The 138,005-nt window shown below is 37.0% G+C and overlaps 6 protein-coding genes and 1 pseudogene across 18 annotated transcripts; 1 reads left to right on the top strand and 6 right to left on the bottom strand.

Annotated features, from left to right (window-relative positions):
• Positions 1-8,182: 8,182 nt before the first annotated feature.
• On the bottom strand, positions 8,183-28,288 carry LOC113436369 (OX-2 membrane glycoprotein-like). Of its 6 annotated transcripts, none has more exons than XM_026700772.2 (6): positions 28,118-28,288; positions 23,098-23,179; positions 19,457-19,780; positions 18,473-18,736; positions 17,495-17,608; positions 8,183-10,691 (listed from the first exon to the last, which is right to left on the bottom strand). In XM_026700772.2, the coding sequence occupies exons 2-6, from the start codon at positions 23,174-23,176 to the stop codon at positions 10,684-10,686; spliced, it is 789 nt and encodes a 262-aa protein (XP_026556557.1). In that variant the 5' UTR covers positions 23,177-23,179; positions 28,118-28,288; the 3' UTR covers positions 8,183-10,683. The 6 variants fall into 6 exon arrangements, with proteins under 6 accessions (XP_026556557.1, XP_026556555.1, XP_087793562.1 ...); XM_026700770.2 differs by lacking the exon at positions 28,118-28,288 and adding an exon at positions 23,608-23,956; XM_087937436.1 differs by lacking the exon at positions 28,118-28,288 and adding an exon at positions 23,863-23,956.
• A 12,884-nt stretch (positions 28,289-41,172) lies between these two features.
• Positions 41,173-57,713, bottom strand: LOC113436370 (OX-2 membrane glycoprotein-like). Of its 4 annotated transcripts, XM_087937426.1 has the most exons (7): positions 57,556-57,713; positions 55,198-55,241; positions 53,586-53,628; positions 48,821-49,141; positions 45,902-46,210; positions 45,080-45,219; positions 41,173-41,712 (listed from the first exon to the last, which is right to left on the bottom strand). In XM_087937426.1, exons 2-7 carry the CDS (start codon positions 55,204-55,206, stop codon positions 41,608-41,610), a joined length of 927 nt encoding a protein of 308 aa, XP_087793552.1. In that variant the 5' UTR covers positions 55,207-55,241; positions 57,556-57,713; the 3' UTR covers positions 41,173-41,607. The 4 variants fall into 4 exon arrangements, with proteins under 4 accessions (XP_087793552.1, XP_026556559.1, XP_087793553.1 ...); XM_026700774.2 differs by lacking the exon at positions 55,198-55,241 and having other exon boundaries at positions 53,586-54,061; XM_087937427.1 differs by lacking the exons at positions 53,586-53,628; positions 57,556-57,713 and having other exon boundaries at positions 55,203-55,909.
• LOC148125303 (uncharacterized) lies at positions 50,456-56,116 on the top strand. 5 transcript variants are annotated; one of them, XM_087937432.1, is made up of 4 exons: positions 50,456-50,500; positions 50,935-51,040; positions 52,244-52,292; positions 55,908-56,116. In XM_087937432.1, exons 2-4 carry the CDS (start codon positions 51,015-51,017, stop codon positions 56,103-56,105), a joined length of 273 nt encoding a protein of 90 aa, XP_087793558.1. In that variant the 5' UTR covers positions 50,456-50,500; positions 50,935-51,014; the 3' UTR covers positions 56,106-56,116. The 5 variants fall into 5 exon arrangements, with proteins under 5 accessions (XP_087793558.1, XP_087793554.1, XP_087793557.1 ...); XM_087937428.1 differs by having other exon boundaries at positions 50,935-51,545; XM_087937431.1 differs by lacking the exon at positions 50,456-50,500 and adding an exon at positions 50,507-50,722.
• Positions 57,714-59,697: 1,984 nt separating the features above from the next.
• Positions 59,698-66,685, bottom strand: C7H3orf52 (chromosome 7 C3orf52 homolog). The gene is made up of 6 exons (XM_026700776.2): positions 66,229-66,685; positions 65,088-65,211; positions 63,538-63,695; positions 62,946-63,016; positions 61,347-61,546; positions 59,698-60,617 (listed from the first exon to the last, which is right to left on the bottom strand). The coding sequence occupies exons 1-6, from the start codon at positions 66,352-66,354 to the stop codon at positions 60,610-60,612; spliced, it is 687 nt and encodes a 228-aa protein (XP_026556561.1). The 5' UTR covers positions 66,355-66,685; the 3' UTR covers positions 59,698-60,609.
• A 2,061-nt stretch (positions 66,686-68,746) lies between these two features.
• Positions 68,747-96,342, bottom strand: LOC113436424 (suppressor of tumorigenicity 14 protein homolog). The gene is made up of 15 exons (XM_087937885.1): positions 96,208-96,342; positions 94,037-94,104; positions 93,322-93,518; positions 93,184-93,222; positions 89,710-89,926; positions 89,125-89,267; positions 86,376-86,473; positions 79,380-79,492; positions 78,766-78,899; positions 77,309-77,413; positions 74,625-74,744; positions 74,291-74,474; positions 73,194-73,468; positions 72,270-72,406; positions 68,747-71,259 (listed from the first exon to the last, which is right to left on the bottom strand). The coding sequence occupies exons 1-15, from the start codon at positions 96,340-96,342 to the stop codon at positions 71,101-71,103; spliced, it is 2,124 nt and encodes a 707-aa protein (XP_087794011.1). The 3' UTR covers positions 68,747-71,100.
• Positions 96,343-101,247: 4,905 nt separating this feature from the next.
• On the bottom strand, positions 101,248-135,195 carry TMPRSS7 (transmembrane serine protease 7). The gene is made up of 16 exons (XM_026700865.2): positions 135,129-135,195; positions 131,006-131,073; positions 129,832-130,025; positions 120,679-120,717; positions 118,919-119,147; positions 118,229-118,359; positions 117,056-117,168; positions 114,904-115,010; positions 114,074-114,210; positions 112,004-112,111; positions 111,789-111,899; positions 111,064-111,180; positions 107,972-108,149; positions 104,861-105,129; positions 102,106-102,242; positions 101,248-101,428 (listed from the first exon to the last, which is right to left on the bottom strand). The coding sequence occupies exons 2-16, from the start codon at positions 131,071-131,073 to the stop codon at positions 101,255-101,257; spliced, it is 2,112 nt and encodes a 703-aa protein (XP_026556650.2). The 5' UTR covers positions 135,129-135,195; the 3' UTR covers positions 101,248-101,254.
• Positions 132,109-137,685, bottom strand: LOC113436230 (PC-esterase domain-containing protein 1A pseudogene; annotated as a pseudogene).
• Positions 137,686-138,005: the final 320 nt, after the last annotated feature.

Below are 138,005 nucleotides of genomic sequence, written 5' to 3'. Positions count from 1 at the left end.
AAAATTGAGGTGGATAACTGGCAAAAGATACAGGTTTGTCTCCATTAAGCTTATTATAAAAAATATTCTATATTTATTAATTAAATATTTTTTATTGTTGAAGTTAACTTGTTTCCTCAAAAAAACCCTATTCCCCAAATAAGCCCTAGCATGTTTTATGTGTGTGCCTAATATAAGCCCTTCCTCCAGAATAAACCCTACTTAAGAGCCTGTGCAGCTGACTGGTGGTGCATTGAATCTGGTTGCTTGCAGTGCCACAGCCAGTGAAGTGGGGTGGGTGGGTAGAACTGCCCCACGCACCCTGCATTGGCTTACCTCAGGGCCCCTTCAGACAGGCCATCCACGTCCTGACACCTGCAGCACCAACAGCCATGTGCAGTAGGAGCCAACATAGCTGCCAGCCCACTTCTTCTACTTGCTTGCAGCTTCAACAGAGCAAGAGGCCAAGCAATGCGCTGGTGCCACAGCCATGAGGCGAGGTAGGTGTTGGGATGTGGATGGCCTGGCTGCTAGGACCCTGAGGTAACCTTGTGTGGGACATGTGGAGCAGCTCTGCTCTCCCCTCTTCGTGGCAGCACTGGCACACTGTATGACTTCCTACCACACTGCAAGCAAGCAGAAGTGGGCCTCTCATATATGGGGAAAAATAAGACACCCACAAAAATAAGCCCAGTGCTTATTTTGGGGAAAATGAGTATATAATAAGCTTATAAAATCAGCAAATGCCTCTCCAGCCTCAGAAAACTGACCATGAGAACACAAAGAGCCTTGATTATCCAGCCATGTGTCCATTGAATTCACTTTCGTTTTTATGCTACAAGCAAGACATGAAGGAGAAACCAATAAGCCAATTAGGAATATAACACGTTCTCACATGTTTCCTAATAACTGGAACTGAATGATCTTCTGCTTTAAGTATGGAAGGTTTTTATATACCCAAAAGAAAAAGGAAACTTTTCTCTACCAAAATAACAACTTGCGAAATTCAGGAAGAGGACATTTGCAAAATAGAGGCATATGAATTTAAAGAGACTATAGTTATTAGAACTGTTTCTGGTTCTCTGTGATAAGGATCCAAGACAGATTTTATGGAGCTGATAAATGGAAATCTCCTTTATCTTTAGACTCTGTATGCTTATCCTTGACTGCTCGTATATGGTAACTGTCTTCTTAACCTCTTTATTACTATGCAATCATTCACTCTCTAAACCCAGAGAACTTTTTTCCTGCCCTCTTTGTCTTTTCTCTTCTGTATTTGTCTGCTGGCCTTTCTTGTCTCTTTCTCAGGCAATTTTATTTTCCACCACTCCATAAAAATATGTTGAAGAGTGGAATTAAAATATATACTATAATATTAGCACCCAAGAAAAACATTAAAATGCTGAAAATAGCACGGCTGAAGTTTTGATGATGTAACTGGTAAAATATGGATATGACTGTGTGCATGGAATAGTATACGGTCAAGTTCCCATCCTGATAACATTAAAAAAAAACTTTGAAAACTTCCCTATTCTCCCAGCCCTCGAGTAAACTAATTGTGGGAATCATGTGGTACATTTTGTTCACTATATATAGTTTGTCTGTTGAACACATGATTTGGTGTCTCTGAGTATATTGTTTTGTGCCAAACATAAGCCCCTTAGAATCATGCATCTGGATTTATGTATTGCAAATCATAGCATAATATGGTTTATTTAAGACATGTTTGTGGTGATGCATTGATAATGAAGTTTTTGTGGACTGGAACTAATATTTTGTTGCTTAGAGGGTTGCATAAAGCATGGTTAGGTGGTAGTAAAGTTCTTTCTCTAAGACAAGGGTCCCCAAACCTGGGCCACAGCCTACTACTGGTCTGTGGCCTATTCAGAATTGGGCTAGGTGAGCGGCGGGCTGGAGTACATGCTTCCACCCGCAGCTCAACTCGCTTGCACTGTGTGAGAAGTGAGCTGGTTCCCCTCTCTCCCCCAGTCCAGCTGAGAAGCTGCAAAAGTTGGGCACCACTGGACCTACATACACTCACCATCAATGCCAATATTGATTTTGTTTGTTTCTTTGTTGATTTATGAAGACACTATTGAACCATTGCCAACTTTCAAAAATATACAAATTTACACAAAATTATATGAGAAAACATCTCTCTAATACAAAGGGGTGATTTTGTACTGAAGTCCAAAATTATTTTAAGAGGACATATAACTTAATAGTTTACTTGCATCCACTATTAGTATCTATACTCTGTACTCCAGAATACCTATGGAATGATGTGAACAGTGTAAAAATTTTGGAAATGTTGGATGTGGGGCAAGGATAAAGTAAAAACATATTCCTTTCTCCAAGTTTCAGTGCTGCAGGCTGTTTTTAAGCAGTTTCTCTAAGAAAAAGCTGCCAGAGTAAACTGTAAATTCAGTTGTAGGCTGAAATTATTATGTTATGTGAATTTTGTTGTATGTATACTTTGTACAATGACAAAAAGGATTTAATTCAATTCAATTCAAAATAAAAACCAAGAAATTCTTGTATTGCCTTTGACCTGGAAATGAGTGCCATTACACTATAATTACATGTACATTCTGAGACAAAGTCCTTGTGTGTGTAATTCCTTGGCCAATAAAGTGTACTGTATTATATTATATTCCTATCCCTATCCCTATCCCTATCCCTATCCTATCAGTAGATAGATTCAGATTCAGGCTGCAAAATTCCATCTGATCACTAGGTGACAGCAAAGAATTCAGAAATCTGCAATTCCTTACTAAAATTTGAAGATAGTTCTCTAAAAGAACGCTCAAATGTATAATCAGCTATAAATTGACATTAAATTGCTATAATCTGCTATAAATTGACATGAAATGGAAGACATTTCTCTGAAACCTAATAGAGTCATTCTGTTGTTACAAGTGGGAGGATATTTCCCATGACTTATTAGTCTTCTAAAAATGTAAACTACTCAGGGCAATGCTCAGGAGAAAAACCATAGACTAGAAACATGCCATTCCTCTATTTTAAGCTTCAATATAATGCTGCAAATTTATAGTGTATCTCAAGCCCAACAACAACATCAAATGGACCCCAAATTTTATTTGTGCCCTAAAAGGAATCATGCCCTAGGCATGTTTTCTCAATTGACGTAATTCATATTCATATCTGTTGCTATTTGCTTTGAAAAAACATATACAGGAAAAAAGCCAAAATGAGTGCAAATTTCTCATGAACTTTGGCACCCAGAGTCCAACAAAAATGCTGGGAAGTCTTCTACTTTAACAGTCTGAAAAGGAGAACAAATTCCAAATTGCATGAAATGTACAGAGTTGATTACTAGCCAAGGTTTGCTTTTGCTTTTTTGAATTCTTGCACATTATGTGAGAGTGGGTAACCTCTCCAAGAGGTGAAAAACAGTTCTTTTTTAAAAATAGCAGCATAAATGGATTGTAAACAGCTGCATTAAGAAGCACTTCTGCAAAACTAGTTGGACAAGTTGATTGGATTAAAAGATTTCAAGACTCCTTTCCAGCCCTATGATTCTATTCTGACTTGTCCTGTCCTGTCCTGTCCTATCCTATCCTGTCCTGTCCTGTCCTACCCTACCCTTACTCTACCTCAGTGGTTCCCAAACTTTTTCAGTCCACTGCCCCCTTGGTGCTACAAACTCATCCACGGTGCCCCCCACCCGGGGTGGGATTCAAATTTCTGTGGGTGTGGCCTAATTTGAGGGTGTGGTTTGCTGGTCACATGACTGGGTGGGCATGGCTTGCTGGTCATGTGACATGGTGAGCGTGGCCAGGTGACTGGCAAACCAAATACAAGTGGTCCTCACTTAATGACCAGTTGTTTAGCAAGTGTTCTGATTTATGACTGGCCTCCCCAGAGCTACTTGATCAGTTTTTGGAGTTTTGACAGTTTAGATCAGGGGTCTAAATTCCCCCCCACACCTGTGTGTGTGAGAGAGAGGGAGAGAAAGAGGTTGGATCAGCTCTCTCTCTCCCACCAACGCCAGAAAGCCACCGTCAGTCAAAATTCATATTAGTGGTCTCTGGGATTTAAAATTATGAGTTTGGTGGTCCCTGAGGTCCAAAAGTTTGGCGATCCCTGATCCAAAGGGATGAGTCTGAGAGAGGGAAAGAGAGAGAGAAAAGGAAGAGAGAAAGAGAGAGAGAAAATAAAGAGAAAGGGGAAAGAAAGAAAAAGGGACAAAGAAAGAGGGGGCGTAGAAGGAAGGGACTGAAAGAAAAAGAAAGAAGGAGGGAGGGAGGGAGGAGAAAGATAATGAGATATCTATTCTAGTCCAATCACCTGCTCCAGCAGGGTTAGAAGGGTGTGTGTGTGTGTGTGTGTGTGTGTGTGTGTGCGTGCGTGTGCGTGTGTGTGTGTGTTCTCCTTGTAATTTACCAATACATTTTGGTTTTGCCTTCTTCAGAATTAACACTGTAATACATTGGGGAAAAGTAATTTTTAGGGTGGAGATCTGGTCCAATGGATCCTGTTTAAAGCCTCAACAAAATGTGAAAGCTTCCTGGTAGTCTTGACCATGTTTCATCCACAAAACCTTTAATAGAAGCCAAAGAGGTTTCAATGTGCTGGCAAAGATGTTTCAATGTGGAAAAGGGCCTCAGTCTAAACTAGATCTCATTCAATCTGATGCATCAGGTCTCTCTCTTTCTCTCTCTCTTTCTCTCCCTTCCTCCTTCCCACCCTCCCTCTCAGACTGGCTTTACTCTACTTTCCCGAAGTGCCTGCAGGGCTGGCGCTTCAAACATGGATGGATGGATGGATGGAGAGACAGACGGGCAGGCAGGCAGGCAGGCAGGCAGGTAGGTAGGCAGGAAGGCAGGAAGGCAAACAGACAGACCTTTTGGATGGATGGATGGATGGATGGATGGATGGATGGATGGATGGACGGACGGACAGACAGACAGACAGAATGTGACAGCATGGCACTTTGGGAAAGTGGTGGCAGTGGCTTTTCCCAATGTCCTGCCGCATTCGAGGCACCGGTTCTGGAGCATTACTACAGTCAATGGGTGAAACTGCAGGGTCGGCGCCTTGAACACCCCCCTGCCGCCTCTTAGCATCCCCAAGGGAGCTGGCAGAGGGGGGCTAAGAGGTGGCAGGGGGGTGTTCGAGGCGCCAGCTAGCCCTGCAGTTTCACTCATTGACTAGCACTGCTCTGGAGCTGGCGCCTCCAATGCGGAAGCGGTGGCACATTACATGCCGCCACAGCCGCATTCGATGCGCTGCCCCCCTGCCGCCTCTTAGCGCCCTTCTGCTGGCCCCATTGGGGATGCTAAGAGGTGGCGGGGGGATGTTCGAGATGCCAGCCCTGCAGGTTCACCCATTGACTAGCACCGCTCCGGAGCCAGCACCTCTAATGCGGAAGCAGTGGCACATTACATGCCACCATGGCCGTGTTCGATGCGCCGCCCCCCTGCTGCCTCTTAGAGCCCTTCTGCTGGCCCTCTTGGGGATGCTAAGAGTTGGCAGGGGGGCGTTCGAGGCCCCGGCCCTGCAGGTTCACCCATTGACTGTAGCACCACTCCGGAGCCGGCACCTCAATGGGTGAAACTGCAGGGCCGGCTGGCGCCTCAAACACCCCCCTGCTGCCTCTTAGTGCCTCTCTGCCAGCCCCTTTGGGGACACTAAGAGGTGGCAGGGGGGCGGCACATCGAACGCAGCCATGGCGGCACGTAACATGCCACCGTTTCCGCATTGGAGGCACCGGCTCTGGTGTGGTGCAACAGTCAATGAGTGAACCTGCAGGGCCAGTGCCTTGAACACCCCCCCTGCCGCATCTTAGCACCCCCCTGCCCACCCCCTTGTCTCTTAGCACCCCCCTAAGACATCCCATCTCCCCCCGGGGGTGGTACCGCCCACTTTGGGAACCACTGCTCTACCTATCCCATCCCATCTTATCCTATCCTATTCTATCCTAACATCTGTGCCTAAAATATGCTGTGCTGATATATCATTGGTTCTGCTCTGAGTGGAAAATATAACCCAAGGTTTCTGCATGCCTAAATTTGTAAATGTCATGATTAGAATATGGAAAAAGATAATACTGTTCTTATTTTAGAGGACAGGGCAAAACTTCAAAAGATTAGTAACAGTTGTGGAATGGAAGAAAAGTTTGCTTGTGGAAATCCAATCTTTCCCAAACAAGCCTGCATAACTTTCCTGAGAGTGATTTCTCTGTCTTCCCATTCACAGAGAGGAAGGACAGCAAGCAATTGCATCTGAAGACCTGGACTCTTTTTACTTAATTTACTTTATCACTTAATTCCAAAATGATTACTTATTCTGGCATTCGTTGGATAACAATTTAACAGAAAGTGCTGAGATGAACATGTTAACAATCAAACTGAAAGAAAAAGACGAGTCTGAGTTCTTTTTTAATTTGGAACAATTGGTATAATTGGTTAACAAACAGAACTAAGAAGTGAGATAAAAAGCCTAACTGAAATAATCCATAAGAAAGTAAAACAAAATTTTGCAAATTATATAAAGATATAAGAATAGTAATCATAGTTAAAGCTATTATTTAATATTAGACGAATGTAATATAATGTATTATGATATTTAAACCAAAAACTTGTATAGATGCTAAGAACGCTGTTGATACCATGATGTTTTACAATGTAATAAAAGAAACTCAATAAAAATATATTTTAAAAAAAACGATTTGGGTATTTTTCCTTTTGCTTTCAAAATATATTTGCTTTGAACTTGATTATTTGAAATTATTTTTCTACATATGTTTCTGAACCAGTTCTTTGGAAAAATAGATGCCAGGAATAGCTTCATATTTTCTAATTTTTTTGTAAATATAGAATTTTTCATGTATGTTCCTTTACATATTTTCTCATTTATTTTGTATGTCACTGTTTTTTTTAATAGAGATTTTTGTTTAATGTCAGCTAACATAATGAAATGTTGCAGAACTTTTATTTGCATGTTGATGTATAATAGTACTACATACAAGGAGTTCAAATCCTGGAGCTAGCAAGCTGATACAAAATGTTCTAGACTCTAGCAAGCCCACACAGCAGAGAAGTAAAGCGAAATACATCTTGTAACAGAGATTTTAAATACAGTTGACATACAGTGCAAATTCTGAATAGTTTTACTGATGGAATTCTAAAACACATCAATGAAAAATATTTGTTCTGTGTTTGTGTTCCACTTTTACAAATAAAAATGTGATATACCCAGAATGACATTGACAATAACTTGTCTCTCGATCTAGGTCAGGAAATGGAAATAATTTTTACAAAATTCACAACTTCCTGCCTTTATCACTTCAACCCGTTTATACAAACTGATGTGATTTAAAAGAACAATGATTGTTTTATTCCATTAACTTAACTGCAATACAGTTACTTAGTAGGACATGCAAGATAGTAGGATGGGTAGGATAATTTATTTCTAATTATAGATGAACATTCTAATAACAGTATTGAAGTATTTTGTTAAATTAACCTAAATCAAATAGGCTTACTCTTATAAATGTTTAATTGTTTTCTCCATGGATTATCAATGTTTTAACTATTTGTATGCTCAATGTTCAAAGTCTCTTTAAATTTTTAAGATCTTTTGCAATATGTCGATACCCATGGAAACAGTAAAAATATTAAATCTATAATAACCTGCAGCAATTATTCCTCTTTCTCGCTATATTGCCCATTATGATTTAAAGAAAGGTAATATTAAGTATAATTTGTATGTAATATTCTTCAGTAAATGCAGAAAATCTTTCCATGTAAGTGTGTGCATGTATGTTTACTGTACTTTTCCAGGGAAAATTATAATATATCCTTGTAGCATTGTAGTAGGACAATACTCAAAACTAATTAATGTAAAATGGGCATTAAAACTGATTGATGGTCTTAAAACTGCAATGGAAATACCAGTCTTTTGAGTTTTACTTAATGTTTCAATCAACTGTTACTTTAATGAATAGCTTGCTTGTCTCCTTACTTTTAAGAAAAGCATTTTTTTCTTTTTAAAACATCATAACATCATTATTAATTTTCAGTTGTTTTAACTGAACCATCCTTTCTATTTCTGACCATGTCCAGCAGATTAGGAAAATGAGTTTAGTGTGAAAATTGTACAAAGTCATGTCATAAATATCTTGCATTTTCATGATCAATGACTGTATGTTGGAACAATAACAATTAAAGACACTTCCAGTAAACTGAAATTTTATAAAGCATGACATTTTTGAAAAGAAAGTGAGAGTGTGGAACTGCTTCTATTACATGCAATAGGAACTGATACTTTGGGTAACAAACTCAGTACTATTAATAGCAGCAACATATAGAGTTACATAAAATAAAATACAACATAGTAAGAGCAATATATGAAGCTAAAAAGATTTAAAAAAAAAACACATTCAAAGCAAACAGATGAACCTGGATAGACTAGATTTACAACATCAATTTATAGCAAAGAGATTTCTAAGCCAAATATCATTGCCTGTAGGTTTGCAGAGACAGGACTGTTAGATTTTGGGTATTGTGGGTTTTGTTTTTTATTTTTTGGAGGGCATAGACTTCTACAGTAAGGAAAAGTCAGTAAGTCGATGTCCAAAACAAATGAGAAGCCATAAAGGAGTTTGTCTGGCTTAGTGCACTAGGTCAACCTATCAATTATAACTTATTCAAACAAACCAATATTTAATAAGCTAGGACATAGCTCAATATTGTAAACATAATAACCAGGAAAGTACTCTATCAAGTTCATCCAGGAATTTTTGGAATTGTATACAAATGATATTTTATTAAATAAACAAAAATCAGCACTTTGAATTATGTAAGGAAATGTTCAAGTAAGCCTCATTTAGCAAATACTTCATTTATTGACCATTCACAACTATTTACTTATTTTGCTAAGTTTTTATCCCACCTTTGTAGATAACTCAAGGCAGTGAACATATCTAATACTCCTTCCTCTTCTTATTTTCCCCAACAACCTTGTAAGGTAGGTGAGGCTGAGAGTGTGTGATTGGTCCAAAATCACCACCCACCTTCCATGCCCAAGGTAAGACTAGAACTCACAGGCTGCTGGTGTCTGGCCAGCACTTCAACCACTTCTTCCAAATTGTGATGCTGATTAAAAAAAATACAAACACTATTTATATTTTATTAACCTTGTAGGTCTGTAAAGCAAAGAAAAGTGAAGTAAAATTGTAATCACAATGCAGTTTCATGTAATGAACAGTTCACTTAACAATTGAGTTGTTGTCCTAAGTTGTGATCACTAAATGAAAGCTACCTGTCCTTTAGCTAAAACATGAAGTAGGTTTCTTTCCTCATTTCAAAACAATCCTATAAGTTGTATTATGCAGAATATTGAAAGTCAACCACAGAATATATCTGGAAATTTCTCTACTTAAAATGGGGAATATATCTGATGACTGAGAGCTTCTCTAGTCAGTTGTCTCCTTCCTACCATAGTAGCAGCATGATTGACTATTGTGTATTTAGAAAGAACCATTCACATCCATGTTACTAATAGGCACATATACGACATGGTATTTTATTCACATATTATATGGTTATATGTATAAAGAAGTATTCTACAAATACTTTCAAAAAATAATGTGAGAAATACCTGGAGGACATTTGTTTATAAACAATGCACATAGGCAGAAACTTCACAACTAATTTTCAAATAAAATCAAGTGCAGAAGTTCTATAGTACACATATTATCAGACTATGTGTTAGGTTAAATGCATTTTTTTCCTTGCTCAAGGATAATGTGAGAATTAATCCAGGAACAGTACATGTGGGCAGAGGAACTTTAGCTCCTTTTCTGAACTTAGTTTGGGTTGTATTTCAAAGGATTCTTTTTTGCCAATTGATGGGCTCCCAATATGGGTTAGGAATATCCATTGTGGCAGTGGTGGGATTCAATTTTTTTAGTACCGATTCTGTGGGTGTGGCTTGGTGGGTGTGGCATGGCTTAGTGGCTGTGGCTTGGTGGGTGTGGCAGGGGAAGAATACTGCAAAATCTCCATTCCCATCCCACTCCAGGGCAAGGATACTGTATCTCCATTCCCTCCCCACTCCTGGAGGAAGGTTACCACTGGTTCTCCGAAGTACTCAAAATGTCCGCTACCGATTCTCCAGAACTGGTCAGAACCTGCTGAATACCACCTCTGCATTGTGTTAAAGAATTAAAAGCTTTAACACTTGTGACAGAGCTGCCATAAAAGAAATATAAAATAAGTTTTCGATTAAAAATTTTGCAGTTCTAAACTGTAGTCAATCTATATTTGATGTTGTACTGGACGGAGAGAAGAAGGCAGAGAAGAAGAGACTTTCTTTTAGCTACCAAGCATGAATCTGATCCAGTGGTCCAGAATTGATAATCTAGCCATTCTTCCACATCTCTAGGAATAGGGATGATCACAATTGGCCCCTGAATATGATTACTGAAAACTCTAACATTTTGGGTCACTATTGAAATCTTTCTTTTAGCTGGATGATTTGCTAGCTAACAGCCATTGCATTTCACTGTACTGTGGAGGGCTCAACTATGTCAACAGAGAAATGTAAGCATCTTTTGCAGGCAAGCAGAGAAGCAGGATTAGGCCACATATTCATTTAAACTGTTGCTGCCTTCATAATGTGCATGGTTGATTGTTTTTTCAATTCCATAGAGTAAACTGGTGCTGCTTGAATCCCTTAGAATCCTAGAAGAGAACAGACATAGTTTATATATTTCAATTTTGTTTTGTTTCTTTCCTCTTGTTTAAGGTAAGTGAAGCTTCCTCAGTTTTCTAAATCCTTTTCATCTATTTTTGTAAGCTTTTGTCCCTTGATCTCTCAGTTAAATTCCTTGTGGCAAATGATTTTTTTTTCAGTGTCTTTACTTTTAATAATATTTCTATATTCCCCAATCAGCAGTGTAAATAAACGCATCAATAAAACAAGAGCAAAAAAAATATGTTTCCCCAGAGCATCATTAAAATACTAAAATATTAATCATATTGATTATTTTTAATTGCAATGAACCAAAAGCTAGTTGAAAATGTTGTTTTCAGCGTCTTCCAAACTGCTGGAAAAGAAAGGGCCAAGTATTCCTCTAGGGAGCAGCCTGTTCCATGATATGTAACCATCACGAAGGCATAAGAGACAAAGAACAATAATACAATTATCCATGGTAAAAATTAAGACAAACATTGCAGACTACTATGGTGCAATCACCCAAACATTTTTTCAACTCCCACAAATTCTCTGAAACAGTACATGCTATATTCAATTCCTCCAGAAAGTGAAGTTTGAATTCCTGTAAGCAATGCCAGGGGAAAAACACAGCCATTGAAAAACAGCACTTATGATCCTCAGTCCACCTACTTCACAAAAATGGGAAATCACTAGAAGTTCCTCCCAAGACATTCAAAATCAGATTGGTGGGCCAATTCTGGTGGGAGAAAGCAGTGCTGAAAATACTTCAGGGGCAAGCACATACGGCTTTATAAGTTAAAATCAATACTTTGAATTGCACCCAAAAGTAAAGTACACATAAAGTAAAAAGCAACAGTTGATTTCCTTGGCACCAAGCAACAGCCAATAAATAGGCAATTACATTTTGGGTCTACTAATTTCTGAATAGTCTTCTAAGGTAATACCACATCACCACAACATAACTCCAAGGTAGCAAATGTTTCAGCTATCTTAGCCCATGGTTGGAGCAACTGGTTAAAAATAACAGATCTGTCCCAATGTGTGGGTCTTCCTACTCCTATAACCATATATCCAGTGCTTTCTGAAATAAATTTCTTTGCCCATCATTATCTCAATATTGCCCTCCCTCATCAATGATCCTAGCATTTTGTACTATTTATTTTTCCTGGCTCTGACCATAATATCCTAGACACTTTTGTAGGATCACTAAGTCCAATTTACAGTCAACTATCTAGCCCCCTCAATCATAATCGTTATGCAAACATCCATCTATCAATCCTCAACACAATCACACATGCCATTACCCACAATACTCACTTTCTACCCCATTTATACAACTTCCTAATAGCCTTGCTCTCAAATTTGTACAGAGCCTCTGAACTTCGTCATGCATCTCTGCTGCTAGTGTTATATAATATGACAGGTACCTTCCTCTCATTTCCCTACTCAATAATATGGAATGCCATTCATTACTCATTACTCCTTGTGTCTCTCCAGGGAGCAAATTTTCAATCTACCAGTCAAACTGTCTTATTAGGTAGACCAGACCAAGAATCAACTCCAAGAAAAATTAAAACTACTTTTATTGAGATCGGCCCTAATAGTAGTATACCATCTCCCTCTTTTTATAGTCCAGTGACTATAGTCATTTTCATCTCTCTTTGCTGCCTCTACCTAGATTTGAGTACAGCTTGACTGTGTTTTACATATACTTTCAACTCAGCTCCATGGTTGCTCAGACGATGTTCTTTTTACCTACTATTTTCAGATCCTGTCTCTCATCTCTTGCCTTTAGTCTAACCCATGAGTATCAAACTCAAGACCCCCAGGCTGGATTGGGGCCATGGGGTGCTTAGATCTGGAAACAGCAAAGGACTGGCCAACGGTGCCTCTGCCAGCAAAAATGAAGTTTGGGGAGGAGACCGTCACAGGCAAAAACAAAGCCCGGGTGGGCCACCCACAGCTTCCTCACGCTGCTAGCAGAGGGCTTCTGGAGACTGTCACAGCTGAAAACACTTCCCCCACAGTTCTGGTTTTGCTGACAGATGGCTGCAGTAGGCCATCGTGGCTGAAAATGGAGCCTCGATAAGTGACGCTGAGCTTGCCATGTCTCTGGCCATGCCCCCCAGCCACACCCATCCCAGAGCCACCCCCCCCAAGGTCAAACACAACCCTGATGTGGCCCTCAATGAAATTGAGTTTGACTCTCCTGGTCTAACTCTTTATTTGCAGCATTCTAACTGCATGCCCGTGACTCCTAAAACAGTCCACTCCATTGCTCATTCTTTTATCTTCGATCTTACCTATCCTACAAAATTCTCCCTTCAAATTATCCTCTCCCTCAATAACCTCCTTTATATTACTATTAGCAATTAACCATACCAATGTATTGGCAAATCAGTTGTTTTTCTTTAAGTTGATGGCAGAAAAATGCTTCTGTGTAATTGTTTTGTTTTGTTTTGGCCCATGGTCTAGCCTCTACATACCTTTTATCAGTCAGTATTTTGTGAGCAGGGTACTGAGAGGGCAAAATGCAATGTCAAATGTTCTCAAGTTAGAATTCTATGCAAAACTATGCTTTCATAGAATTGTGATATTATGATCAAAGAAGTGTGTCCTTTGTGCCACCTCTGTCAGGTCCAGAAGAGATCATGTAGATACCCAAGAAAAGTATTCTTAAATGCTTATTTTTTGGAGCACTTCTTTCTTCAAATTTATTTGTTCTTTCTCCAAAGCCATAATCTACTCTAAGGAGCATGTAGTCTATATTTTACTAATAACTTAAGTCCCTTCTAGCACAAATATAATGGTAATGGTATTTAAGGGTAGTAATGGTGCACTATCTAGCCGTCAACCTCATTAAGTAAACTCAAACACATAAGCTAATTCTACTGCTAATTCTACTGTAACAGCAAATCTGAAAGTGGAATTCTCCTGCCGTCATCTTTATAATCCAATCACCTGGGGAGCCTAAACCTCTTGCTCCACTTTCTCTCCTCCCACTATGCAGTTGTTCTCTCTTAACTGAGGTTTCCCTAAGCAGCATCTCTCAAGTTCATTCCCCACATGCTATTATACTGGATGCCTTTAGACTGAGGAAAAAAAGCAGGTTTGAGTTGGGTTTGGGCCTGATTAATAAGCAGGTTTGGACCCAATTAATATTTGAATGGAAGATCTACAGGAAAGAAAATTATATGAATGTATCCAGGAAATCACCACAAGATAAATTTGACTGGGGAGAGGTTTTACTTTCAATAGCTGCCTATGTAAACATCAGTAAAATAAAAGAAAGGGGTAAGGTCAGGTTTTTATATTGGAGAAATACATCCTGGTTATTACATAAAGCTACTGTTTTGGAAAATATCCCTTTCCATTGTCCATCAAAGCAAAATGTTTGAGAGTAGAAAGAGCAATTTTTGCCAGAGTTGTAAAACTTAGTGGACATATTGAATATCCTTCCCAGAATGCTATGAACCCTACAAAGAATATAAGAAAAACTTAACACAGATTCAGCAGAAAGTGAAGGGACTTGTACAAATAGTTGCTAGTTCTTCAGAAAAGCAGCATTTCTCCAGAGCTCTTTTATCTTCCCTATTGTATGAATGGCTCTAACTGCCTATTTAATCCACAGCTTCTCCTCTTCCTTCTACACATTCAGGAAATGGATTTTATTAGCCTTTATCTCCATTTTTCTACATTGGTCTTTTGTCAGGTACAAGCCAAACGCTATTACAACAACAAGCAAACTTCCTTGTTGAAGTGAAAAAAATAAAGGATCATTTTAAATTACGGGTGACTTGTTTCTTGGTCTTGATTTTCAGGGCAGTTGAAGTTACCATGCAGTAAAATCCTTTTTCTAATGCATCTTAAAGAACGGACAAAGGAGCATGTGAAAATATATCTAAGTATCATACATTCAAAATTCATAATAGACCACTTTGTTTATGAAAGGAAATTGGCATTATCTCTCCTAATGACATTTGGCTTCAAGATAGAAATGTGCAGGAAAACACACCCCAACGCTTCCTGTCAAAGCATTCATTTGTATAAATATGACCTTTCGAATTTCAAGATCTCTCTCCAAAAAAAGCAAGACATTCCCAAACCACCCATATCCCCCCCGCAAACATGCTATCAATTACAAAAAGTCGGTGTTCCAAATATATTTTAGCAGTTTTTTGTATTGTGAACGCTCACATTTAGAACCTCTTATCACTCATGATTTTTTTTCATAAATTTTATAAGTCTTTCATCATGATCATTGTTATCATCATCATTATCATCTATTTATGGTCAGAGAACATAGAAACGAACAATGATATGCTAAATTGAAAATTAACTATTCTGCCAGTATGAGAGCTTTTCCATATGAAGACACAAATATTGTATATGGTAAAATGTTTTTTTAATGTGTTTATGCCTCTCTGATCAAAGAAACTCTTGTACCTTTCTTAAATTAAAAAGTATGAGTTAAAACAGTACAAAACTATGCAAGGTAAGATAAAAATGTTGAGTAGGATATCAAATCGGGGGAAAGCACTCCAGCACTGCTTAGACTTCAAGCTGTGGGTAGTGAAGGGTGAATGTGAGTTTGTTGTAGCAGAATTATAGGAATATGTTAAGCCTATCCTTTAATACATTCAGATATGTGGTTTCTTCTTCCCTTCAGTCCATGATTTATCTAAACCCAGCTTAAATATGGACTGCAGACCAGAGAAACTTGTTGTAAACCAAGTTGCTTTGTTTTGTTTTTGTTTATCTCAGCTGCCAATTATATATGCATTGTTTCTATTGTTATATATTGTTTTTTCAGTGCTTTTAACTGCTGTTAGCCATCCAGAGTTATGAATTTGAGATGGATGGCTAAATAAATTAAAATAATGAATAAATTGAATATTGTTTGTTTTTCCCTTAGGAAGTTATCTCTATTAGTAAAAGTTGGGCTAAAGAATTATCTCGTAAACTATGGACCATACAGCAAAAGACTTCATTCTTTAGTTCTCAAAAGTTTTATTGTTGTAGATAGATAGATACTTCCCTTTCTGTTTATATATTAAGCTATTGTGTTCCATGTTTTTCATTCATGCAGCATATGTTCAGGAAATTGGTCTTTCCAGGAGGTAGTTGACTAAAAATAAATGTCTAGATATTGAAAGTCTTGTTGCTGCAAATCAATAAAATCTTATGCAATTATCAGTGACCTATGGATTTTTACTCTGATACACATTCAAAACCATTTAGATAAAACCTGTTAATATTTTAGCCAAATTTTTCACACTTTCATTCATAAATAAACATGTACATGAACTTCCTAGCATGCATTCAGTTTTATAAATCAAAGCACCTTTTTAAAGTTCTTAAAGTTCTGCTACAACTTTTGATTTCTTCTTCTTTCACCTACATTGTATTCATTTTCTCTTTATTTCACTAAAATCATTGGTTCAAACCTTTACCACTTCCTCCTCATCTGTTCTAAGTTGTAATACTGTGGCATCACCAGATCCAGACTATATATATTTGGCTCTGCCATCCGTCATGGCTTTGTTAATCAAGATTTTCATGTAACTCTTTATAATAAGATCACAGATAAAGGATAACCAATTTTAGCTGCTTCTGGGTCTGGGTTATCTGTAACATTCCCGATAATCATCTGTTTTGCTGAATTTTGGCCAGTATATTACACGCACAGCAAAAACCCAGTTTTATTTAAAACATGCTAATGTTATCCTATATAATGCAGTACACTGCAGCCAACATACTGTTGCCCACAAGCCACAGGTAGAATGTAAATAAGAAAATAAGTTTATTCTAGTAGCCACAAGTCATAAAATAGGAATGCCATGAACAAACAATAACAGAGTGAAAGTTTAAGATAGAGGGATAAAAATAATAGATTACAACAAGTTACAACAAAATAAAGCCAAAGCAACAACTAAGAAGTAGTATTTCTTTCTAAGTTTAAATGACAGCAAAGCAAAAGTAGGAATTTGGTTGCTGACACTTGGAAACCAATGTGGAAGAAGATAATTCGGTATTTCAAAGTCAGCGCCCTTGAATTCATCTGCCATTAATAATTGGGCGCTGATCTCATTGTAAATGGGACAGTGGAGAACATAATGGATAACGTCCTTCACCTGACCACCACACAAGTTCATAGGCATTTTGAAATAGAGCTTATAAAATCTTTGAGATGAGCAGGAGCATGATGTGCAGGAATGTTAAAGACCTTCTGGGTGAAGCACTGGCTATGTTAGGTACTGGGGAAAACTTCTGTACTTTTATAATGCGGATACAAAGATTAAAAAACTGGCTGATTGTACAACAGTGGCATCTTTATTAGCATCCCTTTCAAAAAGCCAGTCTCTAATATTTTCTCTCCTCCAACATTTAAGTTCTCCCAAATACAGTAGGGAATTAGAATGTAGTAGCAATGTGCCTCTAAAGAATGTTTGCATAGATGTATCCTAAGGATTTATCTATTCTATCCACAGTCAGCGGGGTTGAAATGTCTTTTAGAGATCTAAACTGGTAAAAAACTTTTACCAGTGAGAACAAACAAATCAATTAGGTGGAACTAGTATCTGTTCCAATATAGTATTATGGATTGTGCTCTTTTTTCCTATATTAGCAAATATATGGGGAGTAGGATTGCACAAACTACCCCATACCAATATCTTTGATTGATATAATCCAAGTAATTTCATATTCTGTAATCATATGAAGAGAATTTACTAAATGAAATCAAAAAGTAAAATAGTAAAGATAAAAACGTTTGACAAATTCTGGTTTATAAAACTGAGTAATTTACCTCTATGTTTTTTCCTTTGTCGTCTCCAGCAGCATACACCCACAACAATAACCAGGATCACAAGAATCAAAGCCAGTACAACTGGTATCACAGGAAAATACCTTATTGTACGGTCTACATGAAAGAAAAGAGAATGTTACTGCATCCGATAGTATAGAATGGGATCTATATTATTGAAATTCCTGTTCATCAGTCCACCCCATTAGAACCTACAAAGGTGTGTTGCAGTTGCCCTGGTGAAGGACCTCCATTTGGTGAGGGGATGTTAAATCTTTCTGCATGTTTTGAAATTAAAGAATTTCATCACGAAAATACTTTAATTTCACAACATATAGACATATTTAACCATAGTTTCAATTGGGGAAAATATGACCATCCTAGACCAAGTCCAAAAATGCCAGGAAATTTCTAGAAGCCTGGCACTCTGACAAATCAGCCACCAATACACACATAGACATTAACAAATACTATAGACTATGCAAAAGAGACTATCACCCAGCCTAAAAAAGGAACAGTGTGGACCCAATCACCTCTCCACCAGCAATCAGCATCCAGATCAGCATACTGTAGATTAACTCCAAGGTTAACATCAAACCAACAATCAAGTAAACAATAAGCCAATCAATTAATTGCCAAAGAATCAAACAGTAAACAGCCCAACCAAAGAATCTCTAAGACCACCTCCACCAACACTGATAGGACAAGCCACCAGAATATAAACTGATCACAAACTGTACTCCTTACTAGCACTGATGCTGTTATCTAGTTTGGGTAATGAAATCTCTGCAAGAAAACAAGCAAGCTCATAGAGTACCAAGAACCCTTCATGTCAACCCTGAGCTACAAATACTTTCCTTTATAAGGAAAAAAAATATTAGCAGGAATAAGATTTTCAAACACTCTCCCACATACAGACATACAGTTTTATCAGCTTTTAGAAAAGTGCTGGTTTTAGGCCTATCTGTTCTGTTAACTTACCCTTTTCTTTTTTTAGCACTTCAATGCTTATCATTTTTCCTCTGTGAGAAATGTGGCAAGTCAGCCCTTGTTTAACATTTGACATGCTTACAAAAATGTTGCTTATGACCGATAATGTGCCATTTGGGTTTGTGATATCCTTTTCTTTCTTTATACCTCCTGATGGAAACCATGAAATGTTTGGTCTTGGAAAACCAGTTGATAAACAGTTGGCATGCAAATGATTATCAGAGATGTTGTAGTCTATAGATGTTTTGAGATCATCTGTGACACAAATCACAAGAACAACATTTGATAGTATAGCAATAGCAATAGACTTATACAATATATCACTCCATTGGACTCTTGTAATATAGTATAGGAGCTCAAGTGAACAATAAAACATGAATAAAGAAATGACTAGATCATATGCATGCTTTCAAATGGAAAGTGGACTTCTGGATAGAAAATTCACATAATCACCTCTAGGTAACATCCTCAAATATCATACAAAGTACCCTTAGCTCTCTTTATATATTATGCAATAAAATATAAATCAGTGCTGTGACTCATAACATAATATACCATTCATCTAGATAGAATCCTTTTCACTCTCCAGATCTTTTATATTTCAGTTGATATCAAGAGACTGTGGTAGTTATTCAAAATATTGGGTTGGTGCCAAATATCATGCTAAACACAATATCTTCTAACTTAAGCTAACTCCAAGGTATTGTGGTTTAAACTTTTGGAGGGAACTAAAAACTGCCTCTGCCTTATATGGGTGGTAATAATTAGATATACTGCAAGAGAGATCAACTGCAACATTGCAGTAGCCCCCACAAAAAAACAAACCTCCCAAATGTCTGTAAAATAAAATGAATATGGACTGAGTTGTGCTCTATACACTCAAATAACGCACATAATTTATTATAATAGTGTCTCATTTAAAGACAAGGCCTCATCAATTCCCTATTGGAGCTAGTTTTATTTGGGCAGGCTTACCATAAACAGAAAGGCAGGGTTGTCCCTTGATAGGCCCTTCAGGAAACAAAAGAAATGCACACTCATAGCAACCATTATCTTCAGTGCTCACATTCAATAAATTAATAGCAGTATCATGAAGGCTCCAAACTATAAAATTGATTCGATCTTTGTATTTTAAAACAGTTGAACCTGTATCTTCCTTGTATGTTGCAATGTTTTCATCATTTCCATTCTTTTTTTTTGTCCATGTAATTTGGTAAATATTAGAATGTTGTAATGAAGTACATCTCAAAGTGACATTGCCTCCTAATTCCACATCTTGATTGCTTGTCCTTACCGAACCTGGCAGAACACAAAACAGTTCATAATTGCTAATTGTACATGTACTTCAGAAGACAAATCTTTCTCTTTATAAAATCCTTTCTCCCTAAAAGCCATTTGAGTAAGTTGCCTTTATAATTCTAAAATTGCTCTGCTCTTTTTAGCCACTCCTCCACTTGTCTGGTAGATAACAAGAACTGCCTGTGCAAATGAGCAAACATCTTATTTCATTTTCATTATCTGTTCATTATCTTTTCTCAGGCAGGAACAAAGTAACAGTAATGGTGTATATCAGGGCTGTCAAACTCACAGCCCACGAGCCAGGTGTGTCACACACTGGCCACACCCATGCCCAGTTTAGCAAAGGAGAAAAACGTCGCAATATATCACATGATGACGCTGTGATGATGTGAGTTTGACACTCCTGGTGTATATATAGGCCTTTCCAAAACTATAAATCACAAAGAATATGCTAGAAAAGATTGTGAGTGGTCTATACCTATGTAAGAATGTTAATTGTGCAAGACTTAAAATACATGATTTCCCCATTTCAATATAATGACAGCTGTTCCATAAATACCTTTTACTAGATTTTGAATTATATTCCATAGTTTATAAATAGAGAAGCTATTGTCTCTATTTATAGGCTACAATTCATATTTATAGGCTATTTCTATAGTCATGTAGAGTTAAGACAAAAACATAGAAGTAGATTATTTATAGCTATGGAATTTATTCAAAACCTAGTAGAAGGTATTTTGTTCTGATTTTTAGTGCTAAGTAAAAATTCCTGCTACGCTTATAATGTTCCTTGCTTATCTTTATTAAGCTCTTGGATTAATTTCTACAACATTAATATTTTTTCATCAATTACTGTAAGTATTCTATCAAATACTCACAAATCCAAGCTACAGAAGAAATGTAGAATCACATAGGACTGAAAGGGGAGATGGAGGTCATCAGGTCCAACTCTGTTACTTCAGGAATTAAAATTAAAGCTGTCCAAAAATGTGGCTGTCATAAGCATATAAATGAAAAGGACTCTACCACTTTTCTGTTATTATTTCTACTTATCAACCTGCTCTTATTCTTACAAAGGTATTCCTATGTTTCAATCAAGTATGTCTCCCTATAGTTTAAACCCACTATGACATGTCTGTAGTCTTATTTTAACTTGAAATAATAATATAATTCTAAAACCTGGAATGCCTCCATTCAGACATTCATGGTTTTTTTTAGTTCATTGTTTATAACAAGGTCATTCTGAAGGTTTTCAATTTATAAATGTACTGGGAATACAGATGAAGGCCGTGTCATTTGTGATGGAGATAAAATAATGGAACAATTAATACAGAAGCGGAGAAATAATACATAGAATGAAGAGTTGTAACTTAGCTGGTAAAGATTCTCTGAACACATCTTAAAATGAAGAATCTCCCCTAATGTCTAGGACAAGCAGAATAATCTAGGATCTTTTTTTTTTTTTGACCAGGCTGCTTTTAGGCTTTTCCAAGCACCATAGGAAGTTAGTTTAGTTTAGTTTAGTTTGTTGTCATTGCACCTCATACAACTAAATTAAATGCCATCTTCAGTGTACATTATAACTATAACTATAAAAGTAAAACACAAACACATATCCTTCACATTCTATACAGTTGAATTAAAAATACAATATTGCATTAATATTGCACTATACAGTAGAATTCACTATGGTTACTGCCCGGGGATAGAAGCTGTTTTTCAGCTTATTTGTCCTTGTTGTTATTATCCTGTACCATCTGCCAGATGACAATAGTTCAAAAAAAAAAGGGGTGCTCAGGATGAGATGGAACTTTAAGAATGTTTCTTAAAACAGTGGGAACTATAAAGCTTGTTCCAAAGAGGGGAGAGGGCAACCAATGATCCTCTGGGCAATGACGTTAACCCTCTATAGTACTCAAATATATAGCTGTCCTATTTGCCACTGTGCAATTGGCAAACCACTAGGGTTTAAATAGCTGAAATATAAATCAATCACAGCTGTACTTTGAAAATGTCTATCTATGTTAAGTAGTCTAAATCAAAGATCCTTGAATGAAATGGGTTAAGAAGCAATGATACACTGCTCCATCTCAGGCCAACCAGATTGTATAAATGAATATATTGCCCAATACTTAGTATATCTGTGGTGAATTCACATTGCAGGTATATTAATTCAAAAATACTCTGGCACTTCAACAACTCTAGACACAACTTTAGCCAAATAAATTCCAGAGTAGTCTGGTTAGATGAAATGTCCTAGAAATCTTCCATTTTTAAGATGCAATCACAAGATCAACACCTGAGCCAAAACACTTTTGTAACCTCTTCATTGTGTACATTCTTTTGTAAATAACTTATCATTTTATTTCATTAATATATGTCACAGGACTATCATCTATGCTCCTGAAAGTTTCAGACTACTTGTGCTATAAACGATAAACTATAATAAAATATCATTGAAATGATGCAAGTTCATAGTGTCTGAATAGTGACATATAACATTTCATATCTATGCTCTCACAATGCCAGTATTAGTCTGCTGTCTACGTTTAACACCGATGGCATTCTTTGAATTCTAACATTTCTTAGCATCTGAAGATAATTCTACTTTTATAAAGCACAGAAAGGTTAAATTCAAAATTCTGCCAACTAGCCATTTCAAATGTGAGAAGCACTATTAAGAAATGGCATTGCTTGTACAGCAATAATGGTGTGAAAGAATTATCAACAGGAAATCTTTTTTCTGACACCATCACAAAATATGCAAAAGAAAACTTTGATAACTGAAATGTTTGGGGACAAGATGCTTTGGACTGATGAAAGTAAAAATTGAAGTATTTAGCCACAATTAGATAAGATACATTTGAAGAGAAAAGAAATAAATCATTTGAAGAAAATAACAACTTGACAACTGTTAAGCATGAAAGTAGTTCTAAATATTTTGAGGATTGTGCAGCAGTCAGTAACTTAGATACAATTTGCAGGTTGAAGAAAAGAAAAATTCCCCTAATTATCAACATGTCCCAGAATCTAATTTCTAACTTAATGAAGAAACTGAACAATTACCAGATAATTCAGCAAGACAACAATTTGAAATGACTTCCAATATTAAAAATATAGGAAAGAAAGAAAGAAAGAAAGAAAGAAAGAAAGAAAGAAAGAAAGAAAGAAAGAAAGAAAGAAAGAAAGAAAGAAAGAAAGAAAGAAAGAAAGAAAGAAACTGCAGGAAATAATATAATATGACTGTGGTGGCAACTTCTATTCATTAACAATTTTCTAATTTTAAAAATGAATTATACTTTTCAAGCTGGACGTACCCTGTGTGGAACAGAACATTACAGCTATTACGCACAAAGCCAGATACTGCAAAGTCCATGTAGGATAAATACCCTTCATTCTCTAGGAATAGCAAAGGAAAAACAAATTAGTACAACATTTTTCAACCAAAAAAATTCATTTTGGATAGAATGAAAGAAGATGATGTTTCAATTATAGTGTCAGATCAGAAGAGAACTATTTATGTCTTCCCATCATACAATTAAAAGCCCCCCTCAAATCTTTATTTTTCAAGTTTTTCAATTGTGATTTAATTCTACAGATCCTTCAGTGAACTACTTTGCATCATTAAATACCTCAGTGGAAAGCAAGCACAACTAAAAAACTTCAAGGGATCCTTATAGCAGCTCCTTCAAGCTTTGAAGTACCTGTAGCTGCTTTGTAATACAGATCCAGAGGGGAACATCATTTGTGAATGAAGTGGCTACTGAAGGATTTGCACAACTCTTGTTAATTCGTATTTATTTACTTATTCATGTACTGTTACCTACCTTGAACATATCTTTGCAGAAAAGCAGGCTATCTCAACAATGAAATAATTAACCATCACTCCAGCTAATATAATTTGATTAAATCCAAAAGAAAAACAACATGAAAGACCCACATTATTTTTCTCCACTTCAGATTGGGAATATCAGCAATGAAAGAAATCAAAACCAAAATAGTAGTAGTGGCATGTAGCACCATCTCCAACAAAACAGTAAGCTAAACAAAAACAAAACAAAAGCAAAAGCACACAAACCCACCATCAAGTTCTCAGGCACAATGACAATCACGGAAGGTTCTTTTTGCAAGTGTAAGGCTTCTCAAATGCATTGAGAAAATTTTCTCCAGTGTTCTGAGGAAAAAACGGAAGCCTCTTGCTGGACTAAAGTTTCTGAGGAAGTACAAGGCATACTTTGGCACAGTGCTAAACTTTTCTTCATTCCTGAAGATTTCCTGGCTTCCTCAGTTTCACGCACACACACACACACACACACACACAATTGGACGCGGACACAAAAATACATCAGTTTCTGGTGTATTGAAATGTTAATATATCAATCCCCCCTTAATGCTCCCTTTAATTATCCCAGTGCAAAGTATCAAACAGAGTATCAACAAGTGTATGTATGTATGTATGTATGTATGTATGTATGTATGTATGTATAGATACACACACACAGTACATGAAATATATATGTATATTTGATCTGTTTGATACTTTGGATTGGTAGTAGTTAAGCAGAGGTGTCAGATTAACATTCCAATTCACCAGAAGCTGGATGGCTATCTAAGACTAAAGTGGATTCTGAATGAACTGTATTTTATATGAAGTGTCTGGCTAGGAATTGCTATTGAAATATACAAAAAAAGCCCAGTCATAAATGCAATAGCCTATTCTAATTTGCATAAAAATAACTGACAGTAAGAGCTAGAGAGAATGTGTACACAAAATACAGTAATGTATACAAGAGTCCATTTTGTCTTTTGCCTTTGTATACATACTGGAAATCATGCTAGTTATTCTGAATAAGCTCACAAATTACAGGACTGCTGGATATGCAAAAAACATATTCTGTTTCAGTGTGAAAAAAATAGAGTGGGAAGAGAATTTTGTAGATTATTATCTCAGGCCAATTGGATAATATATCTTGCATATTCATTGTTAAATTAAGAACATAGAATAAATATATCAAACAAGGAAAAAGTAATGGGACAAATGATTACATATGATTGTGTAGATATTCTATAAATATCTAGATAATTCATTATGTTACAGGAAAGACATTGAAAATTCATCTGGAATTTCCAAGATTTAGAAATATTTAAGGATAAACTTCAGACTTGATCTATTAGTATTTCATCATTTTTTAAATTTCTTGAAAAACCATTTCAAGAAATTGAAAAAAAATTGTTTTTAAAAACAGGAGAGAAATGTTCAACATAGTGCTGAAAGAAAATCAATTGCCAAAGAAACCTTGAGTTCCTACAACTGATACTTTCTGATTATAACTCAATCCCACTAAAATAACATACACCTGTGATTCAGCTTGTGAAAAGTCTTGAAGAATGGGCTTAGAGAAATAAGGATTGTTATAACAACTTGACATGGGAAGAAAAAGTGTCATATGGAAAAAATGACAGGATACAGATGGAACCAACTGGGAATGGAATCAGAAGAAATAGTGGAAGAAAAATATTTATCAAAAGAAAAACAGAAATCGTTTTTCCTGTGTTTAAGGTCAATGGAAATATGTCAGTGCAACAATGAAGTGAATTGCCTTAAAGAGGTCCAGTGCCCTCAAGAGATAGGCAAAAGTAGTAAGAAAAAAAAGAAGAAACAATAAAAGTAAATTTATTATTCATTTACTGGTGTTATTCCTTTATTAGAAATAATTTATAGTACTTTATTCTAGACAGCTTTAAAGTGGTTTAAAAACTGCAGAGCAATTCTAAAATACAATAAGAGATTGAAAATGGTGAACATAAAAAAAGCAGGATGCAGTCCATCCATTCCAACAGTAGTATGAGGAGAATTAATGGCTGGAGACAGTCAATAAAATAAAAATAACAAAATTGAGGGTTGATACCAGGAATGTCATCTCAAAGTAGAAGTGCCATTATGAAGGCCCATCTCTGAGTCCCCACCAAATGGGGATCTTCCCCCAGGATAGTAAATGCCTCTGTGGCCAATGTCATTGAAGACACAGTTTGAGGTAACCCTGAATGGTTTAGAGCTAGAAACATAAAATATCAATACTGTGATTATGGCTTAATAGGAGACTGTACTAACTCTCAGTTCATGGGTTATACAAGAAGATACTGTTATTAATGGAATCAAAAGCTGGTGAAAGGTCGAGTAATAGAAAGTATTCCATATGTTTTTAAAGCCAGTAGGTTAATAAAGATAATATTTTGTATAAGAAGATCAGAATCTAATCTGCAGTAAATCTAAATAATCAATATCTTCCCAGAACACATATTAGAGTGCTATGATTCTTTCCGTCATTTTGATCAGAAAGGAGCATTTGTCATTGGGCAATAGTTATTACAATCTTCTAGATCCATGTTGGCGAACCTATGGCACGCGTGCCAGAAGTAGCACATAGAGCTGGCATGCGAGCCCTCACTCAGAGCAGGTCTACTGCACATGCACGCATGCCACCCGCCCGCCAACTGATTGTCAGGTATCTGGCACGCATGTACGGGAGGGGGAGGGGGAGACGCACGAGCATGCACAGAGATGCATGACACGTGGAGGGGGGTCATACATGCATGCACAGGGGGCTTGGGAGGGACCTGCGCACATTGCTTTCTGGGTGCTGGCACACATGCAATTATCTGCACAGCAGACCAAAAGGTTAGCCAACACTGTTCTAGATCCAGAGCAGAGGTAGTATTCAGCAGGTTCTGACCAGTTCTGGAGAACCAGTAGCAGAAATTTTGAGTAGTTCGGAGAACTGGCAAATACCACCTCTGACTGGAGACTTTACAGTATCCTTCCCCTGCCACACCCACCAAGCCACACCCACTGAACCGGTAGTAAAAATAAATTGAATCCCATCACTCATCCAGAGGTTTTGTTTTGTTTTATGATCCCCTATACTCACTGCTTCTTTAATAACAGCAGGAAGCATTCTCCCCTATATAATGATGCTTTCACCCTTTACTTCACCCACTACTTCAGGACAATAGTCCTTGGCCTATTTGAATTAGCTCACAATTGGAAAGGATTAAGAAGTCAAGCTGATAAGGGTAAAAGCTTAAAGTTCTTCTTTATATCTCCCTGAAAGGCTACAACTGATTTTGCACATTGTTATGGGAGGGAAAACAATTTTATCCTTGAATTCTATTGAATTGTCTCGAGCCTGCACAGAAGGAATTATTTATATTATTTTTTTAAAAAAAAGTTCTACTGGATTGCTATTTCAGGATGGAATGGAGACAACAAAGTAAACATTCTTCACTGTTTTCATTACCAAACAGGAGGCATGGTTATGTTTTCTAACACATATACAGTTATCTTCACAAGCTTGTGACACCGGTGCTGGAATTACCTAATCTGCCTCATTAAGTACCTTCTGAGAAACCACTAAAAGTTCATATTTTACAACACTGGAGACCTATGGCACCCCACAGTTCTGCAGTAGGGTTTTAATAGGATCATCAATTCTAGCTGTATTAAAATCAGCATATCCAGAATACATTGGATTCACAAGCTTTCAAAGGTTATGTAAATAGTCAGGGTAGATGCCACAATATTAAATTTCACCAGTTCACCAGTCGTGATTTATTCTAAGTTGTAGTCCACCATCCAAAACAAGTGATGTGAAATATAATTGGTCACTACTGAAGCATCATCCTAAACCAGAACAGGGATGGTAAATTGGTCCATTTGCTGCACTTAGTCATAGTTGCTATTCAAAATATATATTACATAGAAACATATACATAAGGTTTTTTTTAAATGTCTGGTGATACCTCATAAAAAATTTCCAAGAGTAAATAGTTAGAGCTTAGAGTAACTAAATCTATTTCTCTTATGCCTATCTCCCCCCCCCCCAACACCTCCCATCTGTACATTTACCATTTGGTTCATTAAAAGGAGGTTCATTAAATCTTAGATCAGTTGATAAAAGAGATGATTTTATGGTATTACAGGTCCATTTAAAATTTCATATTTAATTTGTCCATTCTTTTCCCCCCCTATCTACTATATTTTAAATTTGAAGTTTCTTGGCTCTGCATTCTGCAAGGGCTTTTGGATTCAATATTGTCATAATCAATAAATATAAAATCAGCTGTTCACCAACATCAAAATAGAGAAATTAGTCTAGTAGTCTACTTGCTTAAAACACATATAATAAAAGATATCAACCATGCTTACTCTTGAGAGAGAATTCCTAATGAACACATACACTCCAATGCACAAATCCATCTTTAGACACCTCTTATCCCTAGTTGCTTTCTGCACAACCAATTGACCAATATGACTTCCCTGATATTGCACACACTTACCTTCAGTTGCAGATTCCTATAGTGGGGAAAAAGAGAATGCAGCCAAGTAAGACTGCTCTGTCCAACTTAACAGTGAGCTGTGATTTAAAAAAGAAGTTGGAATGCTCCTCCTACCCTTCAAATCCTTATGCCCATCTCAAATCATTATTTTACTCAGAACATCTGAACAATAACTGGTTACTAAAACTGGTTGGATAGATGTTCCCAGCTGATAATCTCAAACAGAATCTTATTAGCTAAATAAACTTTTTTAAATGTCCTAAAATAACCCTTGTTGACCTGTATTGTGAACTGTAAACCATTTAGAACACAACAAGATCTGGTATAACTTCTGCTTTACTGGAAATGTTAAATGATTGCTACACTTCAACTGGTAATTTATTTGGGTAACCTAATCATGAAATGTCAATCAATACAGCAGGTTAGAGAGGATGTGCTTAGTACATAGGCCAGTGATTATTTGAAGATTCTTGCTGAAAATATATATAGTAGTTTTAAAAGCTGATGAAGTGGAAAAATAGAATTTGGAAAGAACAGTTACATACAAATCATTGTTTTCGACTCTGCCATCTAATAATGAAAAACCCAGGAGCAAACTACTTTTAAGTGGTTTGCAAAAGTTTAAAGGTTATCAATTTCTAAATTTCTGATATGATTTTAACAGAAACTGGCAGACATTGCAACAGGTACACAAATTAAACCAGAATGATTCTCATTATATAGATAGTTATGATGTAAAATATTTGGAAGATTTGTTTTCTTGAATGAAGCCAGACAAGAAATGATTCAAGTAAAATTGCTTCCAGGAACCAATTTCAGGTATCCAGGTTTCATTCATCCCACTCACATTAGTTACTATTACTAAATTTGCAGATGATACAACAGTGGTGGGATTCATCTCCAGATGGGATGAGTCTGACTACCGAGATGAGGTGGATCAGTTGCTTTCGTGGTGTGGAAACAATAACTTGATCCTCAACACCAATAAGACCAAGGAGCTTATAGTGGACTATAGAAGGAACAGATCAGACATCCAGCCCTTGCTTATCAATGGAGACTGAGTGGAGCAGAGATTATACTACCTGAGGCTTCTCAGAAAACAACAACTGAATGAGAAACTGCTGGTGACCTTCTACCGCTGCACCCTAGAGAGCATTTTAACATACTGCACCTCTGTATGGTTTGCCAATTGCATAGTGGCAGATAGGAAAGCACTCCAGAGGGTTAATGTCATTGTCCAGAAGATCATTGGTTGCCCTCTCCCCTCTTTGGAAGAGCTTTATAGCTCTTGCTGCCTTAATAAAGTTCAAAATATTCTCAAAGATCCATCTCATCCTGGGCACCCTTTTTTTGAACTATTACCATCTGGCAGACAGTACAGAATATTAAAAACAAGCACAAATAGGCTGAAAAACAGCTTCTACCCCAGGGCAATAGCTCTTTTGAATTCTATTATATAGTGCAGTGTTGGTGCGATGTTGTGGGTTTTCGATTCAATGTGTGGAGTGTGAAGGATATGGGTTTGTGTTTATTTTCATGATCATGATATGCACAGAAGAAAGTGTTTGATTTCGTTGTACAAGGTGCAATGACAATAAAGTAAACTAAACTAAACATTAGATGGAGCAGCAGAACTGTATTCAGTATATGAAATCTTAATTAAATCTTGAGAAGTTTAATGGGATTTACTGTGGTTATTTAGGATTTATTTATTACAAGTTCATATGTGTTGTTTTCAGACATTATTGCAGAAATCAGTCAAGAAAGTCTGACATAGGAGCTTTTGAAAATAAAAGATGTTGAAAAGATGTGATTTTAAACTAATCTGACACCATCACTGATTTCGCTGAATTCTGGACCTGAAAAATAGGATGGAGACCTAACATTACTCAAGTTGTCCACTCCTGCTTTAATAGGTTGTCTGAACTTTGGTAAAATGTATTATCCTAAAGAGCCCAAACTTCCTTGTATTTTAGTGGCTAAAACTTGAAAAATTTGCTTTTAACAATTTTAACATTTTTAAAATTATTTCAGATTACTAATATATTTTAGCCAGCAAACACATTCATGATCTTATATAATTTTAAAGTTTTATACAGTATTATGTTTGCATGCATTTTTAAGGATAAGAAGTGGAGCTGTTCTTCCTGTGTTCTGTTTTTTTCCCACATATACACACAGATATCTCTAACACACATCTGTCTATATATTCTCTCTCTTGAACTGTTAACATGCTGATATGTAATTTGGAGGGGTGGGGGGAACAAGAGAATCTGATAAGAATATTCCTTTCCATTTCTATCAAACTTCAAGTCTGTAGTGAACAATGATGCAGGCAGTGTGATTTCAACACCAGATGGCAGCATACAATCTTACCATAAAGAAAGAGTTAGTGCACTTGTTAATAAACTGCAAGACTGATAACAAGCAGATATTCTAGTTACTTGAGGTAATATTAGCAACAACACATAATTAATATTTGACAGCAACTTCAAACACTTGTGACCCAACATTAAGAAGAGCTAACCAGCTGGAAAGATACTTTCACAAACTCCATTCTCTGACTGGGGGGAAAAAAGGTCTGTAATACAAAGAAAGCTTCAGAATTGAAGAAGTTTCTTGGATGAAAAGCAAAACATCTTTAAGGAAAAACAAAACCCAGTTGCCTTCTAAGAAAGCACCTTTGTGTAAAACAAAGATGCAGAGTTATGTTCTTAAAAGATATTTACTTCACGGATTTCTATTTGTATGTGCTTGGGATTGCATTGAATGATGGCAAATTAAAATGCATTAATCTGTTACTCTGCAGCAACCACTAGACCAAAGCAGTTTGGTCTAGTAGTTACTGCACTTCCCAGTGGAAACTGGGAGACAGCGAGGTCTAGTTCCCTTTTGCATGAAAAACAGCTGGATGACTTTCAGCCACTCACTCTCTCTCAGCCCAACCTACCTCCCAGGATTATTGTGGAGAAAATAGGAGGCAAAAAGAGTATTAGATATGTTTGCCATCTGAGCTTATTTATAAAAAATAATAAAGGCAGGAATTAAATAAGCAAACTGCCTGAGGAAATTGCTTAACATATAAGGTTATCTCCCTTCAAGTTAAGATATTAGGGTTTGTCTATTATTCAGTTAACTTACCTTATGGGGGCATCAAAGATTGTAACCTATCAGTGATTTCTGAGATTACATTGTAATCTTGAGTTACAACAGTTTGTTTTGTGACCTTTCAACAGCACTGTAAAAGTGACTTATGACTATTTTTCACACTTATGACCATTGCAGCATCACAATGGCCACGTGATCAAAATTCAGTCATTTGGCAACTGACTCATATTTATCATGGTTGAAGTATCTTGGGGTGGACCTTGTGGCAAACTAAGTCAATGAGGAAGACAGATTCACTTAACATTCATATTACTAAATAACTGCAGTGATTATTTAACATCTGTGTCAAGAACGTTCATAAAATAGGGCAAAACTGACTCGTTTAACAACATAAATTTTGGGCTCAATTGTGGTCACAAGTTGCGGAGTACCAGTATTAATACTTCTCAGTACTGGGTTGAAATTCCCTAGTAATTCTCTAGATGGAATGCCCAATATTAAAAGAGTGTGCTAAGACAGAGATTGTGGACCACTGGTAGTCTGCAAGACATTTTTGGTGGTCCGCAGTGCACCTGGGTGGAGAAGCTGCTCTGGGATGTCCAATGGGCCAGTCCTGTGACTAGAGCTCTGGAATATGGGACCAGCCAGGCAGATTATAGTGGGGCTGGAAATCTCTGCCGTAGAGGGAGATATGTGCAACTTGCAACTTTGCAGGTGGTGAATGTGCAAGGAATAGCACAGCCTCCGCCGGCTGGAATGAAGTAACGGTATTGATGCAGCAAGGGAGGGTGGCGGTGAAGGCTGGCTGAAGCAACGGGTGTCAGCAACCCATGGCTCTTTCATCCCCTTGCTGTGGCTTCTTGTTAGCTGAACCCACTACTGGCTGACTTTGCCCCTTGCCCTCATCTCACTCACTTCTCACCTGGCCTGAGAAGGGGAGGGTAGGGGGTGAAGATTTGTTCCATATTCCAGAGTGGGAGCAAAGCTTCATCTCTTGCTGGGTCCTGCGGGCGTTTGTTCTAGTCCTTGTTGGTGCTATGCACACCTTGGTCACTTAGGAGACACGCAAATTCTTCTCCACCCCAAGACACTGGCCCAACCCAGCCATTTCTTTCCTCCACTGCTGTTGGCACCTCCATGGCCTGCCCGCTGCTCTTGCAGCACCTTGTGCAGCGCAGTTAAATTTAGCGCAAAGGGGGAAATGGCATCCCCTCCTCCTCCTGGAGCCCATTACAACATGGAGCATCAGCTGCAGCTGGGGCAGGCAAGTGTCTTGGTGCAAAGAGCAGGTCGTGTATCTCCCCAAGTGACCGAGGTGCATCCAGCACCAACAAAGGCTGAAGAAGCACCCACGAGACCCAGAGAGCACTGGAGAATCAGAATGAGAGAGAGAGAGAAAGAGAAAGACAGACCAATAGACATACAAAGAGAGGGGAAAGAGATAGGTGAGAGAAAGAGAGTGAGAGAGATGAGAGACAGCATGAGAGTCATGAGAGAGAGAGACATGAGAGAGGAAAAAAGAGATGAGAGAAATGGAGTGATAAAAAGAGATACGGGGGGAGAGAGATAGATGAGATACAAAGAGAGATGAGAAAGAGATGAGAGAGAGATACAGAAAGATGAGAGAGAGATACAGTGAGTGTATCTCTCATGAGTGTGAGATGAGAGATGAGAAAGAGCGAGATACAGAGAGAGAGAAATGTGAGAGAGAAAGAGATGAGAGACAGAGATGAGAGAGATGAGACAGAGATAGACAAAGAGAGAGGGGGAGAGAGAGGTATGTGTGTGAGATATTCAGGGAGAGATGAGAGATACAGAGAGAGATGAGAGAGAGAGATGAGAAAGAGATGAGAGAGAAAGAGAGGGAGGGAAAGGGAGAGAGAGAGATATCCTGGTGTTTTGTTTTCTTGGGAAACAGGTCCAAATGGCTCTTTGAGTGTTAAAGTTGCAGAAACAGGTGGCCAGGCTAAGTGCCTGAAGGACCCCATCCCATCACTGGAAGTCCAGGCACTTCCACGAGCGGCGCACTGGATTCATATTAGTGGTCCACAGGATTTAAAATTATGAATTTAGTGGCCCCCTGAGATCCGAAAGGTTGGTGACCCCTGTGCTTAGGCCTTTATTTAAGAGGACACGACTGTCTGATTTTAAGAACTATGGGCTGATGTGCTATATTCTAAATGTAGCTACAGTACTAAAGTAGAATTTGTCCTACAGCTTCCAGAATTGTTGGTGAACTTGCTGTAGTGCTCAGTTAGTGTTGAACACTGATAAATAATACCTAGCACAAGGAAATAGGGTAGTGCAGCCCTATTGATATTTTTATATCTTAAGACTGTTGTTGCAAATGTTGGCCACTGTTGTGTTCACAGAACTGACTGCGGTCCCCACTCAGGTCCGCAGTTCTGGCGGGAGCGCCAATCGCTCCCATTGGCTGATACCGTTTGACAGCCAGCTATAAAAGGAGCTGTCAAACGGCATCAGCTGTTGCCGCCAGCTGATCTGCCTTGTTAGCTTCGGCAGCCGCAGCAACCCTTTATTCGCTGAATAAAGCTTTCTGAACGAACGCTCTGTGTCTGCCACGTATCTCCGCTGCTCCACAACACCGGCGACAAGGGCGGGATACTATAAGAGGCTATCAGACGTTTTAATCACTGAGCTGGTCACTAAAAAAGAGCGGAGCCACCGAGAGCTGACAGCTGCAGCCGCTGACGCTCTCCATGAGCGCGAAGCTTAAAAGCCTCCACAGCTGAGGAGACAGATGCCACCTGACAGCTGCAGCCGCAAATCTCTCTTCTAAGAGCGCGATTTTCAAAGCCTTCACCAGCTGAGGGGACAGACACTGCCGCCTCACGATGAGTACCAGCTCAGCATTCCCACCCTTCAAGCCGACTGCTGAGACATGGGAGTCGTACAAGAATCGTTTCATCTGTTTCCTAGATGCCATAGACCTCACAGACGCCACAGACCACCAGAAAAAATCTTACTTTCTTAGTTTTTGCGGGGCTGCGGTTTTTGACACCACTACAGCGCTGGTAGCCCCTCACTCTATTAGAACTATTCCATGGGAAGAGCCCCAGGAGATCCTCTCCAACCACTACTCCCCTAAGCCTTCCCAAATTGCTAGGAGACATGCCTTTAGGATGAGGAAGCAGTCTGAGGGGGAGCCAGTTAGTGAGTATATGACAGCCTTGCGATCAGCTGCCATACAATGTGGGTTCAGAGACTACCTAGAAGACATGCTCCTAGATCAGATTGTCTGTGGGGTCAGGGACCTGAGGCTTCAAAGACATTTACTAGCTAAAAACACTTAACCCTAGCCATAGCAATAGAGGAAGCCCAAGCTGCTGAGCTATCTGCTCAATTAGCAGCTGAAATTCAAGGGACTCCTATCATGCAAGGAAGCTCCACTATCCGCTCTGAGGAAGTTTCCCTAGAGGAAGATCCTGAAGGCACAACGGACATAAACTGCCTTAGACAGCAGAAGCCCCTCCTAGAAGGAGCTAGGCAAAAAACCAACCTCACCCCCAGGCAGCCTCCCATCTGCCTGAGCTGCGGAGGTACCCATCTTAGAGCATCCTGCAGGTTTAGGAATGCAATCTGCCTGAACTGTCAAAGGAAAGGCCACCTAGCTAGAGTCTGCCAAGCAGGGGGAACTTTTCCTCAGAGGCCTCAACCTACTGCTAATTTTCAAAGGCAAGTTGAGGATTGCTATACCTGCTACCACTCAGACCACACTTCTAAAGACTCTAACAAAATAAGTATCTTTGTTTTTTTAGAAGGTAAACCTTGCAGAATGGAGGTGGACATGGGATCTGCACTCTCAATCATCTCCTGGGAGACCCTGAAGAAGATGCATCCCAGAATATCCAAAAAGAAGCTCCTGAAATGCCACCTGACCCTGCGGGATTACCAGGGCAAGAACATCCCTGTCCTCGGGAAAGGCAAGTTTTTAATTCAATTCCAAAACTTCAAAGGCCATTTGCCTTTGGTGGTAGTAGATGGTGCCCTCCCTAGTTTGCTGGGACTAGATTGGTTCCCTTCTCTTGGCCTTAGCATAACTGGTATCCATGCTGTTTCAACCTCTGAAGTAGACACCCTATTCAGAGACTATTCTGATGTGTTTAGCAACGAATTAGGTTGCTATTCTGGTACCCCTATTTCATTCAATGTGGACCCATAGGCAACTCCTATTCGCCTTAAGCCATGCAGAGTACCCTTTGCTATCCGCCCCAAGTTAGACATAGAATTAGATAAATTGTTAAAGCAAGGGGTTTTAGAACCAGTAGATTTTGCAAAGTGGGAGACCCCCGTAGTCACCCCACTTTAAAAAGATGGCAGCGTGAGAATCTATGCTGATTACAAGACTTCCCTCAATCGTTTCCTGCAAGTCAGCACATACCCTGTCCATGTCATCCAACACCTGTTACACACCTTCGAGCCTGGCACTATCTTTGCCAAATTAGATATGTCCCAGGCCTACCAACAGTTTCCTGTTGACAACCAGACTGTAGAATTACAAACCATAGTCACCCATAGGGGTGCATTCAAGTGCAAACACCTCCAATTTGGTGTTAGTGTAGCCCCTGGGATTTTTCAGTCCCTCATGGAGAGGTTTCTCCAAGGACTCCCAGGCATAGTCCCTTATTTTGACGACATTTTGGTTTCAGCTATGGATAAGACACAACTAATACAAAGGGTCAGAGCAGTCCTTGACAGGTTTAGGTAGCATGGCCTCAAACTAAAAAGGGAGAAGTGCACCATCGCCACTAAGCAAGTGGACTTTCTAAGTTACAGAATTGATGCCTCTGGTATTCACCCAATTGAGTCCAAAGTCAGGGCTATCCACGAGGCACCCACGCCATCCAACAAGACTGAACTGCAAGCCTTCTTAGGGCTTCTAAATTTTTATGCTGCATTCCTTCCCCATAAAGCATCTATCGCAGAACCTCTGCACAGACTTTTAGATAAACAAACCCCCTGGCATTGGGGACCTAGGGAAGCCCATGCTTTCAAATCAGTCAAATCCTTGCTCACTAGGTAAGCTAGGTCAGCTAGGTAAGCTCGTGCCAACCATGCCAAGCTACCAGACCAGCCCCACCAGCAGCCACCCCTACCAGGTGGGAGGATGCTGGGGGGCCTTGGTCTCGCCTACATATCGACCTGGCAGGACCAGTGCATGGGTGGACCTTCCTAGTCTTAGTGGACTCTTTTTCTAAATGGATTGACCTGGCCCTACTTCCTTCCACAACCACTCTGGCCATCACTAGGGCCCTGACCCAGGTATTTGTCACCCATGGCCTTCCCGATACATTGGTGTCCGACAATGGCCCCCAGTTCACCTCTTGTGAATTTGAAATATTCGCTGCCAACCTGGGCATCAGGCACATCCTCACAGCCCCTTTTCACCCTGCTAGCAACGGGGTGGCTGAGAGGGCAGTTAGGTCAGTAAAAGAAGCATTAGCAAGGTTTGTCCAGATAGACTGGCACTCCAAACTATCCAGATACCTTCTGACCCAGCATATATCCCCCTGCACCACGACAAACAAGTCACCAGCAGAATTACTAATGGGCAGTCGTCTTAGGACCACCTTGGACAGATTGCACCCCTATTACACCTCTGACACCCCCCTTGGGTTCTGATAGCCTTGCCAGTGAATTTGCCCTGTGTGACCTGGTCTATGCCAGGAATTATGCAGGGAACCCGTTATGGGTACCAGGACAGGTTATATCAGTTACAGGGCCAAGATCCTACAGGGTCCTCCTAAGCGATGGTCGTATGTGGTGCAGACACGTGGACCAGCTGAGGAGGCATTGGAGAGGGACTACTGATGACTCCCGCACCCAGCCGAGCGGCCCAATCTACCCAGCAAATGACGTTTCCCAGCCAGGCGACCCGGTCTACCTGTCAAACTCCGAGGAACCAGTCTACCGAGGAAATGCCCAGGGTCCAATCTACCCAGCAAGCGCCGAGGGTCCGGTCTACTCAGCAGACACCAAGGGTCCGGTCTACCCAGCGAAAGCCGAGGACCCAATCTACCCAGCCAACGCCAGAGGTTCCCTGCCTGACGACCCGGTCTACCAAAGGAACGCTAGGGACTCCCGACCAAACGACCCGGTCTACCGATCCAGCCGGATGATGCGCCCGAAGCGAGCCGAATGGGATAACCTACCTGAACCACTGCAGGCTCCAGCTGATCGGACTCACACCCCTGCAGCTTCCAGGACGATCCCAGGGGCAAAGGACTTTACCCCAGCTGGAGATTCCCCAGGACTAAGACAGTCCAGCCGTCAACACAGGTGGCCGGCCTATTTACAAGACTACGCATGCTCCTGGCCAGGGGAAAGGAGTGTTGTGTTCACAGAACTGACTGCGGTCCCCACTCAGGTCCGCAGTTCTGGCGGGAGCGCCGATCGCTCCCATTGACTGATGCCGTTTGACAGCTGGCTATAAAAGGAGCTGTCAAACGGCATCAGCTGTTGCCGCCAGCTGATCTGCCTTGTTAGCTTCGGCAGCCGCAGCAATCCTTTATTCGCTGAATAAAGCTTTCTGAAGCTCTGTGTCTACCATGTATCTCCGCCGCTCCACAACAGCCACAATATTTTTAGCAGAGATGGAGCAGGAGATGAGAAGAAACAGTTTGTGATGGTTCTACTTTATCTCTGAGTGCTATCAGAAATGGTTTCCTTAGTGAATCATGCAATTATATCTAGCTTCCCTGTTATTTTTAAATGAAAGCCTAAGGGGGAAAAACACACTGGAAAGGATTGTGGGGTTTGTATGAGTTGCTCCAAATATACTATTAGTAATCATCTACATTTCTCTTTCATGTAAGCGCAGGTTGGATTTGGGGGAGGGGGAACCTTCAGAACTCAAGGGAGCTTGTATACATTAAGAAGAAAAGTTTGATGAGAGAGTTTATTTATCCATTTATTTCTTTTTTTTAACCCATTTCTTAAGTGCCTCAACTGCCAAAACCACTTAGGCAATGCACATGATGAGCAATAGATCAAATCAAACATAAAAAAAAAAAATAACACCCCTACTTGGCAAATTGACAGTACCATGTAAAGCACTCCAATGGAAGTTACAAGATACCGTGTCCAGGGCCAGGTTTTCACAGCCTTCCTAAAGAGCAGCAGGATTGGATCTGCAAGGATTTTAGAGGGATGCTATTCCACAGGACAGGGACCTCAGTTCAGCTCAGGAGAGAGAAGAGGCAAAAGAGGGAGAAGAAAAGGCATGGAGCTGAAGACCCTACTGACTGATTGCTACTGCAATCAGCAGCAATCAGTCCGTTGCATGTGATTGAAGCATGGTCTGTAGAAGTCATAATTGTGAAGATTGGTGGTCAATTTACATCTTCCTCGTTGTTATAACTGTGAATTACAACTGTGAACTGTAAACAAAGCAAATGCTAAACAAGGAATTAAAGGTTCTCTTAATGTAGACCTACAACAAAGTAGAATTAGTTCTATCTGGTTTATCTGGGAAAGCTGACATCAGTCTTGCAACTCTGACATTTCCTGTAGCTACTTTTAACCGCTTGATCAATTACGGCATGTCCTTCCTAAGTTTCTTTCTCTGAACGTTAAGTTGCCGGGGCTCCTGCCTCTCTTGTCTGATGGTTTCCTAGGCACCATCTCAGCTCCTCGTTCCCTGAGGTCATCCACACATTCTGTTAAACATTATGTGAGCACAGCAGATCTGATCTGTTAATCTGTGCTTACAATTTAGTATTTTCTGTGAACTAGCCTTAGAATCATGCAGAAACTTTGAATTTTCTTTTCTTTTTTTACGTATTATCGAGTCATTTTAGACTCCTAATAACCACTGTCCCTAACCTATTCTTTCAGGTCTTTGTGCTCATCACCACTATATCTGAATTCACTTACTTTGCTGCTATTCATGTTTTCTTCTCTCTCTTCCACCTTTCCTGGCATTAAAGCCTTTTCCAGAATGTTCTGTGCATAATGTAGAATACTTTGAAATGCAGGCAACTATGAACCAGGTCATTTATCCCTCAAGTGAAAACCCTCAGGCTTTCATCATGCAAAGGTTTTCTTTGTTTTATGAAAATCAAATTGTTTTTTCAAAAGGTACAATGGGCATTAGACATTGAATTCTTTGTCATTGTACATATATACACAGTATACATACAACAAAATTCACATAACACCCAGAAACCAGACTCAACAATCCCCAAACACCTCCCCATCCACCAAAATTCCCCGCCTCCTAAAAAAACACACAAGCATCCACACAACAGACCAAGTAATACTGTCCAACAGCTCACTGATGGTGGTCCTTAAATTCATTGTTAAGTGCAATTATAGTTCTGGGATAAAAACTATTCAGAAAATATGTGGTTCGAGTTTTAATTGTTCTGTATCTTCTGCCAGAAGGCAACAATTCATAAAGATTGTAAGCAGGATGGGAAGAGTCTCTGAGAATGTTGTGCAACTTCCTCAAACAGCAAGATGTGAAGATGTCATCCAGGGCTGGTAGTTGGCGCCCAATAATATACTGGGCAGTTTTAATGATTCTGTGTAGAGCTGCAGTATGTCAGGACACTCTCAATAGTGCTGCGGTAGTAGGACAGAAGTAGATACTGAGATAGATTTATCTTCCTGAACATTCTCAGGAAGTATAGCCTCTTCTGTGCCTTCTTTACAAGCATGTTAGCATTCATAGTCCATGAGAGGTCCTCCGAGATATAAGTGCCCAGAAATTTAAAACTACCAACCCTCTCTACCTCCTCACCATTTATGTACAATGGTAAATGTACATCTCTCTTCTCTAAATGACATCATCACTGTTTTAACATAAACATGCATTTTAAAAAAGGGATTGGCACAAGTAAAAAGAGCTGCAGTAGCATTTTAAATATTGATGTTTTCTATTTATTATCAGCTACGTCATATACACATCTAAACTGTATAAGTAATTTTTTAAATATGTATATTTTTATTATTTTATTAATACAATAACATTTACCATACTGCCAGTATATAAAGTCTTTCAATAGTTTACAATAAAGCAAACTTAAAAACAATGATAAAGTCCCACCAAGTGGGACGTAAGTGATCGTAACAGTAAAAAATAACTACTGATTCATTGGTTTGACTTTACTGTCTCACAAACAACGTATGATAGACAATGGATAATACTCATTTGGTTTCTGTGGCTGCCACATTGACAACGTTCTGGCTAGCTTACAAGCATTAAAAATTTCTTGCTGTGTGAAGAGATAACTCAAAACAAATCTCTTTTAACTAATGGTACATTTGCACAATGTTGAAACCTAGTTCCCGTGGAAGGAATGAAACATTTAAGACTGTCTTGAATGATACAGGATGAGAACAAATGGGGCTCTGTGCTGTAACATGAATTAATAGACAGGGATCCAAAATATGTCAATTTTGTCATAACTTGTCAGGTACATAGACATAGCTGAAGATAGACAAGAATGTAAATAGTCAGGCCTGGAAGCCATTCAAGCTTTATATATAGCAAACAGCATCTTGAATTTCACCTAAGTACGTTCACTTAGCAGAAATATTTTATAACACATGAAGGGGCATCCATAATTATTTGCCCACCACATTTTGAATCAGCTCAGCAGTCTCCATTGATATAATTAATATATTTCAGTAGTGACATTGTTATATTCTTGAAGTTGTAATTGTGTGTATGTGTTTCTCTTGCTTGCATTTTGTTTTTTATTTCAAAATTTCACATAAGTCATCTTTTACAATTCTGTAATGGAACTGGAATTGTATCTTTAGCAAAGCTGTAATACTGTCCTGTGTTATTTTCACCATAAGGATCATTTCAATTGTCGTAAATGGAATTATTTAGAAATTATCATTAATTATCTGATTATCATCAATTACTGATTGCTGAAAGGAATAGAATAAGTAGTAAATAAAACAATACAGCCTCATTTGCAAATAAACATTTTTATTGGATGTTACTATATTATTTAGCTTTGTTTCTGGTTATCAGTATGCCTTACATAGAGTATGGCTCATAAACATTAATTGTAAACACATAGGCAATACCTAATTTGGAAAAAAAAATCCAGAATAAGGAGTATTCATAGGGAAAATATTATTGTTTTTATTTATTTATTTAGTATATTTAGGAATCACCCATCTCTCTCACAGAAGGAGTCTGGGCAGTATACAAATATAATATTAAAAGCATAAAAACTATATATAATATTTAAAAGAGGCAAAGAATGCTGAAAATTAATTAAAAGGCAAGGAGAGGTCCTTTAGGTGCTAACCAGCCTGCTGGTTGCATGCTCCTGTCTATGCTCAGAGCTATGTGTTCATGCCTTTCCATCATGTGATTTCATGTTTTGTATAGAAATGTTTCATGTGTCCAGAAACTTTCTTTCAGCAAGTGATTTCATAGGGGCCTTTCTCTTTGTGTAGCCATTTTTTCTACATGATGTTTTTCCAGAACAAAGTGGAACAACCTGGCAGAGAAATAACACATTTTTAAGGCTGAATTAAGGAGAAGTTCTAGACTGTAAAATTATAATCTGTTTAGAGCAGAAATTTCAGCTGAAAAAAAGCTGCTTATTGATTTCAGAACTTGAAGTACTCTGCTAATATTGCTTGGGACCATTATTGATTGGAATCACTTCACTTGCAGATTCTATTTTTCTGCTGGTAAAATTAGCATGGAAATAGAGATCACTTTTCTTATTGCTTGGATGGGTAGAAACATCAATTCTATCCCCAACAATTCCATCATATTACGCAGTGTACCCATCAGCTATTTGTATAAAAGTGATCCTGCCTTTCTCTTTTTTGTTTGAAAAGGTTTTATTCAATTTTCACATATTGCAGAAAAAAACCCTTTTCTTCAGTGAACAGCATGATCCCAGGTTAACACATTTCCATTACAAGTTTGACTTTCATTTCCTACTCATCTTTCACATTTGATAACTTGTCTTGATCTTACTTTATATATTTTCTTTAATTTTAATCATCGAACTTTTTCCATCTTATTTCATGAATTTTCCAAAACATTGCTTAATCTAGTTCTTTAAATCCTTAGTGCATCATTATATATCTTCATATTCATTATATTTTATATTCTTTTCTGTCAGGTCTGCAATTTACTTATCTATACTTAATTCATCATTCCAAAAATTCACACATTTCCAACATAGAAAACAACAACAAAGCAACACCCCTATTATTGCCAATTTCAAGCTTCCATCCCTGTGGTTAACATATCACATAATTAATCCCTCCATAAGATTCCCATAGTTTAATTTTGAGTTAATACTTTAAAAAGGGGGAACAAAACAAAAAAACCCCACAATATTCACTTTCTAATAATTACTACATTATATATGTTTATTTTAAGCCTGGGTCTGCAAGTTCCCCTTCTTATTCCATACAAGATATATTCAAGTTAAGAAAATTATAAACAAAACAACATAATTAATCCCATCATTTCATAAGAACTAACACTGTTTTCCCTTTAACATTACTTCTACTTTGTTTGCCTTAACTTATTTAACAGATTTAACAGATAATCAGAGTTGGAAGGGACTTTGTAGGTCATCTAGTCCAACCCCCCGCCGAAGCAGAAGACCCTACACTATTTCTAACAAATGGTAGTCCAATCTCTTCTTGAAAGTCTCAAGTGATGGCGCTCCCACAACTTCTGAGGGCAAGCGTTTCTACTGGTTGATTGTTCTCACTGTCAGAAAGTTTCTCTTTTTTTCCAGGTTAAATCTCTCCTTCTTCAGTTTCCATCCATTATTCCTTGTCTGGCCTACAGGCACTTTAGAAAATAGCTTGACCCCTTCTTCCCTGTGGCAGCCCCTCAAATATTGGAAGACCACTATCATGTCTCCCTTGGTCCTTCTCTTTACTAGACTAGCCAATGTTATTAATATCTTTATTTTGGTTACCTCTCTTAATTTCATACAATAAAGAAAAAGAGACAAATAATCACTACAATAATAAAACAGTATCAGTCCCTATCTCCCATCTTAATAATCTATATTCCACTATTTTCTAAACAGTCTTATTATTTCTTATTTATTTAAACTAATCCTTATACACTTGCAGAATTCCCTTCTTTTAAATCTCAATCAACTATTATCTCTGTGTCTTTCAAACAATTCCATTTCATTTTTATGTGCTTGCCATATTTTTTTCTTTCCTGATCCTGTTTCATTCTTACCCTCTTTTTATCACTCCAATTTCTATCCCCCTCCTTTTCCATTGCTCCCTTCTGAAATTTCCTTTCCTGCTGTTTTCTCTCCTTTTGTTCGGTTTTTAAAATAAACCCCCTTTTAGTTACAATGTTAAACCTTCTATTATTAATTCTCTTTCTTTCCCCCTTTGCTTAAGTTTCCGTTGTTTCAAATGTTCCTTTAAGATGGTCACTTCTTGCGATGGTTTCTTTTCTTGTTGTTGTTTTTGGTATTTTGAAACTTCCATTTCCAAAAATTGCAATGCAAAACCAAATGATTTGCCTTCTTTTTGGAGCATATCTTTCAAGTTTCTAAGTTCCAATTTAAGTTCCAGTAGCTTTCCTGCCATCTTTAAACACTATTTATGAAATTTCCCCAATGTTTAACTTATTGATTTCTCTTCCGAAGATTTCCAGATCAGTTCCACTTTTCAATGTCCATAAATTAAAGTTATGCTTCAAAAACACCAAACAAATCCACAATTTCCCTTTGTTTTTAGATTTCACTTTCACTTTCCAGAGTCCCTATTTTGTAATGTCCTAATTCCGGTTATTTTGTATCAAGTAGGTCTTTAACGGATCCAAGTTTTAAAATAGAAAGAGATATAAACAATTCCCTTCTCCACTAGATAGCACTCTTCGCCGTATTCAAAGTCAATTCTTTTTCTTTTTTTCAAAGTCAATTCTTTTTCTTTTTCCCCAGCTTTTTCTCAACCAAAAAAAAATCAAATTTTAAAGTTCCAATATCAATAAATCCAAACGTCAGTTTTCAAGTTCCATTTTCCACCTTGACACAGCCCAGTCCAGCTTTAATAAACCTGTTTAGTGTCAGGGTTATATATTTAATTATTTCAAATGCAAGCTTCTTCTTCTGGCTTCTTCCTTTAAGGTACAAAGCCACTTCAGCTGTCACATATTTTCTTTCTTAATTTCTTTGTCCGTCGCTTAAATCCACTTTCTTAACAATTAAAAAAAAATTAAATCCGGGGTACTTTATGCCAAAATTCTCCTGGTTTCTATGCTGTACTCTTCATTCACCGCTCCTGCACTATCTTGTCCATTCGGCTTACCTCTTCAGGGTGGCCATTTTACTGGCCACTGCTGCAGTCGTCTTTGGAGAGGAATGGTTGCCAAGCCAAGGAGGGGGAATGAGGCTCCCCTTGACTCAGCCGGCTGTCTCCCCTTTCTTCGCCACCCCTACAAGGTGGCTCTGGTCTCAAATCAAAACGATCGGGACCCTCTGATGAAAGAGCATGCACGATCACGGATTTTGGTGCATTTTCGAGGCAAGCCAAACTGAAAATCCTGATCTTGCCTTTCTCATCCGTCTAAAAAGTGATATTGAAAGTCTAGATCACATCTGCCTTCCCTTATTTGTTTTTATTTTTGCTTCTCTGTCCATTGGCTATCCTTCCTTTACCAATCTCCTTCATGAAGATCCTGTGTATATATATGTAGATATATTCAGTTGTATCCCCTCACTTTGTTGCTCATTTTGATCAGCAAGATCTGTTGTTCAAATATATAGAGGACTGAAGTTGAAATTAGCTCTAATTATCTCCTATAATTAACCTAACTGTGCTTTCATCGTTCCATAGACACTATGGGATATATTTGAGACTTACCCAGCATGGAAGATCTTGCTCTTTTTCTATTAGTGCTCGTCTCCTATACCAGCATATGAAAAAGATAAATAACCCAAGGACAAATAGGGAAACCAGTATACAGACAGTTGCAATAACAATTCTTTGATGTTTGTTTGGGGCTGTAAAGAAAAAATAATAATTAATAATTGGCTGATGAAATAATAAAAGAAGAAATAGAAAAGATCAGTTGCGCATAGAACTGCATTAAAATCTGGCTTTATCAAAGAATCCTCGAGACATAGTTTGAACTAGATCCATTCAGTATTATCAATATTTCTAATACAGATGATGGATCAAATTGTAGCAGTAATGATAATAACTGGAAAAAGTCCAGAAATCATATAATGAGCTTTTTTCCTAATAAACTTCTACAGAAATACAATTTTTAAATGCATTCTTCACAATAAGCATTCTTTATCTATTTGTCAGTGAAATGGCTTGCCTTTAGAGATGCCAATTAGAAATTCTGCAAGTTAAAATCTCTAATGCATCTGTAATAGAAACAAGCTAGGAAAGTAGGTTTGTTCTAAGATATTTTGTTTTTTGTTTAAATTAGCAAGTCTAGTTTTAAAAAACACCTTTAGAAAATTATAGATTTGATCAAGGAAATGACTGGCATCCTTTGGGCTCACCTATATAAGCTCATGAAATAATAAGCACATGAAGAAAATGCTCACAAAGAAAAATAGGTAACTTCTAAGACAAACTACGATAAGACAAGAGAATAGAGAGTAGGTGCAGGGAAAGGATATGGAAAGAGAAAGGGGAGGAAAAGAATGGATTTTCTGACTTTAAACCCACCTTGTTTGCTTACAATTTCAGATAACATCAACTCTTGTGAAGTGTTTAGAGATGGATGTTGAATAACACAGATTACTGAATTTTCTGAGACTGTCTTGGACAAGACTTGAGTAAACGTGCTGATAACAGTTACTGTCTTATTTGAGTGTGAAATCATATGTGATTTTGGCTTTATCTGAAGAGGTTTCTTCATCTTCCAGGTAATTACTGGAGTTGGTCTTCCTGTTACCGAACAGTTTATTTCTCTTATTTTTTCCATATTATCCAGATTAGGAACTTGTCTTACATTTATTTCAGGTTCTGTTAGAGCTTCAAAACAAATTGTTCAATTAATATTTACTGTGCTTTGGGAGTAAGAAAAATTCTATTATTCTTGCTTCTGATGAATTCGATTGACATGGTATTTAGTATTAACTAAATTACTCATTTATTAAGCAACATCAGAGAGGAGACAGCAATACAGGGAAGGATTTCCTCATTAACATGGGCCATTAGGGTGAGACAGAAGGCAGAGAACCTAGAAAGACACTGTTTATGTAGAGGTGATTAGCTACCACTATCTGGTCTAGTACAGGTACAAAATTGATAAAACACATGTCCAGATAGCATGCTACCTATTGCATTGCTGTTGAGTGCATGTTTAATATGGTCAGCAATGATTCACCTCTTTTTAGCTGAGCTGGATTAAATGGTAATACCCACAATCGATAGTTACTCACAATCATATATAGAAATTACAGAGTTCACTGCCACAGGCTGATTATGATTATTAGGTTTCCCAACCTAAATCTCACAGGATGGCAAGTGATTTGGTTGCTACTGAAACAGGAGTGCGCAGCAGCAGTATTGCCCAACACCGAAGGATGATCGGCCACCTTACAGTTTGGATTAAATATCTTGTAAACTGTTGCCAAAGAATCTCAATCCAAGCAAAGATGTGTTAAAACAGCATAGAATCAGGTTGCATGAACACAGTAGAGGTACAGTTTAAGTGGATAACGTAGAGTTGAAAAAGAGTGCTCTTCTGTTGCCCAGTATTAGCCATCCCACCCTCCTTTCCACTGTTAATTAGGAGGTTTCCAGGGATTTCAGCTAGAGAGTCTTTTGATGTATACCATAATCACAGAAATTGTCACAGAAAAGGAAGGAAAGTTGATAGTGTCTCAAAATTCCATGGCATAGCATGCAAAACTCCATGGCACAGCAGTATCTGTTAGCTGACATGTTGAAAAGCTATGCGTGGTACGACCTGGTTACCACTTAGGTGGGAGACCACTAAAATTTTTAGAGTTGACGGTTATGGTGATATATCAAAAAACACCCTGAAAAAATAGCAAGCACTTCCCTACAGTTAACAGGGAAGTGATAGGAGCAGTGCATATAACTTCCAAGAGATGAGCTGGGACCAAGGGAGTCTTTACTTTTACCCTAGCATGTAAACAAACACCATATGTTCTTGTATTGTGAAATTGCCTTATTTTCTTTATCAACACTGCAAAAGATGCCACAAATTATCTAAAGGCAGGCATCATAGATTTTTATGACTATGTTAAACAATTGTTAAATTAATTATTAGTTCAGAGAAGGAATGATGATTAAAATGTGATCATAATAGCTCTTACTTAAACTGGGCTGAAATTTGAACTTTTATTGGCTAACTTACATAACACAACTAAATGTGTATTGAAAAACATAATTACAGTGTTTATATAATTGGTATAACCCCTCCTCCAAAACCTCCATATTAATATTATGGTATCATACGGTGGACCACTTACACAACAAAAAATATGTGAATTAAAAATTACTCAGTCCTATTTTAGCCAAACATATCCTATTATACAAAACAATTCAGATTTCTAATTCTAATCATCCCCTGGATTTCTGTTATATGAGTCTTCAAACATACCTGGTGTCAGTAGCTTTAAAAGATATAAGCTATAGTAAACATTTGATTCAAGGAGTGTTCCTGTCTTTGTGAAATACCATCACCAACAACCTGTGAGGGTTATCGTCTAATAAAGTAAAATACACTACCCAAAAAGGACAGAAACACCCAAGCTGGCAAAATATGGAAGGGTGAACTTTGGAAATGGAGCAGAAAAACACCTGTTATTTTATGTTGAGTAAAGTAAGTAATAGAAAGTAGTATCACCTATATCTGCTGTTCAGCAATGGTTGCCTGCCCATTCTGACAACAGGGCAAGTAAGCAGTGTAGATAAGTCACAGGAAAGATGGAATGTGTTGATCAGAAGAACCCAGCGGCAAAACAACCATGAATGATACTGATCTGCTTTGATCTCTCAAAAGTGATATGCTTTGGCACAGAGGATGAACAAGCAACAAGTTCTTAGACAATAACCTTCATAAAATTCTTTTTCCCTATTAGCAAACACTTGAACACAGGTCAGAGAAGCAGAAGATAATAGATATGGGGCAGGAAAGGTGTTAGAGAAACCTTAAAAATCAAGCGGTGAATCTGCAGGCTTTTTTTCACACAACTGATAAGAATTCAAGATAACATAGCTGAAAGAGGAAAGAGAGAGAAAAAGAACCAAATTCATTACAAGATAATCATGACAACTACTGAATCACCTTATTATAGATATTAATGCCTTTAGGAGACCAGATACTGGAATTATATAATGCATACTTCACTAATCCTCATTCAGTTCAGCAATGTGTGTGTGTATGTAATAAAATTTCCTTCTTTTCTGATATTACCATAGTTAATTAGATTTTCCTTAAGTCATGGAACAGAGGCAATCAGCTTACATTAGTTCAGAGAAACTATTCTCTTGTTCAGAGAAACACTTTATTGCACCCTATAAATGTTATAGAACTGCTATAGGTAATGCTGCTAGCATGAAATGATCTGCAATTGTTGAAGATCCAGACAATAAAACCATATAACTTACCATAGACTTTGAGACATGTCTTGCCTGAAATAGGTCCTAAGGGAAATGTATTGAAGATACAACTGTAACAGTCTTCATCCTTGAATGTCACCCCATTGAAAGTGATGGCAGAAAAAGTCAAATCACTCTGGGAAAGATGGATATTGCTCTGGTTACTCAGTATTTTAGCTCCATAAGCTTTGCTGTAAGTTGCTATGTTGGTTTGGTTTTTTTGCCAGGTGACCTGAATAATGTCATGATTTTTGGCCAGCTGACAGAACAGAGTCACATTTTTTCCAGTTGTGATAGTTTGAACAGGCCTGTAAATCACTTCTGTGCCACCTGAAAGGAAAGTTCAAGGTACTAAATTATGAAGTCCCTTTTAAAAAATGAATTCTTAATGAGAAAATAAGTTAAGTTTATATCATCATATCCACAGTGTTCTGAATATTGTACTTACCCAAACCTTAAGATTATTTAATTAAGCCCTCCTCTAGGTGCAGCTAGAAATAGTAATAAATAAAAATAAATACATGAAATAACCCTCTAGCCTAGTAGCAGTAGTAATGGAGACAAACCAGCATAGATAGGGTGTCCTGGAAGAATAGCTTTTGCATTCTAACTTGCAATAGCCATATTTTATGTCAAAGTCATGCATTAATTTATCAGATAATTTAGCAAGCCCTAGTAACATACCACAATCTGATATTGCCCTGCTGCCAATATTTTTTCTCTACCTTATCTGAATCTGGCATTATCATTCAATCCATTCTGTTATCATTGGCATCATATAAGAAAAACATTGAAATTAACAGTTGAGATTATCATATCTCAGAGAAATAACACTGAAAGTCTTCTAATCACATGGCTTTGTCTGTAATATTAACATGCAATAAAGCTAATCAACTAGCAAACAAATTGCTCTCCTCTGGCTACTTCGAATTACATTAGATTCAGTCTGTTGGACTAGATGCAAGGAACTGTGGAAGTTGTAGTCCAAAATATCTGGAGGGCACCAGGTTGACTACAGCATTTGAAAAATTTGTTCAAAACTCACCTACAGAGTATTGAGTCCAGAGAATACAGATAACAAGGAATACAGAGATCATTTTAACTCTGTGTGATGTTAAGGCACTGATAAGTTACATAGAGAATCTTAATTTATTACAGAGCAATTAAAGAGAACTGAAAGCTGGTTTTGTTATTATTTTGGGGAAGTCCTTTAAAAAATCACATCAAGGGGAATTCTATGACACTTGATTTTTTTATATACTCAATCCTATATTTACTTACTCAAAAGCAGGATCCAGTTTGAATTTTCCGCAATCTAAGGTAACTGTAGATGTACAACTATAGGGTAGTCCAACTCAGTCATATGTTTTTGATCACTCAGAGTTTACTCCGAATTTCCCAATGTTTTAATATAAATGGAAACAAAACACTTGAAGCCAATTGCAAAATCCCATGTTACAAAGAATCACTGGCCTCACTATTCCACTTCTTTCAAAGAGATGGTTTATTGAGCAATATGACAACTTTAGTTTACTACTAGGTATGAGGCCCATTTTCCTTTAAAACCGCATGCTGTCAGTTGACAAGAAATTCTATAAAAAGAAAGATGTGGTTGCCTTGCTAACCACTACCTGAAAGGATAAAAGTTTGTGCTGCTGCTATATGAATACAAGTTATTTCGACTGAAACGTTAGTTCATTATATTTACATGTATTTCCTGAATAATAGTTGCTTTTCAATTTCTTCAATATTTTTGGCTTTGTTGGAATAAGTGTGGATCTGTGGTTTGTCATGTTCTATGCAAAAACTAAGGAATGGACTTCATATCTTCTTGTTATGATTATGAGATTACTAAACAAATCCTGGTTGAGGTTTCTATCTTGTGATTCCTGCAAAACTTTTAGCTGATATGTAAGTAGGGTTACTAGAAAGTCAAGATTTAAGTATGTATTGCAGTCTGTTTCTCTTATACTGTTGGGAAATGATGTCATTTGTTTGGTAACAACACCCCCAGAGATGATACGGAAGTTTTTCCCCACATTGCAACATGATGATACTTTGATTCTAGCAAACTTGTGGAAGAATGCTTATGACTTTCTGACAGGAGTTTTTGGTCTTTCCAGCCAACAGTACAACTGTAATAACTGGTCCAAAGAAGACAGAAGAAAGGGGAAGTTAATTTAGTATTATCAGAACAGAAGACATGGGAAACAAAATAGTTAAAAAAAGGTAAGTTCCAAATTGTTTCAAGGTTAATGTTTCACTTTAAGCTTGAGTCCTTACACATACTATAATTAATGCCAAGTTTCCCACGATCTGGCCAATTGCCAAGGTCACATGTTCTCCTATTGTGATGATTTGTTTATTACTTGCTGGAAATTTATTTCATTTTTTCTAATATGGAAAATAACCTTTATTCATAATAACTATGTTTCCTATGAATAACTGCTGGATAATTTTGAAAATAGAGTCATTATTTTTATGTTCCAGCAGAAGTAGGTGCAGCTTATTATGCTTTTCATGTAGTCAATGTTGTAAATTCTACATTTGTGTAAATGTCTGAATGACTGATGAATGGATGGACAAAGATGAGAAATGAGGTCCTTGATTCATCCCCTGATGTTGCCTGGGATTGAAAGTGAAAGTTTGTTCTGGTTGATCCATGGATGGAGGTTACCAAGGAATACCATAAGCTACCATATGAAGTGGGAAAATGTCCAAAAACAAGACAATGGTAAGATACTTCACCATTACCAAAAAGCATCTATGAATATGTTTATGCAGCCAGCAGAAGGAAAATTCCATTTGAAGGAGACTCTACTACATATGTATAGGATTGCAATATAACTTACCATTTATTGTCTTACAATGTATGTAACAACAGAGTTTGTGCCTTTAACAACTAGTTAAAGTTAACTAGTTATCTGATCTCCCCCTTCTGGATCTTCCATCATTAGCAATGATTATCACCAGTGGGCTCAAAATATGCTTATTATTCTGTAAGGCTTTGAGAACCTAATCAAAATACTGTACGTGCCTTCTAAAAAGAGCAGAAATGTAATCATTGAAGAAAAGATAGGAACAGATTGCACAGTAAAGTCAAAGCAGAAAGATAGTGAAGACAAAAGAGCAAATAAATTGCGTAGAATGCTGATACTGGTTTTGTCTTGATTTTAACTGCAGAACATTGCAGAAGGAGAAATAAACAATGGTACCATATTTAAATGGTACCATAATAAAACTAACAAAGGTCACGATAAGACATAGTAAAGAAATCTAAAATAGTCAAAAACCAAAAGCAAACAAAAACCAAAAGAAAAATTCATAAAGAAAACATTCAGAAAACTGATAAATATGCCAATTCAAATAATGAAATCATTAATACTGTGGCTGTTCAACCCTTTAGCTGTTTCTTTAATATTTCTATTGCAGCAAAAAACCTTGGTCTCATTTTAGAAGAAGACATGCAGTGAGAAAAGATGTAAGTAGTCTTCTATTTTGTTTAACTTTTTGGTTCCAAGCTTGCTTGGTAAGAGAATGTGGCTGAGGTATATACCAGCACAGGAATCTATAAAGTGAATTATCTGAAGATATTGTTGCCTGGTTAGGATTTGTACTAGGAATTGAGAAACTCAGGTTCAATCTATCCCAATCATGGAAATTCAGGGAGTGATTTTGGACCAGTACAATCTATTTTACAGGCTGGTATTGTATGGGTAAAATGGAATTCCCATGTAAACTGCCATGCTAAAAAGTCACACAGACTGACTACAAACAATAGTAGCAGCAATGGTGCTTTGGAAATTCTGCAAGAAATACCATTTGCCTGAAAGAAAAACTGGTGGGACCATAAAATAGACAAAGTAATAGAAAATCAAAAACTTAAAAGTACTCTGGGCTTTAGAATTCAAACAGACAAGCATCTGCCACATAACACCCCAACTTAACAAATGTTAATATGAAAGGCAAAAAAGACTAGATAATGGATATTGCAGTATCTGGAAAGAACAGATTAGAACAGAAAGAATGAGAAAAACACAAAATATAAAGACCCGCAAATACAAATCGAACAACTGTGGCAAAAGACAGCAAAGATAGTACCAATAAGTGATAGGTTCCCTTGGTGCAAGCCTAAAGCAACTAGAAAAACACTTGAACAGCTAATTTGGAACATTGCAGATATCCTACAATGACATCTCTAATACTATCAAACAACATACTTCTCCAAGGTCCTTTTGAAGGACTGGATAGGTGGATAAAAATGTCAAATCTAGTCTAAACATCTGGCTGACTGTACAACCAATCATACTATCCATAAAACAATATCTATATTTTACTAGGACCAATGGGATTTTTATTTTAAAAAATATATAAGATTCAACAACATCCCCCCCACAATGGATATATGAATAAAAACTTTTTTTTGTTATAAAACAATTTTACAACTAATGACACACCACTGCATAATAACAAAGATACTGGAGAATAGCATCAAGATTCAGATTGGCAAATCCAAATAAAGTCCAACCAGATGAATTTTATCAGAGACAAATGCAGAATCTTTCAATTTGGTAAGCAAACACTAAAAATTTGAGGTTGTGGGCAGCTGGACATGCATGAAATGTATGGTTACCTTAATGTCTTACAAATTAAATATGAATCAAAATTTAGTAAATGCAGTTCAATGCTTCTTTATTCTGCTTTAATCAGATCCTATTTAGCATATTCTTTTATTACAAAAATATTACAATATTTATGAAAGAAAATGATATACACTGAAATATATCCAGATGAGAACAAACAAGATGAGAAGTGGCCTGAAAGGAAAACATATGGATAGTTGGAACACTGTAAGAGACACGACAGCTGTCTTTACCTAACTGAAGGCCATCATGTAAAGACAAAGCACAATTGGTGTTGTTTCAGAAAATGACTAAACTTAGAGTTGGAATTCAGAGTGTCTACAATTCTTTCCAATCTTGATATTTTATGGTTTTATAAAAATGAAAGATGTGGAGTGGTTTGTTGAGAAATGGAAGAAATAATTTAAAAGAAGGAAGCTCCAGAATCAGTAATGTTTATCATTGTTGCAGCTAATACAAGTGTTTTCGTTATAGTTAGTTTTTCATACTTTTCATAGTCTAATTTTATCACATTTCTATTTCTCTGATTATTACCTTTTTATGTATTAAGTCTAATAGGGCAGCAAGTCTGCCACTCTGCAACAAATCAACTTCCTTTTGCAGCCTTCTGTAAATTGAAGAATAAATTGATGAAAACGATAGTCTGGAAGGATTACACAAATTCTGCCTTTGTCCAATCCAGCATTTTAAAAAGGCTCCAGAAAAGTTATTTTTTGCAGAACTTCCAAAGTGCTTAACCAAGAAAGCGTTATACCCTTCTGTCCTCCCTTAACGTCAGGTCTCCTGTGAGTCTGTTGCAGCTTTATGGTGCTTTCTTTTAACCCTAAAAGAGAAGTGGTTAGCTTTTGCCTTCTTCTGGGAGTATTTCATTTTTCAGTCTATAAAGTTTGATTTTCCTAAGATATCATAGCCAAGTGGTCATCTACTTACCTTTTCAAAATCAGCAGTCAGCTTGGTGCTGCACCTATTGTCACCACTGTTGGTGACTGTCACCCTTACATATTTTTGAGTGCAAGTAAAAAATAAATTGCTCAAATATAGGACAGTGTTTTGCTTGGATTTCTCATTTTATTTCCAATAAAGATTGAAAATGTTTCCTTACTTTCTGATTAAATAAATGAATTTTAAGATTGAAAGACTGAAAAGTTATGATTTATTCATTTGACTTACATTCACTGGCAAGCTTTACATTTTCTCATTCAACCCTCTCCCCTTTTAGTTTTGAATTATTTGTTTTATTACTGTTATTACACATTGGTGCAAGGTACCCATTTTTTTAGACTTTAATATTGGAACTGTTTTAAAAAGTCAACTTTCTTTAGGGTACAATAAAACTGTGTTTTATATGAAAATTTATTTGTAAGCATGGGAACAATTTTGTGAGAACAAGGGGTTTATTGTGTATCTAACCTCTGCCCTGAATCTATTTAATTGCCATTTCCAATTCAATTGGAAATTTTATTAAGAATGGCTCCTGAATTATCACGACAATGTTATCAGGAAGGATGTTGCTCTGGATCACCCTTCTTCTAGAGAACTGATGTCTCCTTGCCTGTTCCTTGCCTACTTTTTGCATTGCTAGCACAGTAAACTGTTTGCGACAACTGTTTTTACATGTTTTTACAGCCACCCCAACTATTGTGAAGGAAAATAGAAGAGCTGGACTTGTTTTTTTTTCCATTTCTTGGTTTCCTCTCTGCTCCTTTCAGCAGTGAATCAGCAAAACAGGATCAGCATTCTCACCTTACCCATTTCTGCTGCCTTTTAACATGGTTGCATTGCTACAACTGTAAGAGAAAGGGGAAGAGTGATAGACCACAGAGATGTCTAAACAATACCTTCCTAGGTATTTATCAAAGGCAGAGGAGGCTGTTAAAACCCACATCTAATGAATCCAGCAGCCACTTGGACAACATAGCATTGAAAATAGTAATCTCTGGGATTTAACAGAATAATTTAATGACATCAGATAACTGATTCCTTCACCTTGTAACTCAATTAGACTTGGTGTGTGAGCAATATTTTTGAGCAATATTCCCATATTCTAGGAAGAAAAAAGATATTTATCCACACTTTCAATGACAGTTGTACATATTAAAATGCCCAAACCTGGGACTACTGTTGTTTTTCAAATTTAAAGCATAATGAAATTAATGCATCTGTACTATGAAGATTTGTACACATAACTTACAATTCTTTTACATTTATTTTGACTGGCTTTAGTTTTACATTAATTAACACTAATCAAGTCTAGATCTAACTAACATTTGAGGTTTAATTCCTTGACTAGCCAATATAAAGGTAGCCACATTATTGGAAGAACTGTAGTTAGGGAACAAACCTAGTCACATGTTATTAATCAAATTAAGAATAGTCATTAAATTAAGGTGTAGGAAACATATGTATTATTAAAGCTCTAATATGGAAAAATATTATTAATCTCTTTTTATCAGGAGGACACAGTTTACAAAATACCAGACAGCCATTCTGAATTACATTATACTACTATTGACTTTGCAGAAAGTGCCAGCAGCAACATTAATGCATCAAGCACTATGACTGACTATGATGATATCATCATTATTTCAAAAACAGTGACTCCTGCTGGCCAGCAAGACAGCAATGATTATGATGATGTACTAATAAATTAGGAGTTGCTTTATATTGTCTGCTTAGTGTTGTTTTCTTTGTAAAAGCCATTTTGATAGCATTTTTAAAATCATACTTTATGGGGTACAGTAGGCCTGTCAAACTGGTGGCCTATGGGTCAGATATGGCCCACACAGACCACGGCCACCCTGGCTCCACAAAGGCAAAAAACATTGTGATACATCACAATATGGCCCGCAATGCAAGAGAGTTTGGCACCCCTGGATAGTAATAATATTTGCATTGTAAGATATATATATGGGTACAGTCAATAATGTTCTCTCTCAAACAGCTAGAGCAGTTTCTGGGATCTTCAATGTTTGCTGGTGTTCTATGGTGATATTTATACTACCTAAAAGTGCTGCTCAAACCAAGCTATCCTTTGGTACAGATAACAGATAATCAGAGTTGGATGGGATCTTGTAGGTCATCTAGTCCAACCACCGCCCAAGTGGGAGACCCAACACCATTTCTAACAAATGGCAGTCCAATCTCTTCTTGAAAGTCTCAAGTAATGACGCTCCCACAACTTCTGAGGGCAAGCTGTTCCATTGGTTGATTGTTCTCACTGTCAGAAAGTTTCTTCTTATTTCTAGGTTAAATCTCTCCTTGTTCAGTTTCCATCCATTATTCCTTGTCTGTCCTACAGATGCTTTAGAAAATAGATTGACTCCTTCCTCTCTGTGGCAGCCCCTCAAAGATTGGAAGATTGCTATCATATCTTCCCTGGTTCTTCTCTTCACTAGACTAGCCATGCCCAGTTCCTGTAACCGTTCTTCATATGTTTTAGTCTCCAGTCCTCTAATCATCCTGGTTGCTCTTCTCTGTACTTTTTCTAGAGTCTAAACATCTTTTTTATAATGTGGTGACCAAAACTGGATGCAGTACTTTAGGTGTGGTCTTACTAAGGCTTTATAGAGTGGTATTAGTACCTCACTTGATCTCAATTGTATCCCTCTGTTAATGGAACTTAGGATTGCATTAGCTTTTTTGGCTGCTGCTGCACACTGCTAGCTCATATTTAGCTAATTGTCCACTAAGACTCCAAGTTACTGCTATTGAGTCTGGTTTCACCCAGTCTATATGTATATTTTTGGTTTTTCTTGCCTAAGTGTAGGACTTTACTTTTCTCTATATTGAATTTCATTTTGTTAGATACGGCCCAGTGTTCTAGTCTGTCAAGATCCATCTGGATCTTGAGCCTATCTTCTTGGGTGTTAGCTATTCCTGCCAGCTTAGTATCATCTGCAAATTTAGTCAGTTCCCCTTCTATTCCTACCAGGGCATCTGAATCAGTCCAAACAGCAGCCTTCACAGTCCAAACAGCAGCCTTCACATATAACTACACCACTGCACAATGAATTATTAATATAAAATGTTCAATATGAACAATAACTTATTTGCCAGGCTTTCAGTTGCAGGAAAATCTGGGAGAGATGACACTTTACCCACCGGGTGTCTGGTGATCACGGGGATAAAGAGTTGTCTTTCACCACTTCTTCTGTGACCTCATTCAGTCCTGACCTATCAGAACCCATCAATTATCTAGAAAAACAGTTGGTAGGTGCTGGGTTAGCTACATGGTAAAGGAGGATTTTTTTTTAGAAGAATGCTAAACCTATGGTTAGTTACTGTGTGGCAAGATTGGTAGCTAGTAAAATTTTACAATTAAAATAAATAAAAGCTTTTTTAAAAAAAAAACACCTAGCTTTCAGAAATGATAGGGAGCTGGTAGTTAACATGTCAACAGCACTGAGTAACCATCCATCGTTAGTTGAGCTATTTTTATGTACAGCTCAGTACTCCAGATCCATATTCAAAAGCAGTGAGGACACAGGTCTTTTATTTAAAGACCATTAAACTCAGATTTAAAATCAGCCCAAATCTCACAATAGATACTGTGTTTGTGGATGTGTAGTGTTTGGTGAAGGCAATCTCTGTTATTTTTCCAGCCGCTGTCAGCACTTTTTTGCAGAGGGAAATTTTGAGAATCATCCACTTCCACTCCTTCAACCCTAGCAGAATTTGGGAGACATACACTTTGCCTGCAGAATCAGAGCGCTGGTGGGTAAAGATCCATCTATCTACATACTTTACTGGGCAGCATTGATCTGTTACAGCAGTTCACAATCAGGTAACCAAGATTCAAGCAGATTCAAAGTAGAATATTTATTGCAATGAGCAAAGGGTTAGGTTATAGAATCCTGAAAATGAGGTATGTATATTTTGATCCTCATCTATCAAGAACTACATTAAGATGGAACTTCAAAGTTATTAGGGAAAAACACTAATTGCCAACAAAAACGTCCTGTCATCCTATTCTGGAAAGTTTTGGAAATGTTCATTTTCATTATTCTTAGGCTCAGGCGGATCCGCCAAAAGCAACCTCCACCATCCCTTGGTGGGTTGGAAGGCTGTCCATTGAAGCAGGATAGCTTCCCTTACTTTAGCAGGGAGCCTCTGCCATCTCACAGATGAATAGTAACCCCAGGGCTTGATATTCTGAGTAGGGAAAGATTGGCTAATAAAATTGGCCAGAGTTTGGAGGTACTTTTCAGGTTCTCAGGATTGTTGCATATAATAGGTGTGCCCTTGACTTGAAAATGCAGCTTTTGAAAATGCAGATTGCTTCAGCCAAGGGTGTTGCTAAACTTACAGGAGATGGGGAAGGGAGGAACTATCATTTGTTTCACCTGCTGCAATAGAAGGAAAGCCCCCATTCTGAAGAATTTGCACTGAGAGGAAACTCCCATCTATGGAAATCCACCCAGAGTAAAACATTTGCATTGAAATAAAATTTTTCCATAGCTTTACTGAAAAAAGGATGAAAGCTTTACTGAAAAAAGGATGAAGTCTGATGAAATATAAGAGATAACAAAAGTAAAAGCAAACATAGATATACAAACTACCACAAAACCAGATACAAACGTAAGACCAGAATAGAAAGAGAAGCCAGTTTCTCAGTAGCAATAATGGTATCATTCAAAGATTTCTGAACTAATATAACAGAATCATAAAGACAGGCTTCAACAATAGCTGGGAAGAGTCACACAACATTGGGAATAGCAAGAGAAACATGAATACACAATATATATGGGGATGAGCGTGATGGGAAGAACATCAAGCAATATTCATGCAACTGGGAAAACAATGTAGCCATTTTTTTTCTCGGGCAGGGGGTCTTAAACTATTGACATCTTCTGATGCAAGGATGGTGTGATTGCTGTGGACACCTTACTTTTGATGACATAAATGCTGCAATGCCAGTTACAACAACTCTTGCAGTGTCAATCTGACGAGTGTGTGGAATGTGGCATCTTTGGATATAATATTTGTAGTTTAAGAATATGCTTAGATTCAACCATAAACCCAGACTGAGAAATTTTGGTAATATTTAGTAATGTGTCAGCCGGTTTAGGAAACAACCACTACCCCTTATAACTTCCTATGTATCTTTCAGTTTCGAATAGTTCAGAATGCAGGAGCATAACTCAATTTTAACTAATGACTTTTTAAAGAAGAACTTTCCAAAGAGACTGTTTTTATATGAAAAGCTAAAATAGCATTTGATTTTTAAAAAATTGCTTCAGAAAAAAATCAAAGTATATTTTATCTTTCAAAAAATAAATTTTACAAAGATACAGTTGCAACAAAATGTCATCTAAGATTCAAAAGCAAAACTGGCATTTTTTATAATTCTAACTGAAGGCTTTATTTGCTTCAGACTTTGAATGCTTGCACATACTGTATACAATATTTATATTGCTGAATTAGGGAGTTTTCACTTTTAAAAAATTGCAGACCAAGCTTATCATCTTTAACATTAATAGGGAAGAAGATAAAAAAGGTCCTTCCAAAAGAGAAATAACTTGTTCCTAATAATTTTTCTGGTAAAACAACTGAGAATTGTATAACTTAAAGATAGTGATAGCTATATTTCCTAGGGAATTAACTTTTTCATTCAAAAAGAAATTGGAATTACTGTAAAATGTACACAAATGAAAGTAAAACTGACAGAATTGTCCATCTTTACTGTATATGACTAGTAATCAATTTTGTTATGAATTATTAAAGGTAACACTGTCAAAGCAACATACATTGTAACAAAAATAATAAGCAATAATAAAAGCAATATTTGTATACAATTGTGGGTGTTGTTGTTTTTTAAATACACCTTTCTGTAGAAACTTGATCTGATTAAAAAAATGTAGAAAATGTTCTACATTATTACACAAAAAGGAGTCTTTATACTGAATAGGATTTTACTTATCTGAGATCTGGACCATTCATCCTCTTATCAAAATTATTGCTTCAGTTTCTTGTACTATATTATGCTTTGAATGCTGTTCACGGAGTTTATACTGTTGTTCTAAATCTGAATTTGTAAGTATGCAATTACTTGATACGGCAATTTTCTCTGCTGTTGCAATATTAAAAATTGATCAAAGGAGTCCTCCAAAGTCACTCTTGAAATCTGCATTCAGTTCTTCCTCCCGTATTGATGGTTTATATTACTTTAAAACAAAAAAACATAAAATAAACATTTCAAAAAAATGAAAAAGAAAACACTTCTGCAATTATTCATTATTAATATTTTATATCACATAAATTAATTATACCAATTATTATGTAAATGTTAGGTATGGATCCTTAACACTAAGATAAAAACTACTCAGGTTTATAAAATATTATTTAGTAATTTAAATCAGCAATTATAACCATTAAAAGGAACAAATTAGAATATTGTTTTATATATTAGGAATTCATTTATAAGTATTTCTCAGCAAGTAAGATAAATCAAACCAATAACAATAGTATAAGTGACAAGTAAAGGAGGCAAAGTTTCAGTGCTTTTAATGATGCCTTTCTTTTAAATTGTCCCCTTCTATTATTAGTCAAGCATCAAGACTGGTTTAAATTTCCCTTGCAAGAGAGGTGTGAACAGGTCTAGGTAGATTTTCTTTACTACAGGTTATCTTGGCACTCAGGATCCAAAACTCCCTTCCCTGCCTTCACATTTTTTAAGGGTCTCAAATTTTGGCATTTGAAAGCTTAGTCATAAATATGAACGCCAGGACGGGGACTGATTGTCTCATTGTTTAGAACCTGTTACCAAGCTCGAAGGAGCAAATTTATAGTTCCTAAGATGTTGGATCAGAGGTCTTGAATTAGCAGAGTAAATGTCTTTTAATTTTCTTTCAGAAACGAATATGAACTTATTATTCACTTTGTTAAGCACTTACATTTTATTGTAACAGAAGATGGATCAAGTATTATATCTGTACATTCAGGTATATCCAAATCAGAGATGTTTTGCTTGTCATATATATTTTGTCTTAAAATATTCATTACAAATTCTTTACTCATTCTATACTTCATGAAGTCTGCACTCTCAGGTGGCACCAAGAATTGCAAGTAGTATGATACTGTATTATTTTCTCCACTGAAGGAATAATAGGAAGTGAGAATCAAATGCAAAATGGTTAGAAAACAATGGAAGAGAATACTTGTAGCTCAGGCTATATGGGTTTCTTGGTCTTCTCTGAGCTTGGTTGTTTTCTTGCAAATGTTTCATTACCAAGCTAGGCAATTTCATCATAATGATGTTACCAGTTTTGGTAATGAAACATCTGCAAGAAAACAACCAAGTTCAGGAATCACGAAGGATCCCGCAGTTAGAAAACATGTTTCCAAGGCTTTATTTTAGCTGTTTTTCAAAAACGTGTTGCTATATGTCCCACTGGGTAGCATAGATCAAGATTCAATGTCACAGGGAAACTAAGGCTACTTTAATTGACAGTGGCTATAATAACAGAATACCACAAGTCTGATTGTGTCATGTCCCTCCCCTTCTTTACACATGTAAATTAGGGAGATGTCTGAGCCACTTACTTTTGCTTACTGCTTGTTTTTGACTTAAAATATGTTCTTCTTCTCAACACTTAACTAATGGATTTGGTTTATGTCTGCCAAAGTCATTTTCCTTACTCTCCACAGCTGATGCTACAGTTACCAATGTACAGTATGTCTCTGGAAAATGGACGCAGTTTATTTATACAAGATATACAATTTGATTTCAGAAACTTCAAACAACCTGATTCTTACAGTAGCTTCCAATACCCATGATTTTTAACACCAAAACTCAACTTTTTTGTTCATAGTCAAAAGAAGGTCTAGTAGGGTAAGCCTACAAATTTGAAGTCTCTCAGATCCAGACCCTCTGACATTATTTCAGAATGAAAGGGCCTGTAGTTCTGCATGAACGAAAAGCATTTTCTCACAGTCATGGCTTCAAATAATACCTAGTAAGTACCATATGTGAAACAAATATATATTGTATTCCTTAACACTATACAAGTAGGATGGAAAAGCTGAAAAAACATTTTTTTTAAAAAAATGCCTAATTTATTTCTTGGAGCAACTTAGCAGGACATTGGATTCTTTAAATCTGTCCTATTAGAGACATTTCTTATTTGTTCATATTGTTCAGTTAAAATGTAAAAAAGACTGAACAAGTTCAATAACCACTAAACACTGCTAGAATTCTTTACAATTTACAGACTCATGTAGAATACTATGATGACTTTAGTCATGAACAGGATACAAGTGAGGATAGACTGCATCATTTCAATATATTATGTGTTCTGAAAGTATGGTATGGCTGAAATAAAATGCTCATTAGCATAAGTAATAATTGCACTTCAACATACTACCAGCTGCATAGAAAGTTCTTTTTCTTTCATTCCCTCTTTACTTCCCCAGCCCACAAATGACAACTAAGAGGAAATTCCTTTCCCTAAAATTACAAAATTAAATGTATGGGGTTTTGTCACCCTTCATACCTGAAAGAAGTAACTTCAGATGAGGTAAAATATCTCCCCAATGCAGGTGAGTAACTGTATACATCCTTAAGCTTGAGAGAAAAAAATTAATCATCAGTCTTAGACAATATGGAAAGAACCCTCTCAATTGGTTTGCAACTAACTTACAGCTATGTACACTTTTAATTATTTTGAAAAATCTAGTTTTCTTTTTACTAGACTAAAACCTGGTTTTCTTTTCCTAAAATTCCCTTGACTATTGCAGGTGATTCTCTAGCAAAATGCTACAAAAGGATACTAGGTATTCTTATTAAGAGCTTCAGCTTCTTAATAAGTAAAATGCTATCCCCCTTTATTTATCATAAGTGCCTTAAACTCAAAGGGAAAACATTTCTAACCCAAATATATTACATTCCAGGCTACAGATAAGTCTTAGCTGTCTAATAATAGAAAATAATAGCTGTCTGATTTAATAGTGAAAGAAAATATTCAAGGAAAAGAAATTCTTTTATATACAGTATCTCTAATGATTAGTCTAGGGGGAGTCCATTCCACCAATGTTTTTACTTCATAATCATCATAAGGCAGTTCTACATAGCTTAAACGAACTTACCCTCTTATTAAGATTTGTAGAAAACACGTCATATGCAGATTCTGAGAGAAGTGCATTAGGGTTTGGACATTTAATGTTTACTATTCCTGAGAAATTGTGTTGTTTACCACTTGCAATTAATTCAGGATCCCAATATTCATCTTCATCTATATGAACCACTAAAATAACAAAAGGGAATAACATTAGTTATTATTCAGGCATATAGCCTAAATACCGTGTTTCTCACAAAATAAGGCCAGGCCTTTTTTTTTTTTTTTTGACCCCTGAAAAAATGGCTAGGCCATCTTTTCGGGGTGACTTAATTTCCTCCCCCACTGAGAGCGGCCCATATGCACGTACCTTGCCATGAGGCCGCTTCTATCGGCCAACTAAAGCTCCCTTGAAGGCAGAGTCCCCAGCTGCTTCAGGGTGAGGCGTGGCTGCCCATGTCCCCTCACCTTTAGTCAGTCTCTTTCGGGCAATGGAAGCTCCCCAAGTGCAGTCACCAGCCACTTCAATCAGCTGGTAGAAGCGGCCTCGGGGCGAGCACACACACACACACTCCCCTTGCTGCGTGTGCGCTCATCCCGAGGCCACTTCTACCGGCCGATTGAAGTGGCTGGTGACTGCACTTGGGGACCTTTAATCACCCCAAAGATACTGAAGGAGCGCCACGGTGTCTGTCACCAGAGTGCAAGGAAGCAGCAGCAGCTGCAGCGGCGGCAGCTGCGCCTCCGACTTTCCCGGGGAAGGTCATTCCCTGACCAGTCGCGCTTCCCGGCCCACGCTTGCCCCCCTTGCCCCCCCGCCGCCTACTTCCTCGCAGGCGGAGGCGGGACGCTGCGAGGAATTCAGGCGTGCTTTCTAGCCGGCTGTGCCAAGTCTTTTTTTTTTTTTTGCCCGAGGCTGGAAAGAAGGGCGACAGGTCACTGAGGAAGGTGAGAGAGACTGAGAAGGGAGAGAGAAGCCCGGCTAAACCAGCTCCGCGCTGCTTTAGGGACTAGTAGTAGAAGGCAGCGGTTGGCAGCACTTGCCACCAAGCAATGCTTCTGGGTTTTTGGTTGGAAAGCGGTGTTTGGGTGCTCGCGCCTTAGTTTCGTCAAAGAGGGGGGTGCGGTGGCTTCGAACGAAAAGCCGTCCCGATGGCGGTGGAGTCTTGCGTTACTCAGGTACCGGTCCGTGGAAGAATAAATAATCGTGAAACCGGTCCCTGGTTCAAAAAAGGTTGGGGCCACTGGAATAGCTCATCTCCTGCTATACTGTATTCTCTGGTCAAACACCTAGGGATTTCTGACCTTTCCTATGTAGATCTGTTGTTATCATACCAATATGATTAAATTTCTTTGAGGGTAGATAAATTTTCTTATATTGCCTGTAAAATTAGGCAAACATTTACTAGCCATTGACAAATCCACCACCAATTATAATATTTTGTTTTGTATTTAATTTATTATTAAAGTTTCTTTACAATTCTGTCAGTAACCATAATAAAAACATTCATTCATTCCATCCCCCAATCTTTTGACCCAATTATACACACTAAAAAAATCACATCCATAAAGAATACAAACCTGAGTACAAAATTAAACTTAAAGTGATCACAAGGATCAACAGTAGAAAAACAGACGTTATAACCATCCAGAGTTTGCATTTCCAAAAAATAATTGAAGAACATGATTTTAAGCTGATTGTCTCCTAAAGACACAAGGAATTAAAAAATGAAAAGTAAGTTTATATTCTTAAATATAAAATATTTAAACCAAGACACATTCAATAATCTTGATGTAACAAAGGAAGGTGTGTTTTCACTACACCATTGTTCCACATGTCTGCACACATCTTTGTGGACTGATATGAACTCTAAGGTTTTAAACTGTGAGGTGGGTTAGGCTGAGAAAGAGTAACTGGCCCAAAGTCACTCAGCTTTCAAGCCTAAGGCAGGACTAGAAGTCCTCCTGCTTTGTAGGCTGGCACCTGATTTTGAACCAGGATCACATATTGTAGCTTGAACCAGCTAAGGGCTGAAGTTAGAAGTCTTGACTCTTGTCTTGCAGTTTTCTGGTAACTTTGGACCAGTTGCCCATTCTCAGCCTGCCTACCTTATAGGGTTAGTTTTATAAGATAAAACAAGGGGAAAACTGTCTGTGAAGCTATCTTGAACCTCAGATAAAAAGGGGCATAGACGTTGGATATGTTCATATCATCTTTCTAAACCTGTAAGTTAAATAATTACTATTATGACAGATGTGGGAAAGAACCAGAATAGTTGCTTGTCTTCTGGCTTACTGGAAGATGAGAGAATCTCCTGGACAGGACCACACAGTCCAACACAGTTAAAATGCTAGAGCTCAGAAAAGTGCCTCTAGTTGACAAAGAGGTGCCCTATTCTACTAGCAAAATAAATACACACTTTCTGACTACAAATGAAGGAGACGCCAAATATAAACAGCCACGGTGAGAGTGTAAATAGCTGCATCGATACTGCACATAGACAGAGTTGACTCATTCACACCCTGTTTTTCCCCCAGTAGATTTCATAACTTTCCCCCACCCCCAATTGCATTAGAATTACTGTAAAGTTCCCAGGTTTAACAACTTCGAGTAAATTCCTTCTTGCGCTAAACGGGACGCTGATCAAGTAATTCCTGTTTTCATATGCTGGGAATAAAACAAGCCTTTCTCAAAATAGAAAAAAGGCATGTAGTGCCTTACCGCGGCGGTGGCGCGAGAAGCTTCTTCCTGAAGAAGCTCGCTTCCTTCTCCTCTTTCCTCGTCTTTTCGGCTTAACTCAATATCCGGCTGATTTTGCGCGGGAATTTGACCGTTTTCTGCGTCCATGGCTGACTAGTTTTTCCAGATCAAAGGCAATGGGAACAGGGAAATAACTGAGTTCCTTTACATGCCCATATTCGATTGCGCTGATAGAGAAAGTCGAAGGAAGCAAAAGCAAAAAATAGCGTTGGGCTCCAATGTTGCCATGAATAAGGATGATTTTTGTAGCAAAACAAATAAAACGATGCAATGTCTGATAAACGTTTTCCAAGATGCCGGTAACAAAACAAATTAATAAGGAAAGAAGGAAGCTCTAACTGTTTTTATCGAGTCCAAAAAGCAACCTTTCGTTCCAAAGTTGCACAAGACTGAATTTTCCGGTTTGACCGCATTCTATACAGCAGGTACTTTAATCCAAACAACTCAGTCTTTAGTGGATTGACAAACGAAAAGGTTATGCCTTTGCTAGGCTAAAACAAAAGCACTGAAAAGGACTAATTTTAATATTAGAAATAAAAACTTAGAAGGAAGGATCTATAGACTGCAACTTAAAAGTAGACAAATTCAAGCGCAAAGTTTTTTTTCCCCAAAAGTCAATTGGAGTTTCCTGATTTTTTTCCCTTGAAAATGTTTGGCTTCTCATCAAAAAAGAGTTTACTCAGTCTTGAGTGAATGGTAAGGAATGGGAAAAAATTATATTCTTTGCAGTCACCTGGTCATTAGCATTCGTAGTTGGCTCTCCTATTCCCCACCATTCAGTCAGAACAAACTCAGCAGTTTAATGGGTTCTTTTTCCCCTAACGAGGATATGAAATTCTACACCAACTTTTATTAACTGATTCCTGCATTTATGTGACACAGTTTCTTAAACTCGATGGCGCTTGCTTGGAAAGCCATGCATGAGTTTGGCTAAAATCCTATGGACAAATTACTTGGAAGAAAGTTCTCTTAAATTCTTTGGATTTACAATCAATCAGAACAAAATTATGGGTTTCATGGAAAGATCTAGTCGTTACAAACATCAGTGGCAAAATTTGGAAAAAATAAAATTGAATAATACCATCTATTAAATATGTTGGTTTAATTTTACAAGGTTCCAGAGTTCCATGGGAACAAATTAGAACCATTTCTGTCAAAGCTAATAGTGCTAGGCAATTAAAAAAAATCTAAATTGAGGAAATGAATAGCCAATGCCACAAAGACTTTTAAAGCTAAAACTATCCCAAATAATGTACTCTGTGTAGACTTGGACCTATTTGATTCAAACTTCTTGGACATTTAAGTTTTATAACCATTCTTCCTCATTTCAAGTTGTATTTTGGATGCTTTAATCTGCATGGAAACAGGTATGATTCACTGGAAATGTGATTCTGTATTTGCTAAGCCTCCTTTTACCTTCAGTTTTTGTTTTCCCCTGGTTCATTAGCCCTATCATTTCTCTTTGATGGCTTTTCATTAAGCTGTAAAGAAAAATATCTCAACAGACCTGTGTTATTGCAGCCTTTCTATCATCTTTCTGTTGTCTCTAGGTTCATAGGTTTATAGAGAGAAAAATATAAAATTTGTCAAATCTGTGGTCTACTTTCCCGTCTGAGTTCCAGCTTGAAAACCATTATACTCAAGGCAGTTATTCAGCCTTACTTGTTCAGCATATTGTACAGCCTTATCAGCAGTACTTAAATAGAAGATGCAGTGGGACCAATTCCCTGACGGGTGTTGTCTTTATGGTCAGAATATTTAAGATCTTTCTGAGTGTATTTTTCCATTTTTTTAATTAAATTTAAATACCAACCATCTTATTACACAAAGGGACTCTATATTTTCCTATTGCCTTTTCTATGTCAATTTACATGCAAGCATACTGTTACTGCTTCATAACAATAAATACATTTATAATTAAGGAGATGTTGTTCTCACAAATTGAAACTTTCCCATTTGTAGCAGAATTGCTCAGTTTCTACCATCAGCAATTTGCACAAAAAGAGATAAAAGATCCTAATCTTGGATTGACAACATTATGAAACATTGTATTTCTTTTCTTTCTTTCCTCTCATGAAGCAAATTGAAAACTGTCAAGACCAAGCTATTATTTCCAGGTTGGGGGTTGGGTTATTAACTGATGTAAGTGGGTTAGTTGCTAAGTACTTTTTTAAATTGCTGTAGTATGTTGGTTGTTCTTGTCCTCTCTCTCTCTCTCTCTCTCTCTCTTTCTCTCTCTCTTATTGATTGAATGGTTTTTTAAAACTTGCTTAGCCACCCAGAGTCAAATTTGCAAGGTGGATGGCCATATAAATAATTGATTTAGAGATAGACTAGAAGTGAAGCTTTTTCTCATTAGGGAACAGTTGAAAACAAGCTCTCCAGAATAGTTTATCTTGACCAGCTTCTAGGTGATAATCAAAGTCAGGGTAAGTCCAACCACTAAGGAAATACTGTTCCCTAATAAAGAGAGGAGGGAGAAAGAGGGAGGGAGGGAGGGGGAGAGAGAGGAATGCTGATTGTGGTTTTCAAAAGGTGGCCCTCTAAACATTTTGGCACCTAAACAACCAAACATTTCAGATTATATTCAGAAACAGACAAGTATATGGCGTGCAGCACAGTTGTTATCTGTTCCTGCCATGTTATGCCAGTTGGCATGCAGGCAACTGCATTTTATCCCAACTGTAAGTTCTGGGATGCCTTTGAAGATAGCACATTTCAGCAGTCTAACCAACTAAACATGAGTCCATGAGAGTTACTTTTGCAAAATATTCCTGCAAATAGAACTGCAGCTCTTGATACATACATATATGCAAATGTAGTTGGAAGTTTAATTAAGACAAAAGTATGAATTAATAGCATCTGAATTTCTCTGGGTCTGTATGAAACTAAGAATTCATTAAATGGTGTTAGTTGCATTTAACAGCTAAGAAGATGATGATAATAAAAGAACAAAGCTTTGCAATAGTTAACAGAACAATTCTAACATTATGGTAAGTCTTACTTGATGTATGATATAAATAAATAGACTCTGAATCTAGCCACTGGTTCATCATTGCTTTTATTACTTTTAATATAATTTTGCTAATATAGCTTATATTAGCAAAATATATAATGTATTATACTATATATTAAAATAACAATTGCTACACATGCCTGCCTGTCTGCCTGCCTAAAATTAAAATGCTAAGGCTATACAGTTGATTCAGAGGAACTGTCTTGGAATTCTTATCAACATATTACTTTTCTGTGATTCATTAACAAACCAACTTGTTTCTGACATTTTGCAGAGCTGAAAAATGGTTTTGGGATTTATATCCTGTCTATTTGTGATTATAACACTCAAAGCAATTTATTTATGAATTCCTAAGCAGTGTCATCTGTAATCAGACTTCCTGTGTTTCTGCATATATGTGGTTATATGCCTGACATATAGTCCCTCAGCCTCACCCCTCCCGAAGCAGGAAAGACATGTGGTGATTTTTCTAAGTAGATGTTTATTGTTCTACGCTTATAGACAGAATCTTGTTATAATAAACCACTGTTCTATCTACACAAGTCTATACTCAAAAGAACTTTCAAGAAAGTAGCTCTTTCTCATACATACTATCTGAACTGGGCTGTCTCTTACTCCTCTGAATGCACTCTTTTCCTCCTGATAAATCCAGACCAGTATAATTTTCCAGTGTCACACGTTCTTCTGTTTATTGGTCATTGACATATGATACTTATCAGAACCGCAGCCATATCATATGAACTGCCTCAGAAAAAAAAAGTGAGTTGATTCACTCATCAGAATCATCTTTAACAATGTTTTTATATATAAAAAATATAAGGAACAATTCATGTATACAGGTATTTCTCAACTTATAACCATAAACAGGACTGTAATTTCAATCACTAAATGATGCAGTAATTAAATGAATATTCACATAACCAGACCCAATTTTCTTACTATTTTTAGTGCAGTTGCTAGCAAATCACATGATTGTTACATGAATCCGACTTCTTCAATTGTCTTTGCTTGCTGATGCAAAGGTTGCAAATTGTAATCACATGACTACAACATGCTGCAACTGATGTAAATACATACCAGTTGTCAAGTGCCCAAATTGTGATCACATGACTGCAAGTGGTGTGATTGTCATAACTTTGATGATGGATCATAAGTCACTTTTTCTAGGCCATCGTAACTTTGAACTGTCATTAAATTAATCAAGGACTACCTGTAGGTTCATGGGTATGCACTTGAGCTATTGCTCCAATTTGAGGGATTTCTGTCCAATTCATTATTTTGTTACAGTTAACATTCACATATTAACAACATGCAATGCAGAATAGAGGAGAAATAGCAAGAAAAATCTACCAGGGAATTAAAGAAAACAAGGTTCAAGCCAACTAAATCTAAAAGGAACTCTGGCTGAATGCTGAGATGTCAGCAGTATCCAACATCTGTGCCAAAGAAATTGATCTTCATTTTTAGCATAATTGCAAAGTTCTATATATATCTGAAAAATTGACTACTGATATGCATCTTAGGAGAAAATAGCAAAAACAAAATGAAAATAGATTAAAATAAGACGACGAATCAAACCAAGACATATTAAACAAAATCTTACTCCCCTTTTCCATACTTGCTGATAGAATACCACGAACACCCACATAGTGAAAATTACTCATGCTTAATTTAATAATTATTTAGTGCAAAAAGGTAATTAAAAAAAATTAAACAAAAACTTCCAAATTGCTTTTAAAAATTGTTTTATACAGTTTGTTTTGTACATAGTAATTGAAGGACGTATGAATGCTTTGAGCTTTCTTTTAAGTCATGTGTTAGTTTATGTATTGACGGATCCATTCATAAAATGATGTGACTTTAGTATAAACTCCAGGGCGGTTCCTTCGAGCACATCCTTCACCCCAGCTGACAATGCCTGTAAGGTACCATCTGTTTCCTTTTCCTAAACAGGCTAATGGTCCTCCAGAATCACCCTAAAAGGAAAAGTGGAAGTCTTGCTATTAGAAAAAAAATAGTTTCATTACATTCTAAAAATAGTGGCTTTTAATTTTGTATTACTGACTAACAGAATGGGAAATTCTACTGAAGATTACCTCATACAACTTCCCAAACAATGAAAGATATCCTATGGCATTCTTACAGATAAGTCTAGCACAGAATAGCCTGTTCAACAGGCAGTTTATTATAGTAAACTGCTGTCAGCATTACAAATTTGCTATGTTTCTAAAGTTTGGCCTAAAATTCCTTTTATTTTCTATTTTCATCTATTAGCTCTGGATGAAAAGAAAAAACACTACTGGCTTTTGAAACAACAGAAAGTAACAAACAAACAAATATATAAATAAATAAATAAAGTTCATGTTTTGGTACAATTGCTTTTCAGATCTTTGAAGACCATCTCTTTTGACTTTTTCATCTTTCTATCAAAATTAATAAACACAGATCTTACAGCCATTTCTCATCTAATTTGGTTTCTAGTTTTTCATAATCTTTGTTGTTTTCCACATGCAGTCCAACTTCTCACTGATGATCTCAAAAAGTGCTCAGAATTAACCCAATATTTCAAATATAATCTGTCTGGAACACAAGAAAACTATTGATCCTGATGACTTACTCTACTCTTTTTCACACAAACTGAAACTGCAAAAGCTATCTTTCTAATGTATAATATTTCATTTATTTCTATAAATAATGATCAACATCTTATATTTAGATGGCAACTGTATGCATTTTCCTAATTTTTTGAAATTAGGAAACCATTATTTTGTATATCTATTAACATAATATTACTGAACTTATTCATCACATTTTAACTTCTACTAATACTCTTTTGGACAAATATTACTAATAGACAAGTCACAGGACTTATGTTGTCTTCCTCTCCTTACAAAACAGATATATGAAAAGTATTCTTTGATCATTTCATTTAAAAAGCAGTCATATAAATCATGTTTTCTTTTTACAGTTTTGTTTTTTGCTTTACCTGACATGCATCAATACCACCATTTAAGTTCCCAGCACATAGCATTTGAGATGTAATTAGATAATCATAAAGTTTGTTGCAAACACTTTGGTTAATGATTTTCACTTTGGCTTCCTGTAGTGTTTTTGTAAGCTGACCTAAATTAATAGAAACATTGTGTAAGTATAACATTTACTATGCCATCCTCACATTTGCAAGTGATAGCTAGTATAAATTTACCAGAGAGTAAACCCATCTGTTGAAAGAGAGTAGAAGCATCCAAGAGGGATGCCCAATGTTTCAACAATGGTGAAACCCAAAATGGACCATTCCAAAAGGTAAGGAACATCAAGCATTTTTGATGTTCCTCTAAAACATCAAAAGCTAGAATTGCCACTTGAAAGTTAGATTGCCACTTGTACCAATTGTTTTTAAAAAGGGAGTTGGAAATTGATCACTGATACTGGTTATTGTGATTCAGAATATATTTGAAAGTGGTTGATGGTCTTTCTTCACTCCCCTGGAATGATATTACAGTTCGTTTAATTAAAGCATGTTTTGTAACATAAATTGCAATGAAAGCTGTCAAGGTCTGGCCTATATCTTTGAAATTTTACTAGCTCTTATGTTACATCTCTTTATAGTAATTTACATAGCTATTGGCACATTAAATAAATGAAATATAAATAAAATTGTACATTTCTTCAAATTGAAAGATATGACTTCCAACTGGTATAAGTAATGTAATGCTAAGAACTTTATGAAATTAAAAATCTCCATCAACTAAAAATACGTTTTCAGAATTGCAACAGATTTTCCTTAATCCTATTAAGTTTAATTAGATCCATAACATTATAGCTGAAATTGATTTCCACAGTAGTTGACAGTTATGATTCACAAAAATGTACAACAGATTAGGGTATTTGCAATTTGAAATGAACATACTATTTTCTTTTACAGCTCCCCAGCCAGTTACATAGCAGACAGTTCCATAAATAAATACTCTAGGACTGCTCAGTAAACATATGGGCTGTACCAGCTCAGTGAAAAATACTGGTGCCTCCATTTCCAAGAGCGCAATGTCATAATCTGAGATGTATTGGTCATAATTTGGATGTACTATTATCCTTTTGATTGATCTCATCATTGCTTGATTATTGCTGTATTTGTTTATGCTTTTTATACCCATGTATGCTGTCCAGCTGGATGCTATGGAGTATCTGAAAAACAAAGATTGCAATTCTCCTAGTAAATGTTATCATCAGGGGATTTAGGAAACATTCCTTTGTTTTGCAGCAAACCCTGCCCTGTGGAACAACTTTCTCCTGGGATCTAGCAGGCCTTCACATGAAGATAGATAGATAGATAGATAGACAGATAGATAGATGATGGATGGATAGATAGAATTATTGGCCAAAAGATACATTCGTCAAGAGTCAAGAATCATCAGGTGCAACACTTAATAATAGTCATAGGGTACAATAAGTAATCAAATCATACTAGGAAACAGTCAATATATCCTATAAGGATGCAAGTGACAAAGTTACAGTCATACAGTCACAAGTGGGAAGGAATGGATTATAAGGAGTGATGAGAAGATTAATAGTAATAGTAATGCAAACTTTGTAAATAGTTGGACAGTGTTGAGGGAATTATTTGTTTAGCAGAGTGATGGTGTTCGGGAAAAAACTGTCCTTGTGTCTAGTTGTTCTGGTGTGCAGTCCTCTATAGCGTTGTTGTTAAGCTATTAAGGCTGCCATTATGTTATAGGATAATAAGGTTGGAATCTGGGAATTGTATAGATGAATAGATGGAGATTATGGTTTAGGCCTCTGGGTTTTCTCATTTTTTCTTATTTTTAATTTTATTATTGTTGTGAGCTGCCATATGTCAACCTCCTATTAATTTTTGTTTAAAATAAAGAGTGAGAAAGGGAATAGGCAGATATGAATATGCCTTTGAGCTAAATAATACTTAAACATACTGCAATAGTCTGAATGTCTATTGTCAGTAATATATGCTTTGTATTACATAATGCATACCTTATAGACTCGGGGTCCTGAAAGCAATGTGCAGCTGATACCAACCATCGATCTGAAATTAGAGAGGCACCACATACATGACCAGATTTTCCCAGTTGTAAGCTTGCTTGCCAAGGCCACTTTCCAGGCTTTGATTCTTCACCACCAACAATTCTGAGTTTTGTTATCTGACTCCTTCCACATGCTAAAAGAGAGGTGCTGATTACTTCCTATGAATTGTGCAGTACAATCCTGAGCACATAGAGACTTTGATTTTCATCTCCTCAAAAAAATCATGGGGGGAGTTCTGTCATGATTACAGCTCCTTTCAGGAATTCACACATTAATTACATACCACAATTCATTTCATCAAATCCATCTTCACAGTCTTTTACACTATCACATTCTGGATTTAATTTTTTTGGACATTTCCCATTTAGACATTTATATGAATGAGGTAGACATCTTTTATACGCTGAAAATATGAAATGACAGGTGAAAAAATGGTCAGTATTTTTTTGTTTGTTTGCAGGTTTTTAGATTTCTGCTCGACATTTCTTCCAGGGTACATTTAACATTCTATCCTCACATATTTACCCAGCAGACTTGTGAGGTAGGATAGGCTGAAAGATGGTGACTGGCCCAAATTTAAAGTTTCTCAGATAGGTTACACATTTAATTTTACAAAACAACAATATAATGCCATCATTCTGGTTGGGTAAACACAGTATGCCCTAGGTATATGCAGTAGTGGGATTCAAATTTTTTTACTACCGTTTCTGTGGGCGTGGCTTGGTGGGCATAGCAGGGGAAGGGTATTATAAACTCTCAAGTAAGAAGTGGTATTTGCCAATTCTCCAAACTACTCAAAATTTCTGCTACCAGTTCTCCAGAACCGGTCAGAACCTGCTGAATACCACCTCTGGGTATATATGAGGATAGGCAATCCTCATAGAATATCCCATGTCTTCACTTAGGCTTCTCTGTGTGTGCATGCAAACACTTATGGGGCCTGTTTTATTTATTTATCAAATCCTCCCTCTCAGGGCCTACATTCTTATTGTTGTTACCTTCTTTGCAAGACTGGGAACACAGTTTACACTTCGCAGTACTATAATTTAACTGTACTGCAATCTACAGAAGTCTTAATACAGTCAAACTGCAGCATTCAACTGTAGCATTTTTATAGAAAGCATATTCACATAACCCAAATCTATTTTGGTTAATTTTCATATGATATTCCAGACTTGTTGCATCAAAGTTTGTGATTAAAGATACTGTAGGAAGTAGATGAGTAATCACAGCTCATTCAAGCAAATTCTAGGATTGTTTTGATTACAGGTATTGCCCTTTTTAGTGGTGCCAAAAAAGAAGCTTTATGACCAGTCCTCACAGTTATGACCATCACAGCATCCCTATAATCAAGTGATCAAGATTCAAGTATTTCACAATCAGTTTGCATTTATGACTGTTGCATCGTCCTGGAGTCAAGCAATAGTCATTTGCATGTTTCATGACAGCTTCCAACAAGTAATCAATGGAATAGCCATCAGTAAAATCACAAGTTGTAGTTATGTGATATCTTGCTAAACAACCATGTCACTTAGTAACAGAGTTGCCAGTCCCAGTTGTGTCATTTGACAAGGATACCTATATTGTTTATGCTGGACGCCAGAAATAAATTGGCATTAAAAATAGTAAATCTACAATTAGACAAGATCTGGGTTCAGATTTAATGCATTTATAATTCATAATAAAACTGAAAGGCAATTATTTGGAAAAAAAAACCAAGCACAGTTCTTTTTTGGAAGAAAAAATAATTATGTTCAGCCTTATGTCCACTTTTGGCTTTTATGTGACATGTGAACTCATTACAGATAGTCCTCAACTTATGACCACAATTAAGCCCAACATTTCTGTTGTTAAATGAAACCTTTGTTAAATGAGCTTTGGCTTATTTTATGACTTTTCTTGCCACAGTTGTTCAGGGAATCACTGAAGTTGTTAAGAAGTTAGTAACACATTTGTTAAGTGAAATGTGGCTTCCCCATTGACTTTGCTTGTCAGAAGGTCACAGAAAATGATCACATGATCCCAGGACACTGCAATCGTCATAAATATGAGTCAGTTCCCAAGCATCTGAATTTTGATCACATGATCATGAGGATGCTATAACGGTCATAAGTATGAAAAACGGTCATAAGTCACTTTTGCCAATCCTGTTGTAACTTCAAACAGTCACTAAATGAACTGTTATAAATCGAGGACGACCTGTATTATCATAAGATAATGGCCTCTCAAATCATCCTTAGAATTCTGCTAAGGTTGGGTAGGCTGATTTGCTCAACTATGGAATTCAATACCCTGAATGTTGAAGGAAAAAATAATCAGAGGAAATTAGCCTATACAGAGCAGAGGGTGCTTAGTTAGGTGTTCTGTATATTTTAATAAGCGTTTTAAGCATCATAGTTGTTTATGCAATAGAAGTAACAAGGGAAATCATTTTATTGTGACAAAAACACCAAAATAGGGGCCTAATAAAGGTACCTACTTCATAAAATATTTAATTAAATATTTTTACTTTATGTAGCACTGATTTTGCCTGTTTTCTTCAAATGTTTTATACGAAGCAAAGCTCAGTTATATAAAGAATTGCTAACATTTGTTAAGAAAGGTAATGGTAAAGTTTCCAACCTGAGTTTGGCCTCTAATGAATTTTAAATTGTTTTGTTGATAAAAGTTTGAAAGTGGTTTCCCATTACTTTATCAGGGAAGTTGTTAGTTTGTTCGAACATTCCGGCTTAGTTAATATTTCTGTACTTCCTGATATCTTTCATTCAAATGCTGGCCAGAAACAACTTTAATTAGTTTTTGTTATCAAGTGTAGCTAGGGTCAATATTTGACAAAATCAAAGATTAACATTTTTGTTATATGTATTAATAAAATTTAGAGATTTACCATAGGAATCTAACTATTATCTAACCCAGCAAATACCAAGCATTATTTAAAATGTTAAATTTAGCTTACAAATAACTTACCACAATTCATTTCATCACTTCCATCTGTGCAGTCATTCCACCCATCACATTTACTATTTAAAGGAACGCATGATCGGTCAGAACATTTAAACTGCCTTGGACAAGCTAAAAGAACATAATGTTTAAGACTATTGCTGTTGTGAAAGACATTGTATAACAGACCAATCTAATCATCATTTAATGCTTGATGTGCAGAATATATTTTTTATTTATCTGTGACATGTTTTTATTTTCCCCCTCTTTTGAAAAGCCTTCTAAATTTTCCAGATAAGAAGGTTTTGAATATGGAAGGAAGCTTCTCACTGTCTTTTCAAAGTTCTTTATCTTTTATGCATAGCACAGAATGCATAGGAGTTTTCATAAGAGCAGTAACAATATGTGTTACAATACAGGTTGTCCTTGACTTACAACAGTTCATTTAGTGACCGTTTAAAGTTACAACAGCATTGCAACCCAACAAGACAGACACAGATTTCAGAAGATAATTAGGACTGCAGAAAAACAATCACTATCAACCTGCCTTCAATCGAGGACCTGTATACTGCACGAGTCAAAAAGAGGGCTATGAAAATATTTACAGATCCCTCACATCCTGCCCATAAACTGCTTCAACTCGTACCCTTAAAACACTACAGAGCTCTGCACACCAGAACAACTAGACACAAGAATAGTTTCCCCCCGAATGCCATCACTCTGCTAAACAATTCCCTCAACACTGTCCAACTATTTACAAAGTCTGCACTACTATTACTATTAATCTTCTCATCACACCTTATTGCCATCTCTGACTGTAACTTTGTCGCTTGTATCCTCACGATTTATATGGACTGTTTCCTAGTATGATTTGATTGCTTATTTGTACCGTATGACTATCATTAAGTGTTGTACCTCATGATTCTTGACAAATGCATCTTTTCTTTTTAAGTACACTGAGAGCATATGCACCAAGACAAATTCCTTGTGTGTCTATTCACACTTGGTCAATAAAGATTTCATTCATTCATTCAAAAAATGACTTATGACCATTTTTCACATTTATGACCATTGCAGCATCCCCATGGTCACATTGTCAACTGACTCGTATTTATAACCATTGCAGTGTCCCGGGATCATGTGGTCACCTTTTGCAACCTTCTGACAAAGTCAATGGGGAAGCCCGATTCACTTAACAACTATGGTACTAATTTAACAGTTGCACTGATTCAATTAAAACTGGCAAGAAGAGTCATAAAAATGGGGCAAAACTCACTTAACAAATGTCTCACTTAGCAACCAAATTTTGGGGCTCAATTGTGGTTGTAAGTCAAGGACTACCTGTATGATCAGTCTTTAAGCGTATTAAATATAAACTAATAGTAATTAATATCAATTAGTAATACACAAATTAAACTTAATAAGCCTTTAAACAATTTCACAAAGTTGCACCCTTTTGTTATTAACAGGCATGTAATACTTACGATCGGTATGGCTGAAGGCTCTAAATTCTATATAAAAACCCCTGTGTGTGACCAGTTCATCAGAATGGAAGCTAATAGAAATGGAATAACCATATTCCTTGACCCTGTTTTCTTCTGCAATAGCTTTGCAATATCTGAAAAGAATATATATATAAATCTTTTATCTTTTATATCTTTTCTACACTGAGATATGTAGAAGGAACACTGAATGACTACAAGTTGCTCAGCAAAGTTTTTTTTCCTAGTTAAGCACCACAGTCTGTGATTAGTAGGAGTTACTCATTAAGCAGAGTAGGAGTAAGAACATCTTTGCATTACTGAGTACATCCTTCCACTATCTGATAATTTTATTTAATTAAGCAGACAACGGAATTTCTAATTTTTAATCATTTCAAAGAATTAATAACTGTAAATGTAGCTTAATTCAGAAAAGTGTTTTTTCTTGTTATATTTTGTTTTTAGGTTTGTTTATATCCTTTATTATTCTATGGGTTCCACACAATAAGATAATTAGAGAAGTGGTCAATTATTTATCTGTTTTATTTTTAAATACTTAATTAAAAGCATAAAAGCAATGTATAAAATGGAAGCTTCACAATAGGGCTGTAGCTCACCTTACTCCATCAATTGCCAACCAATCTTTATCACATTTCTTGGATCCAGGAGATTGTTCCTGAATTTGTATTACAATAATTTTTAACATCAATCTATATCCAGGGAGTGGAGCCTAAGATATTTTTTTCAAAAAGAAAAGAATTTTTAAAACAAAAATTTAAAAACTACATTTGTTATAAGGTTTATATATCATTATGTATTATGTATACTGCAGAGAAACAAATGCTATGCTGGTTTACTAAGAATCCCATTGACATCAGTGGAACTTACTGCCTGGTTACTGGATACAAGACGAAACGTGATGTTTCTTTCTGTCAGCATAGATTTGTAATCTCTACTCATCCATCCATTCATGCATTCCAGAAACCGTACAGTTTTAATCAAAAGAGTTATCATTCACGAGATTCTTTCTCAATATTTGTTGTAAAAAGCATTTACCATTTTAAAGTAATTTTCCTTGCTGCTTAGCAAGAATACAAATATTACAGAGTAGTAGTCATTTGGACTATGCATCAGTCCATGTCAGGTACTGTGAAGTTGTATCACAGTACAATTCAATTTAGAACTGTTAGGGATATACCCTAGCAAGAATCTGCAGGGCAGTCAGGCAGGCAGGCAGAATATGTGAGATTGTAGCTTACACTCAGTAAACAGAGGCACAGTGCTAATTAAATAGTTTTATTCTGGCAAGAGTTAAAGCATAGTCAAAACAGTCCATATATCATTCACTTAGTTCAGTCTGTCCAGGGATTATTCATTTGCAAATTCCAGTGTCGAAAAAGAGAGGTCAGTACACTTACAAATTATCAGTCCGGTGATATATCTCTTCGCAGTAGAGAGATATGGAGAACTCTAAAACTCCTCTCTTCCTTATCAGCAATTCTTCAGTAGGGAAAAAACAAGCAGCTAACAAACCATGAAACATCCAACCCAGTAATTGTCAGTAATTGCCAGCAAAGCGTCAGGGAATCGTCAGCTCCCTCTTATGGTGGTTTCACACCACACCCAAAATTATATGCTTTGCATTTAAAGTGACATACACTTAAACTAACAATCCTAGCTTATATATATTATTTTACCCAAACTACGTTAGGTGACCTATGTTATACCTAACATTCTCCCCTTTTGGGTAATATAATAATATATATATCTATTTACAACCTTAACCCATAGTCATCACAACTCTCTTTGTGTTTTATTGCACCTTGGGCTTTTGTAAACTGATCAGCAATATTTTGCTCAGTCATACAATATTCCAATCTTATTAAACCATCCTTTACAGATTGTCTTACATTCAGATATCTAAGATCTGTATGCTTAGATCTCGTTTTTACAGCAATATTTGTAGCCATCTGTATGGCTGCTTGATTGTCCTCATACACAACAATGGAATCATTAACAGTTAATCCCATATCCAACAACAACTGTTTATACAGAATTAAATCAGTACATAATAAAGATAGACATGAAAATTCTGCTTCCATTGTGGACATACTTATGTGTTGCTGTCTAATTGACCTCCAACCAATCAATGCTTTTCCTAGTAGTATAGCCATTCCTGAAGTTGATTTCCTAGTGTCTATATCTGTTGCAAAACTTGCATCAGCATATGCACTTAAAATCAAATCATCTTTTGGCTCCAAATACAATGCATAGTGCATTGTCCTTTTAAGATATCTTAAGATACGTTTTGCTGCTTGCCAGTGTCGTTCATCGGGTTCAGCGTTGAATCGAGCCAATTGATTAATGCTATAGGCAATATCTGGCCTTGACCAATTACTAATGTATGATAGACTGCCAATTAGTGACTGATAGATAGTCTTATCGAATTTTGAACTCTGAGCATCAGTGCGGCAAAATTCCTGACTCATTGGAGTTTTTGCTGGTTTACAAAGTTCCATCTTATATGTTTTTAGTAATTGATAAATCTTATCCTCTTGAGATATCTTATAGCCACGATTGGTTTTATTTATTGTCAATCCGAGATACTGTTTTATCTCTCCTAATTGCTTTAATTTTATCCTCTTTCCTAATAATGATATTATTTCAGTAGCTTCATTATTAGTTTTTGTAATTAAAGCAATATCATCTGTAAACAACAATAATAATGACACTATTACATTTCTCTCTCTTTTAAATAAACATGGATCAGCTAAACCTGCTTTAAACCCTATATTGTTTAACTCCTTAACAATATATTGGTTCCATTCGTAACCAGTTTGTTTTAATCCATAGAGACTCTTTTTAAGTTTCCAGCAGTCATTATTAGTTTTATCATCCTTAATCCCTACAGGTTTCTTTAGGTATATAGTGTGCTGCAATGGCGCATGCAGATAGGCAGTTTCTACATCTAAATGATTTATGATATCGTTTTTCTTAGCTGCCCACACTAAAGCTGCTCTCAAGGTTGTTGCTTTTAGACTTGGTGCAAACACTTCATCATAATCACATGCAGTTTGATTAAATCCTTGAGCTACCAACCTAGCCTTATGGGTAACAGTCCCATTTGTACCTGTTTTTAATTTAAATATCCATTTACAGCCAATGGACTTTTCCCCTGGAGGTAATCTAGCATTCTCATAGACTCCCATCTGTTTTAATGAATTCAGTTCCTTTTGCATTGCTGTATGCCAGTTCTCCTGATCCTTTGCAGGATACAATTTTAGTTCTTCCACAGTGGTTGGAATTTTACTAATCTGGCACACCATACTTGCCTGATACCTATCAGGTGGTCTACTCACTCGTGTTGACCGTCTAGGTAGAACAGGACTTACAGGTGGACTCTTATCTATCACCTGTTCCTGGTCATCTATTTCTTCACTTATTTCTTCCTTAATTGGTCCTATTTTTTCCTCCTTTACTTTCTCTTCAATTGGATTTTTCTCATCACTAGTATGGTGGCTCGGGCCCCTGTAGGTTTCTATGATTACACTTTTATTCGAATCTTGTTCCAATTTAGTCCATCCTACATGTTCCAGGAATTGTGCACTAGCACTACAATAAATTTTAGTTGTGCCCTCTTCCCAGAACCTGTAAGATCTATGGTTAGATTCGTAACCTACAAAATATAATCTTTTAGCCCTATGCTGTCCCTTATGTCTCAGTTGTGTGGGAATATGCACCCATGCTGGTGCTCCAAATGTGTGCATATAGCTTAGGTCAGGTTTTCTACCATGCCACCGTGTGAATGGTAATTCACCTGTTGTTGAGTTAACAACATTATTCAATATATGATTGCCACACATTGTTGCTTCTCCCCACAAATTCTCAGGTAATCCTGAATCTGACAACATAGTACGAGCCATTGCCTGCAGTGTTTGGCCTCGTCTTTCTATAAAGGAATTATGTTGTGGCCTATATGGTGCAGACCTTTTATGTTCTACACCTGCCATCTTCAGTCTATTTTGGAATTTATTATTTATAAATTCCGTACCATTATCAGTTACAAGAGTTACTAGTTTCCTTTTAGTTTTTCTCTCTGCAAACTTCAACCAATTAAAGAAATTCTGATATGTTTCCGTTTTACTCTTCATTAAATAACAGAAACCATATCTAGAGTAATGATCCATTATACTTAATATATAACGAGCACCTCCCACACTTGGTTTTTAGGACCTATAATATCAGCAAATACGACCTCTAGAGGCTCCTTAGTCTTAAATCCATTAATTCTATTTGCTGGTATTACCTTGCTTTTTTCTTGACTGCAAGCATTGCAGTGCAAATACTTACTGCAAGGCTTCAGTTTTATACCTTTAGACAGTTCAACCGTTTGCTTGAGCATTTTAAAATTTATATGCCCTAAACGTCTGTGTAACAAATGTATGCACTCATCATGAGGTTTAACGTTATTATACACTGTGTTAGCCACCTCTAACTGATTATCATTTAACACATACAATTCACCTTTTAAAGTTGCAGTCACTTTTTTACCTTCCTTTTCTATTATGCAGTTTTCTCCCCTAAAGGTAACTACATAACCTAGTTTAATCAAAACTCTAACTGAAAGCAAATTAAACTTAAGTTGTGGTACATATAACATTTTTACATTTTCTTGTATGCAAGAACAATATGCAGTACCTTCAGCTTTTGCTTTAAGTCTCCAACCATTAGGTAACGATATCTGCTGTGAACTCGTGGACATCTTAATAAATCTTTTCTTATCTTTTGTTATACAGTGCGATGCTCCACTATCTACCACCCAAAAATTATTATTGTTCACAGTTTGGTTGCTATACATGGCTAACTCTAAGCATTTTTTATCCTTTTGATACCTTTTTGCATTCTGGCTGGCATTTTGGCTTTTTTCTTTCTTGCAGAATCTAGCCAAATGTCCTTTTCTTCCACAATTAAAACATTTTCTAATTGTGTAGGCTGACGAAGATAATTCCTCTTCTTGTGGTTGTTCCCTTCTGAGTTGATCCCTTTCAAGCCTTCTCCTGGCTTCTTCAATTAATCTGCCAGTAATGTCAGTTAATGTGAGGTTATCCTTTGGTAGCACTTCCAGTGAAGTTACATAATCATCATAGCTCGCATCTAATGAAGACAAAATTATATAAACCTGATGCAGTTCAGTGAAGATAAGCTCTTTTTCATGCAGCTCCTGAAAAATTCTCTTCATAGTGTTTATATGAGTCAACATGTCTCCATTCTTTTGAAGATGTGTTCTGAACAGCTTCCGTGTAAGATTTATATGAGCTCCTACACTGTCTCGAACATAAATCTTCTTTAAATTCTCCCAGCACTTAGCAGCTGTTTCTTCTCCACGAATATGGACAAGCTGCTGGTCACTGAGTGTCAGTCCTATTATACAGAGAGCTTGTTCATTTTTCAGTTTATATTCTTGTATTTTGTGAGCATCATCTTCATCCTCTGGATCCCAAGCATCTACCTCTGGTGGGTTTTGAATTATATTCCACAAACCTTCTCTGTGTAGAAGTAGGCTGCATTTCATAGACCATGAAACATAGTTTGTTCCATCCAGTTTAGATATAAGAGACAAACTTGGTAAATTGACTTCTGCCATCTTTCTCTGGATATTAAACTATAATTAATAAAACACAGCTGTCTGTTTACAGTATTGTGTAACTACACTAACTCTCACTTTATATAAGCCTGTTATATCCTGGTTAGTCTGACTGTGCAGCTGGGCCCATAACTAGTGTTAGGGATACACCCCTAGCAAGAATCTGCAGGGCAGTCAGGCAGGCAGGCAGAATATGTGAGATTGTAGCTTACACTCAGTAAACAGAGGCACAGTGATAATTAAATAGTTTTATTCTGGCAAGAGTTAAAGCATAGTCAAAACAGTCCATATATCATTCACTTAGTTCAGTCCGTCCAGGGATTATTCATTTGCAAATTCCAGTGTCGAAAAAGAGAGGTCAGTACACTTACAAATTATCAGTCCGGTGATATATCTCTTCGCAGTAGAGAGATATGGAGAACTCTAAAACTCCTCTCTTCCTTATCAGCAATTCTTCAGTAGGGAAAAAACAAGCAGCTAACAAACCATGAAACATCCAACCCAGTAATTGTCAGTAATTGCCAGCAAAGCGTCAGGGAATCGTCAGCTCCCTCTTATGGTGGTTTCACACCACACCCAAAATTATATGCTTTGCATTTAAAGTGACATACACTTAAACTAACAATCCTAGCTTATATATATTATTTTACCCAAACTACGTTAGGTGACCTATGTTATACCTAACAAGAACATAGGTTTATGCAAAGAAATGGTTCATATACTGTATAACACTAAGCCACAATATGGATGGTTATTGTTTAATCAGCATGATGGGCATACCATCTATTTTTGTTTTTATTTCTTTCTTGGAATGAGCTTTCATGCCTATTGCAATACCTATATATAACACTAATTTTATTTCCTCGTATGAGCTTGCAGGGATGGGATTCAAAAATCCCAGCAATTGGTTTTTTGCCTGGTTGTTGGGTGGGATGGCCATGGTGGGTGTGGCCTACTGGAACTTCCAGGAGGCTCATTTTCACTCTCCCCACGCTTTGGAGGCTTTCCTCGGGCTTCCAGGAGCGTGAAAAGGGCCTCTCGTGGGCTCCAGAGCCCCCCCAGAAGCTGGAAACAGGTCTGTTTCTTGACTTTTGGAATTTCCGAGAGGGCTGTTTTTCACTTTCCCTCGCCTCTGAGAGGGTGAAAATGGCCTCCCCTGGGCTCTGGAGGCCATCTGGAAGCCAAAAACAAGGCATTTCTGGATATCCAGAACTACCAGGAGGGCCGTTTTTTGCCTTCCCCAGGCTCCAGAAGCTTCCCTTGAGCCTTTGGGAGGGCGAAAATGGCTGCCTCTGGGCTCCAGAAGCCCTTTGGAAGCAGGAAACAGGCCCATTTCTGGAACTTCCGGGAGACCTGTTTTTTGCCCTTCCAGAGCCTCCACGCAGACCCTGCACTTATCTGCATTCAAAATGGGTCGCATGGAGACTCCTGGGAGGGAGGGGTGGGGCCAGCTGATCAGTTCAACTACTGGTTCGGTGAGCCAGATATAAATTTAACATCCCTGAACCAGTTCCCGCTGAACTGGTCCAAACTGGCTGAATTCCACCCCTATGAGCTTGCCTTCTAATCAGCTATAGGTAGTCCTTGAGTTATGACCATTTGTTCAGCAACTTTTCAAACAAGGAGGACTTACAACTGATCCACAAGGTTGCAACTTTTACATGATCACCCTGCATTCAAATGATTGCCATACGCAACCTTCCCTGCCTGATTTCCACCAGCATAGTCAATGGGGAAGTCAGCAGGAAATGTCAGAAGTTACCCCTGTAAGTCACTCCCACTGCTTTTTCTCATACGGATACCCATTCCCAGGGATCTTATACTCCATAGCACCTCCTCACATAGACACACTCTTTATTGTATGGTGGTCCACAGCACTCTCTCACATCTGTGGCTTCCATCATCCTACCTTGACTCTTCAGTGCCCACCCATAGCCATTGATGGATTGCTGACTGTAAGAGTACATACCCTGATAATCCAGTGGCAATCAATGTTTGGTGGATAGTAACTAGGATAATAAGGTGAAATTACACTGCCATTCCAGGAAACATACCAGCCACCGCAAACTAAGAGAGGGAGGAAAAAATAATACAACAGTTAATGCACATTGCTCCAGGTGTGCAGATGAAACTCATCTTTCAACATTCAACATCTTTCAACAACTTTTATCTGCAAAGTAGATAAAAGAAATAAGAAGCTATAAAAAAAAAATAAGAGAATTTAAAAAAACCACTCATTCTAGAATTCCCTCACTTTAGGTTTAGTTTCAACAATCACTCCCTGCCACTAAATTTAATTACTTTTATTTTAATCACATTATTTTGACACACACTCGATCAAAATCGCTTCACATTTTCTCTTTCTCTTTTAAATATAACAATTTGCATTTTGGCTACACCCTTTTCTATCATCTTCATTTTTAAAGTGGTTTTTTTCTTACCTACATTTCTTTTTATCATCCACAACTTCTTTTACTTTATCATCCACTATGTATTCCTTTTTTCATACTGCCCAGTTCCAGACATTCCAGTGACATGCCATACAATCCTTTTCATTCTATTCCACACACTTTCAAGGTCATTTTTCACTTCATTCATTTTCCATGTATTTTGTTGTGTATTAATCAATTGTGCAATACTTTTTCAGAAAGATTTGTATCTTTTCCTATAATTCCTATATTGCAGATTATCTTCATTTCCTTCCTTTTTCTTCCATGTTCCCTTTTCTCCTGTGATATACTCTTGATGCTGACCAAAAAATTCTACATATCCTGCCTATCAAGACTCATGTAACCCTCACTGTTTTTCCTCAGTTTCTGATGATAAACAATTGACTCATATAAATAATAACTCATAATTTTAGATTTATATCCATTCCTTTACCATGTGTATGCATGAATAGGCATTGTATTAAATTATTCTCACTCAATATTATCAACTAGAATATTTTTGCCCTGGATCATATTAATTCAGAATATTATCCAATATTTCCCAAAACTTATCTCTGGTTATTCAATTATCATCATTCAATAGAATGTAACCTGCAACTATTATTTATTTTTGGATTCCTGCTTTTATGCCTATTGCAATACCTATCTATACAGCACCAATTTTAATTTTCTGGCAAACACTCTATGTCCTTTAATTCATAATTAAACCTACACTTACGCTACCCTGAATATGATCATGAACTCTATTACATCACATTCCTTGGCTACACAGATCCACATTTCTTTTTCATTCATTCAATTTATTTATTTATTTATTTATTTATTTATTTATTTATTTATTTATTAGTGCATGTTCTATATCATTTACTCCTCTTATATTTCAAGTTGTAATCTTCTATATGTCATGGGCGATCAACAGATAAGTCCATAGATACTAAATACTGAAACCATCACAGTATTAATCACAGAAATCTTCATAAAACTCTTTTTAGTAAGACAGAAAAATTGTAGACTAAGTTAAAAATCTTAGTTGTATCTGTGCCATGTGCAGAATTCTGTACCAATGTTAAGGACATTACCAATCAGTTTTGGCATATTTGGCTCAGTATGCCATACTTTTCACCAAAGTTTAATTTCATGCAATCTATTGGTCAAACAAATGGCAACTTCAAATCTCAATAAATAAATACTCTGTCTTACATATTGGCAAAAAATAAATAAATCAGAAAATAAAATACAGGCTGAATAGTCAAGACCTTGTTGATGATCCAAACTTTGTCAAGGATCTTGGAGTACTCATCTCTAATAATTTAAGTGCAGGACATTGTAACTACATAGCCAAAAAGGCATTAAGAGTTGTTAACCTAATCTTACGTAGCTTTTTCTCTGGTAATATTACACTAATAACTAGAGCATACAAAACATTTGCTAGACCAATACTCAAATAAAGCTCATCAGTCTGGAACCCACATTACGTATCTGATATTAACACAGTTGAGAAAGTCCAGAAATATTTCACAAGAAGAGTTCTCCACTCCTCTACTCGGTGCAGAATACCTTATGCCACCAGACTTGAAATTCTAATCTAGACCTAGAAAACCTATAACTATGCTTCCTTCGGTCCGATCTAAGTATAGTATATAAAATCATACATTGCAATGTCCTACCTGTCAATGAATACTTCAACTTCAACCATAACAACACAAGAGCAAACAATAGATACAAACTCAAGGTTAATCGCACCAAACTTGATTGCAGGAAATACGACTTCAGCAATGGAGTGGTCAATGTCTGGAATACTCTACCTGACTCTGTGGTTTCTTCTCCAAACCCCAAAAACTTTAACCTTAGATTGTCTACTGTTGACCTCACCCCTTTCCTAAGAGGTCTGTAGGGGGCGTGTATAAGCGCACCAACGTGCCTACCATCCCTGTCCTATTGTTTCTTTATTTTTTTATTTTTCTTATATGTATCCACGTATTCATAACTATGTTTTTACTTATACCTATTATCTTGTAAGCAATTGACAAAAATAAATAAATAAAAATAAATAAATTATACACTACAATCCATCATAGTGCTCTTCATATACCATCAACTAGGATAGTGGCATTATTAGTACTTATATGTCAAAATGTCATATTCAAGATGTCCTAAATCAACCAAGCAAAAATGATTTTCACATATAGTAGTTTACAATTCTGAATGGAACATCAATAATAGTTAATGAACATGAGAGAATTAATAGAAGTTCTGATAAATACATACCAATTTTAGGAACAGCCTGGAAATATGCTTTCAATATATTACTCTTATGTCGTCGATCCAGTGAAAAAGTGACCAGCATTACATTACTAGATGAAGTTAAACATATAACTGAAGATTTCCAGGCTCCTGACATTCCACACCACCTGAAATACAAATTGGGACATAGTAATAAAATATAATTCTTTACATATTTGCTAGAATCAAAAAAAGATTTTTGTACAATGATATACCTATAGAATATTCAGCTGTTCATCATAATCAGACACCTTCTATATATATTGAATGTCAATTCCTACAATTTCCAGTTAGCTGAGTAAATTCTTAATAATTCATCAATTTTCTTCCACAAAAAAAATCAAAGAGCGTATGCTCTTTGATTATGTAATAGCGAGTTGAGTGCTTATTCTAGAAATTAGGGAAAAATCTTTTGCTACCTATGAATGTCTTGCACGATTCCTTAACTAACCACTGTCAGAGTCTGATTCTCAGTCTTTCTATCACTGAGCTGCATGTTACACAAGCATCGGATTTGTCTTTTTATTGTGCCTATTCAAAAAAATAAATCTTCCTTAATGTATTCCCTACCTGGTAATGATCTTGTTCTGCAATGGAAGAAGAAAATCATATGCAGACAGCCTATGTGTTGCACAACTCCCAGGAACCACATCATATGAAGTTACAACTACCAATCTCACAACACATTCAGATGGAACACGTAGCCTCCATTGATAAAAAGATTTCTTAGGATTCCACAGAGTTAATGTCCTATTATTACCAGGCTTTGCATAAAGGTCAAAGGCTGCTGGTAGACAAAACCAAGACAAATCAGTGGCTGAAAACTAGGAAGAATGAAAGAGAAATTAATCCCAACCCCATGGTGCAGATCCAAGAGAACAGGCATTTACATTTAAAAAGGCAGCTTTGTCTATCTCATCAGACAGGGCTGAGTATGCTGTGAGGCAGTACTATGTTTTTATCCTATAAAGTTGTCCCTTTGGGGATAGGACTGAGACATAAAAGCTGTGACAACAGATCTTTTTCACATATCTGATTTATGACTGGAAGGCCTGAAATTCTAGAAGGAACCCAGCATCTTTCACAAGCCTGTACAATGCAACCTCATTCTAAACTTATCAGCCAAGTGAAATGCATCTGATTAAGTGGAAACTGCAATCTTTTTTGTACTACAAAATCAATATAGTAATCTTGTTGTTGAGAAGTAAATTCTTTGGACAGTAACTATTGTAGGTGTGCTTGGGAGGTTAATTTTTTTTAATTTAAATTTACTGCTATTAGTAAATCATTTGTTGTTGATAGGTGATCCTTTAAATTCTAATATCCTTTGCTCTTAAAAAATGGGATAAGGATAAGGTCATTCCTGCTATCTTTATGCATGAACAATCAAGATTCACTTTTCTAAGGCTGCCTCTGATAAATGGAATTTCATTAAATTAAATTGACTCAAAACTGCACCCTATCAGTAAAACGTCTTAGAACAATCAGTCTAGTTTTTTAGTTAAATACCAAGGTCATGATGCATGCAGCTGGTCATATTAAGTAATGCCTGTTCTCACATATCATATAATTAATTACAGAATCCTAAATGAACAAAACAACTTAGAAGAGATTTGCTACTATCATGCTATAATCTTTTAGCAACATGCTTCAAGGCATGGCAGCAATTCTCAAGTGAGAAGGAAATTCTGGTTCTTATCATTGCTAGGGCGGGGGTGTTGAAGCAGAGAACGCTGCTCTTTTTGTTCTCTTCAGATGACATATATGAAGATAACGGGATATGAGCTTTGGGAACCAATCCACAGTTGCTGACCTCACTTTTCAGAGGCGCCATCAGATAAAAACTGGACTAAAAGTCAAGTTTTCCTTTCAGCAGAAGGAACAGAAATGCCACCAAACACAGCATAATTGAAGTTTCAAGTTCTGAAGTAAATGAGCAAGCAATACTGAACATCACATTCCCTTTCTTTCACATTCACTTAAAGAGCCAATCAAAAACTCATCTTTGCTAAGTATGCCTTTTCTATATGTCTGTCTATAATTAATTTTGAAGATGCATGATTCCAGAAGGATGCTGGGCAGCTTAAGTTTTAAAAAGATTTAAAACAATAAGAAAAAGGTAATGTATATTTGGACAAACCACAGGCTCTATGTCATAAAAGGGTCCCAACTATCTACCCCAAGATTTAGAAAGAGAACCAAGTTTGTAAGAGGCTAGGAATATCTTCAGGGTGGGGAATAGATACCTAGTGGAGGTTAGGTGCTATGAAAGAGAAAACACACTTCTTGAATATCAAAAGATGACATTGGTTGATCAACAAAACAAAAAATGGACCAATAAAACCAACAGGCAGAAATAATGCAAAATGTGTGGTTTCTCAAATAACCTGTCCCTATATCATTAAGGGCTTTTGGGGTGCATGGAGGCATGGAGAGCCTTTCTATCAAGGAACAGGTACAACTGATGGACCAGAGGAAACTGTGCAAAGGCACTCTTAACCATAGCTGCCACCTGGTCTGGAACTGTGAATCCAAGGTGACCCAAAGGTTGCATGCTTGAATAGAGAAGTGCAACCCCACTCAAGTTTAAAAATGGAATATTCCTATGCCCAGGTGGCCTTATATTCATTGCCACTTGATTTTGTCAGAGGTGAGCTTGAGCCTGTTCTTCACCATCCAGAGTTCTACAGCTTTCAGATAATGGACAATATGTTGAAAACATCATTCAGTTTAAGGTCAAGATGTACAGCTGGGTATCTGCTGCATATTGATAATGCAAAATCTTAAACCAATAGATGACCTCCTCCAACAGATATATGTAGATGTTAAACAGGATGTTGTGGACAGAAGGGAGGAACAAGAGGAAGATCCATGGTCAGATAAAAAGAAATCTGAGTCCAGTTTAGGATTAATCCAAGTAAGCATCTCAGACAAGAATCTCCATAGTTTTCATGAAGGTAAAGGGAAAGGGGGGGAAGCAAGAATTGCAAGAGTCAGTTATTGTAATCTTCTAATAAAAGCATGACTAATTCCTAGTATGGTCTATCTTAAAGTAGAAGTCAGGCTGTATCTGCCCAGCTGGTAAGATTAACATGGTCTGGATTCTTTCTATTAGTGTCATCTGTCAAGATCCAGGAAGTGTGTCATGAAACCCACTATTGAAGCAAACTGCTTGTCAACTAAAAAATACTCCTTTGGTCTTTTTAGTTGCCAGCAGAAAGGGAGTGGGGGAAAGCAGTGCATTCCTTAAATGCCTCAGATAATCACCTTGGCAGCCCAAAGCTGTTGGAGCGCAAGAATATTACTGGAGAGCATGATTGATGACTCTTGGCAATGGATGTGTCCCATTGGAGAATATACATTGGGGGGGGGGAGGGGAGAAGACCAGGGCCAAGGGGGAAATGAATGATGTATTTTAGTGTCAGCTGCACCCACCTAATGCCAACATGGCCACTCCTAATAATAAGCTAATAATAATAATCATCATCATCATCACACCAATCATGCCTACCATCCCTGTCCTATTGTTTTTTATTTTTCTTATAAGTATCTATCTCATGTATTCAAAACTATATTTATTCTTATACCTGTATCATGTAAGCGATTGACAAATCAAATAAATACTAAATACTAAATAAATCAGTTTTTTTTTACTCTGAGAGATGCATCTAGAGACTTATGATTTGAATGGGTGGATTTGTTGGAGCCCTGGCACTGTCATTTTATTCTTGATTTGGATTTAGTGTTTATTTTGTTCTTCTTTATTTTGTTTCTGGTTTTTCATATTGCATTTTATTGGTATTAAACTGGGCCATCCAGATAGTTTGGAGTTAGGTGGTACCTAAACTAACTAAATCAGACAATATGTCTTATTCAAGCACTTTCAAATGAACATATCATTAAGCCGTTCCTATTCTTTGCAATAATTCTTAATGAAATAATTCTCTACCCTTCAAATTCAGCTCAGGACAATGATAAAAACAATTTTCCTTCTTTTTTTAAGTCTCAAGGCTACACAATGGGTCAGGGTAGAATAGCCGTTACCTGATTTCAGCGTTGTGTCATAGGCCATAGAATCAGGTTCTGAAACCCAAGACAATAAATGTTTCAATAAATAATTATATATACGCAGGCCCAAACATTTCTGAATTTATTAAAAATATCTATAAAGCATCACCTTACCAAAAAGCTCCATGGTAATTATATCAAAGTCTTCTTCTAAAGGAAATGTTTCAGTGGTGTTATTAGCTATTGCAGGTATTCTTTTAAAATTGATTTGCTTCTGATATGCTGAGAATAGGTTTTTGATAGGAAGAACAATATTTGTGGGGGCCCAAAATGTGCTCCAGTAATATGCTCGAGCACCACTTTTTCCATCACTGGAAGAAGATAAAAAAATAAACTTTGTTTCAAATATACAATCAGATTTTATTAGAACATACATCTGTGCCCTTTGGTAGAGATCAGAGGACTGCAATTGGTTCCTAAATGACCTCATAGAAGAATATGTCAACAAGTATTCATATTACGGAGAAATAAATATAAATATAAGCATACAGATAATCCTCAACTTATTACCATAATAGAATATGGAATTTTCAACATACATCATGATTATAAGTCTTTGCAGTATTTTAATATTTATCATTTTTGTCAATGTAGCATTTTCTTTACTTAATCTTAAAAATTGGTATATTTAAAGATATCCTACTAATCATAAATTTTGGCAAAGTTTAATCAGAATTAAATCCCTTCTGATAGTATCTACTCTATTGAACATGATTCCTTCCCTGAGAATATGAGTAGAAAATAAGCAGACATGGCTGACAATAATTTATTTATAAAATATTATATTTATATTATATTTATAAAGTTACATAATTTAAGCATGACTTACCTGAATGCAGCAATAACAGATTTCAAGTAATAATTGCCTATAGCAGAAGACCCATATATTTCTGCAAACTGACAGTTAAACAATTAGAAAGCTAAATATAAAGAACAAGGGGAAAATTTATTAAGTCCTGTATAACTGTATCATTTTTATTGTTTATTTCCAGCCCCAAACATAGTAGATTAGACACGGGATCACAAATGATTCAACATAAATTTCTATTAAAGTGATATCTTTTATAAGGTGACATAAAGCTGTTTCTTTACCAAGTAGACATGACCAAATAAAACAATCAGTATAAATTTCAGCTACTGATTCTTTCAAAGGGATCCTGTATTATCCATGTACAAAACAGCTTTGAGGCTCACAACCAATTCATCTGGGAAATGCAAACTTAACAGAAAGGTGCTTTGTGCTTTCAAACCTTTTTCTGTTAACAAAGGGCCAGAAAAGTATATTGATCTCACTAATAAAATTAAATTGGGAGAAAGAGCAAGAAAGCCAGTATTATTATACTGAAGAAGAAATTAAAATGAGTGTGTTTGTGTGTATGTGAGTGTGTTTATTGTAAAAATAAAATCATAATACAAAACTCCATAAATAGGTAAACTATGAATAAAAGTTTTTATAAAGAAGGAATTACAATTGTGATTTATTTTAATAATGTATTCAGAGAGTTTTGTCATTAGAATGAAGTTACTTTGTAGAATATGGTCTGCATTAACTGTACTATGCTTACAACAACATATATCATATCTATCTAAAATTACATAGATTACAGTCCATTTCACCAGAATTATTCTATGAAAGCAAATAATAGAAAGTGTTGTGGAAATAGAATAGAATACCTTTATTGTCATTGCATTCCACGAATACAATGAAATTTGAAAGCTACTCCAGCACAGTGCCCCAAACACCACATCACAATCATGCTACAGAGTTTTTTAAAATTAAAATAATTAGAATAATAATAGGATTAAATCACAAATGCACTGATTCAAGACAATTACTGCCTTGGAAAAGAAACTGTTTCTCAATCTATTAGTCCTAATTTTAAGACACTTACAACACCTCCCTGGTGGTAACAAATCAAAATATGAATGTCAAGGATGAGAACGGTCTGTGGAGATTTTTAGTGTTCTACAGGGGAGTCTGGTCTTCACAATCTCTTCCAAAGAAGAAAGAGAGCAACCAATGATTTTTTGTGCTGTGTTTATAACTCTCTGGAGCGTCTTCTTATCCATTGCAGAGCATCCAGCATACCACACCGTTACACAGTATGTCAAAATGCTCTCGATGGTAGACCGGTAAAAAGTAACCAGCAACTTCTCACCCAGACCACTCTTTTTTCAACAACCTCAGAAAGTGCAAGCACTGTTGGGCTTTCTTTGCAGTGGCCATAGTGTGGACCGATCAAGTAAGGTTGTCGGAAATATGAGTTCCTAGAAATTTAAAACTCTTTCCACACAGTCTCCATTGATATATAGTGGAAGAGGCTCTGCTTTGCATCTTCTGAAGTCTATAATCAATTCTTCGGTCTTTTTGATGTTTAGGGTGAGGTTATGACTCTTACACCACAAGACCAGTCTGAGAACCTCTGACCTATAGGCCGTCTTGTCTCTTCCTGATATGAGTCCCACCAACGTGGTGTCGTCTGCAAATTTTATTATAGAGTTAGTGGGCAGTCGTAGGTGTAGAGTGAATACAAAAGGGGACTCAGCACACAGCCCTGTGGAGAGCCAGTGCTGAGAGCAAGAGTGGAGGAAGAATAGCTGCCAATCCTAATGGTGTCAGATTAAAAGGGTGTCAGATTGAAAGAATTTTTAAAAAATAAGCTTATATTGTACAATACCAGCCTTGTAATGGTTAGACATATGTTGCCATTTCAGACTCATCAAAGTGACATCCTTGCCCACTAATAAAAATACAACTAAGGAACCACTTTTTGCCCAAAATTTGCAGTCTGGAGCAGTCTTCCCTCTATATTTAATAATACACTGAAAGTTTCATAAATAACAGCCTTCAATTTCCAACAAACAAGTATTCTTATATTTTAGATTTATTATATATATTAATATTTGTTTTTTGTTTTTTTAAATATAGAGTAAAAATAGAGCTATTAAATGAACTGTAAAACAAAATTATATATATATATATTCCATAACCAAACTTACATAATTCTGTAGTGCTTCAGCTTGCAATATAAATGCATGAGACTTGGGATTCATGAGATCATTTGTGTAAGTCAGGTTAGGAATTTCCACACTTCCACCAATATAGAAGTAAGAGAAAGCTGGAGCTGAAACCATAGGATCACATACTTGTAAACAATCAAAATGTTCAAAAGACTGAATGAGGAAAATTGTCAGTGAATGTACTTGAGATTAAAATATGGATAATATTTTGCAGCAATTAAGGTGATTAAGATGTTTTCTTACATTCATTGTATTAAAGTGGGATTTCTAAATATATTTAGTTTTGTTTAAATTGGAAAGATTCAAAAAAGTTGTGGGAAATTCATAACAAATTATCAATATTTAATTACTTAGATTGTTTGTTCTGCCTGCCACTCTATTACCTCCCCAATAATGTAAACATAGGGAGTTAAGATAGAACTATTAAAGGAAAGTGGTGTTGATTCTGCTGGATTTCCCTAATAAGAGAAATGTTAATAATATTGTTCTGATGCTTGCAAAAACAAATATTCTGACATCGTTGTAAGGGTCAGAATGTTATGCATTATCGGAAATCAATTCAATTTTTCATTGAAAAGTATGCACTTACATAAAATATAGTACATAACCAAAAAAATTACAATGATAACCAAGGCAGCTGTAGGCAATATGTTTAAAAGGCATTTTTTCCAGAACTGCATACTCAAGTTTCTACCCATATGTTTTAGGTATATAACATTTTTTGAATCCTGGATCTGAGGAGAAATATTTTGCTGAAAGGACAAAAGAAAGAAAAGTCATTCAGACAAAGCAAGGTATGCTGTCTTTTTCTTATTTTATTCTACATTTATTGTTATATTACTGGAAAAATGCAAATACATAGATAGCTTAATTTTGGACAATTATGAGCTTTAAAATGCAAATATGAATGATAGGAAGAAAAATTGCAATAGCTTACCAATCCAGCATGAAAGTGTGAGCCACTGGGAGTTGGTATGCTGTATATAATAGAGGAAAGCCTGGAAGGGTTAATTTTCATTATAGTATTTTGTTGACTTGTCCTGTGTAGTTCTTTATATCTGAATCTTGAAGGAACTTGGAGTAGTTAAAGATGAGTAAAAAAGTAATAGCTGTACACCTTGATTTTTCTTTGCTCTATGACTAAAAATCTGTCTGAATATCCACAGAGAGCTTAAGTGGTGAGAAAGAAAATACACTAGGTGTACAATAGTGTAACTCTTTCTTTTCCAGTTGGCTAGATACAATCAGGAGACACATAAAAATGCTTGTGTGAGAGAAACCCTCAGCTATTCAGATAACACTACTCTATCCATATGTAAGATGGCATATGTATCAATAGCTCTTTTGTAAACACTCTTTTGTAAACACTGTAAATAATGTTGCTCTTTTTTTCAAACGAATGTCTTTATTTTTTTCTTTTCTTATCATAACACTTTTTAATTATTTAAAAGCCTAAAATAGTACTAGTTTGGGAAAAAATCCTTTCACTAGTATATATTTCCATAAATTTTATTTATTTATTTATTTATTTCCCACCTTACTATTTTTATAAATAATTCAAGGCAGCAAACATATCCAACACACCTTCCTCCTCTTATTTTCCCACAACAACAACCTTGTGTAGTGGGTTGTCCTGAAAGTGACTGGCCCAAAGTAATCCAGCTGGTTTTCATGGCCAAGGCAGGATTTGAACTCATGGTCTCCTGCTTTCTAGTGGTTAGGCTAGACCAGACTGGCCTTAATAAAGCAAATCCTTCTGAGGTTGGTAAAATGAGGACCCAAATTGTTCGGGACAAGATGCTTCCTCAGCTTAGAGAGGGCTGTAAAGCACTATGAAGTGGTATAAAAGTGCTATTGCTATTACATAAAATATTTATAATCTGAGCATAAAAATATATATTCTTATCCAAAGTATAGGAAGAACACTTAGAAAATTCTGGATATGCATGTATTTGTTTTTAAAAAAATAAAGAATTCTTGTATATGATCCAATGAATTGTTTCCGAGATGCTAGAATATAAACGGAAGATGCTTTAGTGTCTAGGCAATCAGTATTTTTCTTGTGATGACTCACTCTACAGTGCTTGACATAACTGTTTATATGAACAAATCCACAGCATAAGAGCCCACACTTGGTGCTACTAACTACAACCATTGCTTTTCATTTAGAATAGAATAAGATTATAGGCGACCATAAAGAAAACTGCATTCAAGAATGAAGGCAAATTGCATTCAGTTCACCTTATAAAAATCACATCTGGATTAGAAAATTATGGGGACATGGATGTCAGATACAAGGTAGACCATGACTATTCAAGAATAGAAAAGGCACCTAAAAATGTGCTATAAGGCTGAGGTTAATTATTAGCAATGCAACTTACAGCAGCAGCAGGCAGAGATCTAGATGAATATAAGAGAGGCATGAATATTACTAAGTATTGAACAGAGGGCCAGTGGCAACAGCATATGAAGAATTTTCTGCTCTTTATTACTATTATTACTGAAACATAATTATGTGATTCACTCAACCCCTTTGTATTTAAGATCAACAGATCTGAATGTACTGCATTGATCTGTGTTAGTTTGTTCATGTAACGGAGGAGGAATCAGTTGTACGTGTCATTCGTATAGTTTAATTACATGTATACTTGCAATACACGTAATTCAACTATATGAATCCAGAATTTATGGTTTAACTAGATCTGTAACTGTTACTGTAACAGTTGTATCTATTTTTGAAAATGATTTTTATTAGCTTTGATTTTCAAAAAAATTACAGTTAGAAGATAAAGAAACAGAAAATAAGAATTGAAAAAAGAAAAACTCTGAAAGAAAAAAGTAAAAGTGGAAGGAAGGAAGAGAAGTTACTTCTCACTTTCTTTGATACAAGTAAATAATATATCAAGCTATATAATATAATTCTAATCATTATATCTCAAAATTGATTATTCATTTGTTTCAGTTTCTTGCAAGAAGTCCAAAAATGGTTTCCAAGTGAAAATAAAACTTTTTGTCAAGTGATCAAACTTTTTTCTTTATTCAAGGCTGCCCATTTCACCATCTCCGCCAATTCCTTCAGCTTCATCCATCCTTCTATTGTAGGTATTTGTATGTGCTTCCACCTTTGGCATATAAAAGTCTTGCTGCCATTGTCACATATAAAAACAATGTTCCATAAGACATATCTTTTGGTTTCAATTGTGCATTTACTTTTATAATGTGCAACAAAATACATACTTGATCCAAGTATTTTTTTTTAACTTTGTACTTTTTTCTCCAAGACTTCAAATAGGCATTCCAAAATATGCTGTGAATTTATGGTAGGTGGTATTCTTTTTAACAATTTGTGACTGAATCTACCTGATGTAGATTCAAGGCAGACTTTGGAATCACTGAGTTCCCATATAAATCAAATTTGTCATTCAAAAATGGGAACTGGTGATAAATTTACAATTTTTATTGAAATGGAAGTAAAAAGCAATTGAATTTAAACAGAATAAAGTGTGGAAGTAAAAAGTAATAAAGTTCCCAATCGATATTGAGTTCCTTAAATAATTCCTCCAATCCATAAGAGAAACAAAATAAAAATATTACACCACTTCAATCACATTCCCAGTCCACATTATTGTAATTATTTCAGTGACAACACCATCAATTAATCAATAGTCTCTGATGTCATTACCAATGTTTTCCATTTTATCTAATTTAGAAGAATTAACTACTCTGTTATCTGATAAATGTAATTAGAAACTTAGTTTTATGTACAAAAGGTGAATAACAAAACCTTCTTGAAACATATATATCAGCTCTTAATGCCAAATACTAGGTTATTTTTCCTATCCTATGTAAATTTACCTGTGTCTAGGTGTGCTATTAGAATATTTTATTTGTACCAATAAGTCACTTTGCTTCTACTCCCGTCAACAGTTATTTTTTTCATCACAAGTGTTCAGATGGTCTTATCCACAAAGATCCAACAATAAAATTACTTTAATTGGGAAACCTTGGCATTATCCCTTTAACACGAGGAAACTATAGAAAGAATTCTGCAAGTGGCATATCTAATGAAAATGTTGCATTTGCATGTTCATCTTCAGGTTCAAATTCTGGGCTGGTCACTCCTGCTTTTTTGAGTTAACAGGCTCATGACTACCATTTTCTCAGTCTTGAAGCTGTCTGTCAAATGTTTCTTGCTTACAAAATTGTTCTTTCTGGTGAGTCACTAAAATCAGAACAGAAAAGAGTTGGAAGGATCCTTGGATGTCTTCTAGTCCAGTCCTCTGCTCAGGCAGGAAACCCTATACTATTTCAGCCAAATCTCTTCTTAAAAACATCTAGTGTTGGAGCATTCATAACTTCTGGAAGCAAGTTATTCCACCGATTAATTGTTCTGTTAGGAAATTTCTCCTAAGTTCTAAGTTGCTTCTTCAATGTGTTCTATATGACATTACATTTGAAGACTATCCAGAAACTGTAATTGATGCAAAATGAAGTGCCCATATATTGTCCACTTCATGATATCTAAAAGATAGATCATGATTGGCAAGGCAGTGTCTGTTATATCATAGTACTGTATCACATTATATATATAAAACTTTGTAGGTGGTAATAGTCATTTTGAATGGGGCCTGGAACTGAACTGTATACAAAACAGCAACCCTACAAAAGGTTCAGTCCTGCTGATTGAATAATTGGTTGTCCTGACTAATAATGTAACCATCACATTTTGTACTAGTTGTCCTCTAAACTGTCCTCAAAGACAGCTAAATCTAGATGTATGCTGGAAAGACAAGAAGGAAGGAGGGAGGAAGCTAAGATTGTACCAATTCTGCCTCTGAATATTGCAGTATGTTAACAAAATGTATGTTTTTAAGATGAACGGTATAATATGTATTTCACAAAGACACATGGTGTACTATAGGTTTTATAGTCATGGAGATTAAATTCACAATGCAATTAAAACACAATTATTTATTAAATATGGTTTTAATAAAGATGTTTCATAACCTCTGGAATATAATCAATACTAACTAAAAACTGAAGGCATGTATTTTTGTATCCATGTAGAAAACTTTGACACTCTTGTGTACACTCCCGGGAAATTGGGTCTTCCACAACCATAGCCCCAACTAACAATTCCCATCAAAAACCATTTTCCGTCAACTTTATTTCGACATGATAGAGGTCCTCCAGAGTCTCCCTAAAAAGACATTATTTTAAAAAGTTAACAATATTTAGACAGCAATGTTTCTCTAGATAGTATGCACGATAGTATTATTTTAGTACTAAGATTATTGATAAAACTAATAATGGAAATGGTTTAATTGACAAGAAAAAAAACCAAATGTCATTAAAATAGATCAGACTATAAATTAATCTAGAATTTTTCTAACAACTACTAATTTTCTATACTTAAATTTTATTTTTATGGCAACTCAGTTTATAATGTGAAACAGTATAGTTCATCAAAGATTATGGGACAATTTCTTCCTCCAATATGAAAATTACTCAGTAGGAAATATGATCCATATATTCCTTGAAAAACCTATAATTTTATTAGCCTCATTAAGTTTATCTTGACTGGGTTCATTCATTCTGGAAGTTCTAGTCCAAGCGTTCTGAGCAAATGTTCATTATGATGAGAGAGAGAGAGAGAGGGAGGGAGGGAGGGAGGGAGGGAGGGAGAGAGAGACACCAGACTAAATATTCTTATTTTTTTAAATTAATATTTGATGAGTTCTCCTCTCATTATTTTATGGAAATGATATGTCATTTTTTTTCCAGCTTCCCTATAACCATGAATTCTAGGTGGTTCCCAAGTCTATGATCATTTTGGAGGAGCAGCAAGTATGCATAGCAAAAAAGTGAAATCCTTACTTTGCAGCTATCCCTTTTTCCAGACATTATTCCAGCACACAGCATGCGACTTGTGATAAGCCCATATGTTGAATGACAAACTGTCTGATCCACAATTTCCACCTCTGCTTTCTGTAAAATTGTTGGTGTGTCATCATCTGGATCAAGGAAAAGCATAATAAAGCAAGAAAATGCATTTCCAGTATCTCATCATTGACCCTGATGATACTTTATAGCACCATTTTCATGAACCAACAAGCTATTTCATATGTATTTTGTATGGCACAGCAAAATGCAGCATAGTGTATAATTCACAGAAACAACATATAAAATGTGGATCAAAATATAAAATACCAGAGCACTGAATTATTTAAAGAGCCATGGTGGCGCAGTGGTTAAGATGCAGTATTGCAGGCTGATTCTGCCCACTGCCAGGAGTTTGATCCTGACTGGCTCAAGATTAACTCAGCCTTTCACCCTTCCAAGGTGGGTAAAATGAGGAGCCAGATTGTTGGAGGCAATAGGCTGATTCTGTAAACTACTTAGAGAAGGCTGTAAAGCACTGTGAAGTGGTATATAAGTCTAAATGCTATTGCTATTGCTATTTTAAAAGCACACAGTATGAGTGATGAACAAAATTATGTTTTTTATGTATGCTTGGAATTTAGCTATTAACTTACTGTTTCTTAAGAATAACATCCTTTGAAGTCCGAAGAGCTATGTTCCAAGAAAGTAATAATATACTTTAGACTAGTAATTCTCAATTGCTTTGCTTTCAGCTTCTCTTTACTTTCTTTAAAATGATTGAGGACACTCAAAGATCTTTGGTTTATGTGTGTTATATTTATTGATAGTTAAATGTATTAGAAATAAAAATTGAGACATTTAAACATATTTATTTATTTTAACTTTGTAGATCCCTTGAAATGTCTCATGGCCCTTGGGGTCTCCAGACCATAGTTTGAGAAGCACTGCTTTAGAGCACTCTAAGATTGTTACATTATTTCATTAATCCACGCAATAACCCCCTGTTGTAAGAGAGCAGAAGTAAACTTAATATTGTAGATAATTGAAGATGAATTAGAAGACCACGTTATAAGGCAGTCTAGATTATTCACATTATTAATGATAATGAATCTATTGTGTGATTTTCAAATATCATTCTGCTTTCGAGATTTCAGATACTGCTTAAATTGAAACATTTGGTTGGCCCAAGTTGTGGTTTGTAAAAAAGTAAACTATATCCATGTCATATGTAGAGAAGCTGGCAAATGTTGCAGGTGTACACCACCACTGTTTACTGTATCTGGTTTCCTCTGTTTGGAATGTCCCAACTATACAAGTTTACCAAATTCAGTAAAAAAAATTACAATGCATTCCACTTTTTGATATTATAGAATATTGATAAAATTTACAAGAGTTTCACATATTTGCCAGGAATTTTAAATGAAGACCTCTTAAAAATACTAAGAAGGCTGAAATTTGATCATCATGTAAGATTTTGGCTATTAAAAGCAATCTTTAAAAATAAGTTTTATTTTTGGCTACTAATCATATTTAAGAATTGCTGAATGGTGTATGTGTGTGCGCACACATGTATTTGTATATGCACACATGAACATGTTCACCTGTGATTAACCTAACGCCAGTCTTAGACTGCAAAGATTTTCCTAACTCTGCATTATCAGTATTTCTTGAAAAAAACAATTATTTGGTCAGAATGTTTAAGAAATTAGATTATTGTAAATGTTTTGTCTTTTTCCCTCAGTATTCCCAATTTACAAAGAATCTTTAAAATGGTATTCATTAAATTTTTACACCTGAATTTTCAAGGACAGAACAGATACTTGGAAACACTGATATATCTGTATATGAGATCTGTATATATTAATTATGAGAGAATTGGATGCTTTTACAGCAGATAATACTGAACATGATTTGCAAGTACATTGCATATCTTACTCTGGTTTTAAATCTGCTTGCCCACCCCCAATTTCCTATTTTAAAAATAAGAAATGCAAGAATATTTTTTTTCCTGAAAATTGCATAGGTTCAGACATGAAAGTTTAGATTAAAAATGCTGCACTGGAGAATAGAGGACTTTCCAGAGAAATCTATTAAAAATAAGTTTCTTGAGAAATTTACTGTACAAAATGGGAAACGTGTACAAAAGCTTTTTATGATTAAGTAAATTGATAAATTAAGAAAATGTATATTGTGATCTGATGGTTTGTCATATATATGTTCAGACACATACAAAAACATTTGAGGAAGATAGGTAGTTAAGAAATATGAAATATAAATAGATAAATACATATTAGGATATGGATATCAAGATATCAGGATATAATCTTAAAACAATGCCGATGCAAATTATATAATAAACCAATTGCCGTTCTATAAAGTGGGCAATAAAATGAATAGGATTTACACCCTTAACGTGGATACAATGACACGGAACACTGATTTCAGTATTTGCTGTTTTGGACACTTTAAAAAGCCCAGAGATAATAGTTTTAGCTCATGTGTCTAAATTTCATCTAGATTCCCTCTTTTTAATAATAAATATTTTTAAAGAAATTGAAACAAGCCTTCCTCCTTTTGTTCTATGTATTGTTGTAATAAAGACAAAAAGGGCAGAACTCACCATATAATGTTCTGACCCTCTAATCATGAAAGCACCCACTTCTTTCTAATGTTGTTGACTACTTATTTTTACACAAGTCCTTTGTTTATTGGCAACAAATTAATGAATGATACAATGCAGTGGGCTTACTTGTTTCCTGCTTCTGTCCCCAGCCTGTTACCCAGCATTTTTCTCCAGTGTACACATTGTGCATGGTGGGAGGTAAGCAAATTGGCCCAACTGACCACCTCATTGTCTCGAGCCATGGGGTGCTTAATTGTAGCAGAGCAATGTCATAATCATAATTTTGACTGTTATAATATTCATGGACAATGATTCTCTTCAAAGTAGACACAAATTTGGCTTTTCCTTGAGTGTGCATTCCCAAGTAAGCCGTCCAAATTCTAGGATCTGTTAACCTAAATGAAAACAGAACATTCAAATATATATGACAAAATATGATATCTATGACATGCAATCAAAATAAAAAGTTATCATTATGTTGAACTAACAGAAATGTATACCTACATATTAGTGTTGTTCCTTATTAGTGATCTCTAATTAATAACAGGTACAATGCTAACAAATGAAAAATAGCATTAGTATGTTTGTATGATATTCTGGGTAAGTTAAGAAGAGATCTTGTTCTTAAGAAGAAGGGCGAGAATCATCTGTCTCTCTCTTTAACTAGGGAGGAGGCAAGTGGCTAAATGTGATTTTGCACAAGTGTTTTCAATGGTTGTGCTTTATTCTTTGGAATATAGTTTAGCATTACTGTAGACTAACATTATTCTAGAAAAGTTCCAAATCCATTTTTTAAAATGGGCTGTATAACGGCTAACAGGAATGGAGAATGAAATTAGCTTCAATATCTGTGCCTGCCCTACAGAATCCCCCTGAGATTTGGAGGTCTCAACCCTGTGAGTGTTCTGAAAAGATTGTAAAATATGGCTGTTCCCTCAGGCATTGAACTAGCACATCAAGTGAGCTAATTGTACCACTGTGTAGTTGAAGAATGTAAACTTCCTGAGAGTCTCAGCTGCATTGTATTAACATCATGGGTGGGATTCTAACAGTTCACACCTATTCGCTAGAACCGGTTGTTAACATTCTAAACAGTTCGGAGAACCAGTTGTTAGAAGAAATTACTGGCCTAATCCTGTAAGGAAGGCAGGAAGGAAACATTCTGGTGTTGCTTACAGAAACTGCCTCTCCATTAGACCTTATTACATTTTTGGCAGGACTAGACTTCCTGTCTCAGGAACGTCTCTGGAGTTTTTGTCCCCTCCTTTGCTGGTATTTTGCTTGTGTGGAGTGACCATTCAAAGTTACAGTGGCACTGAAGAAAGTGACATGACCATTTTTCACACTTATGATTGTCGCAGCACCCCTACAGTCATGAGACGCCAGGCAAGGAGATGCGTGCCTCGATGTAAGTGATATTGAATTGGCCATGCCCAGCCAATAACATGACCACCCAGTCATAAGACCACCAAACTATGCCTACCAACTAAACCATGCCCACAGAACCGGTTGTTAAAAAATTTGAATCCCACCCCTGATTAACATTACAGTATTGTGGTTATTGTTACCTTATAGTTATGTTTTTAGTTATTCTTAGCCACCCAGAGTTGCAGATGCTGAGAAATAATTTAAATGAAATGAATTGTTTGAGTAGAGAGATTGAGATCTATTCCACTTTAAGTGACTACTGTTGTAACAAAACTGATGCACAAGTTAACTGAAATACTAAGAGTACAATACAATTTTTGAGAGCTTTCAATCCATATCTATCTGCTTCAGAAAAAAGTGCAACTGAGGGTAGAGGAAGTAGGAACAACAAAGGGGAGGACTTTCTAAGACACAGAACACAAAGAAACAGAGAAATTAGGACTTGGACAACCGGAGAGCTCTTTCCTGTTTCTAAGTAACTAAGCAATTAGAGAAGTAATTAGAAGTTTCACTTCCACTTGGGATCTTTGGAGAAACATTTGATATGCACCCAAGACACTATTTGTCTTCCTTCCTATGACAATGGACTTACCCTGCTGATTCTGTAGAAAGTCCTTTTATGCTAAGGCCTGTGATAGTGGAGTCCTTTTAATGGACAACCTGTCTCCTATATAGACAAGACTCTAGTCCTTAGCCTTACAGGAACAAAAACTTCTTAAAATTTGACATTTGCTTTAGTAAATGAGCAAGAAAATATGAAAGTATCAAAGGCCTTTGACAAATATTGACATATGGGGAAAATTTGTGTGCAAGCCAATATAAAGTTATCTGTGTGCATATGGATTTCTATCTCTTCCCACTTATGACTATAACCATGTTGCTTGTACCTTTACAATTTATATCGTTCTATTTGTTTCCTAGTATGATCTGATTGCTTATTAGTAATCTATGACTATCACTAAGTGTTGCATTTTATGATTCTTGATGAATGTATATTATTTTTTCATACACTGAGAGCATATGCACCAAAGATTTGATTCTATTTGATTCGATTCAATTCGATTCGATTCTCCAGGTTTCTCCAGATTCTATTCATTCAAGTGTATTCAAGAATACACTTGAATGTATATACATGTGTACAATGTTACTATACTTGGTTGTATTGCTGTTATGCCGGTGTGATGCCCTTTTCACGTTGGGAAAAAAGGGGGCATATATTGATTTATTAGATACACAGATTTGCAGACTGCGCTGGCTTCTCAAAAACTTTTAGAGTTAATATACATGGCTTCATTCTTGTGATTCTTGTTGCCCTTCTCTTTTTTTAAGGCTCTGCCATTTCCTTGTGACAGTGAATCTGGAATATGGGGTGGGGGAAATCCTTATATTTGCACTGAAAAAACTAAATAACCCATGAGCCCCAGAGAATTACTACAAGCTAATGTGGAAGAGTTTAGACTACCACATCCAGGTTTCAAAAATATGTTCCACCACTAGATATCAACAAGTAGTTAACATTTTCTATATTTCTTTGCTCTCATCAAGTGGTCATCTGGATTTTTGCATCCAGGAAGAAGTAGATAGCCCTAAGAAAGGGAGATATTGAAATGCTAAGAACAGGGCAGAATCTTATGTACTGCTTATTAAACTAATTTTATAATTGGATGTTGGTAATGTTCTGATTATGTTGAATGGGTGATTGTTGCAGATTAAGAGAAAAACAATATATCCATTGTGCTCTACAAAAGATCATGATGTGACATGATATTAAAGAAGGTTCCCTAAATTATATTAATTTTATCTACTTACCTGTTCCCCTGAAAACAATGGGCAGCAGAGAGAAGCCACTCCTTTGATATCACAGAGGCTCCACAATAAGCAACTCCAGCAAAATGCAAGCTGGCTTGCCAGGGCCATTCTCCTTCATGGGTCTCAGAACCCCCAACAATCCGGTTGTGAGTGTTGCTGTATCTAGCACTGCCACAGCCTTTTGAGAGAATGTAACATTTAGCATGGCTTTTGCCTAGCAAAACATAGCAACTGGTTTTATCTACTTATTTAAATGGAATCAATCGCTATTTTATTTGTTTTGGGAAATGCCACACAGCATACCCAGAAGGGTATCCAATCTTTTCAGGCTAATGGCAGGAGCTGACCTTTGCCAGAGTCTATGATGAATGGGAAAAGGACAAGAAAGTACCTTGTGCCAGGACAAAAAGTCCCAGCTGCTACAAATTATAATCAATTAAAATTAAATTGACATTATTTATTACTCTATGTGTTTAATAATCCTCCTTTGTCTCACTAAAAATTGCATGTTTCAAAAGAGCTCCAAAACCTTACCCTAACAAGCAGCTCTGGAATCTCAGCTTATAAACCCTAATGTATGGGCATTGGTCTCTACTCCAACCATTATCCAGCCATATTTCAGCTATGTGACATATCTAAAGAACATGTATTAAAGAACTAATAATTCCTGGGGGGGGGGTGGAATTCTATAGAAAGCCACTGTTTATTATTACCTTTATTGTCAGAGTACAACATGTGTACAATGAGATTGACTGAGCCTCCCTTCGTGCACCCCCCTCAATGCAATTCACAGTGAGGACAGAAGTCCTTAATCCACTCCCAATCTTATTACACTATGTGACCTTGTTGCACAACGTGTGGGCTCCGCAAGTCTATCATACTATGTTGACATGAAGTTATTTTCCGACAGCTCACAGGTGAAAACTGTTCTTCAGCCTGTTGGTATGGCTGGCTATGCTTCTACATCTCCTACCTGATGGTAGGAGAGTGAAGACGTGCTGGCCGGGATGTGAGTCGACCCTGAGAATTTTCCTCACTCTTCTAAGGCAGCGAGCCCTAGCGATGTCATCTAATGGTATCAGGAAACAGCCCACAATGTTTTGTGCTGTGCTCACCACCCTCTATAATGTCTTTCTATCTGTGGCTGTCAGACCAGCATACCACACCATAATGCAATATGTGAGGGTGCTTTCTATTGTGGACCGGTAAAAGGAGGTCATCAGTCATTTTTCCATTTTATTCTTTTGCAAGACCCTAAGGAAATGGAGTCTCTGTTGGGCCTTTCTGGCCACCTGGGTTGTGTTGATTTTCCAGGTAAGATCTTCACTGAGGTAGACTCCCAGGAATTTAAAGGAGGAAATTCTCTCCACACAGCTTCCCTTGTTGTAAAGTGGAGCAGGTTTCTTTCTCTTCTTCCGGAAGTCTAACACCATCTCCTTTGTCTTGCTGGTGTTTAGGTGCAGATTGTTTTCTAGGCACCATGAGGATAATTTTTGAACCTCCCCCTATATGCTGTTTCGTCTCTACCTGTAATTAGACCCAATAGGGTAGTATCATCTGCTAACTTAATGTATCACAGTGGATGGGTCAGACAATACACAATCATGTGTATACAGTGAGTACAGGTGGGGACTGAGCACACAACCCTTTGGGTAACCAGTGCTAAGCTTCAGGGAGGTGGATGTGACAGACCCAGACCTTACTGTTTGTGGTCGGTCCCTCAGAAAGTTTTGATCCAGTCGCAGATAGAAGAGGGAAAATCCAAGTCAGTCAGCTTTTCAATAAGGTTGCTCAGCAGAATAGTATTGAAGGCTGAACTGTAGTCAATGAAAAGCATCCTGACATAATTTCTGGGTTTCTCCAGATGGAGAATGGAAGGCAGTAGCTAGGGCATCATCTGTCGACCTGTTCCCCCTGTAGGCAAACTGATGTTTGTCAAAGTCTGGTGGGAGGCATGTCCTAAGGTGTTGGAGAAACAGTCTTTTGAAGCATTTCATCACTACTGTTGTTAACGCGATAGATCTGTAGTCAATTAGGACTGGGACAATAGTGGCTGTTTTCAAGCATGATGGAACACAAGCCGTTTGCAGGGAGATGTTAAAGGTCTTTGTCAGGACCCCTGCTAATTGATTGGCACAAGTCTTTACCACTATCCCCAGCACCCCAACTGGACCTGCAGCTTTACTGGGATTCACTGCTTAGCAAAGTAGTTGTACACTTTAGAAAATGATTTGATTTTACAGAAGACAGCTACCTAGCAGCAATCCCATAAAAATTCACACATAATATATTATAATAGCAAAATACATGTATTATGTTTCATTTGGGTAATCTAGTACAGGAATTTTTGGCCTTTTTTGCTTGTCATTATCTTCTGAGCCTCATTTATCATTGTGATGTCCCTCATTGTTGCTGTTAGCTGGTTATTAGCTGGAAAAAGGCACTTTACCATCTGTACTGTTTATTAATCTAAACCAGGGGTATCCAGCCTTGACAACTTTTAAGACTTGTGGACTTCAATTCATCTGGCTGGACAAGTCTGGGAGTTGAAGTCCACAAGTCTTAAAGTTGCCAAAGTTGGACACCCCACTGTAAACTGAATCATATAAAGACTGTGGTCTCCTTGAAATTTGCATGCTTTCCTTGAGATCATATGGCTCGTGTTGAGAATCACTGCTCTAGTATATATGACCAGAAGTAAATTTATGCACCTAGAATAATTTGAAAGTAAGAAAATTACTGTGTGAACAGGCAACCATTTTATAAAGGAAATTGTCTTCAATTTTAATTATGGCCCAGATGATCTCTGTCCTAGTGCTGTTACTTCTATATAGAGCTGCAAAATACATTATTTAGTTATGAAGTATTCTTGTGAGGTTGAAAGCTAAAAACTTTTTTATCTTAATGAAATAATAATTGAAAAGGAAGGTAGTCAATTCCAAACTTTGTTTGATGGGCAAAATCTACCAATCTAAATATTAAAAATTAATATAAATAAAATTATGTATGTTCTAGAAAAACAATTGATCAAAACAGCTATGAACATATATATTATATCAATATACTTGTAAATATCCTTCAAATATACTTACTACAATTGTTTTCATCACTTCGATCAAGGCAGTCCATGATTCCATCACACCTTGCATTTTGTTTCCTTAAGCAAATACCATTGTTGCATTTGAAAGTAGTGCTGGTACAGGGAATGCCTAAAAAGCAATAACTGCAATGTTCAAGCAATCTCAATCTCTAGAAGTCAGAACAGTCATTCAAGATTTTTTTTTGTAAAAACCCCTCACCCTTGGTATAAATGTATACATGTAAATATAATGAAACTAAACTACCCCAAATGCTGTGATGCCCACATAGTTTTCTTGGCATCAATAGAGGAATGATTTCTATTTCCTTTCTTCATAATATTTTTTAATCTTCCAACTTTGCTGCTCTTATATTTCCTGTTGGTTTTCCACACATTTGCATAACTGACTAGATCAAAACATGCTTAGTTCTTAGAAAGTGGTAGGCAATCTCTATTACTTTGTATATCAGGATAAGACTGATAGGTTAAAGAAACAACATTGAGCAACTTGAACCTACCAATGAATTCCAAAGACAAAATTTGAACCAAAGGCTTCTAAAGAGGTGTATCATTTGTGTATATGTACAATATCTATGTATGTGGAAAATGATGGGGTTTCAGTCTGTAGTTGTGCCTGCCATTTTTCTTGCCCCAATTATAGATACATTTGCCTACAAATTTAATTTCTAATCTGCTACAGGATGCAGAATGATTAATTGTTTGTGGGATGAGACTTACTTTCTGTGCAATGTAATTCATCCTGACCATCTTTACAGTTATTTATTCCATCGCAGATAAAAGAATGGTGCTGTGTTAAGAAGTTGCTACTACAATTTTTGGGGGGTATGTCTAAAGAAAGATAAGCAACAAACCACTTGCATAAGCAATACAAAAAAAGCAGCCAACTAGAATTATTACTATATTTTAGTTGTTGCATACTGCAGATACTTAACCACAAAACAATTCGTCACTTTCATCAAAGCAGTCATTGATTCCATCACAAAGCTGAATTTGTTGGATACATAACCCGCTGTGGCATTCAAAAGACCCAAGTGCACAAGCTAAAAGGCAAAAGAAAAAAAAGACAGTTGTGCTATCCAGACAGTATATAGTTATTTGGGAAGTGGGATAGTTAGTTAGGAATTAGGAGCTGTCCCCTTAACGGAATGCATCATGGTATGTAGTTAAGGCATCATGGGAAATATAGTCCATGTCATGTGGTCACATCTGTAATCCTGATTGGTCACTGAATTGACCCTTGGTTGGGTTGGGGGAAGCCCTTGTTCCCTTTCCTTGCATGCTGGCTCCCTTGGCTCCTTTGTTATGGGATGAAGAGAACTGTCTTTTTACACTATGAAGTCAGCTCTGCAAAGAATTAGACATTAGATGGATCTCAACGTAACTGTGAGTTATATTTGAGGATGCCTGGTGACCCAAAAAGAAACTTTGTATGGAAGATTTTGTAGAGTTGTCTGTCTTTATACATTCAGTCAGTAATTATAAAAGACAGAACAACAGTGATTTCAGACTTTTTATAAACTTCCTGTTCTCATATTAAAGTTCAAGTTATGAGAAAGCAAGTAGGAGCTTTAAGAAAATAACACCAAATATAGACATGATTAAATAGTATTCTAGCACTATTGTTGTTAATTTCAAAGGAGTAATTGTCCTCCTGAATATTCCTTTTAATAAAGTTGTAGTAATACTATTTCTAACTTGCTGTAAAAATGAGAACATAGTAGTAGAAGCTGAAACATTTATTTTCAGGATTCATTTGTAATTCACCTTTCCTCATATATATACACTATATGGAACTTGATTTTTTGTATGAAGAAGCCCAATGTATCGAAGAAATGTATGTAGATCAAGTATGTCTCTCTGAGTAGTATCTATTTCCAATTTTCTTCTCTCTGTAGCTTTCTGATCTCCATTTCTACGCTCTAATCCATGGGTGTCAAACTCAATTTCATTGAGAGCCACATCAAGGTTGTGTTCGAAGGGTGGGCATCAGGGGACATGGTCAGGGTGGGTGCAGCCATCATTCGTGTTGGGGGTGCCTGTGGTAGCCTGAGCACTCTGCCAGTGAAAATGGGCTCCTGAGCTCCATTTTAGGATGCCACAGCCTCCTGCAACCCTTTGCCAGCGAAAATGGAGCTTGGGAGGACTGCAGGCTGGTAGAAGCACCATGGGCTGGTTGTTGTTTCCAGGGTGCCCCCACGGGCTAGATCAAAGCACTCCATGGGCCGGACCTGGCTCCCAGGCCTTGAATATGACACCCCTGCTCTAATCTAATTTCAGTAATAAATTATATATCTTTCTATGGGTGCACTGATAGATATTCAAAGAATCACAAAACTAATTCAGTATTATTAGAGTGGCCATTCTCAAGTGGGGTCACTTGAGTTCTGCAAAAGATCATGACTGACATGAAAATCATTTTTTTTCTATTCATCTATCTATTTTAGACTGAGAGATCTTCTTCCTCATTGTGGTCCTTCACATGAACATGAGCAACAGTGTTTCCCAATTATTCAGCACATCTAGCAACAATACTCAGCTCATCTGTCCACATGTCAATGAAAAAATATTAAAGAAAAATACAAGTTAATAATAATCTCAACTGAACTAATTATTTATATTTTTATTATTAACATGCAATTTGATTTATACCCACTATATGTTACAGTTTTAGTTCTCATGCTATGCTAGATTTTTAAACTATCTAGGAGTGTAGCTATAATTGAGGTACATGCATTGGGACTAACACAAATGAATCAAAACCTTCCACCTGATCATCAAATCATTCCAATATTAGCAGATTAATTTCTGAAATAACAATTTGCTGCCATATACAGTTACACATCTTTTGTCTCTATCATATCAAGTTTTCTTAATTATAAGTGCTAGTTATAATTGTTGATGATTTGATTGAGTAGAAGCTAAGAAAAGATATTATCTTTATAGCTGTATACAACATCTGCAGGCTAGTAAAGTTTTCTAGTAATTTTTACAGTCAGTCTTACGCTGGCTAATATTGTAACTTCCATATTCCACAAGAAAAGGCTGTTCAGAAAACTTGGAGCTGCACTGAAATTCCACATTAACCACCGAGTTTGCCACACGGAATATTGTTTGATGATCAATGTAGTAGCCACAATACCTGCAAAATGGATTATATAAACTTATGCAGACCATCTCTTGTGAACAAGTGAACAGTAAAATATAGTTACAGTATGATTTTGCATTACCTCATTTCTAAGTCTACATGCCAAGAACTTCACCTAGCTGTAGACTGTTCTCTGCAGTGCTCTATTTTATTCCCTAAAGGTTTCCATCATTCTCCTTTGTAATCACCATAAGTCCTCTCTTCTGTATTTCCCTAACTGAAGACAGCTTTTTATTCTATTCCACTTCAAGTCTGCGCCCACTTTCTTTCATTTTCCTGCTGTCTTAATGTATGGATGAGAAATCAATAAGAATCAAATTCTCATCTTTCACCTAGCATTTTTTCCCAAAGTGTTTTTGTGTTTTATACATGTCTTACTTAACTTATCTATTGGGACAAACAATACTTTGCTTGATAAATAATTAAATCATAATAATTATAGGTTTTAATATATAATAGTTTCCTTTCTTGTACAGTAGAACATGCTTCTAAGGGTTCATAAGACTAATTTAAATTTCTCTACACAAATATCACACAAGGACATACTGACCCTTCCTTATCTGCCAAACTATGTCTTTATAACTGTAACATTAAAAACTCATTAAGTGTATTATTTCATATGCCAAATTTTTCATTGCTTTTCATTCCTGCACCATTAAACTACTTATAGTATATGAATACACTTACATTAGCTCATTAATTTTCCACCATCCATGTTCACAGCCTTTAATGCTTTTTTCACTGATTATATAATTATGAAACATCAGTGCAATACCCAAATTCTTCTGAGGAGCCTGGTTTTAAGAAAGAATTTTTTAAAATCTGTCTTTTTTTTTACAAAAGGGAATCAATTTTCTGGCAACTTTTACTGTGTAGAAATAATACTTTTTATCAGAAGTTTATTTTATATACCATAAGAATAAAATGGGGATAAGTTAGAACATATATAACACCATTTTATGTATCTATTAGCAATGGCTGCAGTGGAAGTTAATAGTGCTTGGAACGAAAAGTCCCAGTGTGTAATGGGGAAAATGTTCTGTCTCCATTTATATTTTGCCAGCCTTTCGTTGTTCCATATTATTTCCACATGTCTATGAAAGAATATAGAAAGCCAATGTGGTGTAGTATTAAGGCATCAGGATAGAATCCAGGAAATAATGAATTCTAGTTCATCCCTGGGCGTGAAGCCAACTGGTTGACTTTGAGCCACTCAATGTCTATGGAGATTCTCAGTCATTCAGGTCATGGTTGTCCCAAAGGTGCTTTTTAAAAAGGCAACTGGGCTTTTTTTTTTCTTAAAGACATTTCGCTTCCCATCCAAAAATGGAAGGAAATGGGGAAATGGAAGGATTTATATTCCTTGCAATCATCAGTGTGTTAAACATTGAAGGTGGGACATTAAGTTCTCTGAGAGTCATTGAGGCTCCTTGGGGGTTGTATCTGTGTCCTCAGGATCATGGGAATCAGAGAGGAAATGAGTGTTTTCTTGGAGCTACTGAAAGGACTTGTGTCATCAACAAAAGATAGGTGGTCCCTCTCTATTGAGAGAGGGCTGTTCAATTTTAACATAATTGGCCTCTTTTATTCATCTTTCAAACCAGTGGTCCCCTCTGTCCAGAATGTGGACTTTGCTGTCTTCAAAAGTAGATGCTTTATCTTTCAAATGTGGCTGCTGAATCTTGTCCTGATGGGTTTGTACTCCTATGTTGTGACATGCATTTGTGAAGTAATTGTTTTGTTTTTCAATACACAGATCTGCACATGTCTCATTGCATTGTATTGCATAAATCACATTGTTCACTTTCTGTCTGGGTATTTTATCCTTGGGGTAGACAAGCTTCTGCCTTAGTGTATTCTTGGGTTTAAAGTGTGCATCAGAGGTAGTATTCAGCAGGTTCTGACTAGTTCTGGAGAACCGGTAGCATAAATTTTGAGTAGTTCGGAGAACTGGCAAATACCACCTCTGACTGGAGATTTTACAGTATCCTTCCGCCGCCAAACCCACCAAACCATGCCCACAGAACTGGCAGTAAAAAAAAAAATGAATCCCACCACTGGTATGCATGTATGTTGTGTTGGTTAAAAATCTTCCTGAACTTTTCAGATATGCCTGAAACATATAAAATGACAGTGTTGCAATGTTGCAAGTATTGTGGCTTGTCAATAGCGTTATCCTTCAGTAGTTGTTGCAGGAAACCAGTGACCCTTTTTTTTTATAACTGCTAGTAGGATCTCTTTTCGGAGTCTTATACATAGCAATGCCCTTGAGTGGGCTGAAGGTTTGCCTACTAGCAAAGAGAGAAAAGAAAAAGAACTAAAAGACATCAAGGAAGCCCTTAGAGCTTGTGGCTATACCAACTGGGCCTTCATCAAATCCAGAAAAAGACCCAGTAAAAGCTCCTCCAAAACACACAAAGAAGAGAACAACAAATGAAGCAACTTTTGTTGTTCCAAATGTAGCAGGAATATCTGAAAAGCTCAGGAGGATTTTCAACCAACACAACATACATGCATACTTTAAATATAACAATACCCTAAGGCAGAAGCTTAATTTAATCAGCCAGTTCTGAGTGCTTAAAGACAGAAGTTAAGCTGGCAGAATTAAAGAACAGGTGCAGTTTTCCTCATTCACAAGGAAACCTTTCATCTCCCATCACAGCTATTTGACCACAAAAAAACCCAGAGTGGGAGAGACATTAAAGCTTTGTGCAGAGATCAAAGAGATCAGACTTGCAACTTTATCTCACTAAAGAGACAGAGAGTTCTATTTCCAACTGACACCAAACATGGGGAAGTGTGTTTGGGAAAGTCCTCTAAGGATGAGATTTTAAATTACCTGAAAAGTCCACATGCAAATGCATTTTGGAGGGTAGTAGCTGGGATAATGGGGACTTATGATTCTCCCTTCAAATCCGGAACTTCCTAATACTAATATAGTGTTTCCACATTCTGAAAAAAGAGTGAATGGTCCTGTTTATTATTATACGGTTGGAAAACCAAGAATTAGCCCCCCAAAAGAGCCACAGTTACACTACTATTTTTTAGATTATTGATTTGATTCTCTACTGTTTTACATAGATTTCAGCATGATAAAGAATGGAAATAATAAAAACAGGAAAAAGTCTAGTAGGAGAACTAAGACAGCAACAAACAACACTTACTTGTTCTGCAACGATAAGGGTAGACCAAATGCAACACAGTATCTTAAATAAATGCTGTTGAAAACTAAGAACTGCCTTTACCTGGGTTATGAAAAAATATGACAGACATAACATCCATAGTTTTGTAACCACGATAAAAAGATCTCTTAAGCTGCTAAATACCATACTTTTTTAAAAAGGAAGTGATAGTAAGGAAAATAAAGAAATTACAAGACTTATGGAGGAGTCATTGATTAATGTAATAGAAAAAAGATACCCAAAGCTATCTGACTTCCTGTGCTATGTTGGAAAATCACCATTGCTAAAGATAGCATGGCAGAATTAGTTTATTGGTATTAAACTACCAATAAGCAATTGAATAAAACAAGTGTTTAAAGATCAATACTCTCTTAATTCAAGCTCTGCCCCTATTATGACATGGTCAGTTTTCTCAATCTGTTTCTATATTTCTGTCTTCAGTTCCCAGTATTCTCTATTGAGCCATGCTTTTCCTACTTATATTGTTTTAAAATCCTAACCAGGTCTGATCTGATATGGATCAGCTTTCAGTGATGTCAGTAGACAAATTAATCTGGTACAACTCCTCCATCTAGTGGGATAATGTAGCATGACATGGATGAGTTATGGGTGTAAGTGCAGCTAGGCTATTGAAGTTATAAGCAGAAAAACTCATTGAAAGTGAAACAAGGAAAAGAATACACGAAAAAAGTTGGAGAGGAACTAAAGGTATGCCAGACATTATAAAACAAATTGCCATGAATAATGCACTACTTTCAAGGTCAACATAATTTAAGTAATATGACCACACTTCCATATTCTTTTTTTAAAAAAAGAAACAAAATACCCACTTTCTTGTGGAACGATCTCAAAATAGCCATGAAATTCTTTCATTTGCCTCACTTGTGTGGACTTCAGCATAACTAACATCATATTATTTGTAGAAACAAAAGATACCAGTGAATTGGAAGGTTCACATATTCTGAAATAAAACAATTTGTTATACATGAATAGATATTAGAGAAATTATTAAATACCTTTCACACCTATCCTAGAAAATTCCCTCCTAATTTGTTGGTTAATTAATTGTGCTAATTGATAAAAATACATTTTTCATAAAAACAAATATAAAATCCTTATAGTTTTGAACAACATACTTTAGAAAAAATATTACAGATGATATAACAGATATATTTGACTTGACAGTGGCTTAAGAGCTTCTAAATCACTCTCTCAGCCCAATTCACCTCAGAGGGTTCTTGTTACAGGCAAATAGAGAAAGGAAGTATGTGCCCTGCCTTGACTTACTAACAAAGTAATAAAGGCAGGGTAAAAAACTAATATATATTAATAATTAAATTCACTCATGAAGCCAACTATAGTTTTAATACATTGTGAATTTTTAAACATTTAATCTAATTGCAATGGAGACAGTTATTTATTACCACAGAATATGAAGTGCAGAAATTCTGAGATTGTTGATTTTTAAAAAATCTTAGCAATGTTTTTTTTTAAAATCCTTATTAGAAAAGACTACTTACCGATATAATATCTTACTCTTTATTGGCATTAGGGAGTCATAAATGGTCAATGAATCACTAATACAGTTGTCTGCTTCAATCCGAATGGATGTTATAGAAAGGCGAATTAAGTAGCCAACCAATGCAGTCAGTTTAAGATAACAGATCACCCTTCCTGATGTTTCCAAAAAGTCCAATGGAAAATGTTGATGCAAGCGATCTGCATGCAGATCATAGATGCAGTTTGCACCTGCAGAAATAGTTCGCGCTCGTTTCATTTACCAATTGTTCCACTACAAATACTATGCACAACCCACATTTAACGTAGAATTTCTTATGTCACTGATAAAAATGACAGTGTAACTGCTTCCATTAACAATTTTTCTTTATAAAAGTTTGGCTGATCACAAGATCAGATTGATTGCAAAAATAATTGAAGTATTCTTGATGTTTACCATTTTGATTTTGAGAAAGAGGGAAGGGGAGGGGAGGAGGGGATGAGAGGAAGGGAGGAGAGGAAGGGAAAGGAGAGTGAGGAGGGGAGAGGTGGGGAAAGGAAAAGAGAGGAAAGGGGTACACATAATTAGAATATACTCATATAGCAGAGGTAGTATTCAGCAAGTTCTGACCAGTTCTACAGAACCGGTAGTGGAAATTTTGAGTAGTTCGGAGAACCGGCAAATACCACCCCTCACTAGAGATTTTACAATATCTTTCACCTGCCATGCCCACCAAGCCACGCCCACAGAACTGGTAGTAAAAAAATTTGAATCCCACCACTGTTATATAGATATGAGTGTCTATGTGGGACACAGTCAAAATTATCAAGATGGCAGAAGAAATATTGCACTACAAGTGTTCTGAGGTCCCATGTTTGCTATTTGCAACCTTTCTATTCAGTTTTCCACAAGCAAAGTCAATGGAGGAAGCAGGATTCACTTAATAAATGCATGATTAATTTAACAAATGCATGATTAATTTAACAAATGCATGATTAATTTAACAAATGCAGTGATTCGCTTAACAACCATAGTAAAAAAGGTCATAAAATAAATGTGACTCACTTAATAACTGCCTTGCCATGAAATTCTGTTCCCAGTGGTTGTCATAAGTCAAGGAGTACCTGTATTTTAATCTAGTTGTCATGCATATCCTGCCTCAATATAAAAGGAAATCAAGACATTGGCTTTCACAATTGTGCTCCAAAGGCATGAATGATTTATGTAGATTAATATTGATCTTCAGTTACTACTCCTTTTAAGAATGCGTATGACCAGCTGTCTGCAAGGAATATAAATCCTTCCATTCCCCACCATCCAATCAGAAATGAAGAAACTTCTTGGTTGAGAAGTGAAATGTCTTCAAAGAAAAACAGGGAAATCCAGTTGCCTGTTGAAAAAGCATCTTGGGGAACAGGAATGGTGGAAATGGAGAAATTCTGAATTATTGAAGCCTCTAATGATATACTATGGAGAACTGATATCTGTTCAGACTGCATATGCTGCTCTTTCTGTTGATTGTCTCTTTATACTGTAGTCAGGTTTAACACACAATATAAACTATATTTTAAAACATCAAATCTCTAGCATCTTTATAAGGATTATGCTTTGTAAAGTATTTTGGACAATCAAAATCATTATGAAAATATAAAGGTTAATAAATAAACCATAAAGAAAAATAGTGTTTTGGTAAGTAAATCACTGCAATTGTAACTTTAACATACACTTCTCAGTTAAAAGGAGGTTAAGAACAATACTTATGACAGAAACCCAGTAATGTACCTGTTCCTGTTGTTGAAGAGTAATCCGATCGAAGCCCAACTACATTGGGGGGAAAAAAACCTAATAAATATGCTTATATTTAAGCAAAGTTTGCAATAAATAGTCAGTTGACAATACATACCGTATGTATATAATGTTATAGATTTGGAACCCGAGAAGCCAAGAAAATGTATTTTGTACTATCACATAAGAATTTATGATGCTATTTGAACCCACTCAGTAAAGAGAAGCCCATAAAGTTTGTGTTTGGCTCCACTGTATATTAGGATTAGGACTATTTTTTCTAAATTAATTTGGAATTTGATTTCCATTTTTTTATACTCAGTAAACCGTACCCTGCATTTTGTACCAAAAGAGATCAGGTCCTGGCCTTGTTTTGTGTGATAATTTCATAGCAATGTTTCATTCCCAATTCCTTTCATTTCACTTGGTAGAACTCAGTTTCTAAACATATTTAAAACCAAAAACATATTACTCTTTAATTGCCTGAGTCTGGAGGCTAAAACATATAAAGAACAGTTGCAGGAACTGGGTATGTCTATTTCAATGAAAATAAAAACTATTTTATTTATTTTATTTGTCAATCACTTACAAGATAATAGGTATAAGTATATACATAGTTATGAATACATGAAATGGGTACATATAAGAAAATTAAAAGAAAGAATAGGACAGGAACGGTAGGCACATTGGTGCGCTTATGCACGCCCCCTACAGATCTCTTAGGAAAGGGGTGAGGTCAATAGTAGACAGTCTAAGGTTAAAGTTTTTGGGGTTTGGGGAAGAAACCACAGAGTCAGGTAGAGTATTCAAGACATTGACTGGAATATAGATGTGACATGATAGCAGTGTTCCAATATTGAAGCAGCTGCCACAGAGAAGAAAGGGTCAACCTATTCTCCAAAGCACCTGAAGGCAGGACAACAAGCAGCGGATTAGAAAACAATCAAGGAAAGAACCAACCTAAAACTTGAGGAGAATTTTCTGATACTTAGAACAATTAATCAGTGGAATGACTTGCCTCCAGAAGTTGTGGATGCTCCAATACTTTTTAAGAAGAGATTGACAACCGTTTCTCTGAAATGGTATAGATGTTTTCTGCCTGAGCAAAGGGTTGGAATAAAGGACCTCTGTATTACCACACTATACCACTAACTATCAAAGAACTAATTGGTATAGAGAGAGCAGCAAGTCAACTGCCAATAGCTTCTTTGTCATTTCTGGCACCCCCATTGCCTTCACCCATGGCTAGCCCATTCTACTATCACCCTTGATATTCCATTATATTTGTTAAGTTTGAGCAATGAGAGGCTGAACCAGAGCATGAGTGCAACAGTACTTTATTTACAAATAAAGGGCTGACCGTGCTTGCCAAGCCTGGAACTGGCTCGCAGCAATCAGCAGCCAGTTGGACCCCGCAGCCTGCTTTTATAGCTGGCTGCTGGGGAGAACTGACCAACGGGAATGGGGGAATAACGCCCACACAAGTGAGTGGACCTGAGTGAGAACTCCTTGAGTCCTCAGGACATAACACCCCTTCCCCCAGATGCGAACACGCATAGTCCTTGAGGTAGATGGGGGTTTGTGTTGGCGCCGGAGCGGCGCAACTCGGGAACATTGTCTGACTGTTCGGTATCAGTCTGTGACGGTTGAGCTGGCATAGTGTCTCCAACACTCTCTCTGGACTGGGCATCCTCGGAAACCACCGGGTTGGTTTCTGGAGTCAAACTCTCGTGGGTTGGATCCGGTTGATCAACTCTCTGGGCGCTGTTGTCCGGGTTTGGGCTGACGGGCGACCGCTGGCGCAGACTGGTCACTGGGTGCGATGTGGCTGGGTGGCGGATGGGACGGTTCCCCTTCGACTGGAGACTCTGGATTCTTGTTTGCGAGGTTGCTGAGGCGCCTTCTGAGTTGGTCTATGTGTCTCCTCCAGACGCGACCATCCTCCAGCCTGACTCTATATGATCTCGGCCCGGTGGCGGCGATGACCTCGCCGGAATCCAAAGTGGGTCCCCAGCGAAATTCCTTGCGAATATCGGCTCCTGTAACATAAAATGTCTAACCCCGAAGTGGAAGCGAGGGGAGAGTCAGGGCAGTATTGTGGGTGCAGTCTATCTAATACAGTCCTCAGGCGCCGGCCCATCAGAAGTTCCGCTGGGGACTTATTGGTGACTGCACAGGGGTTGAGTGCTGGCTCATCAGGAACCGTGAGAGTTTGTGGTGCCAGTCATCTCTGCCAAACCTAGCGAGGGCCTCTTTGGTGGTCCTGGCGGCCCTTTCAGCCAACCCATTACTCGCAGGGTGAAATGGGGCTGTTAAAATGTGGCGAATGCCTAGGTTGGCTTCAAACGGCTGAATTCTACTGATGCGAACTGTGGGCCATTATCGGAGACCAAGGAGTCGGGTAGTCCATGGGTAACGAACAGGCGCGTTAACACGTTGGTGATTGCTAGTGTGGTGGTCGTGGATAGCTGCGCCACGTCTATCCACTTGGAATAAGCGTCCCACGACCACTAGGAACATCTTTCCATGCACGGGCCGGCCAGATCGATATGGATTCTAGACCAAGGGCGCTGGCGCTCTCCCATCTGGTAGGGGTGGCGATGGGGGAGCAGGATGGGATTCCTGGCAAATGCTGCAGGAACTTACCCAATTGACAATGTCCTCGTCTAGATCCGGCCACCACACGTAGCTGCGTGCCAACGCCTTCATTCTCACAATGCCGGGGTGTCCCTCGTGCAACGCCTCCAGGACTCGGGTACGCAGCGAGGTCGGAATGACCACTCGAGTGCCCCACAGTAGACAACCCTGCAAACTGGACAGCTCCTCATGCGAGTCTTAAAGGGTGCGAATTTGTTATCAACATTGCCTCCCGGCCACCCCCTCCTCACCCAGTCGAGCACCTGGGCGAGCGTTTGGTCTGCCTTGGTTTTGGCGGCGATGTCAAGGGTGGTGATGGGCAGGTCCAACTGGGTGATTTCAAAAATGGCATTGACAGGAGCTGGGTCTTCAGCCGGAGCGGGTAAGGGGCAGCGACTGAGTGCGTCAGCGTGGGATAGAGTTTTGCCCGGGCGGTGGATAAGTTTGTATGAGTAGGCCGCTAGGAAAAGCGTCCACCTTGTCATCCTAGGGGAGAGGACTTGAGGTGTCTGTTTGTCGCCGGCCAGTAGGCCCAGGAGGGGCTTATGGTCGGTGACCAGTTCGAAGAAGTGGCCAAAAAGGAATTCGTGAAACTTTTTCACGGCTGCAACAGCTGCTAGGGCTTCCTTGTCTATTTGGCTGTAATTTCGCTCCGTGGCCGAGAGCGTCCTGGAGAAAAAGGCGATGGGGGCCTCGGCGCCATTGGCGAGTCGGTGACTAAGGACCGCCCCAATTCCAAAAGGGGATGCGTCTGCTGCCAGTACTAAAGGAAGGTTGGGGTCGAATTGGATGAGCACTGCCTCTGACGTAAGTAGTGATTTGACAGCGTTAAACGCCTGGTCTTCTTTGTGCCCCCAGTGCCACGGTGACTTTTTGTCTAGTAATCTGTGTAGGGGTTCGGCTACTGAGGCTTTATGGGGCAAAAGGATGCATAAAAGTTTAGGAGTCCCAAGAAAGCTTGTAGCTCCGTTTTGGAGGTCGGTGTGGGAGCTTCGTGGATCGCCTGACCTTGGACTCCAGGGGGTGAATGCCAGAGGCGTCAATTTTATAACCCAGAAAGTCCACCTGTCTAGTGGCAATGGCGCATTTTCTTTTTTTAACTTGAGGCCATGCTGTCTGAACCTCTCTAACACTGCTCGCACTCTCTGGAAGAGTTGGGGTCTGTCCCTGGCCGAGACCAAGATGTCGTCAAGTAGGGTACTACACCAGGAGGCCCTGTAAAATCCGCTCCATGAGGGATTGAAAAATACCGGGGCAACACTTACGCCAAATTGGAGACGCTTGCATGGAAGGCACCCCTGTGAGTGACGATGGTCTGAAGTTCCGCTGTTTGGTTATCAACAGGGAACTGTTGATATGCTTGAGACATGTCCAATTTAGCAAAAATACTGCCCGGTTCGAATGTGTGCAATAAGTGCTGAATGACGGGCACGGGATAGGCGCTAACTTGTAAATATTTATTGATTGTTGTCTTGTAGTCCGAGCAAATTCTCAGGCTACCATCTTTTTGAGGGTGTGACAATGGGCGTCTCCCACTTGGCGAAATCTGTTGGCTCAATGACCCCTTGTTTTAGTAGTTTATCCAATTCAGCGTCTAGTTTTGGTCGAATAGCAAATGGAACTCTACGTGGTTTTAATCTGATTGGGACTGCCTGGGGGTCAACGGTGAACGAGATGGGGGTTCCATTATAACACCCCAGCTCCTCGCTGAACACATCTGCGTAGTCAGCGAATAAGGAGTCAGTGTCTGAGGTTGAGACAGCATGGACTCCTGTTAACCCTAGGCCGAGGTGGGGAAACCAATCGAGCCCCAATAAGGTGGGTAGATTGCCGTTAACTACCACTAGAGGTAGGTGGCCTTTAAAAGCTCTAAAACTGACAAAGAACTTGCCTCTGCCGATCACGGAATGGCCTTCCCCTGGTAGTCCTTCAGACCGAACTGGCATCTCTGCAGCCGGGTAGTAGATAGGCTGGGGTGGAGTCTCTTGAGGGTGTTCCACGAGATTATTGAGAGCGCTGACCCTGTGTCAACCTCCATGTGGCACGGTTTACCTTCTAGGGAAACGGAGAGAGAAATTTTACTAACAGAGTGGCAAGTACGCCTGGCAAGGCGGTGCGTGCGACAGTTTAATACTTGCCTCTGTGGTCCCGAGTGCGAGGACGGGGGTCTTTGTGCAGCGCTTTGGGGGCTTGGCAGACTCTCGCAATGTGCCCCTCTTATGGCAGTTGTTGCAAACGGCTCCTTTAAACTTGCAGGTGGCCCTTTGATGTGATCCCCCACAGGCTAGGCACAGGGTGATGTGCTTGGGTGGACCGGTGTATTCTTGTTTGGCCCCTACCTGCGACCGTCTGTCATTGGTGAGGCGATGGACATCGTTCTCATCGTTGTGGCCTTCCTCCGCTTCCACCTCTTCGGAATGGACTGGGAACGCTGCTAGCTTGGCGCTTGGGCCCTGAATTTCGGTGGCTGAGTTCGTAGCTAGCTCGGCTGCTAGGGCCTCCTCTACCGCTTGCGCGAGGTTGAGGTCTTTTTAGCTAGCAGTCGCCTCTGTAGGTTGAGATCCTTGACCCCACAAACCAATTGATCGAGGAGCATGTCCTCCAGGTATGTTCCAAACCCGCAGTGCAGGGCTGCTGTTCTGAGGGCGGCCATATATTGGTTGATGGTCTCCTTACTTGATTGCTTCCTCATTCGGAACGTGAACCTCCTGGCGATTTGTGAAGGCCTGGGAGCATAGTGGTTTGTGAGGATCTCAAGCAACTCGGACCACGGAACGTTTTTAATTCTCTCGGCGCCACGAGTGCTGCAGCGGTATCGTAACGGTGGCTCCGCAGTAGATTAGGAAATAGGATTTTTCCGATGCTCTCCCGCATCCGACAGGCCGACCGCATCGATGTAATGATTGAAACGGTTCTTATACGATTCCCACTTCTCTTCGTCTGGTTTAAACGCCGGGAATACTGGATTGGAACTCATGGTGCTGGAACGGCTGGGCTACCTGCGGGAGAAATCTCTCTGGGACTACGAACGCTCGTGAGTTACTAGTGATATCAGCTCTGGAGAGGTTTTTTTGCTACCCTCTCTTTCTCTCTCTCTGGGTTACCACGTTGGCTGCTAGCCGTTGGAGGTGTCTTGATTCGCGCCAAAAAAAAGTGGGCGTTAGTGACTCTCTACAGCGCTGTGCTGTGATTCCTACTGGCTCGAAATTCAAATGACACCCGTTTGAATTTCGCGCCAAATGCAGAGCGGCTGCGGCTCGCAGCGCTTCACTTTCCCGTAGCGAGGCTAACAAGCGGCTACAGACGCTTCTAACTATTTGACTCAGACCGCTTTCTCTGGCTGCGGATCTGCGTTTGCTCTTTTTGATCGCTCGTTTCGCTAGCTGACCGCTCTCTCTGGCTGCGGATCAGCGTTTCCCTTGTTGCCAGCCGATCGCTCTCTCTGGGCTGTAGATCGGTGGCTAGTGACTCAGCGGTTGCAAGGTGCTTCTGGTAGCCATCCCATCCTCGTCGCCAGTGTTAAGTTTGAGCAATGAGAGGCTGAACCAGAGCATGAGTGCAACAGTACTTTATTTACAAATAAAGGGCTGACCGTGCTTGCCAAGCCTGGAACTGGCTCGCAGCAATCAGCAGCCAGTTGGACCCCGCAGCCTGCTTTTATAGCTGGCTGCTGGGGAGAACTGACCAATGGGAATGGGGGAATAACGCCCACACAAGTGAGTGGACCTGAGTGAGAACTCCTTGAGTCCTCAGGACATAACAATATTGGTTCATTCTAAAAAATGTCTTTGCTTTCTTCTAAAAAAAAATTCTTAAAAAGTGAAGCATTTTCCATTTGATGCTGTTAAATTCTATTGGTTTATTTTTAGCCCATTTCTATAGGCAGTCATGATTATTTCTATGTTTATGGTACTATCTGTACCTAATTTATTATGCAACCTGTTTTTGCTAATTATTAAAGATTACAGGGCCCAGACCCAATATTGTGACATTTGTCCACTGGTCCATTGAGATAGGATTTCCAGTTAACTAGTTTGATAATCAAAATGTTACAGTGACTTTTAAAATTCTTTCATGAAATCAAGATATAGTATATACACACTATACCCAGAACCAACTAAGAGAGTTATCCACTCAAAAGCAGATGTATTGTTGACAAAGCATGCTCATTTATGATAGTTACTACATTGTTTTCAATTTGCTTTAAAACTTTTATATCTGTTTTAAAATATTTCCAAGTACTGATGTCAAAGAGATCTGTAATTAATTATTTGTATTTCTATTCTGAAATACATTGTCTTTCTTTTCTCATTTATAAGTTTTAAGATAAGAGTTGGAAAATATTTCTTAGTAATTTTTAAAATTCCCAGGAAACAGGAAAAATACACAGACTATTTTTTTAAAATTTGCTGGCTAAAAAGAATATATATTGCAGTAAGTGAATTCTTGTGCAACTGTGAAGAGTAGTTGTTCTTGCATAACAAATTATTTATTTATCATCTCTGGAAAAAGGGAAGTTCTTTTCATCAGAAGATAAGTGGGCAATGCATACAAAACAAGCTCAATGTCTGTAATCTTCAAAAGCTCTCAAGATTTGGCAGCTAATATTTAGCAGCAAATTTTTCAGCAGTATTATATTTTTGAAACAAAAGTGAGCCTTCAGTTACACATGTTTAAGTATCTAGGAGACTTATCAGATCTGTTTTGAGTAACAGCCATAAATGTTCATAATAATTTAAAGTTAAGAAGCAGGCTGAAATTTTTATTCCTCTGAATTTATGATTTTCATGCATATTTGTGTTCCCATCAATCCATGAATAAAACTGTTGTGCACTCAGAAAAAGGAAATCTTCAGATACAATGGACACTACATACAAATTCTTGATTTAGAAATAGCAACCAACCAACAGCAAAGGAGAGAAAAAGAATAAAAGGGTAGGATCTGGAAGGGAGGAGACTGCCTGGAATTAAAAAAGAACTTACAGCAAAATCTCAACAAGACTTCCAAAAAACACATTCTAACTGAAATATCACAACAAAAACCCCAGGAAGAGAAAGCTGAAAAAGAAATAAGGAGATATAACTCAGGACTGTCTGGATTACCTGATGATTTCTGGATTCTTGGTTATTGTTTTGAATGACTAAAATCAATTGGATGGTTGTTTAAAGCTGCTTAAAATGGCTCCACTTTTAGAAGAACTGAAAATGGAATTTAAAAAGTACAAAGAAGATGCACAAGAAGGGAGAGGTTCTTTTGGCTTCGTTTTTCAGTTTTTAGAAATGGAGATTTGGAATTATGAGAAACGACAAGAAATGCCTGCAGAACAAGAAGATTGGGACAAAGAAGAAGCCATCTTTAATGAACAAGTAATCTTAGATTGGGAAAAACAACTCCCCCCAAAATAGAGTGAAAAATAAGTATAAAATCAGAAAGCAACAGAAGAGGGAAATGCAGAAGAGAGAATTAGAAGTAGAGAGACAAGTGGATAAAAAGGGGAGGGAGAAGAAGAGAGGGAAGAAAGAAAGAAAGAAGTTATAAAGGACAGAAGCAAAATATAGAGAAACAGGGCCTATTTAATGGGTGAAAACTTAATGGAAAAAGGGATTCTGCAAAGGTACATAAGATAGTATTGTTATATTAGAAATAGAAATAATTTTAGAAAATATGAAACAGTGTATGATTAAAATGTCAGATAAAATAGCTATTGTAATTCAGTGGAATGCTTGTCAATAAATAAATGTAACAAAAGGTATATTTAATGATTTATAAAACATATGTGAAGAGAAATAAGGGAAAATTAATTATGGAGATTATATGTGTTTTTAAGGAAGTATGATATTTAATTGAAAAGAAGTGTTAAAGATGTTAAGATTTTAATGATTATTAATGATAGAACTGAACTGGAATGGAATGAAGGTTTATAATTACATATATTTACAATCTTTCTTTTTTCTTTTTAAAGAATATAGTGTGTATTGTAAGAATGTACCAAGCAGAATTTGATTGGAAGTTATGTATTATGTATTATATTGAAGGTCATAACCTTAAGGTATATATTGAAGTTTAAATAAGAGTTGAATGGATGTAATTAAAAGATATAAAGGTGTCATACTCCAATTAGTAACTACAGGAGAAAATTTGTTTAATGAGAAAAGATAATATGAAATTGAAACAGAACAGACAAAAGTATAAATATAATGATTTGAATTGAGATGAGATAATCAAAATAAAATTGAGAAAATTAAAAGAGGGGAAAAACTATATAGAAAATGTAAAATGGGGCTTCCGGTGGCAGGACAGGGCGAATGGAGGTGAAGAAGACTGTTGCGGTCTTTGAACACCTTTTCTGGCGCCAGGAGCGATCCCCCAGGGATACACGAAATTGAGTTTTGTGTATGTATAAAGAAGTTCAACCTGGGACCATGCTATTTTCAAAAAAGATGTTTTACTTGTATTTTATATGTGTGAAAACCCAAATAAAATTTTATTAAAAAGAAAAAAGAAATACCAACCATTGAGCACAATGGAATCCATATCCACCGCAAGGCCTTGAAGACTCCCTACTGAGGTTCGATTGGTGATGCTTGTATGAATTGAATTTCTTAAAATAGCTGCAACACAGTCTTCACAAAATACTTGGCCTTTTGCCTGTGGTACCACAAATACAATCCAGAAATGGACAAGAAGTCCCCCATTGTTGTTATTGCTGAAATCAGTACAAAACAAATTGTATTTATTTAATTGATTTATATGGTGGCTTGTATAATCCTATTTTTAAGGGCCTGAGGCAATTTCCAAACAAAGAAAATAAGGAATAAAACTAATTTACTAAATTAACAAAGATTATCCACTGAGGAAGTCCAGGTCTATCTTCTGGACTGAATGTTCCTCAGGATAATACAGTTTTAAAAACCTTGTAATGTGGAGCAAAATGAGGCCCCAACAAATGTCAAGGAGCAATGTATCCTGTGTGAGCTGCCATTGATAAGTATAACTTTGGGGCCACTGTTTTATCATGTCACAGAAATTGGGAATCAGCCAGAGGTGGTATTCAGCATGTTTTGACCAGTTCTGGAGAACTGGTAGCGGAAATTTTGAGTAGTTCAGAGAACTGGCAAATACTACCTCTGACTGGCCCCGCCCCCATCTATTCTCTGCCTCCCGAGTCCCAGCTGATTGGCTGGGTCTTCTTTAGTTGTCTTGCACAGGAGAACGGAGCTGGAAAGGAGGTTAGAAATGGAGATTTTGCAGTAACCTTCCCCTGCCATGTTCAGCAAGCCACGCCCACAGAAGCAGAAGTAAAAAAAATTGAATCCCACTACTGGAATCATCTAGATATTTTCAGGACACTAGCAATGCATATACCAGGCTAAAGTTAGACAGGAGAAATGTCCTGTATTTATCTGAATGCCAAGCTACTTAGGACTTTATATGTGATATCCACCCAGAACTTTATTGGCTTACATAAAAAACTGATAAACTTAAAAGATTTAACCTCCTATCATTATTCAAAGTAAATGCTAATAGCTTTTGAAATATACAATGTATTAACTGGGTGGAAACATTTATGCTGGCATTCAATCATTTTATAAGGTTGTGCTTGACTTACAAGATAACTTGACTTGCAACAAGATAAAATGTATTTATCATTACAGGATAAAAAACAAACTATAAATTGTGTCCCACCTGACATCAGAGACAATGGATTGCTTGTAAAATTTTGAGAAAGCAGATTTAGTATACACCAGATTCATCTGAAAGAGAACATTTACAGACTTGTTTGACTGTCTTGCATGAAATCAATTTAATTTTACTGAGAATAGTCTAAACTGTAGATACTTAACAAAAATTAGTGATGATTTCTAAGAATAATTAAATATTTTTATAACAATGTACTGAATTCATTTATGAAAGTAAAGAACAACCCTTATCACAGCTTTTGTTTGCCTGGTTGTAAAAGCTGCCACCCTCCTCTGCCAACTTTTAATTATATGTGACTTAAATCTATATTTGGAAAGCCAAATGAAGTTGTACCAGCCTAAAATAAAATAAAAGTTCGTGATTTAATGGAAATGAAGTGGGAATCCATTATTAATTAAATTTTAGTCCAAGAGTCATTTCTTCAGACAGATAGCATCTTCAGCCAGTTGCAATTTTGTACAACTTAAGAGTTTCCAGAAACACTCAGGATTCTCTACAATAAAAAAACTACTTCAGGAAAAAAGCATGACAATAAGTTAATCCAAAAATAAAGTTACAATAAAGCTATTTTCCATTATTTTTCACTAGTTAAAAATGGAAGCTTATCCAGAGTTATTCAGAGAGAGATGTACACTTTTTACAACTATGTATTTCTTCTTGGAGTGTCCGTGGTCTAGTTCACATGGGTTCAGCAAACTGTTTAATTCTAAAGTAGTATCCAGAAATTACATATTTTAATAAGTAATAATAATTACAATTATTGCTGTGTTAGTGAATCTTTCAATTATCCTTCAAAACTAGTTGCCTATTGGTTTCATGTATATGTTAAATAGGGGTAGGGAAAGAAAGTACTCTCTGAAATACTATGGAGTCTATAACTTCACCTTCTTGATACCAACTGGAACTGTTTTCAAAAGAAATAGGAGAATATCTTACAACCATGCCTCCCTTTCATTCCCAACCCCCTATGCTGTTCAGAATGATACAATGAGTAATCCTATCAAAAGAAATCCAGATGGGTCAGGATGGGTATATCACAAAAATCCTGACACCATAAAAGATCATTGACAAGTGCAACTGATATCTTCTCAACCTGATCTAGTACATAATGAAAAGGGATCCTGAGAGAAAGGCGCTGGTGACCCCGCATTGTTGGGAACAAGTAAAAAGTTGTCATAGAAACTGGGGTGCTGTGGGTAATGCCAGGCGGCTTCAAAACGGTCAGCAAAGGTCACTTGATGTTCTTTGTAGAGCCATCCAGTTGTGGGCATGGGATGCTCCTGGAAGCCTTTGGTGTCTTCCTTATCCCACCTGCACCTTTTGCCGTATTCTATAATGTCCTCGGGGGCAGCTTGGAATCCGATGGCCTGCCTTTGTTCCCCCCAGGGATTCTTCTCTGGGATTGCCACACACCCCCAGGCATCGGCCAGATGGGTCAGGAGAAGGTTGGTGATCCGGCGATGCACCACATTGTTCCAGTGGATCCCATGCTTGGCATGGCTCCCCACATCAAAGCGGAAGTGGAGGTCCACCACGTCAAAGAGGTGGAGGTCGGCCAGGGTGGCCCCATGGAAGTTGCCTTTGATGATGTCCTGGCGGAGAGTTTGGCTCAGGTGCTGCAGCTCTGGTATAAGGAAGCCACCTTTGATCCTGGGGCCTAGAGGTATGGTCATGTTCCAGATGACCAAACAGGAAGGAGGGAAGTCAGCGTCCAAGTTGTTGAAGGCTATCTCCAAATTTCTGCGGTATTCCATCATGGAAGACAGGCCATATCTGGAAACATCCCAAATGCAAGAATTGAGGATCAAAACATCTGGCTGTGGGCCAACCCGGAAATCCTCCAGGATGCTTTCAAAATATTCTGAGTAGATCCACGTCAGGAAGTAGAAGAGGACGAGGTGATAACGGGTGTGATATTGGTGCACTTCCCGATAACGGATTCCATTGGGTAGGCTGTCCAGCACAATGCCTTCAATTAAGTGGTCATTTTCAAAACTGAATTCCCCCTTAAACTTCATTTATGACAAAGTGAGTAAGGAGTCACTCTGGAGCAACTGAATGAGATCCTTGTAGACCAATCGCTGGATTGAGTCTCCCAAGATGACCACAAACTTGTTGTGTAGTATCTGATGGACATCCTGGGAATTCAAGCGGAGAATCTCGAAGGAACGACGTGGTTTTTGGCAGCTGGGGAATTCAGGATCTGAGATCTGAGCCAGGATCTGAGATCTGAGCCTTCGGTCCCGTTGCCGAAAACAATCCTATCCTGGCTTGTAGGATGAGAGGCAGGGGGGTGCTTAAGCCTTGGTCTGCTGCAACCAGTAGAAAAAGAAATGAGATCCAGCAACCGCAGTCCCACCAAAAGGGATCCAAATAATTTGCTTCCTCCAGGGATCCTCTACAGCTGTAACTTCACCAGTTTTGCAGTAACTTTCCCACAAAGGAGAAATTTGGAGACTGGATGGAATTTATCCAACTCTGTTGTATCCAGCAGTAGCTTCTTGGGGAGAGGGGTAGATCACCATTTCTTCAAAAGTGATAAAACAATCCCCTCCGTCAAGCAAGCACTTACCACCACATGTATCCCACCATGTGCTGTCTCTGAGGAGCCTTGATTAACCAGAAGGGACATGAATCTAAAACATAAATGTCAGAACTCAAAGCCCAAGGACTGCATTTTAGTAACCTCAGATTCTTCACAGATAACAAAAGAGCTATTTCTCAGTCAGTTTCATGGGACTTACACAGTCCTCAAAGAGACTCTGATAACAATTTCGTTGGCTCTTCCTGTCCCAGGAGACAAGTCACCTTAACTAGAGTCATAAGAAACTTATCTGTGAAGGTAATCAGAGAGGAAAAAATACTTAGGTTTTACTCTTTACTCTTCTTGACACAGGGTATTCCTTAACAGTAAAGGGTTCTTACCTGTATTTAGTTGGATTTTCTCTTTGTTTTCCTTCAGTAGTGCTCTAGTGCCATTTTATCTCCCAAACTTCCTTTGAAAACCAGGCCCCCTCCAGGATCAATGCGCATAGGCTACAGAGTCTGCACAGGCACAATCCAATCCAAGGCTGCTGTGCTGTTGCCTTCTCATTCCAAGCAACAACTAAAGCCTCAGTTAAACTTTACTATAGAGCTTCAGGGACACCAACAAAGGCAATCAAGTGCCTGAGACAGAATGATCAAATAGATCCTTCTTTTGAAGGCAGAGGGTAGCCCCAGAAAACTCCAGTACCAACAGGGAGTGATTTGACCATGAAAAGGAATTGATGGTGAGCATTCCTCAATCATGTTATCCCTGTCCCCCAAACAAAAAGCATATCTGAACTATGACCTCCAATGTAAATTAGGCCTTCAGTAATCTGGATGAGATTCATGTCTGCCATAAACTACATTGGGAAATACTCAAAATGGGACAATTAAGTAGCATGAGACTAAGTAAATTGTAAAAAACCCAGGGATTGCTAATAAGAAAATAATATGAGGCAATGAACACAGATCCAAATGTAGGTTTCCAAATGAGAAATACTGCCATACAGTGATTTTTTTTTCTAAAGTTGACCTATGTAAACACATTCACGGATATAAGAACATCTGGAGTGATGGATATCAGCCATGGCTTTCAGGTGCATATTTAACATAGGATAAATAGGAACAGGTTAAAAAAGAGAAAAGGAGGCTACATTGAAAATAAATAAACAATATAGCTACAGTATTTTAGGAACAGGACAGATTGTGCCATGGGATCGACTCATGAATGTATCCATCATATAGATAACCCTTTCATTATTGGAGATCAGGACTCCTTTCTCGTTTTCCTTTGTGCTATTCCAAATTCTCTTGACTGGAGAAAAACTGATAAATAGCAGCAGGTATTGTCCTGTCAAAAACAGTATTCATTTGAAACAGACTTCCCCCATCTTTGGGGAAAAAAACTCATTTATATAATAACCTCCAGCAAAGCAACCTGAGAAAGGCATAGTGTAGCCTGGGCCTTTACTCATTGTCTCGTTGGAACACAAAAAACTGGTGAATGCATGCATCCAGCTAATTATTTTGTCAAATTTACTGATAAAAATGGTGTGCCATTGTATATCGGTTTCCTTACCACTTGTTGCACATTCTGTGCTACTGAAAGGAACTCCCTAGATTCTTTCTGACGATATTCTGGAAGAAATTCAATGTTGGCAACACGAAATAGTCCCACAAAATACAAAGCATCTTTGTTTTCTGCCTCAACTGTAAAACAGAATGGGCAACATGAGTATATGCTATTTTTCTTTCTCTTTCCGTATGGAAATAAAAAGTTGACAGTAAAAGATCTCTACGAACTGGAAAAGCACTAAGTCTATCATGACCTTCTTAATAATATCCACAACCCTCCTGCAAAGAGAACCCAGCTTCCTAATTTCTCCGGAAAGCATCTCTTTTGTAAACTATACTTGTGACTTGCTGCTTGTCTAAAGCAGAACTAGAGAAAGCTTTATTTCATTCCCCCTTGTAAGGGAGTTCCCTGGCTTGTGTACCTACTGCTTCAGCTTTTTAGTTTACCATTGTAAAAAAGTAAAGTCTCCTTTGAATTCAGCTTGTTTTCACCTGCATGGAAACATCACTATAATTTTTACATAAACAGTTCAGAACTGATTTGCCAGGATAATTTTTCTATATAGCCTACAGATCTGGTCTGCCATTAAGGAGACCATTTAAGAAATCCCATTACCTATAAACACTTTTCTCAAGCAGTTTAGCATATGTCAAGGATTTGAAAATATGATAAAGAGTCTTTGGAATACAAAGCATAGATGAGCGATGTAGGAAAAAACTCACCAATAAAAAGCCACAATAATGTCCAACTTATTACACCGATAATGAAGAGAACTATTGTAAACAAGATTATTTTATTCTGAAAATTCCAGGCAGACTTGTCCCTTTTAGCTTTCCTTTTGGATTTTGATATCTTGTTGAGTTTTTTTGTGAGTCTTTCCCACTTTTCTTCAGAATCTGATCTTTGAACTGATATATTTGATACCTTAAAATGGAAAATAAAAGAGTTTCAAGAAGACAAAGGCTAATTTTTTTTTAATTTCAAAGTTGACTTTTCACTTGAAGGTAAGCATGTTCAGAGCTTTCATTTGAAAGACAGAGATGAGAACTTTGGGGTATTCAGTTGCATTCCATGTGTATTTGCCAAACATAACGATCAAGTTGAAGGCCTGAAGAATTCAAGAACATTTAGAAGGTGAGAAACTCCCATTTCAGTTTTAAGGCTGTTAGATAAGGGTATAGTTTCCTTGTTCTATTACATTAAATGAAGACTTTTTCCATTGTTTTACAAACATGACCCATAATACAAGTATTTTTAGATGCAACTAACAAGGAAGGTAGAATTGGTGTGTTTTACTAGCTGTACATGAAAATATATAGCTTTATAATAAAGCATTGAAATAGAAAAAAATTAGTATTTTTTTCTGTTAAGATTTGAAAGCATGATGGGCAGAGAGTGATCTCATTTTCCTGGGAAAGAAAACATTTCTTCTTGATTTTAGATAAATCCAACAATTAGCCTGATAAGAAGGTGTGAAGTCAAATTTCATATGATTCATCACTCTTTCTCTCTCAAAAAAAAATACCCAACAAATAATCATATGTGATCTGGGCACCATGTTCCAAGAACAATACAATTGTGGTGGATAGTATTCCATATTGGGATGGAGGTTGAATTGCTGTTTACTTTTTTAACAATTCTCATACAATTAATCTGAGATGGGTTTTTTTGCTTTTTTTTTTTTTTGCTGAACAGATAATTAATTTGTCAACCCTGAATAGTTAGAAACAAAAGTTATTAATACCATTATAATTAGCTTCTTCTTACTAGTATTCATCTTAGAAGAATCTAAGTACATTATTGCATTGTACCATGTTATAAATATAGATCTAAATTTCACTTATTTATGATCAAACCTCTTTCCTTAAGCTTTTTAGACTTCAGTATAATGTATAAAATGCTTGATTTTATCTATACTATGAGCAAAGCCATACATTTTCTGTCTCACTATCTCAAGAAACAATGATATATATAGTTACTGTTAGGGTTTAATATTCCAAATAATTTTCTATTATGCATTAAAACAATGAATATATATATATTTCTTATACTAGTTATAGTTAAGTATTATGAAATTCATCCCCCATCAGTGAAGTAATTTAAGCACCACCACACAATTAATTATTTAAATTGTTTTTTCCTTTTTTATTACATGTTAGTTCTTCAGGATAACGGTTACTATGCCAACTAGTTGAAAGCTGATTATATTTAGATACACTGCTTCACTTTTGCTTTTGCTTCTTTTTCTCACATAGAAATCTAATTAGTTTTTAAAACTATTTATATTCAATATCTCCATACATTTTGGATTTTCTAAACAATCATCCCATAATATTGTGTCCCATCATTCTGGAAACACAAAGACGTGAAAATATTGTTTACAGTTAAAGACATCCACTGCATTTACAATGGCTATACAATCCAATAAAGGTCTTCCATAAGTTAGAACATGACAAATGAATATAACCCAGTCTTAACATTTCAGTGTACTCTATGTTTCCTTACTTACACTTAATTGATCTTCACGGTTAATAGATCTGTCACTTCTTTGATCATCCATTAAAAGATACAAAATTGACAGTTGCAGAAAATTTACTCAAAGCACCACAGGAAAAGTTGATAGAAACTGTACTTGAAGAAAAGTCTGCTAACAGTGTCTTTGTGGATTCACAAGCAGGGCATCAATTTACATTCAAGAATTTCCATTGGTAATTTCATCCACTTCTATCCTTCTGTTGCAGTGAACATTCAGAAAAGCATTGTCAAGCAGCACTGCATTCCAAATTAGGTTGCCTAGTTTTACTTTTCTAAATGACTGTTTAAATTATTTATATTTTTAAAAAAATCTAGTCATGTGATCACCCTAGGAGTTGACAACAA

This window comes from Pseudonaja textilis, chromosome 7 (assembly GCF_049901715.1).
Source record: "Pseudonaja textilis isolate UNSWEBS1 chromosome 7, rPseTex1.2, whole genome shotgun sequence".
Classification (NCBI taxonomy): Eukaryota; Metazoa; Chordata; class Lepidosauria; order Squamata; family Elapidae; genus Pseudonaja; species Pseudonaja textilis.
This window is presented reverse-complemented; position numbering and strand designations above follow the sequence as displayed.

What these genes read in the sequence shown, in the direction of transcription:
- TMPRSS7 (XM_026700865.2), bottom strand. Translation starts at nt 131,073, where the DNA reads ATGAATCTGGTGTATACTAAATCTGCTTTCTCAAAATTTTACAAGCAA. An exon ending in CTCTTCAACAACAGGAACAG is followed by an intron (nt 119,148 to 120,678) that starts GTACATTACTGG and finishes CTATTTCTGCAG; the next exon opens with GTGCAAACTGCATCTATGAT. An exon ending in AAGTTACAATATTAGCCAGC is followed by an intron (nt 112,112 to 114,073) that starts GTAAGACTGACT and finishes TTTGCCTTTTAG; the next exon opens with CTTGTGCACTTGGGTCTTTT.
- LOC148125303 (XM_087937428.1), top strand. Translation starts at nt 51,478, where the DNA reads ATGGAGGTTACCAAGGAATACCATAAGCTACCATATGAAGTGGGAAAA. An exon ending in TGTCCAAAAACAAGACAATG is followed by an intron (nt 51,546 to 52,243) that starts GTAAGATACTTC and finishes TTTCTATTGCAG; the next exon opens with CAAAAAACCTTGGTCTCATT. An exon ending in GACATGCAGTGAGAAAAGAT is followed by an intron (nt 52,293 to 55,907) that starts GTAAGTAGTCTT and finishes TCTTTTTATCAG; the next exon opens with GAGGACACAGTTTACAAAAT.
- LOC113436369 (XM_087937433.1), bottom strand. An exon ending in AATGTTCTGTTCCACACAGG is followed by an intron (nt 19,781 to 23,097) that starts GTACGTCCAGCT and finishes GTGTTCTGCCAG; the next exon opens with GTTCGGTAAGGACAAGCAAT. An exon ending in ACCCTGCCTTTCTGTTTATG is followed by an intron (nt 18,737 to 19,456) that starts GTAAGCCTGCCC and finishes TTTGTGTCACAG; the next exon opens with ATGATCTCAAAACATCTATA.
- C7H3orf52 (XM_026700776.2), bottom strand. Translation starts at nt 66,354, where the DNA reads ATGGACGCAGAAAACGGTCAAATTCCCGCGCAAAATCAGCCGGATATT. An exon ending in AAGTTTAATTTTGTACTCAG is followed by an intron (nt 63,696 to 65,087) that starts GTTTGTATTCTT and finishes TTGTTATTTTAG; the next exon opens with TGGTTCATATAGATGAAGAT. An exon ending in CTACAAATCTTAATAAGAGG is followed by an intron (nt 63,017 to 63,537) that starts GTAAGTTCGTTT and finishes TTTTCTCTCAAG; the next exon opens with CTTAAGGATGTATACAGTTA.
- LOC113436370 (XM_026700774.2), bottom strand. Translation starts at nt 53,643, where the DNA reads ATGTTTTCCTTTCAGGCCACTTCTCATCTTGTTTGTTCTCATCTGGAT. An exon ending in GACATGTCTCAAAGTCTATG is followed by an intron (nt 46,211 to 48,820) that starts GTAAGTTATATG and finishes TTTGTTTTGAAG; the next exon opens with CTCTAACAGAACCTGAAATA. An exon ending in TGAAATTGTAAGCAAACAAG is followed by an intron (nt 45,220 to 45,901) that starts GTGGGTTTAAAG and finishes TTTTCTTTACAG; the next exon opens with CCCCAAACAAACATCAAAGA.
- LOC113436424 (XM_087937885.1), bottom strand. Translation starts at nt 96,342, where the DNA reads ATGGTTTCAGCTCCAGCTTTCTCTTACTTCTATATTGGTGGAAGTGTG. An exon ending in TCTGTTATTGCTGCATTCAG is followed by an intron (nt 93,519 to 94,036) that starts GTAAGTCATGCT and finishes ATCTTCTTCCAG; the next exon opens with TGATGGAAAAAGTGGTGCTC. An exon ending in TTGGCAATTGATGGAGTAAG is followed by an intron (nt 78,900 to 79,379) that starts GTGAGCTACAGC and finishes TATTCTTTTCAG; the next exon opens with ATATTGCAAAGCTATTGCAG.